The 144,179-nt window shown below is 38.0% G+C and overlaps 2 protein-coding genes across 6 annotated transcripts; both read left to right on the top strand.

Annotated features, from left to right (window-relative positions):
• Nucleotides 1-44,330: 44,330 nt before the first annotated feature.
• Nucleotides 44,331-83,647, top strand: cfap206 (cilia and flagella associated protein 206). 5 transcript variants are annotated; one of them, XR_005632975.1, is made up of 15 exons: nucleotides 44,331-44,395; nucleotides 44,917-45,025; nucleotides 52,731-52,814; nucleotides 59,274-59,364; nucleotides 60,259-60,447; nucleotides 62,497-62,655; nucleotides 62,882-63,093; nucleotides 64,512-64,631; nucleotides 64,754-64,952; nucleotides 67,470-67,610; nucleotides 71,708-71,901; nucleotides 78,775-78,918; nucleotides 80,381-80,572; nucleotides 82,253-82,458; nucleotides 83,486-83,571. XR_005632975.1 is itself a non-coding variant. In XM_039748012.1 (14 exons), the coding sequence occupies exons 2-14, from the start codon at nucleotides 44,918-44,920 to the stop codon at nucleotides 83,615-83,617; spliced, it is 1,965 nt and encodes a 654-aa protein (XP_039603946.1). In that variant the 5' UTR covers nucleotides 44,331-44,395; nucleotide 44,917; the 3' UTR covers nucleotides 83,618-83,647. The 5 variants fall into 5 exon arrangements, 3 of the variants coding, with proteins under 3 accessions (XP_039603946.1, XP_039603948.1, XP_039603947.1); XR_005632974.1 differs by having other exon boundaries at nucleotides 82,253-82,914; nucleotides 83,486-83,546; XM_039748012.1 differs by lacking the exon at nucleotides 82,253-82,458 and having other exon boundaries at nucleotides 83,486-83,647.
• A 26,559-nt stretch (nucleotides 83,648-110,206) lies between these two features.
• Nucleotides 110,207-139,095, top strand: slc35a1 (solute carrier family 35 member A1). Its single transcript, XM_039748011.1, has 8 exons — nucleotides 110,207-110,468; nucleotides 112,763-112,940; nucleotides 120,514-120,673; nucleotides 128,079-128,231; nucleotides 131,887-131,953; nucleotides 135,284-135,460; nucleotides 135,877-136,011; nucleotides 137,847-139,095. The coding sequence occupies exons 1-8, from the start codon at nucleotides 110,459-110,461 to the stop codon at nucleotides 137,978-137,980; spliced, it is 1,014 nt and encodes a 337-aa protein (XP_039603945.1). The 5' UTR covers nucleotides 110,207-110,458; the 3' UTR covers nucleotides 137,981-139,095.
• The last annotated feature ends 5,084 nt before the right edge of the window (nucleotides 139,096-144,179 follow it).

Below are 144,179 nucleotides of genomic sequence, written 5' to 3'. Positions count from 1 at the left end.
GAATGAGGAAATCTGTTTAGATTGCCATTTTCAAATTATCTACCCTTTTATAATAATTCTAGCAATGAATAGAAAGAAGTATAGAACAAGTAATAGCCTCACATTATCCCACTGGCCTGAGCCTGTGCTTGTTACAAGTTTCAGATTATATCTTTGATGGGCTGGTATGAATGAATTGCTCAATCAACAGTATCTGAGCCTTCATTTTCTATTTTCCATTTTTTCTTGTGATGTTAATCCATTTCAGAATAGTTGATAAATCAGTCATGAGCACAGGAGGAGGAGATGAGGTGATAGGCCTTAGGTGGCACTTTGCTAAGGGTGGCATTTTCATAACAATTACAGTAAGTAAGAACCTTAAGAATTACATACATATCCAGTGCCTTATTCATATACTGCCTTTGAAAACTGTGAGGAATATTTTCATTTTGTAAATTTTAAAGTTTGCACAACAGTCTGTACAGCATGCATCTGAGATTCAAAGCAATGCGTGCACATTTCAAAACTGTCAGTGTTAGTGTTCATTATAATTTTCTCAAATTGTATTATTTATATACTGATAATGCCACTTTGTACAATTTCAGTTTAAATTCTGGAATGTTTTTAAAGTATCAGTCACAAGTATAATTTCTTTTAAATGTCTCTCACATTTGCACTGCGTATGTTTAGTTAAGAGAGAGCAGGCGCCTTTTAGCATGCAGGATGAGTTTGGAAAGATATTTAGAGTTTCATGCAGAATGCAGTTTTGCTTCACATTCAATGTTGCTATTCCAGAACTTACTTAAAACTGTTTTTTTGGGACAGTGTAGCAGATAGAGGCGTGGTCCACCTCTAACACCCTCAGGTACCACTCTGAACACCAGATGAAAGTATAATAACTATTCTTTTTATTATTATGCAGTGCACAAAGCACCCTCCACTCCACACTCATAAACCACAAATAACTACAACACAGCAACACTATTCTCTTTCCTCCTCGCCCAGACACTTCACCCTCCTACCTCCCAGCTCAGCTCAGTGTCTGGACTGAGGCATCGTCCTTTTATAGCCCCTGACCCGGAGGTGTTCCTCTCCCAACAGTCCACAGTTCCTTTTCCCTTCCGGGTCAGGGCAAACAGTCCTTTTTTTCAACCCGGGAGCACGTCATTCTTTCCTGTCACATTACCGTGACGTACAACCGGGTCATACGGCACAAAAGAGCCCATAAGCCCCCCCCCCAACAGCGACTCCTGGTGGCCCCCAAGGTATCCAGCAGGGCTGTGTATAAATACTACAAAGTCCATGAGGCCCTGCTGGACCTCGGGGCACTATCCTGCTGTTGGGAGAGCTCCTCCCGGCAGCCAGGGGGTGAGGACTGGCATGAAAAGCCGGCAGTCCTCCACAACAGTTAAACAGAAGCAGGGAAGAATGTATGCATTTTTATTGTTTTCAATGACTATTTTGTGTTTTAGTTTTTATGCTAATCTTTATTTTTAATCAAAACTAATATATATTCATAATTTTTAATTATTTATTATTTTGTTCTTGCTCCAAGGATGCTCTGTATTGTGGGACTATTGTATCATGAAGCCTGTATCGCAAAATGTATTGCACCAGTAACGGCGCTCTGCATAATAACGTGCAGTGAACACACTTGACTTGAGTATTCATAGTTTTCATACACTCTGTCTGTACGTTTAGCATTTGTTTGCATCTTTTCACGTTAAAACTGATTAAGTCAGTGTTTGTGTTGCAATTACTTAGTACGTTTTCCTTAATTTTTCACTTAAGCTGGCACTTAAGTCTTCAATCTGCCTCAAGAATGATTTAAGATATGAAGAGGTAGGGGAAGTGACAGCGAAGGTGGTATGGAATGAGAATGGCACCCATACAAATGTGCCACACGGCCGCCCTGCTGGCTGCTGCCGAGAGTTGATTCTACAATAAAATAAGATAATAATAAAAAGAGGAATAACCTTGGAAGTCAATCATCATCCCGAAAGCAGATAGTAGGCGCCACGTAGTATATGTGTACCAAATTTCAGGTCAGTAGGTCAAACGGTTTGCAAACTACAGGTGATTTAAAATCCTGGACAGACAAATGGACAGCTACGGTAGTGTATTATATAAGAAGATGTGGTTTAAGTGCATCATCGTATGAATATGGTGGGACAGTGGCAAAATTTGTGCCTTGCCTCAGGCAGCATTAGTTACCACACTGGCCCTGCTGATAAATATATAAAGCATAAGTGCCAAAACACATAAATGAGTATGGTACTATATAAAAGACTACATGACAAGAATCATGCAGACTGTATAAGTAAATTGTCTACACAGACTGAGAGAGTATATTTCTTAGAAAAAAGAGCAATCATTTAGCAATATCTGTAACAGCAGATTGTCAGTCTTGTTATAGCTAAAAATGATGGATGTATAAAACACAGAGATAAACTTTTCCAGGTTTACAGCTCTGTAGTTTACAGAAATGACTTACACTGGTCGCATTTGACGTGACTTGCTAAGGATAAGATTAAATTAATAGTTTGCCTTTTTCTTAGCATATACTGTATATCCTATTTCAGTTTTCAATGCTACTAGCCAATATTGAGATTTTTTTCTTTTTGTGAATCCTTTCAAGTGGTAGTTATTTATGCTAAGACAGAAAAATAAAAGTGGGCCAAGACCCCAGAAAAATATTTTAACCAAAACGAAAAGGAGAAAGACAGAAAATGCCATGTGTTTGAGGGTGATTCTTCAGCTGACGTGATTTTTTTTTCTAGCAAATATTGTCTTCTGTCTTTAGGCTACCCTAATAAATAGCCATGATGATATTCATCTCAGCTGTATCTAACTGTGTCAGACATGCAGCTGACAGACATGCAGGCATCCTGTGGCTTGAACAGCCATACTTGAGTATAGATAACATAAAGCTCGCTTCACATCCTTCGCTGAATTCCTTCCAAATGTAAAAATTTCCATTTGTCTCGAACAAGTTGATTTTATTTCCTTGTGACCACAGACATTTATCCCAAAACATATTTTGTTTGTCAGTGTATGATCATGCAAACACACCCACCTCATTTTTTAACTTTGCTTCAAGTGGTCTGTATGTTTCATTTTTTTTACCCTAGGCATTAATTTTTTCAGCACCATTCAAGTATCGGAGGTTGTTACTTCTGATGTTCCCAATTCATGTGGCTGTTTAGTCCGTGTCTTTGAAGATAGCTGCATCTGTGTTTTCTTACTTGTCGTACTGAGTATCATTTTACTATGTCTACGAGCCAGTGCGGCTTCCATCTATCTGATGCTCAGCACAATGTGAGTTGCTTTATACTTCTTTTCAATTTGTCTTCTTTTTTTTACATTTTAAAATTGTGCTGCAGTCTTATCTTGTTGCAGCAAGTAGGTGTATTTGCTTTGCAATTTCAATAAAAATAACACTAGTATTAATGAAAGTTCTTTTAAATGAGGACATAACACAAGATTCTAAATATACTGTATGACAGGTTATAGTATTGCAGAAAAAAAAACTTTTAAAGCACAGTGTGTTATGATGACTTTCTCATTATTTTTAAGTCATTCAGAAATATCTGTATAGTAATTAAGAACTGTCTCTTAACATAATAATTTCAAATATAATAAACAAAATATGTGTGAATTGCAATATGATTATTAATTATTGGTCCTACTTGATACCTGTTGTAGGGTCAGAGGTATCCACAAGATGGCACTAACATTACCTGCAAACAAATATATTAGCTAACATGTTGTTATCATTTTAAAAGTACACTGTAATAATGTTAAGAATTTCAAACTATTACCCACAATGTATGTGTAGTATATAGTCAGTATCAAGAAGTTTGTAAGCGGGTCTTTTAGTTGCTTGATGAAAGCAATAATTACAAAGCAAAGGCTCTCACTATGCTGATTATATGCTGCATCTGTCACATTTACAAAATTCACATATTAATTATGGTATCACTTTCTTTACGTCGCCACCCATCTCTAGCTGCTTCTATTTGCCTGTCATCTGGTTCCCTCATTTGGTGCTTCTTCTTCCTAACAGTTAAGTCTTCTTCCTGCTGACCTTACGTGTTCAATTTCAGATTCCACTGTCTATAAATGAGACCACTCTGTTCTCCTGCTCCAAGATTTTATATAACAAAGTGTCAAAGATTCCACCAAAGTTTGAAATCAGTACAGTATTTGACTTTCAGACAGACGGTTATGAAATGGCGTGTTTCAGGATTACTACGGCTACAATATGTATCCATCTGTTTAACAGAACAAATTACGTTCACATTCACCTAAACTAAACATTCTCATGCTAAATGAGACAATCCTCAATCCTAAAATCTATTTTCAGTATAATAATAAAACATTTCATGCAAAAATACAAACAAAAATCTAATTATAAAAATACAACACAATGCTTAATTTCAAAATAATGGATTCTGACATAATGCAAACATTTTATGAAGTCTTGCATATTTATCTGTCTGTGTAAATGATGTTATTTTAAGGTATATATCAATATACTGCATTATTATTTTGAAATTAATTTATGTCTCAAAGTATGCCATATTTATAAGCCACAAGAAAAATTATATTTATTTACTAAAATGTATGTGTAATTTAAATATACTATTATAGTAGTTAATTTTGATTCTTATGAAACAATATCACATATCAAATAGTGTAATTTAATAAAGAGTTAGCAATTGATATGTATATTTAAAAAATAAATAAAAAATAAGTGAACATTTTATTTGTTACTAGATTGCAGATAGTTGTACACACCACTGCTTTGTATACCACTGCACTGATCTGTTTTTTTTTTTAAATAATTTCTAAATATGTGTTAAAAATACTGAATATATAATAAACTATAAAACTCAATCTACATATTTAAAACAAGAAAAATGTCTGTACAAAACCTTAAATCACTTAAAAAAATCATTCAGCTCTAAACATGGCATTGCACATACAACCCTTGGTAATTTTACTAAAATTTCTACTGCCCTCTAGTGGAACTTTTGCCATACATCATGCTGTGAAGAATTCCAACACAGCATAAGGAATTACTTATACTTGTGGTTTGTGCTGAGTAGTTCCTAAATGTAGCTTTCTTTGGGAAAAAATACAGCAGTGATTTCTATAATGATTAGAGAGTGTTTTGAGAACTGGGAGACACTTGGTGAGTCACAGATGTTTGCCATGCCAAATAAGAAATGTCAGGGAGAAATTATTGGGGAAAAAAGAAAGTAAACTTCCTCATGGTTATCACGGTGTTTAAGGTTGAGTAGGACAGGAACTGTTTTGTAAGCTAAATATAAATAGGTGAACATGTTAACTGGAATGGAAATGACACCTAAATCAAAACTGAATGAAAATGTTAAGATTTTGGACTTCCACTAGAAAATAGCCATGTTATGCACGTAATAAAACAATGTTATGATTTATCTAGCACTCGCTGCATAAAGTTTTCCAATGAGGTTATTGTTGACATCAGGTCTGTTGCAGTGAATGACAAATCACCACATTCTTTTGAAGTGGAACTTTGTGTGCTCTTACTGTCAGTGATGTCTTCTGGTTAACAGTGATGCAGAGTGAATAAAAGCAGAGAAGGCATCCTACCGGGCAGTTTATTCTAATAAAGCAGCAAAGAAGACTCCACTGTATCAATGCTGCATATATTCAAGTAAAAGGTAATTTAGAAAGAACTGCTATCTTGTCAATCTAAAATGACTTTCGTAACATGCTTAGGAAATAACAGGGGTACTTAAATATTTTTTACATGTATTCAGTGTTAGGGTTCATATCATATTTGACCAACTTACAGTAAGAAATCCTTAAAATTGAGACTATAAGGCTGACAAGCTCAACTGTAAATCACAAAGATCAGGCCGCCACTTCTCAATTACTGTGATTCACAAGAAGTAGCATTATCATTAACTGTATTACTGGGCAACGTTAAGAGTGCCATAGACAAAGAAAGGGATAGGGCGGGAGTATGCACTGATACAATGCATTGCTGCACCCACCACAACACAAACCACTTCAGGATCCCAAATTAGGACCAAGCATAGCTGTGCAACAGCTGACACCTCAGCCCCACACTAAGTAGTTAAAGTGGCCGGAGTGCCATATCCTGCCACCAACCCCTGAGATTTCCCCGCAAGTTGGAGGATCTGCTTGCAGGGCTGGATGCAGGTTAACATCATACCCATTGTAGGTTAAGGGCCTTACTCAAGGGCCCAAGAGGGTGAAATCACTTCTGGCACTTATGGGATTCAAACCGGCTGCTTTCCGACAGATCCCTAGCCTCAGAGCCACCACTCCACACACAGGCTAAGCTGTCAGTTTAATCACCACCAATTAGTGAATGTAGGGCCCTGGGCAAGCCAGTTACATGTACTGATGGTTTAATTTCAGCATACAGGGCTTTTCAAAATGAAAGAGCAGATTTCAAAAATGTATTTAAAACAAACCGTATAAGACAGCAACACGTAACACACACCAACGGGTAAAGGAAAGTTCAAATTATAAAAGCCCACCTACAAGTACCAGTGAATGCCACCAAGCACTGTTTCTCATTTATAGTAAAATGGTAACAACACTACAAGAGAAATTACAGAAGGTAAATATGTTTTGTGCCATTTCTGCCCGCAAAGTTTATGGACCTTTCTTTTTTGCGGAGCAAACTGTGATTGGATTTTCATATCTGGACATGCTACAAGACCGGTTGTTTCCCCAACTTCAAGAAGATTCGAATGACTTCATTTTCATGCAAGACAGTGCCCCGCCTCACTTCCACTTGGAGGTCCGGCGTTACCTGAACGACACCATTCCAGGACGATGGAATGGAAAAGGTGGACAACAAGGTTTTGCTCATCATCTATGGTCTCGCAGGTCTCCAGACCTTACCCACTGTGATTTTTACCTATGGGTGTACATTAAAGAAAGAGTGCTTGTTCTGCCTATGCCCACTAATCTTCAAGATTTGCTACATTGAATTGAGGAAGCTGTGAATTCAGTAACTAGGGACCAGTTGACTCGTGTGTGGCCAGAAATGGTCTACTGTTTTGATGTTTGTTGCGCATGGTGCTCATGTTGAGTGCATGCAACCTCAAGGACCATATGACCAAACTTTGAACTTTCCTCTATCCAGTGATGTGTGGAATGTGTTTCTGTCTTATACAGTTTGTTTGAAATACATTTTTGAAATATGCTCTTTCATTTTAAATAGCCCTGTATAATAAGCTTGGTTATGTCTGTCTGTGTGTTACCCTTACCCTCCCTTATGGAAATTTATTATGGCAAAAGGTAGATGTCACTCTGAGGCAAAAATGAAAGGATTTTCATAAAGATTATAACAGGAAAGTTTCAAATCAGTACTGCTGGCATCCAAAGAATGTATTTTTGTACCTGAAGATTAGTCAAAGCACAATGTTACATATACTGTTTTTCCTCACCCTTTCTTTGAACTAATTTAGTAAATTGCTCAGAATCCCATCTCCCACAGATTCACATCCTCATACAGACAGGCTAGCTACAAGTCTGAGTGATCAAAGTCAGCAAGCTGGAGCTTACCCAGTTGAGCAATGATCCTCGAGTAAGTAAGTGAGCCTCTGACTTTCTAGCTGCAACTATATCATAATACACAGTGACAGACTTGCTCTATCAGACTTGCTGCTCCCCATCATTAAAGGGTCTGAAAGGCGTACAATAAATAAGAGGCTAACACAACAACAGTACACAACAATGCAACAATGTATGTATGTCTGTCTGTGAGTTACCATCCTCCATAACAGTCGTTTTTTTACATAAATGTAACTTAGTTAATATGAGTGTCGAAGGGAGTCACTGGCCTATCATTAAGAAAGTCCATAGCTCAGTTATTATGAGCTAAGAAGAACAAAAGAAACACTAGAAAAAGAGTGTCAATTTCAAAATGTTAAATGCATTATTGAGTTTTGCCAGTCACCATAAGTCGGACAGACTTCAGAAGAGGTTACTGAGCACATGCTTGAAACACTGCTTGCCACAGTCAGCCCTGCAATTTGTGGTGTTCAAGTCAAAAACCCAAAGAAGCTGCTGCAGCATTGGTACAACCAGACAATCAGTGAAAGTGGCTTCATCAGTGAGAAGCCTAAGAAATTTAAATTTTTCTTTAAATTATTTTTGCCCATCATTTTCAACAGGCATATCTTAAATCTTGTACATTGGTTTGTGATTTTTAAGCCAGTGTGGATATACACATTAAGAGAAGGTAATTTCTGCACCTATTCTGCTTCCTGGACTTCCTTCAAGAAATTAAAACCTAAATCTCCAGTTGCCATGAGAATCATGGTGGTTAGTCAATATTCAAATGAATTGTCATTGGCACAGAGGTTGTTGGAAGCTTTGCTGGACTCACATGGCTGGTTTGGTGCAGGATCCATGTGGGTTTTGGTCCCATGAAGTGTATTCATGCACAAAGCAAGTGTAAATATTTGTGTGCATTGATTACCTCTAAAAAATCCAAGTAACATAGCAATCAAGCAAAGTACAAATGAAGTAATGAGATGATAGTCATTTCAGAAATACATCCTTTTCCACTTTGCAGCCATTGCTTTGAATTGCTTTTAAACACATATATTTCCATATGAATAATCCTACAAAGAAATAAATTGTATATGCTAATAGGGTGGAGCAGTCTTGTTAATTAGAACTTGCTGATGAATATTCTATGTTTTACTGTACATGGTCAATGCTAATTGTCTCCTATATCACAAGTAAAAATTTAATTCGCACACTTATGAAGGGTAAATATAATTCAACAGAAAAAAAATACAAAAAATGTAGCTAATTAAATATCCAGATAAAGTCCTCTTTTAAGAGATGTGGCTTATGTGCTCTTTGATACATCACCTAACTGTACATCTTCTAGGGTCTATAAAATGTATATGTCACTTTGTTTGCATAAAGTCAACTTCTTGGTTATTTCACTCCCTTGAGAAAAAGTACAGAATGGAGTTCAAATAATTTCACAAGTAATATAGAAAATACCACAGAAATTTACATAAAAATCAGAAACTTTAAACTCTACTCCAATTTTCATTATCACACAGCGTGGGCAATGCATCTAGAGTTAAATTATGTAAGAGACATGAACAATTCAAACCTAGGAAGCTAAGAGGACATTCTTACGGCATACCATTATGATATCCACCTACCTTGTGAGAATGGTCCATCTTCTATTGTAAACATTATTCCACTTTAATTTCTGCATCTAATGAGATCAAAGTAAGCACATTGAATAGTCATATCATTACAATTGATGTGCCTTATATCAGTAAGTATTACTGAAAGTTGGAAAAAGCATACCATATACAGTAGAAATAAAGAGAAGATCTTTGTGTAATTTACCAAGTTACTAATATTTGCCATATCAACTATCCCTGGTCTCAGAAACACTGATTTTTAAAAGAGTTGAATAATTACAGACTTCTCAAAGCCTGAAGAGTCAGTGTTACCCTCACTACTATAATAAAGCAATTCTATCATTTTCCTTCTGAAATATACTTTAACAACTAAGATACCCTGCCTAAAGAATAAGACACATCATGTTTGCTTGCCATGGGAAATCTACCTAGAGAGATTAAGAAAGGTTCCAAATTATGTAATAATTGATCAAGAATGGGTGTGTGATTTAATATGGCAGCACTGACAGAAGTTCTATGTTAGAAGAGTTTTCTTTTTCTACAAAAGATAAGAATGGGAGTAGAGCATTTAATTTCATCTGACTAGCAGACAGCTGGGTTGTTTCTTAAGTCTTGAAAATGTTTCCATGGCATCAAGTTTGAACCTTATAACTTTGTGGATTCTTCTCAAATGTAGCACCTCTGGGAGTGAAAATGTGACTCCTCATCCTGGTCCTGCTTTTGTCATGAAATTAGATCTTATCCTACAACATTCCTACCACACGTGAACATGATGTTCATGGAAGACCAACGTATATACTAAGGGAACAGTATAAAGTGATCTTCAAAACAGTCTGTTTTTTATAGCTTGAGCATTTGACAGAAATGTAGGAGTGATTCTGTGACAACGTGTTGGTGGGCTGTATATCAAGAGTTTAGAAACAAAATGGGGGGGGCAAGAAATAAAAAGACTTGTAGCTCAGCAGGTGACTTGTGCAGTTGAGTAAGGAAAGAGGAATCCTTGGAAGCTAACTGAAAATTCACTCCTAAAGTACAAATGAAGAAGCAATCATGACATTCAGTAATTGCCAGTAAAAGATGTTTCTACCTTATAAGATCAGTTAAGGTCTCTGCCATCTACAGAGCAAAATGCAGTATTGAAAGATTTCTATAGTCCACAGCTGATTGAGAGTGAAAATACCTTCCTGACAAAAAGACTCCTGAAGTATTCAGTGAAATGATTGGGACCGCTGGTAGAAGGAAGGACCAAAAGGCAGAAGGTGCCTTAATGGGTCGGCATCATGTTACAGATATGGAGGAGAGACATCATGTTTCTAGTGAAGATAGAGGGGAGATGCAAATTGATATTGGAAATTCTATGAAGAAAGACAGAAACATGTAATGATAATTGTTGAGAGGTGGAGAGAGAGTGAAAGAGAGAGACACACTACAGAGGGTAGAAAATGACCACAACTTCATGGGGGTCAGGGTGAGTGTCACGTAGAAAAGGGATAATAGTACATAAGGCACTACAATGTACAAGTTATAATGTAAAAGTAGGGGGTGTCTCACAGTCAGAAAAATAACTCACATGAGGTAAGCAAAACATTTAAGATTGACTCATCTTGCATCCGCACCAAATTGCCACCTAGACAGTAAGCCCTAGGGAGGGGGAAGTGTGACAGAAATGGAGCTCAAAGGAATAAGGGACAATAAAGGGTGCAGGATATGCCTTAAAACTTCAGACACCTATCTAAGGTGTGCAGTCGTTCCTTAATTTAAATAAATCTCTCCAGCTATAGTCCTTATTTACTGTAAATTTGGTAAAAGGCACAATCCTTTAAAAGGAAGAGGATTTGTGGATATGCCTCAGTCAAACAAAGAACAGCAATCATGGAGGTTGTGCACCAGGTCAATGTTTGAAGTTTCACATTCTGTGTAAATTAGGTGAGAGATGCTAAAGGATTACTTATTGAAGCGCTAGATGACTAAGTAGACATCCATTTTTTGTGCTCTGTCAGTGTCAGTAGTGTTTAAAGTTTTCAGATATTTATATACTATATATATATATACTGTATATGTATATATATATACTATATATATTTATATATCTATACTAATAAAAGGCAAAGCCCTCACTGACTGACTGACTGACTGACTCACTGACTGACTCACTGACTGACTGACTCACTGACTGACTCATCACTAATTCTCCAACTTCCCGTGTAGGTAGAAGGCTGAAATTTGGCAGGCTCATTCCTTACAGCTTCCTTACAAAAGTTGGGCAGGTTTCATTTCGAAATTCTATGCATAATGGTCATAACTAGAAGCTATTTTTCCCCATTTACTGTAATGGAGTTGAGCTTGAAAGCCATGGGGGGCGGAGTTTCATGTGACATCATCACGCCTCTCACGTAATCACGCATTACGTAGAAAACCAGGAAGAGCTACAAAAAGCGCTGAAGAAAACATGCATTATATAATTAAGAAGGCAGAGGAACAATTAGAAGCGAGCGAGTGACATATAAAACCATATTCAGCGGCTCACGTGAACTGACGCAGTGCGCAGACAAAAACCAACAGTTCCAAAGAGTGCTGAACAAAAACCGAATTACACTGCTACGCTCAAATAGGTAAACCACACACCGTGGCGCAATAGTAGAGCCTGCACGGACGTCCGAGGTTCGATTCCCGAGAGGGGATGCACTAAGTATGTAAGCGCGCTTCTGGATTCATTTTACCTTCGTATCCCCTTGATTTGAGATGTATGAAAAAATATGCGGTTAACGCAGAAAGACAGATCACCAATTGAAGCTTCATGAATAATGGATACTTTATTCGCGATCAATGATTGTTTTGGTAAAGCCATACTCAGTGTATTCATTAGATGAACGGTAAAAAAGTAAGAGTGAGGGGAGGGTAACTTATTGAGGCACACAGGCAAAACCACAATAGCATGCAGGCTCGATGTACTGTAGTGCGCGTCAACTCGATCTGAATTGCGCCATCACATTCGAAAAAATATTTCTTTTCAAGTTCTATTTAGTCCATATGTGTCAAACTCAAGGCCCACCGGCCACATCCGGCCCGGCGTGTAATTATATTACGGCCCGCGAGATCATTTTATATACTGTATTATTGTTATTAAATGGCCCGGAGATATGAAGCGCTGGTAACACAATAAACTACAGATCCCATAATGCAGCGCTTTAGCTGCCTTGCCGAACACTTACCGCATTAATCAAGTCTAGCTTATGATGCTGCAAGTTATTGCGAAGCTAGCCCACACGATGCCAAAGAGAAAAGGTGATTCTCAACATAGAGCCTTTAAAAACCGATGGCAGGCTTAGTATATGTTTACTGACATTGCCGGTAAACCCGTGTGTCTCATTTGTGGAGCTAATGTGGCTTTAATTACAGAATTTTATCTAAGACGGCACTATGAGACAAAACATCAAGATAACCTGAAAGACCTGAATGCAATGCACAAGATACAGAAAGCAGAAGAGTTAAAGAAGAATCTGACACTTCAGCAGACGTTTTTACCCGTGCACAATCACAAAGTGATTTCAAGTGAAGCTACTTTTATGGGAGACACAAATACACCAGTGCAACTTGCCCCACTTTCCCTGTTGCCAAGTAATGTTGAACCAAGTCGGCACTACGGTGTTCCCAAATACACACTTTGCTAATAAACTGAGCGCAGTGCGCACTGATTTCGCACAGCGCTTTGGTGACTTTGAAGAACAAAAAAAGAATTTTGAGTTGTTTCGCAACCCATTTGCCGTCGATGTGGAAACTGTTTGAGAAGCTCTTCTCAGTCATGAAGACTAACAAAGCAGCACACAGGAGTCGCCTCACTGATGAGCACCTGCAGTCCATCCTGACAATCTCCACAACACAGAACCTCACACCAAACATAAACGAACTTATTGCCAAAAAAAGATGCCAGTTGTCCAGCTCTGATAAAATGACATAAGAGCAAAGACAACTGAATGATTTGATTGGTTATTGCGGAAAAGAACAAATTTTATTTATATTTCCAGGTTTTGTTATGCACCATGTTCATATTTGAATTTGTATAATTTTGACAGGATATATTTTTATGAAGAGCAAAATCTTTTGGGATATTTAAAATTTAAGTTTATTTTTTATATAGAATTACATAAGAGTAAAGAAATGTTTGTTCTTTTAACGTTTACTTTATTTCTAACTTGTATAATTTAGACAGGATATATTTTTATGGAGAGCAAAATATTATAAGTTATTTAAGGTTTGAGTTGATTTATTCCGGAATAATATTCTGTCGACTAAATAAAAATTCCTTCTATTTAAAATTTAAATAGAACTTGAACAGAAACGATAGTTCATAATATCCACACAGACTTGCACGTAAGAGCGGGAGTCATCCGTTTTTAACAAGCAGCGAATTGCACTGATACGAAATAGACTGCCCATTTAATTATTTAGGAATGGATTCTGCCACCCCAGCAACAGTTGCTCGCACCCCAAAGACTGTATATATGTGTGTGTATATATATATATATATATATATGTGTGTGTGTGTGTGTGTGTGTGTGTGTGTGTGTGTGTATATGTATATATGTAGATATGTATATATATATATGTTTATGTGTGTGTGTATATGTATATAGATATGTATGTACATATATGTTTATATATATATGTATATATATGTGGATGTATGTGTATATATGTATGTATATATATATGTATGTATATATGTGTGTTTATATACAGTATATATGTGTATATGTTTATATGTATATATGTATGGATATGTATATATATGTTTATATGTGTGTGTGTATATATATATATATATATATATATATATATATATATGACTGAAACACTCATAACAGTGACAAAACAATTACATTGACAATCATGTTACGTTATTTTCAAAATGTTTCCTTTTCTTTTTCATTACTTCTTTAACACACTACTTCTCCGCTGCGAAGCGTGGGTATTTTGCTAGTATATATATATATATATATATATATATATATATATATATATATATATATATATACGTGGTGTGGCAGAAAAGTAATGAGACTGATTTTTTATTTACCAAAGTTTTTGTTTTTTTCAAACATCAATGTTATCCTCTTCAAAGTAGTTCCCTTGGGCAGAAACACACCAATGGAGACGTTGTTCCCACTGTTGGTAGCAGCACTGGAAGTCTTCAACCGGTATGGTCTTCAGCATGTCCGTTACACTCTTGGATGTTTTCTAAAGTCCCGAAATGACGTCCTTTGAGGACATTTTTCAGTTTAGGAAAAGGAAAAGTCACACGGACTGAGGTCAGGTGAATAAGGGGGCTGGGGAACCACAGGAATGCGTTTTTTCGATTGTCCTTCTGCTCAATTGTGAGGTTTTTTGGCACCATTTTGGCACAGACCTTTCGCATGTGCAAATGTTCAGTCAAAATTTGATGAACAGTAAATCTGTTCAAATTTAATTTTTCACTCAACATTCTTAATGTTAAACGACGGTCTGATCTCACAAGAGTGTTCACACGATGTTTTCATTGGTTTTCAAAGTTGAAGGCCTCCCTGAAAAACTTGAGCTCGGGATAAAGAATGTTCCCCATAGGACTGTTTTAACTTTTCAAACGTCACACTTGCCGATTCTCCAAGCTTAACACAAAATTTAATGGCACAACGTTGCTCCAAATTCCACTGTTTCCATTTTGCGTGACTCACAACCAAAAACACAACTTCGCTAATAGCAGTCACAAAAATCACGTAGTTAACGGAAGGAGTTGAAACTCGCACCGAGCTATGGGAGGGTACTGATACACGTGCTCTATCAAGGACAACAGCACAGCGTTGCCAGATCGCTTGCAGTGTTGCCAGTCTCGTTACTTTTCTGCCACACCTATAAATATACATATAAATATACACTCACCTAAAGGATTATTAGGAACATAATACTTATATGCTGTTTGACCCCTTTTCGCCTTCAGAACTGCCTTAATTCAACGTGTCATTGCTTCAACAAGGTGCTGAAAGCATTCTTTAGAAATGTTGGCCCATATTGATAGGATAGCATCTTGCAGTTGATGGAGATTTGTGGGATGCACATCCAGGGCACGAAGCTCCCATTCCACCACATCCCAAAGATGCTCTATTGGGTTGAGATCTGGTGACTGTGGGGGCCATTTTAGTACAGTGAACTCATTGTCATGTTCAAGAAACCAATTTGAAATGATTCAAGCTTTGTGACATGGTGCATTATCCTGCTGGAAGTAGCCATCAGAGGATGGGTACATGGTGGTCATGAAGGGATGGACATGGTCAGAAACAATGCTCAGGTAGCCCGTGGCATTTAAACGATGCCCAATTGGCACTAAGGGGCCTAAAGTGTGCCAAGAAAACATCCCCCACACCATTACACCACCACCACCAGCCTGCACAGTGGTAACAAGGCATGATGGATCCATGTTCTCATTCTGTTTACGTCAAATTCTGACTCTACCATTTGAATGTCTCAACAGAAATCGAGACTCATCAGACCAGGCAACATTTTTCTAGTCTTCAACTGTCCAATTTTGGTGAGTTTGTGCAAATTGTAGCCTCTTTTTCCTATTTGTAGTGGAGATGAGTGGTACGCAGTGGGGTCTTCTGCTGTTGTAGCCCAAGGTTGTGCGTGTTGTGGCTTCACAAATGCTTTGCTGCATACCTCGGTTGTAACGAGTGGTTATTTCAGTCAAAGTTGCTCTTCTATCAGCTTGAATCAGTCGGCCCATTCTCCTCTGACCTCTAGCATCAACAAGGCATTTTCGCCCACAGGACTGCTGCATACTGGATGTTTTTCCCTTTTCACACCATTCTTTGTAAACCCTAGAAATGGTTGTGTGTGAAAATCCCAGTAACTGAGCAGATTGTGAAATACTCAGACCGGCCCGTCTGGCACCAACAACCATGCCACACTCAAAATTGCTTAAATCACCTTTCTTTCCCATTCTGACATTCAGTTTGGAGTTCAGGAGATTGTCTTGACCAGGACCACACCCCTAAATGCATTGAAGCAACTGCCATGTGATTGGTTGATTAGATAATTGCATTAATGAGAAATTGAACAGGTGTTCCTAATAATCCTTTAGGTGAGTGTATATATACAGTGCATCCGGAAAGTATTCACAGTGAAACACTTATTCCACATTTTGTTATGTTACAGCCTTATTTTAAAATGGATTAAATTCATTTTTTCCTCAGAATTCTACACACAACACCCCATAATGACAACGTGAAAAACGTTTACTTGAGATTTTTGCAAATTTATTAAAAATAAAAAAATTGAGAAAGCACATGTACATAAGTATTCACACCCTTTGCTCAATATTTTGTCGATGCACCTTTGGCAGCAATTACAGCCTCAAGTATTTTTGAATATAATGCCATAAGCTTGGCACACCTATCCTTGGCCAGTTTCGCCCATTCCTCTTTGCAGCACCTCTCAAGCTCCATCAGGTTGGATGGGAAGCGTCGGTGCACAGCCATTTTAAAATCTCTACAGAGATGTTCAATCGGATTCAAGTCTGGGCTCTGGCTGGGCCACTCAAGGACATTCACAGAGTTGTCCTGAAGCCACTCCTTTGATTTCTTGGCTGTGTGCTTAGGGTCATTGTCCTGCTGAAAGATGAACCGTCGCCCCAGCCTGAGGTCAAGAGCGCTCTGGTGCAGGTTTTCATCCAGGATGTCTCTGTACATTGCTGCAGTCATCTTTCCCTTTATTCTGATTAGTCTTCCAGTTCCTGCCGCTGAAAAACATCCCCACAGCATGATGCTGCCACCACCATGCTTCACTGTAGGGATGGTGCCTGGTTTCCTCCAAACTTGTCGCCTGGCATTCACACCAAAGAGTTCAATCTTTGTGTCATCAGACCAGAGAATTTTGTTTCTGATGGTCTGAGAGTCCTTCAGGTGCCTTTTGGCAAACCCCAGGTGGCTGCCATGTGCCTTTTACTAAGGAGTGGCTTCCATCTGGCCACTCTACCATACAGGCCTGATTGGTGGATTGCTGCAGAGATGGCTGTCCTTCTGCAAGGTTCTCCTCTCTCCACAGAGGACCTCTGGAGCTCTGACAGAGTGACCATCGGGTTCCTGGTCACCTCCCTGACTAAGGCCCTTCTCCCCCGATCACGCTGTTTAGATGGCCAGCCAGCTCTAGGAAGAGTCCTGGTGGTTTCAAACTTCTTCCACTAATGGATGATGGAGGCCACTGTGCTCATTGGGACCTTCAAAGCAGCAGAAATTTTTCTGTAACCTTCCCCAGATTTGTGCTTCAAGACAATCCTGTCATGAAGGTCTACAGACAATTCATTTGATTTCATGCTTGGTTTGTGCTCTGACATGAACTGTCAACTGTGGGACCTTATATAGACAAGTGTGTGCCTTTCCAAATCTTGCCCAATCAACTGAATTTACCACAGGTGGACTCCAATTAGGCTGCAGAAACATCTCAAGGATGTTCAGGGGAAACAGGATGCACCTGAGCTCAATTTTGAGCTTCATGGCAAAGGCTGTGAATACTTATGTACATGTGCTTTCTCAATTTTTTTATTTTTAATAAATTTGCAAAAATCTCAAGTAAACTTTTTTCACATTGTCATTATGGGGTGTTGTGTGTAGAATTCTGAGGAAAAAAATGAATTTAATCCATTTTGGAATAAGGCTGTAACGTAAGAAAATGTGGAAAAAAGTGATGCGCTGTGAATACTTTCCGGATGTATATATATATATATATATTGTGACAGTTTAGGGCTTTGTCGTCCCCTTGAACCCTCAGACTATATGTCAGACACCAGATAAAAGTCCAAATTGTTGACTTTATTTTACAATAACGTGCACAAAGCACTCTCCACCCAGCTATATTCATAAATCAATAATCAAATACACTACATTAAACAATCCTCCACTCCCAGACGCGTTGCCACCCAGGTTATAGGGCACAAACGACTCTCTGGGCCTCCCTGCAACATCCTCTGATGGCCTGTGTGGTATCCAGCAGGAATGTAGAGGAAAACCCCATCGTCCATGATTCCCTGCTGGTATTTGGGGCACCTCCATGCTGCAGGGAGAGCTCCACCTGGCAGCCTGGGGGTATTGGCTAGGATGACAAGCCGGCCACAGACCATAATATATACAGTATTTATATTTGTATATATGTATACATATATATATGTATGTATAAGTACATACATAATTATATATAATCTACTCTATATATATAAAATACTAAGCCTAAAAGTGCAATGATTTTGTGCAACAATTTTATGTGACTTTTTATGTCACGTTTTTTGTCATGCTTAAATCTGGCTTATTTCAAAACCTACATATATATGTTTGGTATCAATCTTTTTAGAATTTATCAAACTTTAATGTGATGTTGTTAGATATTCAGATTCTTATTCCATTTTTAAATTATAAAGTAAAATATCAAGAAAGTCGTGGTTTCTATTTTTGATTGAGTAAACTTTCTTTCATAGGAACAAACTATTAAAAAAAAAATAATCTATTCATAACACTAATGTTTGTATTTAGGTGATTTAGTTAGCTGAAGGTCGGGTTACGATGACCCATTGCAATTGGAAGTAATTAATATATCATTTATTTTTCTATATTTGTACCAACTGTAGCAGACTAACAGTAACCTTGATTACTGTAGATATGTGTATATTTCAAACACATAATCTTGTTTAGGGAGGCACAGAGGTAGTGCTGCTTCCTCTCAGTAAGGAGACCAGGGTTTTTGTCCTGGATCCTCTAAGCATGGATTTTGCATGTTCTTCCAATGGCTGTGTGGGTTTTTTCTCCAGTTTCCTCCCACTGTACAAAAACATGCAGGTTATGTCAAGTGGCAAGGCTAAAATGGACCGTGTGTGTGTGTGTTTGCCCTCCAAAGGACTGTCCAGAGTTTGTTCTTGCCTTGCACCCTTTGCTAGTTGGAATAGGCTCCAGCACACCTATGACCCTGATCTGTATTAAGTGGATTTGAAAATGACATGACATAATCTCATTTACATGTCTATATATATTAACAGGACAATAGGAAAACTGGCAAATATTTTTTTTGCCATCAGGTTTTAATTTAAAGTTAAATTTTAAAATCTGTGTGTTAGTCACTTTAAACATTTCTCTAGTAAGAACATGCTGTTGGTCTTAGAGTGCAAAAGTTGTTTACTGGTATCAATGCTTCCTACTAACATCTAAATCACAATCACTTGCCCCTCCTGTATGTACATTACATGCCCAAAACGCAAAAAATATCCAGATGTTCAGTTAGAAAGGCTGCTTTTGTAACATTTACATTTTCTCCCTGCACTCCCTTGGACTTCCTCTGATGACTCCAGTATGCCATAACAGTGTCCAAAAAGATTTTTATATTAGCTGGTAAAGCAAAATTGGCCAGACATGTCAAAGTGTGGATACATGTGTGAATGTGATGTCTAATTGTGTGGGTTGCGCTCCAAAACACCAAGACACTCTTACAGGTGAAGTCTCTTCAGAATGTGAATGAGTAAATGGATAACTATCAGCAGGCACACAGTAGTATCCCAGCTGAGAATTATAAAAAAGCTGAATAAATCCTAACAGTGAGGAGCTTGAGGTATAAAGACACCCTGGGTGGGATGTTGCTCCATTCCTAAATTCAAATAATCCAGAGAAATTAATCATGAACAGTCAGGCTAATGGCATATTTTCAAAATGTGAAAGGAAGCCAGTGAGGTAAGAGACATTTATTTCAACACAGAAAATTTCTCAGTTTAGATTTTACTGGGACACCAAAGTCATGAAGTTGTAATCCTGCATGGCCTGTTCGATATACTGTTAATATGCAAACAAAATTGTATTTTTCTCTACTATTTTTAATATAATTGTAATTTAACCATTATACTGGTATAATATTTTAGAACTTATAATCATTTTTCAGCTTGTTAACTAACTCAAATATATTATCATTAAGCAATTTTCCATAGAGCCCATTTGTTAAGCCACATGCCACCTTCTTTATTCTCTAAACCCATTATTTATATCTGCCTGGTTTGTTGAAAACTGTCACTATTGCTTCACCTATAATTTTATCTTTCAGCACAAACATGCCAGTCTCTGCCTTTATCCTTGTGGTATGACAGATAGCAATCACATCATGTAAAACTATTTGTTTGTAGACATTTTGCTGGTGACCACCCATGTTTAACTGGGGTTTTGGCCTGACTCCTGCTGATGAGTTTTCCAAACCTCACTGGCTGGCAGATGCTAAGCCTGCCTCTGGATCCCAGGCAAAACAGTTTTTACATTTTCCAGCTAGCATATTTGTGCTTGTTCACCTTGATTCCTGCAAAAGTCAAACATCTGATGCTCAGGTCAAAGGCAAAGGAAATTACTATCCCAGCTGAAGAGCAGAAAACAACCTATTAACATTTTATGTTATAAGAGGGGAAAAGGGGTCTTGTTTTATTCAGATTGTAAACAGACTATTTGGGGCCTAATATTAAATCAGTTGGTTTGGTTCTTTGTTTTATGTCAGCTTGAAAATATGGTATACATTTTAGTATATGAACTACATATATATTGTTTAATATATATACACACTGTATATATATACAGTATATATATATATATATATATATATATATATATATATATATATATATATATATATATATATATATATATATATATATATATATATACGGTGGCGCAGTGGTAGCGCTGCTATATATATAGTTAGGAGACCCGGTTTGCTTCCGGGTCCTCCCTGCGTGGAGTTTGCATGTTCTCCCGTGTCTGCATGGGTTTCCTCCGGTCTGCGCCCCTCCGGTTTCCTCCCACAATCCAAAGACATGCAGGTTAGGTGGATTGGCGATTCTAAATTGGCCCTAGTGTGTGTTTGTGTGTGTCCTGTCGGTGGGTTGGCACCCTGCCCAGGATTGGTTGTGCCCTGTGTTGGCTGGGATTGGCTCCAGCAGACCCCCGTGACCCTATTCGGATTCAGCGGGTTAGAAAATGGATGGATGGATATATGTGTGTGTGTGTGTGTGTATATATGTGTTAGTGTGCTTGTGAGGATATATATAGTGCCATTATATTACTGGTGACATGGGTGCCTATATAAATGGCAAGCCTGCAAATTTCCATGCTTTCCAACTAGTGAGGCAAAAGGCAAGCAGTCTTTTTAAGGATATTGAACCACCACAAAGAGCCATGTAAAGATAATAGAAAACATCCATTATGGTGCTTGGCACCATATGGTAGCACTACAGCCTTGCAATGTGGAAACTGGGGTTCACATCCTGGGTACTCCCTGCAGGGAGTTTGCATGTCCTCCTTGTGAATGCATGGTTTTCCACCCAAAGTAAAAAAGTTGTACAAGTTAGTTGGATTGGTGATGCTAAATTTGCCCTTGATATGTGTGTTTGTACATTCACCCTATGATTGGCTGGCAACGAGTCCAGAGCTTGCTCCAGCCTTGCACATGGTGCTTCCTGGGTTCAGATCCAGTTTCCCCTGTGACTCTGCTCTAGACAGCTGGTTTGGAAAATAGATATAAAGATAGAGTGGATGAATGTTCTTTGGGATCATCTACAGGTGGTTTCTTGATACACATTAGCACTATGAAAGCCAGTTTGGGTTAAATGAGTTTAAATAATATATGGTGTGAGGAACCTCATCATAATTGGCTGATGTTAAGAGTGGTGTTCCACTGGGGTCAATGCTAGGGCCGCTGCGATTTTTTAATATATATAATTGATTTAGATAGGAATATACTGTAAGTAACAAGCTTGTTAAGTTTGCAGTAACAAGCTGGTTAAGTTTACAGTTGATACCAAGATAGGTGGATTAGCAGATAATTTGGAATCCGTTATATCATTACAGAAGGACTTGGATAGCATACAGGCTGGGGCAGATTTGTGGCAGATGAAATTTAATGTCAGTAAATGTAAAGTATTACACATAGGAAGTAAAAATATTAGGTTTGAATACACAATGGGCGGTCGGAAAATCAAGAGTACACCTTATGAGAAGGATTTAGGAGTCATAGTGGACTCTAAGCTATCAACTTCCAAACAGTGTTCAGAAGCCATTAAGAAGGCTAACAGAATGTTAGGTTATATAGCACGATCTGTGGAGTACAAGTCCAAGGAGGCTATGCTCAACCTTTATAATGCACTGGTGAGGCCTCATCTTGAGTACTGTGTGCAGTTTTGGTCTCCAGGCTACAAAAAGGACATAGCAGTGCTAGAAAAGTTCCACAGAAGAGCGACTAGGCTGATTCCAGGGCTACAGGGGTTGAATTATGAGGAAAGAGCTGAGCCTTTACAGTTTAAACAAAAGAAGATTAAGAGGTCACATGATTGAAGTGTTTAAAATTATGAAAGGAATTATTACAGTGGATCGAGACTGTTATTGTAAAATGAGCTCATCAAGAACACGGGGACACAATTTGAAACTTGTTAAGGTTAAATTTCGCACAAACATTAGGAATTTTTTCTTTACACAAACAACAATAGACACTTGGAATAAGCTATCAAGTAGTGTGGTAGACAGTAAGACTTTAGGGGCTTTCAAAACTCGACTTGATATTTTTTTGGAAGAAATAAGTGGATAGGACTGGTGAGCTTTGTTGGGCTGAATCGCCTGTTCTCATCTAGAGTGTAATGTTCTAATGGTATGACCACCAGGAAGCACACCAGCTCCTCAACACCCAACAAGACAGACACTAGGCACAAGTGCAGCAACACCCAGGTTTATTTATAAGAGGGAAACAGTTTTCCTTCATTCCCCCTACAGCACAGTAAAAAAAGCACAAAGCACGCAGAACTGCTTGTCTCTGTCTTCCTTCCGCCTCCACTCCTCCTCTGGCAGGCTTTGTCCTCTTCCTCCCGACTCTGGCTCCGGAGTAGTGGCCGCTGGCTCCTTTTAAGCTACACTGGGGAGTATTCCAGGGGACTTGTTAGGGAGTTCTGGAAATACTCACAGGTATGGCGGAAGCCCAAAGTAGAACTCTGAAGATCTCCCTGGTGGCTGCCACTGAACCCATCAGGGCTGGATCAAATTCCAACTCCCATTGTGCTCTGCAAGAATCCATGAATCCACAGCATTCCAGGGGGGGCTGCTCTCTAGTGTCCTGGGGGAAATAATGCCCTGACCACACTCTCTCCCCTGGTTCTTCCACAGCACTAGTTTCCTGGCTGGGCCAGGCTCCTGGCATTCGGTGACAATGGCTATGTAAGCACTTACATACTCACAGCAAGTACAGTATATACACTGTATGTAAGCTTTTATACAGTGTTGCTTTTCTAAGAAAAAAGGTGGGCGTAGTCAAATAAACTTTTCTATGAACAGCATTTTACAGAAATTCCATACTTTCCATCTTATGATCCTGCTTCTGCTTCTCTTTATCTATGCTTGCTCTTAGTATCTACTTCACATTGACGTCCTCACAGCAACCATAGGTCCACACATCTATCTGGGTTGAACTTAAGAAGTCGAGGTGCTACCATTTCTTGAAAAATCAGTACAGAAGTTGCTTGCATTAACAAACATGATATTGATGGAGTGACCACCAGATTCATCTGAGAAAATCCTCTTTCACATTCACTCGATGGTAAAGCAATGGTGTTTAAGATGTATGTTAACCTAACATTTTATCCTTCCTATAAAGCCATTCATTTCTCTAGAAGAAATTGTTTTTCCCTTGACTTTAGTCCTATCCAGCAATCCAGCCCATCATTACCAAAATTGTGTTCCACTTTATTTACACTACCAGTTCTGGCAACGTTGGTTTCACTTTCTTGATTTTTTGCAGGAACAGAGGACAATTCTGCATCTTCATGTTTTATTTTGTGGCTCACCGGCACAAAATAAATGCTTATTTAATTCATCTCAGAAAATTGATATATTACTTTGTGATTAAAAACAACTCACATGGCACATGCACTTTGATGATAGCTGCTACAAAGTGAAAATGAAAGTGAACATATTTCCAAGGTGGAAATTAACCAAAAGTGGGAAAATAAAGAAAAGAAAATATAAATAACGTTTAGAGTATTTCCCTTTGAGCATCAATCATTATCAGTCTTTATTAGGAGTCAGCAAACATTTTTGGTGCCTGGACGAATTTTTAATAGTGACTCATACGACGGGCCACATAAAGTCTTAGTGGGCCTATGAAGTCATGTTCATAGGCACTCCTAAATGTGTTTGTTATTAACAACGTGAAATGGCAATGTAACAAATTCATTCATGTAAAAGTGACATCTAGGGCCATATGTATTAACAATTTTATGTATTATTACTATTGTACAACCAAAAAAGTTACCAGTAGTGCATAACATTGCGTACTGTCTGAAAAAAAATCCAACAGTGTCAATGTACTGTTTGCTCACTGTCCGTATGTCGATGACTGGTTTTCTTTAGGTACTTTTTCTACAACATCCTAATGTCATGTCATGAACTTTTGTAAGGACAGCAACAGTGTCTTGCCCAAGTCTTCATTTTGTTTTGTGCTATTTGTTTACACCCTTTTACTATTCTCAGTTATGTGCTGAGTTGGCAGTGGTGGGTCCCTTGCTAATTTAGGGCTGTGGCCACCTGAGAGAGCAGCAGTATAAAAGACTTACTTGCTACGGGTCTTTGCTTTGGCATTGCAAATAACTTGCTACTGTGTTTTTTGCCCCCAGCTCTTTCTGACTTGGTTCCTAAGTATTTCTGAAATTACTGGGTTATGGATTAACTGATTCTGAGTTTTGGCCTCTTCTTGAATTTTAAAATAGTATCTCTATTGGATTTATTTTGGACTTTATAGTCTCAGATTTATTAGAGTTTCCAGATTCTTTGCTTTGACCTTTTCTTCTATTTGTTGGACTTCTGGGATATTGCTTTGGCTTAAACAATATTTTATATTTATTTATCTATTTATTTATTTATTTTACCTGTAACCATCTTGTTCTTTACTTTGCTAGTTTCTGATTAAATATGTTATTTCTGTTTCTTTCTTACCTTTGCTCTTATTAAAATGCTGTATATCTAGCCTTGTTGATTTTGTCTGATAATCTAAAAGTCTTTGTTTATTCCAATATTACTTTATAGAATATGACATGACGTGTGCAAATATCTGTGTGTATATATAGTAGATAAAAGCAGAATTGACAGAGCCTAGTAGGAAAAAATAGAATTGGCAGATGCGGGGCTCCATTTGGGAGTACTCCATATAATGAGAGAGGCAGCAGAAAAATTCACTTTAAAGCACAGAATAGAACTTTCTGCTCAGTTAGAGTAAAGGGTAGAAAGTTGGTGCCCTCTTGTGGGAATATTAAGAATTCTGAAAGCAAGTTGTCTACCCAGGCTCTTCTGGTCAAATGATGTCCCGTTTGGTGGTACTGTGCTATTTAAACTGGTCATGCATAAGAGGTGGGATTTGAGGAGGATACGATGTCTGCTGTCTTTTATCAAATCTTCTTCCAGTGAAAGGAGGGAAATTGTTACCTCATATATATATATATATATATTGTATATACAGGGTGAGTCAAAATTATGTTAATATTAATGGTACTGCTATGTATATACTTATATACAATTTTTGTGGACAATTTATGTGCCACATATGGTACATGTGTTGAACATGATGGTGAACAGGTTGAGAGATTCCTGTATGTTTTGTAAATAAATTGTTTCTGCCATTTAAATGTTAACATAATTTTGACTCACCTATATATATATACAGGGCATCCGGAAAGTATTCACAGCGCATCACTTTTTCCACATTTTGTTATGTTACAGCCTTATTCCAAAATGGATTAAATTCATTTTTTTCCTCAGAGAAAAGTTTACTTGAGGTTTTTTTTCCTCTCCACAGAGGACCTCTGGAGCTCTGAGAGAGTGACCATCAGGTTCTTGGTCACCTCCCTGACTAAGGCCCTTCTCCCCCGACCGCTCAGTTTAGATGGCCGGCCAGCTCTAGGAAGAGTCCTGGTGGTTTCAAACTTCTTCCACTTACGGATGATGGAGGCCACTGTGCTCATTGGGACCTTCAAAGCAGCAGAAATTTTTCCGTAACCTTCCCCAGATTTGTGCCTCGAGACAATCCTGTCTCAGAGGTCTAAAGACAATTCCTTTGACTTCATGCTTGGTTTGTGCTCTGACATGAACTGTCAACTGTGGGACCAGATTATATACACAGGTGTGTGCCTTTCCAAATCATGTCCAATCAACTGAATTTACCACAGGTGGACTCCAATTAAGCTGCAGAAACATCTCAAGGATGATCAGGGGAAACAGGATGCACCTGAGCTCAATTTTGGGCTTCATGGCAAAGGCTGTGAATACTTATGTACATGTGCTTTCTCAGTTTTTTTATTTGTAATAAATTTGCAAAAATCACAAGTAAACTTTTTTCACGTTGTCATTATGGGGTGTTGTGTGCAGAATTCTGAGGAAAAGAATGAATTTAATCCATTTTGGAATTAGGCTGTAACATAACAAAATGTGGAAAAAGTGATGCACTGTGAATACTTTCCGGATGCACTGTATATATATATATCAGGCCATCTGTACCTTATTAAACCTTTTTGAAGGGTAAATCCATTGCAAATGCATGTGTTTTTCTTTTCTGAGGATAAAGAGGTTAAGCAAGGTATTTGGGTTCACAAAAGAATCATAAATGAATATATTAAGTATCAGATTATAGATAATTATTTGCAAAGGAGCCAGATTTAATTTCTAGCTTGGTTATGATGTTAATGTTTGCCCAAGAAGTTTGGTATGAGTGAGCAGACATGACTGTGCCTGGTGACATACTGTACTTGTGCACCTTCCTGGCTTGATTATTGCCGTGATCCTCACCCAGCAGATAGATAGATAGATATGTTGAACCTGCACATTTTCTGAGTGTGCTCATGAACAGTATTTTTGCTATATGAAAATATGTTTAAAAAGAGGTGTGTTTAGCAACCTAAATTGCATCAGAAAGTAAATTATTCATGGTATTCCATGTTTTATGTTTTCAAGAATGCAGGGAGGTCTTTTGCTTTAAGAACCTTAAGATGTTTATTTTTTCCAACATCTCACTGGCTGCCTTTTTTTGTTTTCCTCTCCTTCCCGGCCATGTGACCATTGGACTTATTTACCATTAGCTTAGTTAATACTAACTTTAAGCCATGCTTTAGGAACTTTGCTATTTCATTTTTTTTTCATTATTTATATTGTGTATGTTGGTACTATCTATAAATAAATAACATACTTAGGCATAATTTACTTTGTAAATGAGTGGACAGAATTGCAGGAGCTGCTTTAAAATGTTGAGGAATGAAAAGTCAAACAATTTAATATTTAAATGACAAAGAAAATAATACATCAAAAGAAAATACAAATGATCCAGATATTATACCCTAAAATTAACTTATAGATGTAGCAGCATCAAAAAGTAAAAACAGTTTTGAAACAGTATGGTTACTACAGAATCCTTACTATCAACAGCTATTGACAGAGTAAGGTTTAGCAATTAAAAACATGACAGGTAGGCTTGGTCAGCCACGGTGTTGCCACAGTGGCTTTGGGCTATTTATACAGGTCTGACTGTATACTGCCAACTTTTTCAGGTGGTTTTCCAGATCAATTTGGAAAAAAGAAAACAGAATTAAATTGATAAAAAGGTAGATGACACAGTGGTACAGTCGTGTTGTTGACTCACATCTTGAAAATGTTAATTCAATTTCCACCTGAGTTTGTATATTCTCTAGTCTTTCACTGACTATGTCTTGACCCTCCAGTAATATACATCTGACATTATTTGAAAAATTGTTCCGCTATGAGTAATTTGTTGTGTGTCAACTCATGAACATGTTTATGATAGACTGGCATTCCATCCAAAATTGATTTCTGCATTATGCCCAGTGCAACTGGAACCTTTGTAAACCTCAAGTGGAATAGATAATGTAATTCATCATCTGTAGGTATCTGATAAAACCAAAATGGGTGGTTATCGGATGTGTACTATTTGACCCTATTCTTATCAGCATATCACTTTCACATTTCCCCTTAGCTTCTGAAAAACTTTTTCTTCAGAAATCTATAATTAGGATTCTTGTAACTTAAATTGAATTACAAATCATAGTACTTAAAGGTCTTTCAAAGAACAAAATACTAGAGCAATTGCTCTGTGACCTCTCATAACTGGTGATGAGTGAACTTCGCATTAAGTTCAGTGAAACTCAGAAATGTTTGAGAATTTTGGCAAATTCTGTGAAAAGGACTGAAGTCAAGGGAAAGGAGAATCTGAACTAGTTTGGGATTATAATGGTGCAATGGTTTCTTATGTGTTCCTGAAGGCTAGGGAAGCATCTTTCAAATATGTTGGACTGAATACGTGACCTGAGCTGTAAGGCAGCAGTGCTAACCATTGCACCACTGTGCTTCCCTCCTTTGCCTATTTCTGCATCTCCCAAGCTCCTATCACTAAGACTAACTTAATATCAACTGAGCACGTGATACAAGGGATTAACCAGCATTATGCAGTTGGAGGGGTTGGGGATGTGTTTTCCATGTCTGTACTTGACCTGTGCAACATTGTAAGGAGAATACCATATTTAATCCTGTGAAAAAAGAACATACAAAATAATCTCTGCTGAAAAACAAAGTATTTTCAGAATATTCTCATTATGGTCAGCTAATAAACCCCACAAAAAGAATAATGCCTTTATTTTTTAATGGATAAACTTGGAGTGCCTTTTGAGTACTGTACTGAGATTATGCATGTGTTTAAATTATTCATGCATGAACAAAGTATGTCAGGCAGTGCTGTATAGCATAGCTATATATGGCAGTGTCTATGAATATAAAGTATCTCTGTGGTTCAGATCGAGTAGTAACATTCCCATTCAACATGGCAGCTACTGCTCTGTGACGGGATACTGGCCTCACAAAGCATTATGATATGCTGGGAAAAAAGTTAGTTTAAACCAGCCTCATGGCAAATTTCCAGGGAAAAATTCAGCAAACAAGGTCACCTGTGAACTCAGTAGAGGGTGCCACCAAGCAATAATGCCCAACACAGTTATGGGTTCAAATAATGTATTTCAATAAGGTCCACCAAGTACCTTATACAGTAATGTACAGCCAATAATCATATGAAACAATGAACCTCTTCTCCATCCACCTCCAGTTGCGTGCAGCAGGGTCTTTTAATGTTGGACTTGTTGAACAGCTTCTAGCACCCTGGCAAGACATGTGGGGAGTCATTTGGGAACCTCCTCTCTAGTGCCCCCTTGTAGCACCCAGGGACCCGAACAATGCTGCACTCCCAGACTCAGCTTCCCATGAACCTTGCTGGTGTCCAAGCTGGGATGCCTCCAGCAGACCACTGCCACCTAACATATGGCAGAATGGAACTGCTCCTGGCCTCTGGCTTCTGCTTGTCTAACTCATGTCAGCTTCCATCTTGGTAGGATGTTATACTATCATACAGCATTGATGGCTTTCTTTCCTCCATGGCATTTACAGTTCTAAATAGAGCACTGCATGAAAACTAAACTAGAAATATTTTCTTTTTTCATTTTACCCTATACAGAATATAGAGTTTTTAATTTTCCATATTTTTAGAGTACAGCTTTCTCTAAAAATAATTAATATAATGGTGTTTAATTTTGTCTTTAGAAAACTATAAACCAAAGCTCACTTTCTGAAAATCACAAAAATACTTAATGTCATTGTGAAAATGTTATTTTAGCCTGATTAATTACATTGTAAAACAAACTGCTAAAATATCCTGTAATTACGTGAAATAATACATACTGGATAATTAGAAAAGAGAATAAATAACATCCTGCACATAATTTGGTCATACTGTTATAAATATATACAAACAATAATATAATATATGAAAACTACATACTATATGTTCTCAAACCATCTTATTCCAATAAAGGGTTGGGGGGCTAGGGCCTGTTCTGGTAGAATTAAGTACAGAGCAGGAACCAATAACATAAACATCTTAAATCTACTTAATATATATATATATATATATATATATATATATATATATATATATATATATATATATATATATATATATATATATATATATTAACAGATTTAAGATGTTTATGTTATTTAAACTGTAAACAAATGACTTGTCAAAATCAAGAGCAGTCTATAAAATTGAGAATCCTGTGGTTACCTACTCCCAATGCCCAATGTCTTATTATAAGCTAACAGCACATTATGCAGCAATAAATACTCTGCTCAAAAATTGTGAAAAATACACTCATTATCTATCTAATTAAAAAGTGACCAAAGTGTTCTTGTTTTTTAGACTAAATACTTCCAGAGTTAATAAAAGGCTCATGTTTGAAGCTATGGATCTTTGAAGTCAGAGCCTTCCAAATAAAACCAGGAATTCTGTGATGATTTATGAGTGTTTAGACAAGTGGCGAACAGAGAGCTGTAGGATATGGAAATACTGCTTTCATATGAAATACACAAAAAACGTCATTTGGGCTTTGGTGACCACTTAATCTGTTGGCAGTTCTTGACTGAAGTAATGTCAGTATGTCAGCATGTTCTGATGCGAGCATGATTGATATTATTTCAAATTACGGCAATGGATGATCGGATGGGTGGGTTAATATAGTTCTATTTCCAGAACAGCCATGATGTAACTTCCTGTTTTTTTGCTGTTTACAACCATTCAACCCACATTGGAGTTAGTTATTTGTTTAAAGTCTTCACAAATAGATGATGACTGAAGCTACAGAAGAAATCTGTTTTGTATTATTTATTTATTTTAGAATTATTTACCTGTTGTGAAAGCTTGAAAACATTCTTTTGATTCATTTAGTGGCACATAAAGGTTAATACCAATTGACATGTTCTGTTAGTTTCCATTCTAGGTGGCCTTGGGTCTTTTCTTAGGTTTTCTTTTTGTTAGTTTCAAGGAGTATAACAGACATCCATAATCCATTTGTTAGTGATACTGAACCAGGAATCTCTTTTCTATATATTGAGAAGATGCTGAAACATTTGAATGTGAGGCTCAACCAATTTTAAGGTTATTTAAATGTTTAATAGTATACATGGTTAGAATAATTCATTTTTTTTCATTATTTGTATTGTGTATGTTGGTACTATCTATAAATAAATAACATACTTAGGCGTAATTTACTTTGTAAATGAGTGGACAGAATTGCAGGAGCTGCTTTAAAATGTTGAGGAACGAAAAGTCAAACAAATTAATATTTAAATGACAAAGGTTAATACCAATTGACATGTTTTGTTAGTTTCCATTCTAGGTGGCCTTGGGTCTTTTCTTAGGCTTTCTTTTTGTTAGTTTCAAGGAGTATAACAGACATCCATAATCCATTTGTTAGTGATACTGAACCAGGAATCTCTTTTCTATATATTGAGAAGATGCTGAAACATTTGAATGTGAGGCTCAACACATTTTAAGGTTATTTAAATGTTTTATAGTATACATGGTTAGAATAAGGGGAATTTTGATCTATCCACCCAACTATTTCTATACTTGCCGAATCCAGTTGACAGGAGAAAGTTTTATTTAATTTTTTAATTTGGCCAATTTTTTTTTTTCTTGTGTTCTTGCCAATACTACAGGGGTCACATTTGGTATGAATTTATGTTATGAATATATTGATTTTTTTTCCCCAAAGTTACAAAAACACAATTCTCCATTTCATTTTAGGAAAATTCAGGCTGACCTCATTATTGCTGTGGTACAAATACTTCAGTCAGACTTGGAATTTGTAGCAGTGTTTGTAATGGAAGTATGAAATGCCTTTCTTCTTTTTTAAGACATGCTCATCCTAACTCATTTCTTCTGAGAGATATGTTCAGTGTTACACAGTTTCTGTTAATAATGAGACAGAATAAATTTAAGCCTGATACATTACCACTACTGAAAATAAGTTAACTGTCTGAAAGATAAACAGATGCTTAAATGAGTGCATTAAACATGCTGCAACTGAGTAACACACCTTCTTTTTGTGGTTAAAGAAATATGACTTGCCAAGGAGAAGTTTGATGTTCTTTCCACTGTCTCTCTGACGACTGTTACTTTTTTGCTAAAGATACATGTGGTGTTTCATAGACGATAAATGATTTTTTCATCCTTGTTTTACCACAATATTCTTTGTGGTCCTCAAAAACAAATTCCACAACTGCCGACTTACAAAGCGGGGCTTTATACGAAAGTCAACATGACTACTGTATCCAGAGCTCCTTCTGTCAGCTGCAGTGTAGAGCTTTATCATTGCTTGCTTCATTCATCTTGTATTTGTAGTCATAGCGATGCTGGCTAAAATAAATAGAAAAGTGAAAAGTATTTGAGAACATATACATACATAAAAACTGTTTACTCTTTAGCAGTTTTGACATAATCCAATGATCAGTTAGCATAATATACTGAATGTTTTTGAAGTCTCTGGTTTTATTAAACACACTTATACATTAAAAAAATCAATTTAAGAAAACCTTTAATCAGTTAGATAATTTTACAAAGTGTAATGAATTTATTTATATGTTACAAGTATGCTTTCTTTTTAATTTTCTTCATTTCAAATGTCATTTTATTTTTTACATTACCACACCTCAACAGTTGCTTGTAAAAAACATCGAGCATAGATAGAATATTGCTTGCTACATTGATGATTTTTATTATTATTTTATTATAATATACCTGCCATTAATAGTATATACAAGATGAATATGGAGAATAATTTAGACATTAACATAATCTCGAAAGGTATGAAAAGAAAAATTAAAAAGTTCTTTGCTTTGCTGCAAAATCAACAATTAAAACAAAGTACTGTATTTCATGTACTATACATAGTTAAAAGTTTAAACACTTAACAGCACCTAGCATGGGTAATAAGCAAAATGCATATTCTAAAAATTAGCTTTATATTACATTTTCCTTTAATCCATCTATTGCATCAAGTAAGATGTATGAATTACTACTTACTGCCAAAAAGAAGAATAAACTCAGAAAGTATCTAGTGCTCTTGCCAATATTACAGAGGTAACATTTGGTATGAATTTTTGTTATGGCTTTCCTGGAGTCTTTTCATTTTATTTTTGGAATTTTTAGTGATGGATTCCTCAATATTTATATATTTTTCATTATGGCAATGAAGTCACCTCAGCACCATTTTGTATTCAACTTTGGATTGCCACCCCCATTTTGTGATCCTTTTGCATAGCCACAGCCATGTTGTTTATGGCCATTTTGCATGTTGTGTGTCAGGGGAAATCAAACCAAAAGTTAGGTTTGATATTTTGAATTTTGATCTGCTTTGTTTTGACAATGATCTTGTTTTGTGCTTCTGAGCTAGATACGTTGCCTTTTTGGCTTTTCCTGGTATTTAACTTCTGCACCTGAGGTTTGTCTACATTTTTACCCATTCCATAATAGTATTTTTTCCATTCTTTGTTAGAATTCTTAAATGTTAAAGATTAATTTCTCTTTTAGTGAGTTGGCACATGGTGCCTTTTATAAATCATTACAGTATTAGTCTCAGTATTTAAATGATGGGCCAAGATTCATTGTTTCAGAATAACACGTAATTGTTAGGTCTACTGCTGAGGCTGTCAATATTGCTTTAATAATTGAAATAATCAATTTTATAGGATAGTACTAATTTCTTCCATTTTTTTTTCCTGGTGTGCCTTTGTGGCATTGTTAAGTTCATTATCTGTTTAAACAGCTTTAGCTTTCTGTGTTAGACTCTAATTTATGGTTTTGTCTTGATAACAGTCTTTATTTACAGTGTGGTAGTATAAAGTATGTAAAAAGTGTAAAAATGACTGATAAAAAGTGTAAAAATGACTGATGGCTCCAGACGTTTGGGGTACCTGGCAGCAAATTCTTTCATTGTCTGGGTGGATGTGAGACCTGCCACCAGGCAACGGGCACAATCTACTCATCCTCCTTAACAGGGTTCACTCTTTATTGCATTTCAACAATAAGTTTATTAATCTGAGGAACTTTATGCTAGGCAAATTACATCTTCAAGCTGAAAGCCAAAGCAGCAGTTTACTGGGATGTTGCTCATTTACACTTATCAGGTGTAATAATGAGACAAACAGAGATTATAATTTTTTGGGCACCGTAAGGGCCAACCCCTTATATTCAGAATAAAACATGGTATAGCGTGCTAGGAAAGAAAAAAAGTTGAAATGACGTGAGACTCCATAAGACTGATTCAAGATGGCATTGCTTCCAGAGATAAAGGTGCTGGACAGGAGGAGGCGGGTCAAGGCAGGCGGAAACTGGAAGTGATGGCAGAGGTGTCATGGTTGTCAGTCTTTCGGTCTGGAGAGAGAGAAAGAGAAGAGGCATTAGTAGACAACGCTGTCTGGCTTTCTGAAGGAATAGTACAATTTTTCTGTGACGTGAGCCAGAAAGCAAAGTAATAAGAATAGGAAGGTGAATATCACTGCATTCATCTAAGGAAAGACTGAGTGAAAGGTATAGACAATGCGGAGCATCTTGAGGATGTGTGGGCAAAAAGAGGACTGACCGGAGGAAAGCCACACAGGCGTGAAGAGAACGTTCAAAATCCATCCAGACAATAAGGTTCCATGAGATGATTAAGCTCTTAACTCAGCCTTTCCTTGCAAGCTTTGCCAGTTAGTCTGTTTATTCTTCAGTGCATCGATGTGTAGTAAATGTTCCTACAAAGGCAAAAACACTGAAGACCTGATTCCAGGGGGTGATGGATGAAGCCTCAATTCCAATCATTTCTGAAAACATGTACCAAAGTGTAATCTGTAAGCATAAATAAAATACAGGGCAACAAAAGGAAGGAGGAGAAGTGATTAAAACATGTTCTTAAATGGGACATAACAACACCTCTGTTGGTACCTTGAGGGCAGTGGGGATTTAGGTTTTATGAAGGGAGTTAAGTCATAGGAATAGGACTTATAGCTTGAGCCCGATATCCAAAAAGTGTTTAACCAAACTCCCTCCCCTCCTCCAATACCTAATAAGGAAAAAAAATTAACATAGGTTGACACATTTTTAACAAATATGCTTTACATAATAAGAGTTAAAAATAAACAAAAATAATCTGAAAAACATTCCTATTTGGCAAAAAGAGTAAAATGTAGCATTTTTAACACGGAAGAAATTCATTCAGGTTCTGGCAGATACCTTTAAGAGCTCTGGATAAAATATTCTGTGACCAAAATATTCTCTGTCTCTTCCTGTGTCAGCATTCAGGGCATACAAAATTTCCATGTTCCCTCTATGACTGGGACAACAGGGCCAAGAACCGACATTGGGTTCAGAAGGAACAGATAGCTAAAAAAAGCCACAATTTGGTGCCAAAAACATCATTAAACCTAGCTTGGTGGTTCCTGATAAAGCATTCCTGCAACCCCTTTAAGCTTGGTTTAATGAACCAGTTTGTCAAAACTTTATCAAAATATGGAACTTGTTTGATGTGTTTGAGCTTTGAGTTTCTGGGTTTGTCTGAGGCTAAATTTTGCCGAACCAGATATAACAAAACTAATTGCTGATGTCAAATCTTATGGTACGATCAATGGGCTTGGAAAGAGAGGCTTGGGTATTATTCAACAAGTTCATTTCAAGGTCTCGAGTGACAATGAAGATCCAAATGCAATGGTGAAAAAATGTACTGTTAAATTTGAGGAATAGTTTCTATACAAATGTTAAAGTTAATTTTTTGGATTCACAATTGCAATATTTTCTGAAAATCTTGCAGCACTGCATGAAGTGCAGGGTGAAAGATACTATCAGGATATCAAGGTACCAGAGATATTGTGAAGTCAGTTAGATGGGGAACTGCTGCGGGATGATTCACAGGAATGCACCAGAAAAAGTGGGCAAAGACTGGCTGCCAAATGAAGTTTTGGATCAAGAAAACAAAGAAGTGACAGAATGTATAAAGGTTAAATGTAAGCCAATGAGTAAGTGTTGTTGTACTCTTTACAAATACTTTAAAAAATACTAGATTAACCATATATACTTTCATGTTAAATTGATTTAGAAGAATATTGTATACACAAATCAACTGTGTATCCCCTCAGTTTAGTACTGAAATGTGACATGATGGAAATATTCCAATTATATATTTTTGCTTGTGTTCATGAACACAAGTAACCATCACTTTTTACAATTAAAACCATTTTTATGAGTTTAATTTTGCAGATCTGTATTTTCTGTCAGGTATTAAATTCCACGTTTGCCTTAATGCCTGCAAATGTGTCTTCCAAGTTGTGCACATTGAGATTTGTTTTTTCATCTGTGGCAAAAGAGAAAAGTGCATGTAATGCACACTCACACAAACACAAACAGGTTCACCTGCACATAAAAACGTTACTAACTTTAACTTTGTGTGTTGTGATGATGTCCCCGCTGCATCTAAATCAGGACATGTTTGTCTTCTTCACTGTCAGTGCTGATATGTGTGTCCTACTTGAGACTTTTTGTGAGGAATTGATGTAAACACGGCATTACACCTTGCATAGAGTATGTGCTGTGTGGGGGTTTAATAACATCTGTACCAAGGTTATTATAGTTAACGAAAACTAAAATCAAAACTGATTTATTGAAAAAATAAAAAAAAATTATAAAAAAAACATTTTCGTAAACTGAAATAAAATAATTAACAAAACCGAAATGAAAAACTAAACAAAACTATTAAAGTAACTGAAATAAAATTATAATTTACTAAAATAATTTTAGTTTTTGTTTTTGAGTGAATTTTCTTGCTGTTAGTTTTTTATTCTTGTAACTTTTAACTCTAAAACTGAAAGTCACCCAGCATGAACTGCCCGCATATATTCATCCAGTGAACGGCGGCTGGTGACGAAGGGTGGGTGTTCACACAGCATTGGTGGTGAAAGAGTGAGCCGACTACAGGCACGTAAACCATGTGGAATAGAAAGCGATTTACGTGCCACCTTTCTTCGTGCTTCTTGTATATCAAGATGTAATTCAAACGCCTGAAACTGGAATGTGCTGGTCAACAAAAACTTTACTGTATGGACAGAAAACTCACGTTTCAGTTTATTTTTCCAGTGCCTACTTTTTGTTGACAGCAATTCACCTGCCACTTTGCACACAAAGTATAGAGAAAGTATAGTAATTATGAAAAAAATTTGACTTTGAGATTTTGATGAATCTTGATGTTTCAGACCTCTCCGAGTCTGAAAATACAGTTTTTTGAAATTATGTATGTGTGCGTGTGTGTGTGTGTGTAAACACAATAACTCAAAAACGCAACTAGATAGATGGATGTAATTTGGCACGTGGTCGTTACATCAAAATTGTATATCTGTATTAACTTTTGGACCAAATACATCAACCGGAAGTGGTACTTTATCTGAATACATACTCGATTTTTTTTTTATTCATACAGTCCGATTTTTTTAACTTTACTTTTATAATAATTGTTCAATATATTTGATTTGTTGTTTATGGTTCTTTGATGTACATAATATAATCATTGTTTTGCGGTTTATTCCTCAACTATCCATCCCCATATCTGAGTACATGAGAAAGTCTAGGAGGTACCTTAACATTCACCTAAATTTCCTTACAAATTGGCTCATTTTGGGCAATAAAAGCAAAAGAAAAAAGTGCCAACAGCCAGCACAGATTTGTTCAGCACAAATGACATCGAAAATATTTTAAAAATTTTAAATTGTGTAAAGTTGTTCATATTCAGTACCTGGTTTTGATTATGTTTGCTTTTATCAGACAAAAACAAAACCAAATAGTAAACTGTGTCATGCAGTGTAGTAAGCTTTCACTAACTTTAAACTCATATTATACCCAAACCTGTTAAGTGTACAGATCTGTCTCATTGTGACACAAAAACTAAACTCCATAGTAGCTCTTTAACCTACCATAATTATTGAAACTAAAACTGAAACTAATAGATATAAAAATAAAATAGAAATGTCTTTGTAAAATAAAAAAAAATTAAAGCTAAAAATTCACAATGAAGGAAAACCAAAACTAAACTGAATTTCCAAGTAAGATCAGAAGAAATATAGAAATAAAAACTAATATCAAAAGACAAAAGTATAATAACCTTGATCTGTATGCAGTGACACCACTGGCAGCTGACCCTCTCCAGACCCCCCACCAACTCCAACAATCCACACCTGCTGCATTGGAGTCGGTGTGTTTCAACAGCCTACTAAGACTACAGAGAAAGGTGACCAAGTTATGAGATTTTTTGTTTGTTATTTATCTATGACTGTTCAAATTAATGTTGCAACAGATTCAAATCTGATATGTATGTCTTTTGATATCTATTTTGATTCCTCAAAATTAAATAAAAATGAATGCTAATTTCAGAGTGTTTATATCACAGAATGCCTGTGAATTTCTAAGCTTGGATGTGCTTAAAGATGCTTTGAGGGGATCATTGTTGCTATGTCTGTAGACAAAAACCTGAGGATGGACACAACAAATGAGTAAGGACTGTTGGGGATAGGATGTGGAGCAGTTTAAGACAACGTAGCAATTTGACAATTTCAGAATGTAGTACAAGACATTTGATTATGGCAGTGTCTAACAGTATGACTCGCTCGTAATAATGCATGCTTGAGGCACAACATTGCAGAAACATTTTGCAATCGGGTTATATTGACAGGCTTCCTCTTTGTCATCTTTTTTACACTTCTCTGAAAACTCCAGATCTCTGTGACATTTTTTTCTGTTTAATTTCACATTTGATTTAAAAAACTGAATAGTTTTTTTTTGGTTCGCTTCATTACTTTGTGTAGATTAACACAAGGGAGACTGGGATTAACCAAATGCATTTCAGTAAAAAAGGACATACTAATGCTTATCTGTCTGTGGTCCTGTTATGGCGTACTTTTGTTCTTTAATCCATTTCTCTGCTATATATAAAACATTTAGAAATGGCAACTTTTTCATGAATCGTTCATTGTCTCATCAACTCCCATATGACACTTTTAATTCTGTTTACACCTACCCAGTAATGTTTTTTTTTTCTGTTATGTTAGTAGGGGTTGAAATTTTTGTATAGAACGTTTTTTGTGTTGATTTGAATCTTATTTGGTGTCATAATCCATACTTTTTGGTCATAGTTACATCCCCACATCACATGCTTGGTATTTTGCATACTTCTGTGGTTTGATGTTGGGCATTTGTCACTTCAACCGACTTTCCTTTTAACTTGGTGGTTCTTAGTGTCCAGGATGTTGGCTTTTATTTCCCATGCCAGGTCAAAAAATCTGTTGGATAGTGTTTTACTGTTTGCCACTGTCCAATCGTTCTTGGAGTTGCTTCTGAATATTTCTTGAGTCCATGTTGCTTGTGGTTTGATTTCTAGGATTTTCCTTTGGAGTTTCCAGTTATTGCAGGTCTTTCTTTCTTTTGGACTAAAATTACGTAATTCCATCCATCTTTCCTTTCTCTTTTGGTGCTTGAGAAGAGGGTGGTTTGTTATTAGGGAAATTTAAGAGACTGCATTTTCTTGGCAAAGCTCCAGTTTTGTGTATGTTATTATCTGCTGCTTACGCTTTGACATTTTCTACCACCTGTATCACGGCTGTTGTATACTTGTGTCACATTAGAACAGTAAAAAAAAGGAAGAAAAAAAACTATGCCAAAATAAAGAGATTAATACATGGCCGTGAGCAGTTAAACAACCAGCTACAGAGGTATTTCCCAGTTGTGGAGAGTGCATAAGATGCATTAGACATAAATATTTAAAATATATTAAGATCTCTGACTTAATATAATCACAATGTTCAACCAAACACAAGTATACTGAAACAATTACTTATGAGTCCTGTTAATTGACCTTTCTCATTGTATGCAGATTATGAAAAATCACCATCAAATGAATGTACGGCATTAAGGAGATTCTCCTCTTTTTTTATTCCCAGCAATAGACCGGCTATTGAGAACTTTTTTTGCATGCCAGGAGCATTTGGTGATAAACATCGAAGGATGATATTTTCTAGAGTATAAACACAAGATGTTATTTAAAAAAATTTTCAGAGATGCTTATAACTTGATTTCCACCAGTCTTAAGGAGTGCAGTCAAAGAGAGCTGCAGTCCTCTTGCCCTGTTGATCGTTTAACTTTCTTTTGTCGTGTTTGTGACTCTTTTGCTAAGTCATTTTGGTTCACCGACAAAAACGCAAGAGACATATGAGCACCGACAAAACCGCGATGGACAAATGAGCGCCGACAAACCCGCTAACTGGTTTTCGACAAATGCACCCCGACAAAATCGCCACGACAAAATCGCTAGAGAGGCCAAGAGAATGGGACACGTATGTGCGCAACATGTACACATTATGTGCTAGGTTATAACTGTTATAACTGCTGATGGCATGCCACGAACAAATAAATCAGTCGAGGGTTGGCATAACGCGTTGTATACAAAGCAGAATTATCAGCAGTCAGGCAGCCAGCAAGTCTAAATATGCTCAACTATCAAGACGTCTTGCTGCAATTCTTCCTACATACAGTATGCAGGGCGTGATCTTAAGGACTATCTGCGTGCTGTGCTGATGGCATGCGCGTCTCATAATATTGGCTTCTAAAATAAACATTATATATACTTTAAACTACTAATACGTATTTGATGAAACTTTCGCGATTTTGTCTGCGCGTTTTAATTGGCGCTATTTTGTTGGCGCTTATATGTCTATCACGCAAATGTCCGGTCACAAGCCCTTTTGATCATTATTACTGTTGTTTCATTCTTGCTATTTTTTTAATCATTGTCTATGTTGTAGCCTTCATTTTTTTTAGACCAAACTCCCAAGTGAATGAACCCATGTCGTCTAGGTTTTGACTGCTATGAATATTTTTGTGGCCTGATTACTGCCACACCTGTTTCAATCAAGAAATCACTTAAATAGGAGCTGCCTGACACAGAGAAGTAGACCAAAAGCACCTCAAAAGCTAGACATCATGCCAAGATCCAAAGAAATTCAGGAACAAATGAGAACAGAAGTAATTGAGATTTATCAGTCTGGTAAAGGTTATTAAGCCATTTCTAAAGTTTTGGGACTCCAGCAAACCACAGAGAGCCATTATCCACAAATGGAAAAAACATGGAACAGTGGTGAACTTTCCCAGGAGTGGCTGGCCGACCAAAATTACCCCAAGAGCGCAGAGACGACTCATCCGAGAGGTCACAAAAGACCCCAGGACAACGTCTAAAGAACTGCAGGCCTCACTTGCCTCAATTAAGGTCAGTGTTCACGACTCCACCATAAGAAAGAGACTGGGCAAAAACGGCCTGCATGGCAGATTTCCAAGACGCAAACCACTGTTAAGGAAAAAGAACATTAGGGCTCGTCTCAATTTTGCTAAAAAACATCTCTGTGATTGCCAAGACTTTTGGGAAAATACCTTGTGGACTCATGAGACAAAAGTTGGACTTTTTGGAAGGCAAATGTCCGGTTACATCTGGCGTAAAAGGAACACAGCATTTCAGAAAAAGAACATCATACCAACAGTAAAATATGGTGGTGGTAGTGTGATGGTCTGGGGTTGTTTTGCTGCTTCAGGACCTGGAAGGCTTGCTGTGATAGATGGAGCCATGAATTCTACTGTCTACCAAAAAATCCTGAAGGAGAATGTCTGGCCATCTGTTCGTCAACTCAAGCTGAAGCGAACTTGGGTGCTGCAACAGGACAATGACCCAAAACACACCAGCAAATCCACCTCTGAATGGCTGAAGAAAAACAAAATGAAGACTTTGGAGTGGCCTAGTAAAAGTCCTGACCTGAATCCAATTGAGATGCTATGGCATGACCTTAAAAAGGCGGTTCATGCTAGAAAACCCTCAAATAAAGCTGAATTACAACAATTCTGCAAAGATGAGTGGGCCAAAATTCCTCCAGAGCGCTGTAAAAGACTCATTGCAAGTTATAGCAAACGCTTGATTGCAGTTATTGCTGCTAAGGGTGGCCCAACCAGTTATTAGGTTCAGGGGGCAATTACTTGGCCATGTAGGTTTGGATTTTTTTTTTCTCCCTAAATAATAAAACCATCATTTAAAAACTGCATTTTGTGTTTACTTGTGTTATATTTGACTAATGGTTAAATGTGTTTGATGATCAGAAACATTTTGTGTGACAAACATGCAAAAGCATAAGAAATCAGGAAGGGGCAAATAGTTTTTCACACCACTGTATATTAGCGAAAGGTGACCACTTCAATTAACCAAAAATGTGAATAAAATGTTGTACACTTAATTATTCCTTGATGTATTCATTTATTTGCCATTGTTTATTTGTTCTATGTCTCGATTTCAAAAAATATTAAGATATGAATGTGTTTCCATAAAAACTGAAAAAAAGATAGATAGATAGATAGATAGATAGATAGATAGATAGATAGATAGATAGATAGATAGATAGATAGATTTAGTAAACATATACCACATCCAGCTTGTAATTCCTGGATTAATACAAAAAAAGATACTCCAGCTGCTTTGTCCTCCTTTCTGCTCTACTGCTCCATTGCAGATGGTGAACTTCACCTTTCAAAAAAATTAATGTGTGAAGGGTTATCATGGACAAAGTGAGGTTTTAGTCTTTATGAAACGTTTGTTCAAGCCTTGACAGTTACAGCTAATTACACTATAAGTGTTTGAAAAGGTGCGTCTTTGTAAAACAAAACATAAAGCAGTGTAGAAAGTAAACTGTAAGAGAAATCTTCTGACTGTGGCGATGTCTTGCAAAACACTCCTGATTTTTCAATTTACCTTTCACCACTATGTTCGCTTGATTAATAGCCTACATTATATTGTCAACCGTTCTGAGGAGATGAGCAAGAACGAACGTCATTGTACTGACCACTAGTACGCGCTGACCCAGCTGCAATCCCTTGCCCATAAATCGGTAATTTGTCTATTTAATTACTTGCATTTTTCTTGTTTACATTGGTACGGGTGGGCTAGAGTTAGTACGATCATGTGATAGAACAGACATGGTCACGAACAGAATACATTGACAGGTGCACGGATGCCGTGTGGGCCACGCTGTCTCTCCCGCTCTTTAAAGTTTGTGGCTCAACAGCGCTGTACAGCAATTGAGGGAGGGCGCGACGGTGTTTGTCTCGTTAGTCCCAAATGGTTGGTCCATCCTCGCAGGTAATGTGCGGTACACACGTAAAGTAACAGTATCAGCAAATTAATCCAATTACCTTTTTCCCCCAACTGGTACCCAATAGTCAGGCGGGAAAAAGAAATTCAAGTATTTAAAATGGAATATTTTAGCACTAAGTATTTGACTAAGTAACTCCGTTGACAGTCTCTTATAAATGTTTACTACTTAAAAATAATCCATTCCTTAAGAAGGGGCGCTTTCCGCAGCAAAATTAATCACAAGGCAGATTTAAAATGCAGCCTAGCTCACAAGAATACATGACAGGGATACGAAAGGACAGTACAGCAAAACGAACATATGGAAAAACGAACCGTCATTTGTTAATATTTACATTTTCTGTATTGAGTTACTTGTACACGTGCTTGATACACGTTTCGCTCCAATTGCTGTGGGGTTCTTATAATAAATCTACTCACGAATGAACAAAAAGCTGGTCACTTTTTTCTTCTTTTTTAAGTATCTCTTTAACATTTGCGCTGGTTTTATCAACTGACAAGACGACCGTCATCTGCTCTGAAGATTGTTTCAGCTGTAATCAGCACATTAAAGTGACATAGTAGCAATTCGTTACGGCTCCTTTAACATTTTTTTCGACATTGTGAACAATTCTATTGTCTCAATTTTCCGCTACATCGGCTCCGAATACAACAGGAACACCTCAGTGGACTGGCGGAACTCAAAGGATGCACCTGTCCTGGTACTTTCGGGCTAAAATAAACATTTAAAATAAATCACACGTAATGTACTAAACGAGCTGCATTGTTAGTTTTAGAATAATGCGATCTAAATAAATATACTCCTTCGAACTAAAGTTGCAAGAGTTTCGAATCTAAACGCCACGGAACTGCATTGCTTTTAGGAATTTCAGCGCTCTTTGACACCGCCCTCCCGGGGACCCGATCCCCTTACGGGGCGCTCATTGGCTGTATTTGGACTAATCAGCGGCGAATGTTAGTCGCCATAGCAACTCGATGTCAAACTAAACAAGGCTGCGCCTGTATCCTTGGCTAGCTCAGAAGAGGCTTCGCAGATTGCTCAACTGGAGTAAGTGACTTCTGTTAAATATCTTAAGAAAAGCAAAAGACAAGTAATTTAAGCATTGACTTAATGTAAGTTCGTTCTGTAGTTACGCGCATCGGCCACTGTTTGAAACTTGAAGGTTCACATTAACCCTTCTCTTGAAGCTTGCTGAGAATGTCGGAGTGCGTGTGATGTCACGGAGACAGTCAGTTTCGTGCAACCCTTTCGACAGTCAGTTTCGTGCAACCCTTTCGAAAGCGGCGGCATTAGTATACAGTGTGGTGTCAACCCCACAGGCCCAAGCCAGATTGTTTAAAGTATTGGTTACACGAAATACCGTCTGCATTAACGGTGCATGAGTGCACGAAGAGCGCCTTCCACTCTTCTTTCAGTTGCGTCTTCTCAGCTTCTGTTCAGACGTTCTTAGCATGTGCGCAGATTGTTTAAGTTTGTGCACGCTGACATCGTCCACACTTCCAGATGTGGTCGGGGAGTAGGGGGTTGAAGGTTAGTTCGTCTGTTAACGTTTGCCTTCCTCTTTACAGAATGTCGCACGCGCAGGCTGAAAGCGTCATCAAGAACATTATTCGGGAAATTGGACAAGAATGTGCCAGCAAAGGACAAGCGGTTTCTGAAACCCTCGTTGCATTTATTGTAGGTATATTTAACCTTTTTTTGGGGGGAGAATAAAGTGTTGGTTGACTCGTAAAGTCTTTGTTTCACTTCCAAGTACAAAGTCATTAAATTAAGGAAAATGTATAAATGAATGGGCCAGATAACAGAAGCACAGGTGACCAGAGCGTAAAAGGGCTTACTTCTACTGTAGACTTTAAATGAAACTAATTTTTATATTACAAGGTGATGCACAGTGGCGGCTGGTTAAGTAAATTTGGACGGGGTCACAGTTTTTGGGAGTACAAACTGAAGCACACTTATCTATTATTGAGTGCCTTTCAATCTATCTATTATATAGTACCTTTCGTATCTACTAACTGGTCATTACACATGACCTCATGATCCGCATCATAATGTGAGTGAACAGCATGGCCTGTCCAGTACCAGACCCATAGGACAAATCCAGGCTAAAATGTATTATACCCTTTCCAACAATCCCAATCTGATGCCAGCTTTCCCATTTCTACTGTGCTTCAAAACTTCAGACTATAACATTGACAGCCCCTTTATTCTTCCAATAACTTGCCCTATAGATATGGAATGGAACAGGTGTACCTGTGACCCAAATATTATACTACACCTGTCTCTAAATTGCCCAGTCCTCTGTCATCTTGTCCAGTTTACCATTCTGCCAAAACCCACACCATAATGTCTACACCCCCACCTCTGTAATCTTCCAACAATGTGGACTTCTGTCTGTCTGTCTCATAACATACCCATAGCATAAGTCCAACCAAATCTTATTCTACCTCTGCTAATAGAGTACCCAGTCCTTGGCCATTTCCATTATATTCCATAAATCTGCATCATACAATCACTAGTCCTCTGATTTTTTTCAGTTCTTGCATCCTAGTTTATCATTTACCACACCCACAGAGTTATTCCCACCCTAATTCTATTTCACTTTTGCTGTCAGTCTGCTCTCTTCTATGCACATTTGCCAGGCTTACCTCACATGGGCACAAATTCACACTGTAAGATCCACTGATCCCCATATCATAAAAAATAACTTGCCCCCACCAACCTGTTTTGTACTACACCCACAGGACAAATCCAACTAAAATCATAATTTGCCTTAATGATCAGGATGCCCATATTTCCTTGAACACGCCTGAAAATATCTTAATTACTTTCTACTTAAATCGAGTCATTTCACTAAGCCTGCCAATACAGTACAATTTAGCTTCATATTATTGTCTACATCTGTGTTTCTCAACCTTTTTTGTTTGGTGGCACACTATTTGCAAGAAAAAACATCCAAAGGTACACCACTGTCTTACTAACTACAAACACATTATATCTGATTCAAGTGCTGAACTTCCCAAAATGTGTTGTCTACTGGAGAAACCGGTAAAAAAAAAAGGAGCTCAGATCAGTTTTCAGAGGCGTAGCACTTATTGAGCACTTCGGTGGCATCTCCCAACTGCTTCTACCCTTTGTCCAACCCTCTCTGTCTTAGATGTAACTCCTATGCCCACTCTCCATTGGCCCTGTGAAACTCGTGGGTGACCACACACCCAGGCAGATGTGCTCTAGCAGCCTGGAGACACGTCCTTTGCTGTGTCTGCAACATAGCGATCACCTAGCTGCTTTTATGTCAGTTTCTCCAGGTAGTCCTGTCCTTCTCAGACAGGTCTCAACCACCCAAGGAGGTTGTCCCTCTCAGGTTCAAACTCAAGTGCACTACACTATTATTTCTACAGCACACCTGGATAGCTCTCATGGTGCACCACTCTGCCACAATACACTGGTTGAACAATAGTGGCCTAGTTGACCGTCGCTTCTTTCATGCTGCTTGCATTTTTCAGAAAGATGTTTTAGGTCTTCACAGTGGCTGAACACAAGCAAAATGTAAGTTTTAGTGGAATTATTCAGAAAAGAGTGTGCTAAAATTCCTCCACTGTGATCTGATAAACAGATATTGAGGAGGTGTTAGATTGCAGTCATTTCAGCTAAATGGACATTATGTTTAGACTATATAATGCACTAGCAACACCACGTCTGAAGTATTGTGTGAAGGTTTTGTCACCATGCTTCAAAAAAGACATAGCAGCACTTGAAGCTGTGCAGAAGACAGCAACAAATGGATCTCAGGACTTAAAGATATATACTACTCTAACAGACTGTCATATAGCAGGTCCGTGGCTTGAAATAGATAGCCAATTTTGAAATAAGTGATCACCGCACTCGTGGCTTAAAGCCCCGGGGGATGGTGTGGTAGTGTGGATGCAGTGGTTCCCGGGAATGATACGGGCATGGGTGTTTCTGCACTGAAGTGTACAGTTGTGGGATCGCTCATGTTCATAACTGATGCCGGGAGCTGCTAATTGCCGCACCTGTGCCACGTCCCCATTATAAATAGGAGGAGCGCGAGTGTGGAGGGGAGACGAAGAAAGAAAAGAATGGAGGTTAATGGAAAGAGGTCTATACTCTACATCAACAGGAAAAGTTGGGAAAGAAAATAGTTCTGGCCTCTGTGTCTGTCGCTCCTGGGATTAATGAGAGATGATCTGTCTATCTGCTGTACTGTGTGTGTCACTGGAGATTTCATCAGACATTGAGACAAGTACTAGCTCGAGTAGAGTAATGATTCTGACTGCTGTTTTTTTCTGGAAGGTCTTTTTCTGCCAGTGATAGTTCGTGATCAAATTCAGGATCATTGTATTACAGACTGCAGTTTTTCTTTAAGGTTTCTTATCAAATACTGTACTGTAGTAGGCCTTGTGTTCAGGATGACCTTTCGTATATTCACCTCTGTGAGAATGACCCTCGAGGTCACCTTCTGGTGTGCCATTATCTTGAGAATAAAAATTATAATTAACACATTAGAAATATGCATGCCCTTAAGAACAGTTGCTTGCTGAGCCATTGTTAAGTTGTTGGTAGAGTGTCAGTGAGTGGTTGGTAGAGCCAGTGGTGGAATTATTTTAGTAAAAGTACTAATAACACACTCTAAAAAACACTTGAAAAAATAAAAAGAATACTCCACTACAAGTAAAAGCCTTAGTCTTACTTAGTTGCATTCCACCACCGGATGGAGCATCACTAGTATTTGATAAATTTCATTGCACGTTTTTCTTGGCAAGAAGTATGAAAAGAAACTTTGAATAAATAAATGTTTGTGTGACAGAGGTGAAGTGCATTTAAGAAGACGTTTAGCACATCTATGAAAGCTGCAAAATGTGACCATTTGGACTTACATTAAGACTCCATCAAGAACCATATTGCTTAGATTAATAGGAGTAATCACACTTGTTGATTTTTAACACAGACTATAACGCCCGAGTGTCACTATTATATTGTCTCCAAATTTGTATGCTGGAAGAGGGAAACATCATTAAGCTCCTTTAGTTGCACCATACACAGAGAGGGGTTAATACTGTCACAGAGTTCAAAAAATCTGAAATGCTCATGGTGCCATGCGGTCTTTGCTTTGCAGACAAACAGGATCTCTGTGTTAATTTCCACTATTTATTTGATTTGCTTAAATTTAGGAAGGCCTGAGCATGAACCAACAGAGAGTATCATATCAGCACAATATTGAATTCCATCTAAAAAGACTGATGATGCAACAAGAACTTTTGCAAGCTGATGAATTCTCTGGCAGAAAATTGTTTGACATTCTCAGAGTAAGATTTGATTGATGCTGTAGTAACCTTGTCCAGTTCAACTGAGGGCTTGAATAATGGACTGGTAAGGTATCACTAAGGTGGAAACCCAGCACTTGGATAGGGGCCATGGGTTCCAGACTTCAGGCAGTTATTAAATGGAAAGGATTTTCAACCAAAAACTGAAAATAATCATTATATTTATGATTATGTTAGTTTGTCCAAATACTTTAAAAGCCCCTGGAAATGGGGAGCTATGCAAAAAAATGACTGTCATTCCTAAATGGTTCATATGATATTTTTGGTAAACCCCTTAAATTAAAGCTGAAAATCTACACTTCAATCACATAATGATGGCTTTGTTTCAAATCCATTAAGGTGGTATACAAAGCCAAAATTATGAAAATTGTGTCACTGTCCAAATACTTGTAGACCTAGCTGTAAGTGGCCCTTAAGTGCAATTAATGGGATTAAATGTGCACAAACATTCTTGGTGTAAGCAAGGAAACGGCACAATTCTACTGTAGCTGGTTTAACCTGTAATAATTAAATAGGTAACCCCTTTTCTCACATATAAACTCGCAGTACTTGCACTTAAACTGCATCTTCACAAGAACCAAAAGAAAGCAAAAAGAAACTTTTGGCTCAACAACAGTTGCAGTTACATTAACTCGATGAAAAATGTTAACTCACCTGTGTTATTGACTAATTAATGGCATCTTCCTTTGAAAAGTTTTCAGAGTTACTGCAATAAATACAACAAATCACTCATGTGAAAACTTTAACACCATTTTGAATCAGTATGCTACCATATCTAATAGACATAAGCTAGCGTTATCCAGAATCATACACAAGCATATGTCCTAATGTTATCAGCTATGAACCAACAGAGATGATAAAAGAAAACCCTAATGTCAGTACTTTAACTCTGTGCTACCTTTAGCGTATAGCTAACTTGTTGTCACTGTACTGGTAATTTTCAATCAATCAGTTTTCCCAGAAAGCAGTGATGTCAGATTGAGCAGATCATTTTCATTCCAACCACAACTTTGATCCCGTCCAGTTTGATGAAAAAAATCACTGAACAACAGCCTTTCAATTATTATAGAAAACCCACAATCCATGAATTACACACTTAACCTAAAATATAAAAATCATCAAATTCTAGTCAAATAATGAATAAAGTGTAGTTTTTATGATTCTTGCTTATGTACTGACGTGCACGAAAGGAAAAAAAAAAACATAACATCTCTCTCTTTCCTTTTCCTGCCAAGAGCCACATCCGGATTCTTTTTTGTAATTCATCGGTGCTTGAGTGATAAATCACAGCCACAACAACAACAATTAATTGTCTAATGGTATTCAATAAGCGTCAATTTGACTAAAAATCTTTAATAAACACAAGAAAGTTATCAGTCTTCATGCTTGTTTACGGATTCATAGTGGCAGATGATGATGTCTAACTCTTTTTTGCGCATATTAATACATTCACATTTGTATTTATTTGCTTAGAAGACACTTTACCCAAAGTGACTTACAAAAGAGGTAAACAGTTGAAATATTACTTGCTTTTAATAAACATCAATAAAAAAATTGAGTAACATTAGGCTAGGGAATGTTTGTTGAGCAAGTGTAATTGGATGGGTAACAAAAGATGATTGCTACAAGTGAAAAGATGTAATAACTCATACATTTACAATCATAGATCACAATCAGTAAAGCAGTTAACCTTAAACAAACTAACCATGAACATAAAGTATTGCAGAGCAAAGTTTTTTTTTCCTTCATTAATTCGACAGATATTCACAGAACAAATGGGTCTTCAGTCGCTTCTTAAATACATTGAGGGAGTCATGCAGTACTGATGGAGTTGGGCAGCCCATTCCACCAACTAGAAACTTCACAGAAAAAGAGTCTGGATGGACACTTGATGCCACGTATAGGTGACATCACCAGACTCTGTTCCCCAGTAGAACTGAGTGGGTGAGAAGGAGTGTAGCACTTCACCAGTGCCTCCATTTACTCAGGTTATGACCCATTGACTACTCTGTACACAAGCAGGGATTTTAACTTAATGCATACTGCTACAGGGAGACAATGTAGCGACCTGAAGAGATGAGTGACATGTGCCTGTTACTCCTGCCAAAAGCAACAAGACCAAAGCCTGAACCAGAAAATGTGCTGTATACTCTGTCAGATATGGTCTGATCTTGTGGATGTTGTGCAGTGTGAACCTGCATGAATGAGTAACAGCAGAAATGTGGTCAGAAAAAGATAGCTGCGCGTCAATTACCACCCTAAGGTTGTGTACTGATTTGGCAGGTATAGGAAACAGTGAGTCAACCCATATAGAGATGGAGAGATGAGCAGACTGGCTGGCCGGGATCACAAGAAGCTCTGTTTTTGCCAGGTTGAGCTGCAGAAGGTTGAGATATCAATAAGACATGCTGAGACTCTAGCTAATAGCGTAATTTCCTAATGACATTATAGCATTTTGCTAAAAGGGAACTCCATGAGATTATTTGTGCATGCACATGCAGATTATTGATAAATCAGGTTTCTGTCTTAATTGGGTTATTCACCTTTACACTGATTATGTGTGTGCATGTAAACGCACTGACTGTTAATATCAGAGTCCAGACTGCAAGAATTCCTGCTGGTGCCAGGAAGTCCCCTAGTCCACATAGCCCTAATTCAAAATCTTGCATGTATATTTATGTAGCAGGTTTTTAGTGACACTTAGATTGCAAACTCCTTGCTCACATTGTATATAATAGTTAACAAAAATATGCAAACCCACCCAATATGCACTATAGAATAGTTATCTCTGCTTAACATGATCATTACACTGCAGATTTCAGCTGAATATCGAAAACAACTCATTTAATTTAGTATTGAGGACTTTTTTTATAAAGCATGAAAGAATAATTAATGACCACTCAAAAGTTTAATTAAAACCAATATCCGGGTTTACAGTGGGAGGATATTCATGAAAAGTGAGAGAAAATCCATTTAAGGTGGAAGCCAGGAAGACTTTTTCAAACAAGCTGTTATGAACATTTAGAAAAAAAATTACTAAGTCATGTGTTGAAGCAGAAATCTTGACAATTTTTAAAAGGTGTTTAGATGAGATTTTGGGACAACTTAGCTATTAGCTAACCAGACAAGCTTTATGGACTTAATGGGTGACTTCAACATTTGTCAGCGTCTTATGTTCATTTCTCATTTCAAAATGATTGGTAAATGACTAACTTTACGCTTCTGGTATGTTCATAAAGTTCTTCATTGGTTTTTGTCCATGGGAACTGAATGATTGAACTTTCTGCCATTTAGTTTCTTTTTATGAGTGACATGTTCTTGTACAAGTACTACTTGATAGACTACCTATGCACACCTGTTTAAAAATGTGATAAGGCAGACATTTTTCCACAGGTATGAATATATAAGCATTTGAAACATTTTCACAGATTCTAATGTTTTATAAATAAGGTTTTTGTTGTGCCTAATCATATTAACTTATACATATTTTGAAATAAAAATACTTTTAAGTCTTTGTATAAATTGAATATGGAGCAATGCAGACATTATTCTTTTAATTAAAATTAAGAATTGAGCACAATATGTAATGTATATATATGCTGTACGTAAAACACAGAATGAGTTATTAATTTTAATGAAGTGAAACAAACTTACATTTAAACAGTTTAATTCTGGCTTAGTATAATAAAATTATTATTTTTCTGAAAAATAACTGAGTTTTAAAAGGCCGGCAAGCTTAATTTAATTATCAGTCAGCTCATTATAAACATATTGAACTTGCATTTCTTAACATCAGCCTTTATCCTTGGAGGTAAAGGTTAAATTGTTTTCTCATTTTTTGTTATCTATATTGTGTTGATGCAAGCTTGATTTATTTTTGGGTAGAGAAATTCAATTGAAGTGCCTAGTAATTTAAGTATTTTCATTATGGTTTGAGACTTTGTGATATACCAATGCAAACTAAAAACTTTTAAAAATTTAGGATTTGAAAATTTAAATTCTTTGAGTATTTCTGAGCTTTTTTTAACCCCATACAGGTAAAAGCTGTTGTTCTGGATTCAAGAAATGAATTTAATGTTGACCGAACCCTTACAAAAAATGATGTCCAGAAACTCATAAAGGTAACATTTTGACATTAAAAATGAGGCATCAGTGAACGAATTATTTGTGTACATCACATTCAGAATACATTATATCTATTACATTGACCTGTGAAAATTCCTACATTTGTTTTTTGAATCTGCTTTCTTTCACAAGCAGCCAGCTTGTTACATGCTCATTATATGACCAGGTCTGAATGGAATAGCAGTCCATTGCATGGTACACTAATTTTGAGATGCCATGAACATTATTTCTCTGTCTATGGAATTTGGAAGTAAACTGTGTGACCTGGAGAACATGTAAGAATGTGCAAAGCCATGTTGTTGGAGCAGTGACTGACCAATACTAAACTGTTTCACCAGGCCACTCCTCTGTAAGAATCACTACTATTACAGATTTTGGTTGATTTCATCCATAAATAAGGTCATTAAATTTCATGTCAATGTTTTTCTGTATTTGTGGTTCAATATTATTTTAGTAGTTTTCCCAGTGGATTATCGTGTTCCTTCATGTGTGACTAGTAAATTAAGTCCTTTAGATAGGACCATTTTCATGGTCAGGTTTGCAGGACAGCCTGTTTCTGTTAACAGTAGAACATTCTCAAGAAAATTTTACATTCCTTCTGACAAAATAGAACTGTTTAAGTTATTTTGAGGTTTTCTGTATATCTGTAGGATTAACCTTTATGGGTGAGGGAGTCAGTGTGTAACCACAGTGGTTCATATGCTAACGCTGCTCTTGCCTGGGTCCAGTTTGTTGCACAGTTAGAAGTTATTTTCCTTTTAGTCCTTCAGTTTCCCCTTACATCTCAAAGACATGCCCATTGGGTTAACTGGTTGATATGTGTGCTACAGTATAAACTGTCATCGCATTTAGCATTGGCTCCACCACCCAATTTATGTTGAAAGCTTCATCCTAGGTCTTAACTTCAGCTTCACCGACATGTTCTGTTATGTTGCCCACAAAAAAAAACTGCCGCTACACAGTTCATTGGTCAATCTTATAATCACTTCTTCCCTGAATTACAAGTAATACCCTGAGGTACCTGGACTTCTTCAATTGGTGAAGATATTCACCCATATCTGAGGAGAACAGCCAGTCATTTCCAGGGGATGACCACGTCATTAGATTTGATGGTGTTGATTTTCTTTCTAACTGCATTACACTTAGCTGCAAACTGTACCAGTGTTGATGAGTGGTTACAACCTGATGAAGACAGCATTATCTGCAAAGGCACAACTGCAATTCTTAAGTCCCTAAAGTGGATACTCCCCATTCCTCAGGTGTGCCTTGATATTCTGTCCCTGACAGTCATGAAGGCAGGAAGAAACAAAATTCGCCCCAGCAGAGTCTAATGCCTACACTGAATAAACTTGACTTAGCCATTTATGCAGACACAATTATACAGGAGCATAAATGGCATGTAGTAGTGTCCCAGAAAACCCATGCTTTTGAAGCATCTGTCTCTGGATACAACAGGGTTTTCCACATTTCTGATCACATTTCTGTCTATCACGTCCTTGCCAATATACAGCTTTTTATTACTGCACAAGCTGTTCCTCTCAATATCATTGAAGTCTCCAAATGAATCTGTAGATTGTACCTTTTTGAGCACCAAATCCAATGTCACTAAAAAGAGTGAATACTTTAATAGTTATTTGGATGATACATGCCAACAGTCAAAGTTTTTGTCTTTGAAATTTGAAGTAGTGTTGAGGTGATCCACTTATCCTTTACAACAACCACAACAGCATTAATTTATATAGCACATTTTCATACAAATAATGTAGCTCAAAGTGCTTTACATGATAAAGAAAGAGAGAAAGACAAGATAAGAATTAAAATAAGAGAACACTAATTAACACAGCATAAAAGTAAGGTCTGATGGCCAGGGAGGAGAGAAAAAAACAAAAAAACTCCAGACGGCTGGAGAAAAAATAAAATCTGCAGGGGTTCCAGGCCATGAGACCGCCCCCCTCTAGGCATTCTACCTAACATAAATGATCAGTCCTCATTGTATTCAGGGTCCTCATGGAAGGACTTGATGATGACGGTCACGTGGACTTCTGGCCTTCATCAATGTAGGGACATCATGGTGCTTTGATTAGGTGGTGGTGGCGCTGATCGCCACCACAGAAAACTGGAAAAAGAACAGATGAGAGAGTAGGGGTTAGTATGGATTTTGGAGCCACCATGAATAGTAATGATAATTAATTGAATATACAGAGTATCAGGATTAAACTAAAATGAAGTTATGAGAAAGCCATGTTAAAGTAATGTGTTATTAACAGTTTTTTAAAGTGCTCCACTGTATTAGCCTGGCGAATTCCTATTGGCAGGCTATTCCAGATTTTAGGTGCATGACAGCAGAAGGCTGCCTCACCACTTCTTTTATGTTTAGCTCTTGGAATTCTAAGCAGACACTCATTTGAAGATCTAAGGTTATGATTTGGAATGTAAGCTGCCAGACATTCCAAAATATAAGATGGAGCGAGATTTTTTGAGGCTTTGTAAACCATAAGCAGTATTTTATAGTCAATTCTGAATGACACAGGTAACCACTGTAGTGACATCAAAACTGGAGAAATATGCTCAGATTCTCTTTTCCTAGTTAGGATTCTAGCAGCTGCATTCTGCACTAGTTGCAATCGATTGATGTATTTTTTGGGTAGTCCTGAGAGGAGTGCATTACAGTAATCTAGCCAACTGAAAACAAAAGCGTGAACTAATTTCTCAGCATCTTTCAATTATATAAGAGGTCTAACTTTTGCTGTATTTCTTAAGTGAAAAAATGCTGTCCTAGTGATCTGATTAATATGCAATTTAAAATTCAGGTCACAGTCAACAGTTGCCCCTAAATTCTTTACCTCCATCTTGACTTTTAATCCTAATGCATCAAGTTTTTTTTCTAATAACCTCATTCTATCCATTATTGCCAATCACTAAAATTTCAGTTTTCTCTTTTTTTAGCTTGAGAAAATTACTACTCATCCATTCAGAAACACAAGTAAGACATTGTGTTAGTGAATCAACAGATTTGGGGTCAACAGGTGCTATTGATAAATACAGCTGCGTGTCATCAGCATAGCTGTGGTAACTCACGTTATGTCCTAAAATAATCTGACCTAATGGAAGCATGTAGATCGAAAAGAGCAGCGGACCCAGGATAGAGCCTTCTGGAACACCATATAGAATATCATGTATCTTTGAAGTATAATTACCACAACTAACAAAGAATTTTCTACCTGCCAGGTAGGATTCAAACCAATTTAAGACACTGCCATAGAGGCCTACCCACTGACTAAGCGATTTCTAAGAATATTGTGATCAGTGGTATCAAATGTGGCACTCAGATCTAAGAGGATGAGAACAGATAAACGGCCTCTGTCTGCATTTACCCGCAAGTCATTTACTACTTTAATGAGTGCAGTTTCTGTACTGTCATTTGTTCTGAAACCCGGCTGAAGCTTATCAAGAATAGCATGTTTATGGAGGTGGTCATTTAGTTGCATAATGACTGCCTTCTCTAGAATTTTACTTAAGAAAGGCAGGTTAGAAATAGGTCTAAAATTTTAAAAAGCAGAGGAGTCAAGATTATTTTTCGTGAGTAGGAGTTTAACTACAACAGTCTTAAGACAGTCTGGGAAGACCCCCATATCTAATGACGAGTTTATGTCAAGAATACTATCAGTTAGCTTGCCCGATACTTCTTTGAAAAAACTTGTTGGTATTGGGTCAAGGACGCGGTGGAGGGTCTCAGTTGAGAAATTATTTTATATAAATCAGGTAAATCTATCCTGGTGAAAGAACTTAATTTGTTTATAATGGAGTACTGGGGCTGAAGAGGATCAGTGTTGGGGAGATATACTATATTATTTCTATTATCATTAATTTTTTGATTGAAAAATACAGCAATAGCCTCACAAGTTTAACTGGAAGTATTCTGGAGGCATTCCATTGAGTTACCTGGGTTTAGCAGACGATCAATCGTAGAGAATAAGACTCTGGGATTACTAGCATTGTTATTTATAATTCTAGAGAAATAGCAGCGTCTCTCAAGACGGACTGTGTTATTGCATTTTATTATTTTAACCTTCAATATCTCATAGTGGATAGTTAGTTTAGTTTTTCTCCATTTACGCTCAGCTCTCTGGCATGTTCTCTTTAAATCATACAGTCTTTGGGTCTTCCATGGTATAACAATGCTAGAAGATTTTTAACTGTCATTTCAGGTGCGACTATGTCAGCAGCAGCAGCTCTCACCTTAGCATTAAAATTTTCCAGCTTACTATGTACATTATCTTCGCTATTGTAATTAGCACTACAAACAGACTGGTTGCTTAGAATGCTTGTAAACTTTGAAGCTGCTGATGAATCAAAGAAGCGTTTTTTAACAATATGGTTCTCGTGAATGTTTTCTATCATTACGTCTATATTAAATAGTATAAGAAAATGGTCTGAAATACCAATATCAATGATCTGCTTGACATCAACTTTTAGTCCTTTAGTAATTACTAAGTCTAACGTATGACCTGCTTTTTGTGTAGGCTGACTAACGAGCTGTCTCAAATCAAAAGAGTCCAGGAGGTTCATAAATTCTTTTACTTTTGAGTCACACTGATTATCGATATGAAACTTTAAGTTACCAACTATTGGGAGCATGTCATAGTTCGTAATTATAATTGACACCAAGTCTGAGAATTCCTCAAAGAAAGACGCATTGTATTTAGGAGGTCTATACACGGATAATACTAGAAACTGGGAAACTCCATGAATAATAACAGCAAGATACTCAAAGGACTTGAATTTACCAAAACTGACATCTTTACACTTTAATCAGCTCGAGTAAATGTTTGCTAAACCGCTGCATTTCTTTCCTTGGCGATCCGCACGAGCAAAGCTGTAATTCGGAGGCGCAGATTCAATTAAAACAGCTGCACCATCAGAGTTAAGCCACGTTTCACTTAGTGCAATAAAATCAATTTTCCTATCACTAATAAAATTGTTGATGGAAAACGTCTTGTTGGAACAAACTCCAACTATATGGCTTACACTCAAAGGTTTAGCAATGTATCCACACCCACCTTATGATCATTAGAAGAAGAGAAACCAGAGAGATCGAGAATTCTGGTCCCAGTGGTGTATGTAGAGGTGATTTAGACTAAATTTAGTTGGTATTTTTCAGAATCATGCTTAAGCATTGAATCTTTGCCAGCCAGGGAAGCTACTTTCTATGGCCCAGTTTTCATTGCCAAGGCTTAGTGTGCCTGGATTCATTCCATGTGTGCCTATTAGCCAACTGGAATAGCATCATGGGTGGTGAGCCCACAGTGCAGCTCCACATTGCTTTTTTAGACTGTCTGAACTAGCCATCTGCGTCACCTGGCCACCATGTGCTTTCCAGGGAGCTCCAGTTCCATGCCTGACTCCAACAGAAGCCCCTGGTACACTACATCATTCCTTAGAGAAGACTATTCATTGACCAATCTTAAATGTATACAATGTATAGAACAAAACAGATTTGGTTTAGATGCAAGATGAAAGAAGTCATCTTAATTTAAAATGATAAATCTTTTTTATTTATATGTACAAATTGTATAATAAAGATTAATTTCACTGGTAATAAGCAGTTTTTCCTTTTTTGCCCGAGTAAATGAGTGAAACGTTTATATAACTGTACAAGGGCCACGACTACAACTATATCTACAGTACTTTAACGTGTTACTGGTGGCATTCTTATCTACAGAATAAAAACACTTTTGAGGATGCTGTATTCTTTAATCTCAGTGTTAATGTTGTATTATGAAGGGGCTACAAGTGGTGTAGAAGGTTCATGTTTAAATACTGTGTGAGAATGTGGTACAATATCTTTTCTTGGCAATACTCGACTCCTAATGTCGGCTGTATGAATATGAAAACAACATTCACTTTAGGATTAGCAACATTGTGAAGAGTTTGGCCACAGTGTACAAAAGTTTTAATTATTGTTTATGCATATCATTTTTACACCCCATGTTAGTTTGTGGAATGCTTATCATTATATTATTTATCAATGATGTACTACATGCATACAAGATAAACTCTAGATTGAATTCTTATTCTTTTCTGTAAAGTTCTGCCAAGCCTTTGACATCAGAAGTTCCTCCAGTGAGGAAACTATGCTTTGTGAATAAAGTAGATCGATCAGTAGAATTATTGTGAAGCACTTTTTCTGTATTTTATCTTTGATTAAATAATTGATATTTGATTTACATGTGGCCAAGATTATATTTATTATATACTGTATACAGTATTTTATATTATTTACACACCTCGTAAAACTGATGGTTGTTTGCAGTGTCATAGGGCCTGCCTTCAAAAGACCCTCGTAGTTCATGGAACAAATTGGTTTGATGAGGACATAAATATCAAAAGTATATCTGTAAAAAAGCTTTCTGCTACACTGCTTACTACTATCTGCTTTTTTTGTCTTCTTCAAGCTCTGTGTAGATAGGCTGTTGGATCAAAAAAGTCCCTCTTTAGACACAATCAAAATGCAGGTTTATTTTGATATGAACTACACAAGCAGAGGTAAGTCATTTTACAATTTCTACAAAAGTACGGCAGTCAATTATGGCCAATTATGAGCATTCCCAAGCTATAGTCAGACATCCTAACCCAAACATAAGCCAAGAAGACTAAAGCAGAAAACAGAATGAAATTTTATTACAGATATAACTGACAAATTGGAACAGGATACTAGAGACAAGGGAACAAAAATCGTAGGCAAAATAATAAGTCTACAGGACCTAACTAAGCAAAGGTTAATTCTCATTGTGTATGGTAGGGTGGTGCCCACTTGCCTACCTTGCTGTTTCACAGTTTAAGAACATTAAGGCAAACTTGATGAGAACAGGCCTTTCAGTCCAAGCTGCTCAACCCTGTTCAGTTTAATCAGGCATCACGCTACATAACTTCAAGTCATGTGCATACCACATTCACCAACTGCAGTTGCTGGATCATGCTGAACTAAAAATTAAGAACATATCACCACATTCTAAACAGATCAGCCACAAACATGACTCTGTTTACTGACCTTCCTAAGTTTTTGTTACTGAATGAGGTGAGAGTTCAGGGTTATTTTGCAACTCGGGTGGTTCAGGTAGTTTCCCTAAATTGTTTCACTTTGAAGATTGTTCATATAAAGATTTTCATTGATCCATAGCACATGAATGCAGGATTAATAGCAGCCAGTGTAAATGCTTTCCATAATTGTTCAAAAAGGCAATACAGCAAAAGCCAGTGTTAACAACAATACTCTATGTTATCCACCTTAACAAAATGTTAACAAGATGTGTCGGTGTGCTCGATATAAATTGTTTATTGCACACTATAGATGATGAGTATGTGTTTTGGCAAATTTGCTATTTATTTTTTTATATTGCGGTGCTCAGATTGACTACTCTTTACTGTTATCTTTCCCAGGTGAGTTTTTGGATGAGCACCATAGTGTCCTGGAGTCCAGAATGGCCCCTGTGTGCAGGGAGATCACAGACAGCCGTGCCCGATCACGTGATGAACTTGAGACCCTCTACCGCAAAATTGTCAGCTTTGTGCTTCTACGTTCTGGTCTTGGGTCACCCACTGATATCAGCACAGTACGAGAGGCAACAGGTTTGCTTTTATTTAGATACTACTCAAAACATATGTGTTTGTCTTATACTTAGTAAGGATGGCATGGTGGTGCACCAGGGAATAAGGAGACCAGGGTTCATGTTCTGGGTGTGACATGTATGGAGTTTGCATGTCCTCCCTATATTTGGTTGCTCTGGTTTTCTCACACAGTGTAAAATCATAAGGGTTAAGTAGATTGGTGATGATCAATTGACCCTGATGTGTGCATGTATGTGTTCACCCTGCAATGGCCTGGCATCCTGTGTAGGGAGAGAGAGTTCCTGCCTTGTACACAATGCTTGCTGGGAAAGGCTCCAACATCTACACAACCTGGCTCTGGTTATTTAAAAACAAAGCATTCAGATGCATCTCTTGAAATAAGTTTACTTCTGAATTCAAACTTATGAATACTAGCATGATTTATATATTGTAGAAACCATTAGGGGGCGTACCAGCCACCCTACCCGATACAGACAGGCGTACGATACAAGTTCAAAGCACACCTGATTTTATTTTCTCTTTTCCTTGTGGGAAATGCCTTCCCCGTCCCCACAAGTCAAACACAGTTCTCAGCACAAACACACCTCAACACAATACTCTTCTTCTTATTTTCTTTTCCTTTTTCACTTCCACCCCTTCTGGTGGTTTAAAAGCTGCTTTCCAGGGCTCAGCAGGAGCTGCAGCACCCCCTGGTGGCGCCAAAGGATCCCAACAGGGCTGCACCAAACTCCAACCCCAGTGAAGTCCTGCTGGAGTCCTAGGCACTGCTGCAGTCCAGGGGGGCTCCCATCTAGCACTCCGGTGGAGGTAATGATCTGGCCACGCTTGCTCCCCTGGTCCTTCCAGCATGGAGGTGTCCTGGTTGGTGTCCCAGCCATCTGCCACACTGTATATACTGTATATATACATACTAGCCATTCCCCATGGCTATGCCCGTGTAGTAGTGAAACAGGACAAACTTTAAAAACCAATAAACAAAAAGGTATTGCTAGCTAAGTGGAGGCAAGTTACGTTTCAAAACACAGAGGTAGACTGACTCCTCACTCTTGACGTCACGCTTCCCCCTCCCCTTGGCCTGCAGCCTCAGCCTTAGATTAGTGCGAATATATTGCTTCTGCAAGCAAACTATGATTTTTAGCATAATGAGAGTCGCAAAATAAACCGGAATGATCAAGCAAATTCTAGAAAAAAATAAATCTGTTAAGTAGTTCTCTCGTTCACTAGCTAAGCGGATGTAAGATACGCCCAGAGGCTGGCGTGATATATGTATATTTATGTATATATATATACTGTATATATAAACACAGGAATTTTTTTCTGAGCTGTAAAATAGAAATTATAGTTACATATAGGAGAAACATACTAAATAGTTAATGTTAATCATTTTTTTTTTTTTTTATTAATTTTATTACCATCCATACAAAGCAATCAAGTTTTTACAAAAAGAAAAATTGAGTTAATCATTTAATACCCTCCTTGTCCTGCATCCTTTGGTATTTCCTTTAAGTTACAAATAATAAAAGCTAAAAGAGCAAACATAAATAGCTGTCAATGAAAAACAAGACCGCAAGAATAGAATCAATAATTTAAAGGTTGCAATTACGTTTGACCAGGACTTAAATTAAACTTTAACTGTATTAAAGACACATATTTACATTATTGTTTGTTAGTTTTTTTTTAAATATACTGATTAATATATATATATAGTACAACTTGGGTAATCATATGATTATAGTAAGCTAAGGCAACCTAGAAAAGGAAAATTATAATTGTAATCAACGGAGACTTGTTTTTGACTTTCACATTCTACTTTTATTTAGTCTTTTCAAAGTTGACTGAAAAAGACAACCAGCTTGTATGTATGATCACTTGTAGAAGCTCACAAATACAGCATTTTTTTTAATCATGCTAATTCTAGTCATATTTTTGTGAAGTTACAGTTTTCTTAATCTTAGAAAATTGAAAGAAAAGGTATTAATCTTCCACAAAAGAATATTTTTTAAGTTATTGCCCTGAATAAGCAGAAGCATACTGTACTTTCCTTTCCAGCTGCTTTACAGAGCATATTCCCTCAGTCTGAACTGGGCACCTTCTTGGGCCTTAATAAAAAGGATAAAGAACGGCAGTTAAATGAACTCACTATGATTGTCACTGGAATCCGCCTCTTCAATAAGGACTCTGGAAAAGGAGGAGAAAGTATTGATAACTGTAAGTTAACTCCATTCCTAGCCTGGATTCACATTTAGTTCTCACATGTGTGCTGCTCTTAAGCAGTATCAAGTTCCTAAAATATTTGTTTAAAAAAGTTGGAATGAAGCAATGAAAAATTAATATCAAAACAAAATAACTAAGTACTTTTGGTTTCTTTGCATCTGCTTTTTTGATTTAAAATGAAAGAATGCAGTTTTTGATATTTTTCCAACATAATGTTTAGTGCCAGCAATTTTAAATGAGGCCATCCCAGCAGCCAGTAAACACTATGAAGCAGAGATGAAATTATCTCTAAACCTTGCACAACGCTATACTGCCCTGATGGAGAAGTTAGCTTCTGAAGACTCGGAAAAAGATCAGAATGTGCAGACTGACCTGATGAAACAGGCTCTCTATAATGTCCGACAGCATATTGTTTTCTTGCGGATTATTATGGTAAGCTAACAAAATATTGAATCTTTTCTTTTATCTGCCATACATCCTTCCACAGGACTTTTAAATACATAGCTGAAGTATCTAAGCATATTTATTTTTACATTGAAGTCAATATTATAGATATCATAATAATACTTTGGAATGGGTTGCAAAAAGTCATCTTCAAAATGCATCACTTTGTTAAATTTTCATGTTCTTAAAATTACAATAATATACTTATCAGACATTTTTTCATTGAGGTGCTAGATGATGCAACAGCATTTAATGTCCAGAATAGGATTCACAACCAATTACTTGAATTTGTTATGTGGCTTAATGATATACAAGATGATTAGTTATGAATAAAGAACAAAAACGGTTAGTGCTGCTGCCTCACAATTTCAGAAAAAAAACTTGTTTTAATCTAGATCTGGATATAACCTGTTTGTGGAGTTTGCGTGGTCTCCAGATATCTGCATTTTTCAGGATCTGGGTAGTCTGGCTTCCCAAAACATCCTAAAACATGCAGGTTAGGATGTTGAAGGACACTGCTGTGAATTTAGGTGCGTATGTCCTGCAGTGGTCTGAGGACAGTTCCTGCTTTGTGTCTGATTTTGGCAAAACTGGCTTCAGCACTTAGGAGGTGTTTCATACAATGTACAGATGTGATGGATGTGTGCAAAACAATATGTGTACATTTGCATTGCTGTCTTACTAAATTGCCTTTTTTATCCTTTTAAAGTACAGAACAAAAGTCAGTTGTGTTTTTGCAAAGTTTGCAAAAGATCTCAGTATTTAGAGTTATAGATTTTACTTGAGTTTTCCAAATTAGATTAGATTAGATTCACTTTATTGTCATTACACATGTATAAATACAGGGCAACGAGATTCAGTTTAGCATCTAATCAGAAGTGCAAAGAGCAGAAGTACAATAAATATAATATGTGCATATTATGTACAGTTAAATATGATATGGCAGATAAGGTAGGACCAGGTCTGTATTCCATGACTTTTAATTTAGATAGCCAGGGATCAAGAGTAGAAGCTACCTTGAGTGAGTAACAGAAAACATGCAACAATTATAATACAGGTGTTAGTTCCTTTATCTACATTTTTCTTTGTATTCATTATTTTTATTTCAATCTTACAGTTCAGCAACACTTTGATGTGGCTTGCCTTTTATTGCTACAAAAATAAATAAAATTCATAGAATTAAAAGTTTAGTGTGCTAGTGTTATTCTCTAAATTTGTACTCTTGGTTATTTATAAAAGAGCTATCAAAATAACTTCCATTTAAAATCAATAAAAATGCCAAAATGTAATTGTATTGTTAACTTATCTTTACATACTGTACTTTGTAAACTGCATGTATACCCTAGCAAGCTACTTACTCTTGCTAATTTTTCTTTTATCTTACTTACCTTTCTCATTTTTAATAGTCTGAGATAATTACATGTGCACAGCAAGTTGAATCACTACAGCAACAGTTTGGAGTGAGGATGGAGCAGTTGAAATCAACAGTGCGCACAAAAACTGCAGTTCCTACTGCTCAAGTGTATGTAAGTATAGAGGAGGAACAGAGTACTTTGCAATGGTGCAGCCATGTATTTTACTTTGCTATGTGGCAATGTTCTGTAAGATGTATAATGTAAAGTGCTTAACATGTCCATATCTACTTTAGCCCCATTTCATAGCATTGTCACATCTATGGTCTGCATTCCAAGATGAGATGGTTCTCCTGACTGTTTTCAGCAACATAGCAGCCAATCTTGAGCCTTTCCTGTGCCTGCACTCACAGCTCTTCCCTGACAGCACAATAGATCAGCTTTTGGAGGGCACCGAGGTAAAAACAGATGAACAAAGAATTGAAGAAACATCAGGTTAGTATTGTCTTCACAGGACAGTCTTTGTAAAATATAAAGGAGCAACAGAGCTTATTTATAAAATAGCAGCAAACAGATACATAAACACTAACAACTGTGTGAGGTATTTTTCAAATTTTTTCTACACCACAGTGATAAATATATTCATTTGCCACATACAATTGTGTTATAAAGTGAAGCATTCTTTAAATACACTTTAAAAATACCTGTCTGTTCTTGCAGCTTACAGTGGGGATGAAGGTTCATAAGCGAATGAAATAAAGCTTTAAAATGTATTACTTTTTTATTACCAATTAAAAACTGTGCATTGCTTATCAATTATATTTTTTTTTTCAAAGAAATACCCATTCTTAAATGGAAAGCATAGTCTAGAAATCTCTTTTTGCTTTATACAGTAACAAATGTTATTCAAAATGTTAGTATATTAATTGGGGTTAAAATAATTTCAGTGAAAAGAATCAAAGCAAAGCGATTCATTCATTCACTCCTCCTGCATCAGTCTCTTTTAATGTTTCAATTAATAGATAATGAAATGTGTAGTTTGAGTACATACTTTGTCATTGTGTTTACTGTACTGTACTTTAAATGAATCTGCAAGTTATCTTTATGTGTAATACTGCCACCCAGTGGCCACAAGTGGGAAAGAAGAACTGAAGTCATAGATTTGTATACACAAATTATAACTAATTTTATTGTACTAGAGGTATCTTCTCTTGCAAGTGTGCTTGTAAACTTTGTGGTTTTATTTTGTTTTGCACCTTCTCCATCTTCTTCATAATTTCAAAATTTCAATCATGTTAGTTCACATAATAATGTGAAAATTGCACTTGATGGGCATTTACAAGTTTATCGACTACATTCTGATTTGTAACTTTTTGTGTTTTTTTCCCTTGTTTTTCTTTAAAACACGATTCACTAAAAATAATGGAATATTTAGATTAAAAAATTGGCAGTCAATTCAAATGACTACTTGCTAAAAATGTATTGATTTAATCATTCTTTCTTACTCCATGCGTATTTTTTTGGTTTCTAATACTTTGTGCTATGTGACCATAGGCAAATTCCAATTGCAATATTTTTGAAAAGACTTTTCTTCATTAATCTTCACATTGCAGAATTTTGTCAATCCCTTTGGTGAGGTGGGCATGGGGCGGGAGGATAATACCATGAACAAACCACTAGCTGAAATGCCTTTTTTTCTCTCATGTGCTCACAGCACATCCACACAAGCGGAATGATACAGTGTCAGTTGGTCAAAGGGGGAGGGTTCCCATGTCAAACTTCAAGATGCACAAGTAAAATGTATCAGTACTCACAGGTACTCCAAGGAACACTGCCTAAACTCTAAGTTGAAACTGAAAGAGCACTACTCAGTGAACTAACATAGGGAGAAGGTGCAGTAGACAAAGTCGGTTTATGAAGCCATGACGCTTGAACTGTAAAACTGCACTACACAATGCTTCAGAGCCATACGAAGCAGTACTTACAAATCAAACATAGAATCAAGTTCTTCATCAAACACATTGTTCTCAGTAGAGTCAAAACTGTGATCAGAATCTGACTCAAGCTTTGTGCATAACGTTAAGTAAATGAGCTGTCACACATGCCATTTATTTCTTGTCTTTTACTCAGAGCTATGACATGTAATATACATGACCAGCCTTAAACAATTGTACATTATTAGAATGAGCTGAAACACAGCTATCCAATGATAGTGAGCCCTGTGGCTTGAAGTAGGTAATAAAAGCAGATTCATTCAGTTGTGACGTAAGGCTCACCCCAGTGTATATGTGTGCAAATCACATATTCTAATAATGAAAGAGAGCAGACAACATAAAAACTTCGATTATTGCATTTGATTGACTTGTGGATTTACTGCAATGTACATAAAAACTTTCAAACATGGCAGTCTCATGCATAAGTGGCTATAAATGTTTGATTATGGCATTTGGGAAGGAGAAAACATTCAAAATGTGCTGCTGTATGTAATGTTCTGTGAGACTGTAACTTGCTACAACATTTTGGTAATGTTTTTATATGAGTGCAATTCTAAAACTGCAAATGGATAGTTATTAAAATGCTGCTTTAAATATATTACAAGTATTAAAAATTATTGACGGTAATAATTTTGTCAGAGTTCTTGGTCATTGTTGCCTTCCTTGAAAGTCTGTAGTGTATTGCCATAAAAAAATCAATGAAACAATGAAGTGCCTATACTATACTTTTTCCATGTATTTTTCATGTGTCTAAAAATGCCTGTTATTTTTATCACAATTAATGTAATGTTAAGACCTGCTTTTGTAAATTCTTATTTTATATACCAATAATAGTTGTTGATAAATGTAAAACAGTATTTTAACAGCTTTTTGCATTTCACTAGGTTGTTTAATTATTGCTTGCAGTATACTTATTTCATAATTTGTATTGGTATGAGAGTTTTGTTTGGATATTTGTTTAACTGAATTTGACTTTGCTCAGTAGCACTAAATTGGTATTTTCATTTTTTTTCTTAAGGTGATCGAATTGACCCTTCTGATTATAAAAAACAGGACTGGTTCTTCCCTGAGACAACTGCTAACTTTCATCATTTGCCACTTCAGTACAGGGGAATTTGTGGTTATACCCTTGTTGAAAAGGATGGCCTGCTATTTTCAGGTTTGTGTTGTCAGTATTTGCTTATTATTATTAAGCAGTAATGTTCATACTGAGCACTCTCAGAAAGTACTTGACATAATAGCTATACTGTATTTACCTAATATTTATTATCAGCAGAGAAGAGCAGTCAGTGACCTCAGTGTGGTGTGCTAGCATCCATTCAAGTGTTGTAAATTCAGACACAAGACACGGTGTGGAAATAATACAATTTTAGCCTGAGTTGAAGCCACATCTGTGGCACAGTGCTATACTATTTCAACAGTAACACAATCTATTTTTCCTCTCTCTCTATGTCTGATTTCTTCCATTGAAAGTCAACATTTACTATATATTCACTTATTTTGCTTACATTCTTCCTTCATCATGAAAGAGAACATGAAATGTGGTAATTAATCCATCCTATTTCTTCAGACAACACGACACAACACTTAAAGCAATTTTGCTCAGTTCAAACTTTTATTTTTTGTGCTATCTCTTGGTCTATTGTAGGTAGTTGAGAAAAAAGCTTACTTAGCTGTATCTCTTCTGGTGTTTCATGAAAAGGAACTCTGACATAATTGAACAATGGTGATTGGATCATGGTTATAAGCAAGACACCCTCCTCTCCCACTGATGTAGGTCTTACTTGTAATACGATGGATAGCAACCCCGTGGAGGAGGCTGGGGACATAAAGTCTGAATTGACCTTGTTCAAAGTCTCCATTGTGGAAGCAGCTGCCAAGAGCTGCAGACTAAAGGTCATTGGTGCCTCTTGAGTTGATAACCCAAGGACCCAATTGTGGACACCATGGGTGAGGCATGCCGTCAGACTGACAATGGAGGCCTTCCATGTATGGTTAGCATGGGAGGCTCCCAATATGCGGCAGTGTAGTACAATACAGAACTGAACACATGAATGTTATACTTTGCTATTTCAAGATTTTTATTGCTTAACTAAAAATGCTACCACCTTCTGGCAACAAGATGTACAAACAATACAAGAGGGTGATGTTAGTTCTTAGAACATTTTAGTCTTAGGTTTTATACAGAGAATATTCACATGTAATACACACAGACATGAAAATAAAAGTTCATAAAACTGCATGCCTGACTGTAAAATGCACTGTTGGGACTAGTGCACATTAGTGGACAATTTCATAATATGAACAAACACACAAGACAGAAATGTGATTTTGGCCCAAATCAAAGCAAACACACAGAAATTACCACTCTATGTTATGAATGGTCCATACAGCTGCCAAAGTAATTGACTCAACATACTGTGTATTTTTTCCATAAATTTAGCATGTTAAAACTAGAAAACATTAAATGATTATTCACCTATCTCACCTTCTTTATGAATGAGAGTCCCTATCTCTAGTGATGAAGGATGAGATTGCATCAAATATAAAAGAGAGCATGCTAGAAAGATACACCTAATCTGACACTATATGGTCTTTTAAGTATCAATGCGTGGAGTATGTAGAATGTGGCTTCTACTGATATTGTAATTGGATTTCTTTTACCCACTTGTTTTGTGAACTATCTCCAATTATTGTAACTCAGTTGTAGACTGTAATTTTTAAAAAGAAAGTCTGGCAACTTTGGACCATCGTACTGAATTATTTAGACCAGTACCCCTTTGTGTATACTTATTAGCTGCTTGGTTGTTATCCTGATTTCTACATTTGCTGGCTATGAAACATGCCATGAAGTATGATTTTTCAACTTTTTAACAAAGGTACTTGCAGTCTGACATGTATTAACTATATCTTTTTAAAGCAGTAGTACTCTCATAATAAACACAAACATAATAAATAAACCAAATATCAAAAGCTTATTTTCAGTTTTATATGGTCTTGTGAATCTGTTTTTCAATTTAGCCCATTTCCACCAGGCATAAAATTTTGCACCACAATTATTTTATACAGGGCGGCACAGTGGTGCAGTGGTAGCACTGCTGCCTTGCAGTAAGGAGGCCTGGATTTGCTTCCCGGGTCCTCCCTGTGTGGAGTTAACAGTCCAAAGATATGCAGGTTAGGTCCCCTGGTAATCCTAAAAATCCTAAATTGTCCCTAGTGTGTGTGGGGGTGTGTTTGCCCTGTGGTGGGCTGGCGTCCTGCCCAGGATTTGTTCCTGCCTTGTGCCCTGTGTTGGCTGGGATTGGCTCCAGCAGACTCCCGTGACCCTGTGTTAGGATATAGCAGGTTGGATAATGACTGACTGACTGAATTATTTTATCAAGACGTATTTCCAACAGTGACCTAAGTTGTGTACACAGGTTCTTGGATTCATTCACAGAAATATTTTATCTATTGTAAGCCTATTTTTTGAGCCGATTATTAACTGCATTAATACTGTACATTTCAGTTACTTGTATTTCATTACTATCTCATGAGGAACTTAACTGTTTTTTAAAATGTAGCCCTTGAGAGAACTTTAGAATGAACACTTCTAGTCTATTATTACCCTTTTGCTTCTAATTTATTATTTGATTTCAGAAGTATTGCATACATACAGTTGTGGCAGCGTGATTGTGCAATAGCTAATTCTATTTCCTCATGGATCCAGAGTCTTGGGTTCAAATACTGTGCCTGGTCACAGTCTGTGTAAAGTTTGCCTGTTCTTAAAGTGTATGCCTGGGTTTTTCTCTGGGTAATCTAGTGTTCCTGCTTCATCCTTAAAATGTGTGTACCATGTTGATTGGTGAATCCAAATTGGCTCTGTGTAACTTGCTATGGACTGTCGCCCTGTGCAGGGTTTATTACACCCTATAGTAGCTGGGATAGGCTCCAGCACCCACTGTGACCCTGGTCTGGATTAAGCAACATGACATATCAGCCTTCTGTTTGGGGTTCCTTACCGACACAGACTGTCATTTTTAAAACTGATTTACAAAATATTAATTTTGACTTTTATTGCTATTCATGGTTAGCTTTAAATAATATCTATGAATTTACAAGAGGAGAGCTTTTGGACCAAGTGATTGCTTGGATGAGATGAGTCCATGGTGATCCCTTTGACATGGTGAGTGACACTAGATTCACACTTTATGTCTGTAACAGATGGAAGAGCCAAGATAATTATTTTTTCAGCAGACCTCAAAACACACTGTAGTTTATTTTTGTTGTTGACTCTTGCTTAAGTAAACCAAACAACAATGGAGAATGTGATCAGTCTCAAATATGGCTTTATAAAATTATGCAAGGATTAGCAGGGAAATGTTTAATTTCTTTAGTTGTCATAAAAAGCACAACTGCTTTTGAGCCTTCTTAGTGATGGCAGTTATGATGATGTCCCATCTGAGAGTGTTTGTGATAATTGTATCCAAAAATCTGAAGGATTCCACCTTATTGGCTATTAAATCGTTGATGATGATGGTGATGAATGTAGTTCTTGAGCAGTATATTTTAAAGTATACATTTTTGTTTTAAGTGAGATGTCTTTCTCTGAGCTATTTTGGCCATGGTTCTTTTCTCATTTTTCACACAAAGCTTGTCATATTAGTTAATTATCTGGCAGGCATATTTTTTATTGGGACAGGCTTTTCTCCGTAACATTGTGTCCCATAACCCTCTCTGTTCACAAGCCACTTGAATATTTGGCTATCTACCTGTTTTTTTACCTTGAGGTTTGCTATAAACAGCCATCTGAGTTTTGCACACCTGCCCCTCCCTGTTTGTCACAAATAGTCCTCCTTCTTGAATAAAGACATTAGTTTTTTTGATTGCTCCACCTTTATCCAACTATGTGGCCAATCCACATTCTTTCTAATGTAACAATGCTTCTAAATGCTTCACAATGCTTCTAAGTCATCGAAAATTATTACATAGTATCACAAATGTGAATATTAATTAACTAACTTTCTGGATCTTCTTCAACTCCAACATTACTTTCATTTAAATTAGGTTAAGGTTTGTATCAGGCAAATGTATATAAAATTATTTTGAATGTCCTTATTGTAGCAAATGTATATTTGAAGTACACAAATACCTAGGCTTCTACAATATGTTTTTATGGGTTTACAGGGTCATTATTGTCACTTGTACTTTTTGATTATATTAGAAATAATAGAGTCGACAAATACTATTATTAATTAACTTTTTCCTATCCAACAGGTAATCCAAACACTGGAATTTTGAAGTACAAGGAGAAATACTACAGCTTCAGCTCAAAGGAGGCAGCACAAGCATTTGTTGAAAATCCAGAGAAATATATAGCTGCTGTGACAGAGATTGCAAAACAACATGCTGAGCTCATTCAGTTGCTGGAGTTGCAGCATCAGTTTGCATCTGTTACTCCCTATACAGAGGTGAGAGTTAATTTTAACAACCGTGAACTGGATATATTGTTCTATAGAGTTTTAGTTCTGTCAAACAGAAAATAATTAATAAAACAGTACATCATTTCCTTTGTAGTTGCTGTAACTGTTAGCTACCAGATTGAAGTAGGCAAACAAACAAAAAAAAAACTATTCATAATTCAATAATGCAGTAGTGTATAATTTTAGATTACTAATACTAACTGATCCTGAAATACCTTGGAAAGTATTCAGCAAATCTCTTAGGGTAGATTAGCATTTAGTCATTGAAATAGAAATGAAGAGGAACTTTACTTATCTCTAAAATAAAAAAAATATAACAAAACCTGCCTCCATTCCATGACTTATTTCTTTACACACACCAAAAAAATATAAATAAAAAAATCATACAAACTACAAGAAAGGACACTTAAGCTTATAAGTAATCCAACTTACAAGCTGCATTCAGCTCTTCATTAAGGAGTGGAAGGTTACAAACATAGATTATTTCCCTTAAGATCCTAACACATTTGCATCCTCACAATTCTAAACACTCCTTTTCTACATTTTCGTCAACACTCAGTAACCTCTAGAACGCTTTTCAAATGTTTGTTTGAGAAGCGCTATCAGTGGAATCTTAACCACTTCTTCGAATTTCTGTCATCTTCACTGTTAATAATGTTCAGATGCCTTTTTCTTCTTACCTCTTTGCTAATTGTTTTATACACTTTAGCATTTAATTGTAACGTATAACTGAAAGTTTATTTCATAAAGCATCCTAGTTAGCTTTAAGTGTCCTGTGATGGTTTATTCTGTACATGGTGCCATTTAAAATAAAGATTAATTAATTCACCCTGCTCATGTAGCCCAATGTCAGAACTGCTTATTTAACGTCATTTTAAAACCTGGGTAGCAGTAATGATAGTTTTTCTTTACACTATCTAGATTGTGTAAATTACATCTCGGCATCCCTCACTATTATATTAAAAAATCTTGATACAAGATGAGAGTTTTTTCAAGAGATTTTTTTAAGTCACGCCCTCCTCTCAACAATATACAACCATGCATACGGTCCTCTTACCTCTCATTTGTGTGAATGCTTTTGACAGACACAGCTCCTGCTCTCTCAGCTCTCAAAAATTTTAATGCTTTCCTCACAGTTCCTGCTCTGATGTAGCCACCAGTTGGAGGCTGGCGAAAAAATGTGAATGGGGCCAGTAACACAGTTCAGACTGTGGACTGTGTTACTTAAAAATAAGGGTTGAAACCTGACCTGTTATATTTTTATAAATATGTTTAAGATGTTGGAAGCCTTGTGCTCAAGTATAAAGTAAGTAGCCCATGGGGTCAAATTATAATGTTAAAAAATTATTGTATTTATAGTTAAGGGAACTTGTTGTATAACAGAGGTTTGGGGAACTTGAAATGTTTTTGAAAAATGACCATCCATTCCGACTGTATTCCATAAATCCACATCATACAATGACTAGTCCACTGATATTTTTTTTTTTATTATTCCCATCTTAATTTTATTCTACACTTGCTGCAAGTCTGTCCAATCCTAGGTAAGTTTGCCAGGCTTACCTCACCTGGGCACAAGTTCACATTGTAAGATCCACAGACTCTCACTTTTTAAAACATAATCCACCCCAACCTGTTTTGTGCTACACCCACAGGGCAACTCTAACCTACATCTTATTCTGCCTTTCTGATTAGGATACCTATATTTCCTTGAACATAAGTTTTGCCCTCCTTTCCTTCAGGCCTGAAAATTTCTCAATTACTTTCTGATTAAGCTGAGTCATTTCATTTAGCTTGCCAAAAAATTTTCCTTATACTATTGTCTAGATCAGTGTTTCCCAAGCTTTTTTTCTGTAGTGGCACACTTTTTGTAACCAAAATCATCCCAAGGCACGCCATGCTCTTACTAACCCCAAATACATATATATGTATTGCTTAACTTCCCAAAGGGGGGGCGACTGCCTGAGAATCCAGTAAAAATGCAGCTCTGAGATCAGCGTTCGTAGAAACGGCACTCAGTGAGCATTTTGATGGCATCTCTAAGCTGCTTCATCACTCTCTGCCTCAGAGACAATTTGTATGCCCACTATCGATCAGTGCTGTGAGGCTCCCTGGTGACCACACACCCAGAGGAGATGGACTCTAGTAGCCTGGAGATGGATCTGAGGTGCTTGATGTGGTGTGTCTGCAACCTAGCGATCACTGAGCTGTTTTTTGCAAGCTTCTCCAGGTGGACCAATCCTCCTCATACAGGTCTCGAACACAGTGCTTGTCCCTCTCAGGTTCAGACCCAAGATTGCTACACTATTATCTCCATGGCGCACTGGGATAGCTTTCACAGCACACCACTGTGCTGTGGCACACAGGCTAAAAAACACTGCTGTAGATCAGTGTGGCCTTTTTCATGCCACTTGCATTTTTCAGAAAGATGTTTTAGGTCTCATATCCCCATTGTTGTCCACAACGCTTCAACACTTTGAAACAACAAAGAGGGAAAGCAAAAAAAGGCATTACATACACCACATCCCATTAGCCAACTACATTTGTCATAACACGAGTGGAAAAAGTCCATATGTAAGCTTGCCATCGACCACTTGCCTGTTGCTGAATACTTAAATCAGGTTGGTCTGGTCCAAACTACTTTAGATTCTTTTTTTCTTCAAGTGAACAATTTATGAAGGGGAATTTCATTAAAGAAATAACCAAATTTTCTTTGATTTCCAAAGTTACACTTGAAGTTGCCGTCTCCATAAAGCCATGCTTGCTCACCTGTAGTTATGTTAATGGTTGGTGTGAACTGTGAACTTGAAATAGTGAGTTGACAATTGTGAAATAACATTAGATTAAAAAAAACTAAAACAATACTAATTTTGCTGCCAACAATTGTGGGAGTGACCGGGGAGCAGACAGCTGTATCCCCAGAAAAATCTAAAAGCAACCAATTAAAGGGCAGCCTCCAGTCACCTGCTTTCCAAAAGATCAGGGACTTACATACACTTTCATTTGGCCAGTGCTCTTCACTCAGGGAAATACAGGTATTCACAAAGAAATTAAAAAAGCTCAAGTCAGAAACAATTTTTAATGGATGTTGACATGTGTCATCAGACATGTTGTGCAAATAAACAAATTTATTTCATGATTATTTCGCATTACTTAATTTAAGCAGAGTTTTTAAAATACTGAGGGGCGCACCTCAGTGCCCTGCATTACAAACAGCCACTGGTAGCCACATAAGGGCTGTGTTACTCTCACCACCTCAGTTCATATTTTACTGTAATAATCTGAAACTGTATGTTCATGTTCATGTCCACATATGACAATTTATCATGGATAGGTGGGGAGATGAGACACAGTCGTGCAACCTTCCAAAATAGATTTAACTATACACCAAAATTTGTGAAATAACAGGGCTTATGTAGTGTAGACATGAACCTTGCCCCCCTACTCTTGTTACACTTTTCTAAGGATATTCCATGGTAATTGGTTATATATTCATAACTTCACAAAAGTAAATACAGTAGATCTGACACATTCATGTATGCCATTAAATATGTGTGCCAGTACAAAAGAGTCTTCCCAGTAGAATTATAGAGTCAGTGGGTTGTATTTTGCAGCGTACCTCACTGAATATTTGTCATAATGTAAATTGCTGTTAATAGTTGCTAGGCATACACATCTAGAAAACAAACATATCCGTTGCAATTTGTAGTTGTATGGAATCAATCCTCTCATGCATTTGCATAACTCAGATGGTGTCTCACAAGTCTGCCCAGTTTGCTTTGGGCAGCAGCTGCAGAATAGGAAAGGGATCACCCACAATCCAGGAGTCTGGCGCCAGAGCTCATGTTATAGGCAGAGGTGTGTTCCACAGTGTCTGTCTTGTACATTTCAGCTTCCCATGCAAGCTCAAGCTCTGGCTTTTTATGCATCACAGTATCTTCTTCCACATACCAGGAGCCACTTTCCATTGCCAAAATCCAGTCATCTTAAATATGTCTAACAGGTACTGTATCTATTACTTGACTGCCATTACATCTGATGCCTACCACTTGATGAATGACATCTTCAGCTGGCTTCTTCAAGCTCAGTGCATCTGGGCTTTTCAGGATCGCCTAGCTGCCTAATATGCTTTAAAACATTAATGCTTCCCTGTTGCGAATAACTGATTTTAAAAAAAACATTTTATAAGTCAGATTTTCAATTGCTAGTGGTTCCATCCTTTTAAACCAGTTTGCCAAGAGTAATTGTATCAGAAGCACAAGGCTTATTCCTGCACATGCAGCACAGACAGGCTTTGACTGTGAAAATAGTGGAGTTCTTTCTGAAAGCATTCCCATGTGAGTCATATGCATGGCAGTAACCCATGGTGATGTTTGTCTCCTTAAACAAATTAATTCCAAAATTATAATCTAATTTTTATGATGTCTAATAAACTGATATTCTGATAACAGACATAACGGATATCTTACAGAATAGACACCCAAAGTAAAGCAGGCTAATGCCTTTCTGATAGATATAAACTGATATTCTGATAACAGACATTACAGATTTTCTTACCGAATAGACACTCAAAGTAAAGCAGGCTAATGCCTTTCTGACAGATGTGAGAATAACAGGAATTAAATATTCCTTTACAGCCTAAAGGTTTCACACAGCTATAAACAAAGACACTTTTTATACTTCTTTAAACCAAAATCTTTTAAGCATGTTACTTTCCTTTTATTCCCTGAACCCAAACATCTCTCTCTCTTGCTCAATGCAGGTTTAATTAACTGCATGTGAAAATAGTACTGTACATATTATTATCCATCCATTATCCAACCCGCTATATCCTAACTACAGGGTCACGGGGGTCTGCTGGAGCCAATCCCAGCCAACACAGGGCGCAAGGCAGGAAACAAACCCCGGGCAGGGCGGCAGCCCAACGCTGCCTGTTCACACACACACGCATGCCCACACACCAAGCACACATTGGGGACAATTTAGAATCGCCAATGCACCTAACCTGCATGTCTTTGGACTGTGGGAGGAAACCGGAGAACCCGGAGGAAACCCATGCAGACACGGGGAGAACATGCAAACTCCACACAGGGAGGACCCTGGAAGCGAAACCCGGGTCTCCTAACTGTGAGGCAGCAGCACTACCCACTGCGCCACCGTGGTACATATTATTATTCAACTAAAAATACTTTTCCTTATTTCAGTATAATAACATTTCATTAATGTTTCATTTACAAATATGACTTCACCTTTATTTTTTAGGTTTCCAACACTTCATATATTGTGATTTTTTAAAAGCACTTTTCTGCATGGGCGGCACGGTGACGCAGTGGGTAGTGCTGCTGCCGTGCAGTTTGGAGATCCAGGTTCGCTTCCCGGGTCCACCCTGTGTGGAGTTTGCATGTTCTCCTCGTGTCTGCGTGGGTTTCCTCCAGGCGCTCCGGTTTCCTCCCACAGTCCAAAGACATGCAGGTTAGGTGCACTGGTGATCCTAAATTGTCCCTATTGTGTGCTTGGTGTGTGTGTGTGTGTGTGTGTGTGTGTGTGCCCTACGGTGGGCTGGTGACCCGCCTGGGGTTTGTTTCCTGCCTTGCGTCCTGTGTTGGCTGGGATTGGCTCCGGCAGACCCCCGTGACCCTGTGGTTAGGATATAGCGGGTTGAATAATGGATTGATGGACTTTTCTGCATGCCTCTGCTATTTAGTCCACGTATAAACTGCCATGCTACACTTTTTAATTTCCATATCGCTGATATTTTCAAGCACTGTTCCACCAAGCACTTTGGTGTATTGTATTTTATATATCCTGATATTAAATGTTGCCTCAGGCAAAAGCACTTGCTCAGTGAATAGTGATAATAATACTAGTGGCTACTAAGTATGATGTTGCTTTTGGTTTTTTGTTGGCCATATACAATTGCTATTTTGCAACAACATATTTAATTGCTTGCTTTTATATTTTTTATACTACAATACTGCAGTTCACAAGTGCTTACTCATTTTTACCCAGGTTTCATAGATTATACCTATTTAAATAATTATCAATTTAAACATTATGTATTCTACAGACAGCATTACCCAAGGTAAACTGAAAAAGAAAAGTACATTACGATTGATTATATGTATTTTTTACAGTTGCACATCACACATTTTAAATAACTGGCACAAGGCTACACAAATAATCAAAGACGAGGTTTGATTTGTAAACTTGTACACTACCTGACAAATCATAAAACATAACATACTCAAGTCTGCCTAATCTGATTCTGGTTTTGGGGTGGTGGGGTGGGGGCAGAGCCTACCCTGGCAAAAGTTTATAAAATGGACAGGAAACAATTCCATTACAGGACCCCCACACGAATACAAACACGCGCACAAGCTCTCACACACACACACACACACAGAGGAGGCAAATTTAAAATCCCAAAATCACTCTACCTGTACATCTTTAGGTATGCAGGAGAAAAGGCCATTCAGACACAGGGAGAAAGTGCAAAGTTCATGTGCACAGCAACTGGGTGTGGGATTTGAACCCAGGGTACTGGATCAATGAGGTAGCAGTGCTAACCACTGAGCAATATCAGCTAAAAAGAAATTAACAAAGACAGCTATGATGGTATGCTTCTGGCAAATGTTGATAAAGCACACCAACCTGTGAGGAGGAAATTTATCATAGCAACATTTTACAAATATAAATATATTAATCACCTTACAATTGCAAGATGATTCTTAAAAATCCCATACACTTTCACTTAGCACAACATGTTTATTATTCCTGCTAGAGAAGACTTATAAGCTAGTGTATATATTAATTGCAACTTCATGTTTTCAAATTTAATAATCTGCTTTGCTATTTTTTCTGCAGGTTAAAGAAGGAGACAAAGTAATAGTAAAGCCAATTACAAAGTGCGACAGTAGCACTCAGACAGACACCCATCTGCTGCCTTCAAATATTGTCAAGTCATATGAATGGAATGAGTGGGAACTCCGCAGAAAGGCAATTAAACTGGTGTGTCTCTTTCTTCTAGAGTACAACTATTATTGTATCATTTGTTGCTTTATTTTCTGTTTGCTATTTTTTCAGTACCATTGCTTATTAGAATAGTGTTAGTATTTAATTATGACTTTAGTTACATATTTCTTTGAAAGTATGAGTGCTTTATTTTAGAATGCTGAAAAAAGGTCATATCACTCAAAATCAAGTTTCTTACAAGGCCTTTACATCATAAATTGTTTTTGGACTGTAAATATCCATCCATCCATTTTCCAACCCGTTGAATCCGAACACAGGGTGACGGGGGTCTGCTGGAGCCAATCCCAGCCAACACAGGGCACAAGGCAGGAACCAAACCTGGGCAGGGTGCCAACCCACTGCAGACTGTAAATATTAATCTTCTTTATTATCTATCCATCCATTATGCAACCCACTATATCCTAACTACAGGGTCACGGGGGTCTGCTGGAGCCAATCCCAGCCAACACAGGGCGCAAGGCAGGAAACAAACCCCGGGCAGGGTGCCAGCCCACTGCAGCTTCCTTATTATTTGAATGCCAAAATATTAGATGATGTCATAAGCATTCCCTTCATCTTTAGTAGAACAGATTTAACACCAGATTCACCTTTCGTTGTGGTCCCTGCATATCCCACCAATAGACTCTAGCCAAAGGTATCTTAGTCAACATGATATAACATTATCAAAGCCGCATAAACCAATTTGTTAAATAAAATGAAACCACCGGAGAATCTACTCTAAACAGTTTGACAACTCTAAAAGCTTCATATAAAGAGAAGGTCACTGGGCTTACTGACGTCCTTGTTTATGAGACTGCTTTGAGTTGTTAGCGGCCTTCAGCAAATGCTTGTTTAAACATAGTCTCTTGTTCTTATTGATTTAAATAATACTTTAATTTAGATGATGTTTTTATCCAAAGTAAAAAGTAAAGACAAATCACAAGAACATTCTGTAGTAGGATATTTGAAATATTTCTGTCGGTGGGGAATTAGGGGATAAAGCAATCTAGTCCCAGTCACGCAGGACTCCAGTGGGAGTTGAATGGGTATACTTGGGGTTGTCATTCCAACACCGGGATCGACTAGGCTACAGTGTGATATCTTCTCTTGTGTTTATGTTACCTTTGTAAAGCATGTTGTGGTAGTGCTTACTGTAAAGCATATTAAACAAAACTAACACTGGTTAATTAGAAATAGATCTGTATATTATAAAAGCAATGCTAATATGAGCAAGGTGCATGAACTAACTTGTACTTTCATGTAAATCAGTTATGAATAATAAGAAAATAAGAAGAATATCTTTTTACTGCAAACAAATGTGATAGATGTCTTACAACATTTTTTGCTGTCTTTGCAAACATTGTTCAAAATCAAGCACTCCAAAGTAAAGGCAGATAACTCCCTTTGTATTTAAAAATCATTTTAATTTATAAATATACATATATTGTACTTTTTTTAGGCAAATTTGAGGAATAAAGTAACTCACTCAATGCAGACAAATCTCAGCCATTTGAGGAGAGACAACACGTCCCAAGTATACTTACCAAAGCACATGGCTACGCAAACCAAGGCAACTGGTACAAGTAATGTACCTCAACCTAAGATTTACTTGGCTGGCCTGCGTGGAGGAATGTCTAAAACAACACAAATGGTGAAAATGAATTTAACTCAAGATTATTAATGAATGATTATGTTTTTATTCTTTTCATATCTTTCAGAAGAAACACTGTTATAAAATATAGATTAAATATGTATGTATTTTGTAACTTATTTTGTAAGTTTATTCTAACAAAACTACTGTATGTTTTCTAATGGATTTTACTATTAAGGTCACATAGCAGCAAAGTGAGAAGCGTACACATAAAAACACATCCCCCACAACACATTTAATAATAATAAACTCAGAGCCACCAGCCAAACTAGCCTCTGTCTCTTTGGGATGTCGGAAGAAACTGTCGATATTTCAAATGAACACAGGAAAACATAAGCTACATACAGACAGTTCTTAGGCTTTAAATCCAATCTTTTAGAGCTGTGAAGCAGTAATACAGACTGCTGCATTACCCAGAAACCTCCCACCCAGAACTACAGAATCTTGCCTCTGCTTGGACAGGTCAATGTCTGTTCAGGCCCTCTCATATCATCTTGTGGTAATACTTGGCTCGTGTGAACATCCAAATGATCTACTTAGAGAATAATGTTTTACTTTTAACAATAATATGCATGGTTTATACAAATTACTGTACTTTTTCTACACATTGAAAACAGTTTACTGAATACTTGTTCAAAAACATATGAAATAAATTTTCTATGTACTCTAATTTATATATTTTATAAACATCTTTAAAATGTTTAAAGATCCTATATTGTCACAAAAACCCTTCACAATAAAAAATACATATTTTGGAAAATTAACTTTTAGTATGTTATTACTTCCACCTAGAAGATTTAATTGCACTGGTGGAACATCTGTTCACTAAAAGTGACCTCTACCTTCCTTGGAAAATGCTTCTCCCTGCTTTCTTACATTTTATCTCGTTATTTTCATTGAGCTGCCACAGGATCCTTACCATTTCATTTCTCCATGAGCCTTCCTGCTCTTCTTAACTCATTCTGCATTTCTCTTCATGGTTTAGCCTTTTACTTTAATTCCGAAATTGATTCAGGAATTGATTCAGTGCCTGAAATGATCTCTGGCACATCATTTATTGTCTCTTTTCTCATTTTCATTGACTATGACATTTCTGACCTGCCCTGTAACAATAGGCCCACCTCCTGAATGCTGAATCTCATTTTGTACATTTCCTTCAGTTCACTTCTCCTCGTCTAATTGCATACTTTTGTTTTTAGCTTGTCACTATGCATGTTGTGCCTTTCTTTTAGACTTCAAGTAATATCATACGATTATCAAAAGGCCTTATCTTAGTTTGACTGATCTGGTAATACTGTCAGTCTTCCTTTGGCCACTTTATATCAAAAACACAGGAGTGCACTGCTGAACAACATTTGTCTTTGTTTTCACTGGAAAAACAGTCCTAAAGATCCTAACTAGTCTGGTTTCTGCAGACAACATGCTCCAAAAAGTCACAGATACTTTTTACTCAGGTTAACAACCTTTTGCATTAGAATGTACGAACTTGTTATTTTTCTTGAGAATAAACATTACATGTTTTCAATATAACACTTACAATCTACCAGCCTTACCTTTTATCTTCACTGGCATGGCTCTGCTTTGACACTGCCTCCTGCCTCTGCTCTCTGCATAGATCTTTGTAAGAGGTCTTTGTACTGCCTCAACATAACTAGTAACTGTTCCTCCTCCTCCTGCCAGACAAGCTGTTAGTCATCACAACTGTTGCAGTGGCTAACATGAAGGTTTATGTGGAGTGAATGAATATCTTCAGTGTGACCACAGGTGGATTCTGGCAAAAACTTAGACACCTCAGGAAAGGTTAAAGGGAACGGTCATCAAGTTGCTCTCAGATGGGTGGAGAAACATTGACATCAACTGTGGATGACATCTGATAATACTTTCAGGTACTGGAAGCAACCAGTTAGTGGCATGCCAGTTGTGAAGACTTTTTAGCTGCAGTTGGCTTCTTTAAATAGTCTGCTGACAAAATGACAGAGAGATTAACTACAAAGTACTACGGTGTAATCAGTAGATGCATGTGTTTCTTACGATCGTGTCATTTACTATGAAAACAAGAGGGCTCAACTGTAATTGTAGTTGAAGAATAACAGCAATAAGTTATTTAGTAGACTAATATTGTACAACCAGAGCCAAAATGCTAAGACAAGAGAATTAAGATGGGAAGAGACATCTGTGAATTATAAACCAGAATACCAGAACCTAAATCACTAAAGTGTGCTTGTTCACAGGTCAAGTACATAATCTCAAGGGCTCCTGGTGCTGTGCTGGAACTTATACATTTTATGAGTCTTCATAGCACAAATTATATTGCCTCCTGAGAGGTGGCCCTTAGCAACCAGGTATGTTGTCTTAGCTTAGCAGAGATTCCAAAATGGTGGTGTGAAGTAGGCCTAGAGTACTTACAAATAAAACATAGAAATCTTTCATAGAAAAGTAAATAAAATTAAAACACAGACATGAAAATAAAGGTTGGAAATTAACATTTCAAAATATTAAGTCTCATAAACTGGAAAGAAAATTATCTAAAGCCTAAAAAAAAATCTAACACGCCAATAAAGATTTCTCAATTCTTAGAAGTGGGATGGAATTTATTGGTGGCTGAAAACCTGTGGAACAACAGGTACTCTTGGGATTCTTTAGTAATATGTCTGTTGTGATGTTGCACAGTGAGAGAAATAGATTTAAGTGGTGGTCATCTTTTTCCAAAATAGAGCAACAGGGTGTTTTCCAGTTACTTTGGGCAGTCATACCCTGTATTATCCATTCTCTAAAGTTGGCATTCTAAATGTAAGATGCTCAAAGTGTTTTTGCAGTGATGGGACTGTTAATGTCTTGGTACGAAATAATCTTAATTGGCAAAATTCACCCAAGTGTTTTACAAAGTTCACCAATAACCTTATTTTTTCCCAGTGCCACAGGATGCTTTATGAGACCAGAGTGACATCACAGAACTGTAGAAGCCATGTGGATTTCCCTTCAACCCTGGGTTATAAAACTTATCACCTGGCAAAAAATAAGTGGAAAAGTTGCCAATATGGTTAAACACAAAATGTGCATGCAGAAGAAAACTGGAAATGTGTTGGTGTATTTGTGCATTAAAGGTCATTTTGTATGGATTTGTATGTGACCTGTGTTTAATACATGAGCCTACCTCTTTAATAATATTACAGATTGCTGAGCATTTGATGCAAACAAAAAGAAGTGATGAATTCCAGTGTTTGTATGTGTTTCATTAGGCTGCTGGAGCGGTAAATGACCAAAAGCATCAGGGAAAAAAGCTAATTGTACTTTTGGTTCGAAGAGAGGTGAGTACCTGCTATTGAATCTGTAGGGGGACAAGCCTTAGTAATTTATACTTCATGTCTGGAAAAAGTTTTACTGTTCTAAAATTTAATTCTAGTGCTCAGGTCACAGTTTTGGCCATAATAACCAGTCCCAGGGGCAGATCAGGCCATCAGAGCATTTTGGGTTCTCACCCATGGGCAACAGGCATCATTGCTTCCAACAAAGAGTTCAACATGGTGATGACCATAACTCAAAACATAATCAGACTGAAGTCATTTTGCACAAAGATTTTCTTTTTTTTACAGGTTCTACTGTCCAATGTAAATAGTTTTTGTCTCTTTCCTTTGATGATTTATGACAAATAGTAGTGGTGTAATTTCTTTCTATTGTCAGAGAAGTAAGGGTCAACAAAAACATTCTCACAGGCACCAGTTTAGAAATGTTGATTTACTTGACATGCACATCTTTGGGTATGTGGGAAGTTTCATCATGCAGACACAGGAAGATCATACAAATCACACTATTCCCCTATCATTTACAAAAACTATAGCTAAAATGACTTTAGTTGATAAATTGAATAAAAATAGTTAAAACCTGAGTGAAACTAAACTGAAATTTCAAATTTAAAATAAACTGAAATAAATTAAAAATGGGTGGAAACAGAAATCTCATGGTTTTTAAGTAAACCAATTGCCAGTAGCCTACTGTTGACCAATGTCCCATTGGAGATAGACAAGCACAAATTTAAGTTTATTTGTGCACAAAAAAGCAGGAAAGTCTGTGACAAAAAAAAAAAAAAAACTTACAAAGTAGGGACATCACAACAGCCTTCTTCCTGGTAATCAATTATTAAAACCTGGCATGGGAAGCACATAATACAATCCTTTGAACATTGAGTTTAAAATGGTCCAACTTGTCTGACCATTCAACAAGGGTGGCTCATCTGTGCCTGGACTACTGTTAGCCTTAGACAGTGATGTACAAGTGGGTCCAGTGAAACTGAAAAATTTGCTTTGTGAAAAGAGTAATGTCGTTTCTGGATCTGCAAAATTTGCAGAATTGAACCAGATAAAATGGTATTTTACATATGTCTGTCCTTTCATTCCCACCTTATGGCAAACTGGCAGTGCTGACGCAGGACCTACAATTCCCATCAGGTAGAAGGAGTACAACAAGGTGGATTTAATCAGTGCCCACAAAGTTTAAAAAATGCGCATCAGCAAAGTGGGATGTCATCATTGCTGACAACTGCTGTGTTTTCTTCCTAAGCCACTTTGGGATAACAGTTTCAATGTTTCATGGGGTTACAGCTTTTCTCTTACAGTATGTCTTTTTGTCTCATTATGGATTGTGTTTGGCTATGTTCCATTTACAAAAGACACTTTTTCACAGTTTATTTTATTCTGGACTATTTTGTGAGAAATGTATGGGGCCAAAAGGGGTTTACGCCAAACCTTATGGAGCCAATCCTCCTTTCTTTCTACTCCCCCGTCCAAAAAAAAAATATATAAACTCCCAAAACTCAAATACCTTTTTTTGTCAGTTCCACTATTGCAGACTCACAAGTGAAATTTAATGTATTGTAAAGGAAATTGTTGTTTTGAATATCATTACCTATTATAACATTATATTTGACAGTCTATGAAGCAGAATTCAGGAGCTTCATTTTGAAGTGAAATAAGCTGATTACACTGCATTTCTTTTATCAATGCCTAGCCTAATGTTTTTTTTAAAAATCCAACAATGTTTGTCCACTTGCATGCCATCATTAAGTTCACGATACCAATCAACAATCAGCATTAAACGTTTTTTGAAGTAGGATAAATATGGGCGATAAAAAAAGCACAAATTAAGCAATGGTGCCTAGCCTTGATGGAACAAAATAAAACTGAATTTTGACTATAGCTAATGGAGATGCTGTTTTTCAGAATCATGGGGGAGAGCACTTTAGAAACATTTATTGTTTTTGTTGGTAACCCATTGTAATGGGGCAGTACTACATTTTTGCCAGTGATGCCAATGCAGAGATAACATTTTCAGCAGTTTTTAGCTTTGAATGAATCATCTTTAAATCGTCTTTATAACATTATCAAATACTACTATTGCCACTTTCATGTAAAACAGGGTTCTGTTGCAAACTCTTTCACACCAACACCCAACCCCAGTGCCCCCACACGTGCACCTTCATGCCCCCTAAACCCTCTGTAGATGCTTTCTGCAGTCAATAGCCTAAATAAAGTTTAATAAATACACTTTCAAGTGTGTTCTGTAATGCATACAATTTTTTACATTATTACATATCAATACATTGCATAATAGTAAGTAGTGCTCACAGATTAATGTAACTGGAACTTAGAGGGGACACTGCTGCCAACTTCATTAAATGCCTAATGCAGCCTAATAAGCATGCCGGTTGTCAGTTACACAGACAGTCCATGTAACTGAATATGGGCACACACACAGCAAAGTTTGTACAGACATTTATATAATGTCTAGCAGACTGTGCAAATTACTTGCCTTCATAAAGAACTGTGATGCACTTAATTCAAAGTTTAAAATGTCTTGTGCTGCCCAAGTAAGCAATGTGCTTCTTGAGCATAAGGATAGGGCTACAATGTATATGAGACTCACTTTAAAATAAGTTCAGGGGATATATCTTTGTACAGATGGACAGAAATTAAATAGGCTTCTTGACTCTTTCATATACAGTATATCTGCATGTTTATACAATCCATGCAGAAAGTAGACACACTGTGCATGTCTTTCTCTTCATCAAATAGCTATTTTTAAGCTAAAATGAAAACTAAACTGAAATAATTCTCTCAGTACAAACTACAACAGAAAGGACCCATAGTTCATCAAACTAAATTTGAAATTTAGGTGAAAATGAAATGTTGGGTGAAAGTAGGAAAGAAATAAAATCTGAACAAAAAAATTGATCCCCATACACTGACAATAAGAAGATGCAGGATTTTAACCTAGAACACAGGATTTAGGTTAGCAGCAGCATTGTGCTACCCTCTTTTTGCCATGCTCATGAATGATGAGAATCTGAGGTCATTTGTCTGCTTTTTACTTTTCAGCCTGCTGTTTAAGTAGTAATCATTTAATTTGCACAGACAGAATGAGAAGATGAATTATATGAATAAACAGTCCAGGGGCCTCATGTATAAATGGTGCGTACGCACAAAAATGCTGCGTAAGCCTGTTTCCACGTTCAAATCATGATATATAAAACCTAAACTTGGAGTAAAGCCACGCACATTTCCACGGTAGCTCATACCCTGTCGTACGCAAGTTCTCTGCTCGGTTTTGCAGACTGGCGGCACCCAGTGTCAAAGCAGTGCTACTGTTCCTGTGTGATTATCCTTTCTTTTTTAGATCCACATCCCTGACACGGCTTTATAAATACAATGAAATTAACTGCATATTGTTTACTAGTTTAATGCATCTGATTGTAATTAACCTGTAACAATATAATGGTCCACAGAATGGTCAAACTATTCCAAATACCATAACTGCTTTAGCGTTGTTACTCTCAGTGCACTTTGGATCCCACATCGGATCATCTTTTTCCATATTACTCTCACTGCACCACTCGGAGTATTTATATCACTGTATCTGAGTGTGAATCACAGCTGTACAGCAGCTGATCGTAAAGAGAATTATCGGTATACAGTATCAAACCTATGCTGCCTCAGCCATGCTGTCTATTGAACTGCTCTCATATGACAAAAGCTTCAGTGCCTTTCCTGTACTGACCTCGCAGTTCAGAAACAGTTTCATCCCAAGAACTCTAAACGCACTCAATCAGTCCATCAAGTGCTCCTTGCAGAACCGTTTGTACTTATAAGTACAATCACCTCACTGTAAACTTGCGATACAGTTATAATATTGCACAGCCTGCACCACTTTACAAAACGCGTATTTACATATGATGACAATATCATTTTTAAGATGAAATGCAGCAAAATATGTTTATTATATTATACAGATAAAACTTTAACTTTAACTACACGGTGCCACAGCACTAGCAAGCCGTTAGCGCTCTGTTCACGGATTGTTCCTGCCTCGTGCTGTATTCTTCCTGATGCGACACTGGAAGGATAGATGGATAGAATAATTAAAAATGTACTACAAAGATATTTTAAAATTTTTGGTGTTTTCAGCTTACAGATGGCTTAACATCTATTACAGAGCTGATTGTGTGGCGATTGGACATTTGGAGAAAGAAAAGTAAGGACAGGAATTGGAGGTTAGTACGTTTGAAAGAGGCAGTACTGCTGCAAAAAAGTATTTCACCAAAGGTCGCACACGGCGCAGCAAGCATCTTGCGTGAGACATGAACAATCACTGCGCCACCGTGTTCCCATGTTTAATACCATGCTTTAACTCCTATCATCATGAAAATGATAACAAGTATACATCTCAGTATTGTAATTATTCAGACAGCTGTAATATCACGAATTTAGAGATTAAAGTTGACATTTCATGCTTTTTCCCCCACTGTGTGCCTATTTTTTTTTCCTCTGTACCCTAATAGGCTTTCATATGACACTCAGACAGTGGGCTACGACTTGCCTTTTCACAGCGACTTTGATATCTGACAACTTCTTTTTTATTTCGAGCACTTTGCGACTTTGTGTTTTCAAGTTTCTCCGACACTGTCACTTGATCAGCTTCCTTTTGTTGATTATACCACTGTTTAAACCAACAAATAGTACGTTTTTCTTTGCCTCCACTTGGTATTCACTGAAATTCTTCTATTTCCCCCCGTGCTTTTTCCATTGCCTTTTCACAGAGGGCTGAGCTTAAGGGCTATTTATATTGATTTGCATATTCAAAGAGGTGTAATTCTGGGAGAAGTTGGGGCCAGACAGCAGGCGCGTGCATGTGCGTTACTTTTCACTCTGATTGGGATTTATGTAGTGGAAGAACGTGGACGTTGGTGAATGCACAGATTTATGCATCTGGATTTCTCTGTGCATACATACATTCCTGCTTTTGTGCTTATGCCATGTTATAGTGTGAGTTCTACACACACCATTATACATGAGGCCCCAGGTCACTCTGACATTTGTGAAACTAAGGTACACTCAGATTAATTTTGTTCATCTCCCAAGAAATGCTCAGAAAAGCCATGTGAATAAACAAAGCACAGTGGCCAGCTGGTATTTAGCAGATAACACTTGTCTGAAACTAGCCTTTATTTATTCAGCCCTACCGACCTCATTCTTTACTCCCTTTCTAAGGTCACATAACCAGTTTGGTAAGGCCTGAGTTTGACAACTCCTGCACACCCACGCCAACACCTTTAAGTAAAGAGAAACATACCACATATGTGTCCTTACTCAATTGCCCCTGACAGAAAGAGTTCACAGTTACCATATTATACACCATAGAAAGATACTTCAATGATGATATTGGGGTGGGTGTGCATTTTATTATGGGCCTTTCTTTGCATCTTACCCTTACTGGCCCATTTTGCTGCACACTATCAGATGTAAGTATGTGAATCTTCACAGAAGGTGATAAAGATTATTGGCAAGGTCTTGAAAGATACATATGCAATGGTCACCAAATGGCTGACTTCAACCACAAGCACACTGACTGTTCTGGATAAATCAAAGCAGCTCCAAATTATGTAGCTGCGGTAATAGCTGTTAAAAATGAATACCAATTTATGTAAATGTGCCCTTGCCATTGTACAGTATAATATGTTGTATACCTACGATATACTGACTCAAAGTCTCGCTCTGAACGGTTTGCTAATAATAAAATATTTTTATATTATTTCTGTTCATTAAGTACACAGCAAACATTAAACTTTGTAACATTTTAGAAAAAAATGTTTTCTTAGGTCTGCTAATGAACAGTGTCTGGTGATGCCACCTCTGCATGGTATCAAGTCTCAATCCAGACTCTTTTCCTGTGTAGTTCCTAGTTGGTAAAATGGGCTACCCACCTCCATCCATACTGCTGACTCCTTCAATGTATTCAAGAAACGATCGAAAACCCATCAGTTCAATGAATATTGGTCTAATTGACAGAAGGAAAAAAAAAGCTTTGCTCTGTGATATTTTATATTGTTGGTTAATTTGTTGTTAGATTAAGTTTAATTACTTTATCAATTGTAATCTATGATTGTAAGTTTATTAATTATTACATCTTTTCACTTGTGGCAATCAACTTGTTACCTGTCCTGCTACACTTGCTGAATAAACAGGCCCTAGCCTAATGTTACTTGATTATCTTTACCTCTTTTGTAAGTCACTTTGGATATAAGCATCTGCCAAGAAAATAAATATAAATATTTAACTTTCCAAAAAACAAATATGTAAAAATATGTCTCTATTATTTGAATACTGGTACAACAAAAATATTCTTGGTCTTGGGAGTGACGGAATTTGGACTGCGAGCTTTCCGATTACATTTAATATTGATCACTCACCTCTCTTCTTCAAAATACATGCATTTGTTGTCAAAGCTACTGGAGAGTTTTTCACATATTTCCTTTTCCCCCTTTAAGCTTTAGAATTTTGCTATACTTTTGGACTGGTGTCTACCTTTTTTAACAAGCTGATATAGAAAAGAGCTGGAAGTATTAATATTTCTGATGGGATATTTGGGCTCTTAATTTAAAAAAAAAACGCCCTATATAAGCAGGCACTGCACATTTTTAAGCCATTTCTCATTTACACCATGGTATCTACCATGGAAACTACATAATAAATATCTTTTAGGCAATAAAACCAAGAGGTCTGTATACCATAATGTCCAGAATTGCAGGGGTAAACATAGTTTAATAAACATCTTGTATTCACATATATTGGAGCTATTGAAACTTGGTAACATCACTTCAAGAGAAGTCAACTGAATCCACAAGCTAATTAAAAGGGCAAATTCAGTTATAAGAAGCACTCTGGACCCCCTGGAGGTCATAGCAAAGAAGAGAATTAAAACAAAATTGAGTGCCATTATGAACAATGCTGCACATTATATCCATGACAAACAAAAACTAATTACTTTCAGCCAACAAATTATTCCACAGATGTGTGTCAATAAATACTACTGGAGCTCCTTTATACCAACAGCAGTAGGTCTACATATTGCCTCACTGTGACTGTGACTGCCAAGTATTAACTTTTCTTTCTTTTTAACTTTCTTCCTTTATAGATATTCTAGTGTATGTTCAGACCACAGTATATATATACAGTATATATATATATATATTTATATATATTGTAGTGGATGGCTGGCTTCATTTTCTGGCCCTCATCCCCAGGCCGCCAGGAGGAGTTCTCCCGAGAGCATGGACGGGCCCCGAATTCCAGCAGGGCCTCATGGACCATGTAGTTTTTATGCACAGCCCTGCTGGATACCTTGGGGGCCAATGGGAGTCGCTGTCGGGAGGCCAGTGGACTCTTTTGCACATTATGACCCGGAAGTTCGTCACAGGAAGAGCGACGGGCTTCCGGGATGAGGAAAAGCATTGTTTACCCTGACCCGGAAGGAATATGGACTTGTGGACTGTTGGATTGGGAACACTTCCGGGTCGGGGAATATAAAAGGACTGAGGCAGCTCCCAGATGGCGAACTGAGCTGGGTGGTAGGAGGGCAACGCATCTGGGAGTGGAGGATTGTTGATTTATTATTATAGTTATTGTGTTTATTTGCAAGTAAAGTGTGGAGTGGAGAGTGCTTAGTGTGCATAATCTATACTAATAAAAGGCAAAGCCCTCACTCACTCACTCACTCACTCACTCACTCACTCACTGACTCACTCACTCACTCACTCACTCACTCACTCACTCACTGACTCATCACTAATTCTCCAACTTCCCGTGTGGGTGGAAGGCTGAAATTTGGCAGGTTGATTCCTTACAGCTTCCTTACAAAAGTTGGACAGGTTTTATATCGAAATTCTACGCGTAATGGTCATAACTGGAAGCAGTTTTCTCCATTTACTGTAATGGAGATGAGCTTCAACGCCGTGGGGGCGGAGTTTCGTGTGACATCATCACGCCTCCCACGTAATCACGCAGTACATAGAAAACCAGGAAGACCTCAAAAAAGCGCTCAAGAAAACATGCATTATATAATTGAGAAGGCAGCTAAACAATAAGAAGCGAGTTCTGCTACTTCGGAAACAAAGCACGATGTAAACCTACACTTTAAATTAAGTTCATAGACAGGCTGCCGCTGGCGTTTGTAATTTAGTGCCTGCCCATATAAGGCCATCCGTCAGCGGCAATCCAATAGCAAACTGCCACGGGTAAATATTCACGGGTGAAGGACTGTGCTTATGGAGAGGAAGATGAGATGGTCAGGGTGGTGTTTGACACAAACTCAGCGAAACTGCCAGAGAAAGTTTTAAGTGCCAGGACTAAGGTAACATTAAATAAAGCTATGGACATAGCACGAGATGGCACCAGCACAGCTGGGAACCTTCGATGCAAGTACACCGAGTGGCTCACGTGAACTGACGCAGTGCACAGATAAAAAGCAACAGTTCCAAAGAGCTGAACAAAACCGAATTACACAATTGAAAAGGCAGCAAAAATATGAAGCGTCTGATAAGCATATTCATAAATGCAGCTACTGTGGAAACAAAGCACACGGTGGAAAAAGTGAATGTCCCGCTAAAGGAAGACAGTGTAAAAAAACCCGTGCATGCAGTTTGTCACATCACAGATAAAAAGGAAGACGAGCTGTTTATTGATGCAGTAAGGAACTAATCGATGAATGAAACCTCTTATCTTTACAACGATTGACAAACACGGAATGTAACTTGAACACATCGTACAAATACGAGCCTGATTGAAAGAAATAATGATAATCAAATCCTTGATGACAGCAACATTCAATAACACTCACAAAACAATTACTGTATATTGACAATCATGTTACGTTATTTTTAAAATGTTCCCTTTTCTTTTTCATAACTTCTACTTCTCCACTGCGATACACGGGTATATATATATAAATGCATATCTATAGGCCGATCTACAATACATACTTTAGCATAGACAAGTGGTGGCGCAATTGTAGAGTCTTCGCTTCTAACGCCGAGGTTCGATTCCCGAGAGGGGATGTACTGACTATGTACGCGTGCTACCCGATTCATTTTACCTTCCCATCTCCTTGGTTTGGGACGTATGAAAAAATATTAGGTTAACGCAGAATCATGTTACGTTATTTTTAAAATTTTCCCTTTCTTAGCACAAGCACAGTTGAGAAGCTTCGATGCATGTACTCCATAACGCGTTAAAAAATAACGCATTTAATCACACTTTCAATTCCAAGCAAACGGGAACTTTTGTCAATGCATGATTTCCTGGTACATCCATTACACTGATGCACACATCACAGCTACAAAAATGTTAGAGTCGGAATAAAGCGCGTTCCTCGACTGATCATTTCGACTACCCGAAAGCCTTGATAAAAGCATGGTTTTGTGCACACTGAAAAGCAAGCAAAATTAGATGCATTACAGAAAGCGGACTTTGTGGCTCTTACTGGGGATCATTGGACTTCCGTGACCGTTAGTAATTCTAAATACATCTAATTACAAAATGTTCAATGATCACACTGTTTTAGCCTAATGTACAAAATAATTTTGGCTAATGTTACTCAGAGTTTAAAGAGTAAGCTGGTCAAATTACCTTTTATGTTTCTGACTTATTTTTTTAAGAAGAAAAACTGCACTTTATGGTGAAATTTTGGTTATTATTATTTAAAGACAATACTATTCTGAAAATGTACTTAAAGTACTTAAACTACCACTTTATTTTTAAGTCTGCCCAATTTTAACCAGGGATGATATTTTTGTTTCTGTTTTGAATTCAAATGCAGTTTAAAAGTTTTTTTTCAGAAATTAAAACAGCTTCAGTTTACAATATTCATGTCCATGTCTATTATTTGATTCTGTCGCCCACTAAAACCGTTTTAAATAATAAAAAAACATTTGCGATTTGGGGCAAATTTACGTGTCGATTACATACGATTAATCAAGATTAATTCTTACACAGCCTCTAATTAATTGGATTAATTTTTTAATCGAGTCCCACCCTAATATATATATGTAGATATATATATGTAGATTTGTATATATATGTGTATATACAGTATATATGTAGATATGTATATGTTGTATATACAGTATGTATATATGTGTGTGTGTATATATACAGTATGTGTATATATGTATATGTATATATATGTATGTGTGTATATGTATATATATATATATACTGTATATATATATGTGTATAGATGTGTATATATATATATGTTTATATGTATATATATGTTTATATATGTGTCTGTGTGTGTGTATATATATATATATATATATATATATATATATATGCCAGCAACACTCATGACAATTACAAAACAATTACATTGTCAATCATGTTACGTTATTATTAAAATGTTTCCTTTTCTTTTTACTTCTCGCTGCCAATGCAGCTATTTTGCTATATATATATATATATATATATATATATATATATATATATATATATATAAATAGATAGATATGACAACAACACTCATATCAATGACAAAACAATTACATTAACAATCATCTTACGTTATTTTTAAAATGTTTGCTTTTCTTTTTCATAACTTCTTTAACACACTACTTCTCCGCTGCGAAGCGCGGGTATTCTGCTAGTTATTATAATAAAAGAATTATTGTACTATTACCTAGTGTTTGGGAGTGGTACCTGAGGGTTCAAGGGAGCGATAGCGCCTCCTACTGTGACACTGGCATAGCCGGCAGGATACTCTGGCCGTCTGTTGGCAGGGGACCTGCAGTTAAAAAAAAATTTCTGTGCGCAGACGACCCTAAGAAGGTCCCGTCGAAGAGCACTTGGCGGTAGAACACGCCATTCACTACAGAGAGCGCTGTAATAGTGAGCCTTGCTGGATCAGTAGGCAATGGGGAAGAAAACAGGCAAGAAGAGTGGGAATATCCCGAAGAAACAGACCCTAACTGAGGCTGAAATGATGTGGACATACCTGACGGGCAGTGAGGAAGACAGGGCGCTAATAGAAGCTGGAAAAGCCTGAGCGATACGGCAGCAGCAAGAAGGCTGTCAGATATCGGACCCGCCGGACTACCGGAGTGAACGTGGGACACGTCAACTTAGTCCGGAAGTAGGTGGCGAGAAAACGCCTGAGGCGCCAGGAACTGTTCTTTCTTATTTTGCAGAGGAATGTCTCTGGAATCCCGACGGTGAAACGGAGGTATACCTTTTACCCGGGCAAGATGGCCGCTGTAACGACAGGTATAGCCACTCTATGGATCTGCAGGGGAGAAGCCCATTCGCCAAGAACAGTCATGTGGACTATCCTGGGACAGGTTGGGTAAGCCGAAAGCGTGAGCCGGTGTCACCTGACAAAGAAGAGACCTGCCGGTTCGTTGAAACTGACCACGTGATCTCACTCGAGGGAAGTCGGGAAGGAGAAGGTCAACCTCAGTCCATCGGTGAGGTCATTTATTCCCCGACGGATCCAAGCTCCCTGAAGGGGAAGGGGGAGGCGAGCGAAGCAGCGCCGAATTTAAATAAAAGTAAAGAGGAGCGGGACGAGACTAAATGGTCCGCCAACAAATTAAAAAAGGCAGATCATAGTCGGCCGGTAGCGGCCACCCGATTCTATACAGACTCCAAGTCCCAGGATCCTTTGTGCGACCCAGTAGAACACGTGCCAGGAGGGGATTTTCTTATTGGCTCCCAGCCAGAAGGTAAGGCAAGTGAAGAGAATAGCCTACCTCTGGCCGAACTAAATAACAGTTTAGAACTGCGGGATCTCGAGAAACTGCTCGAGCCCGTATATGATTTATTATACAGATTAAAAGACATCAAGAAACAGATGGAAGACTTGGGAGCGACGGTCAAAGCACCGCTGGAAGCAATATGGGATTATCTACGGCGTTTTGGTCGGGAGGCTCCCGTCATGCTGGATGTGACGGTACAGGTGAGTGAGACCAGTACCGTACAGTGTAAAGGGACACAGTGCAAATTGAGCCCGTGGTTAATAAGTAGCGGGTGCCAATGCACTGTAAACCCGAGAAGGGAGTGTGGCACGATGACTGAAGGTGCGGGGTAAGCGCCGATCGTACCGGAAGAGCTAAACAGCGCTGTTACCTGGAGCGATGCGGCGCTGATGACACCGCTTTCTAAAAAACATAAATCAATGGGAGTACAGACAGCAAAGGGGCTCTCTCTTTCTAATAGAGAGTCCCCAGCTGTGTCCAAGCCCCAGAGTAAGCAGGAGATCCACAAAGTAAAGCGCGGGTCTCCTGACAAGATGGAAAAACGGGTGGAGAGCTACGAGACGGCCATAAAACCTCCCTTGGTGGACGAGAGGGAGGAGTTAACAGAATTCCTGAGATGTTTTCAATCTCAGGGAGAAAGACAACTGGGAGGACGACGGCGGTGTTACAACTGTCATCAGTCAGGACACATTTGGCGAGCTTGCCCACGTGGGATAATAGAATGGAGGAATAATCGTTACGCCATTCCCCCTAGGTTCTCTGGGGGACCTGTACCACACGGCAGAAGCCCGACTGACGCGTCCTCCAGGAGGAGGACGTCCCTCGCGGGGCTGGATGCTCCGCCCAAGTGGTCGTCACTAAGGGGGAATTGTAGTGGATGGCCGGCTTCATATTCCGGCCCTCACCCCCAGGCCGCCAGGAGGAGCTCTTCCGAGAGCATGGGCCTCGTGAACCATGTAGTTTTTATGCATAGCCCTGCTGGATACCTTGGAGGCCACTGGGAGTCGCTGTCGGGAGGCCAGTGGACTCTTTTGCGCATTATGACCCGGAAGTTCGTCACAGGAAGAGTGACGGGCTACCGGAATGAGGAAAAGTATTGTTTACCCTGACCCAGAAGGAATAAGGACTTGTGGACTGTTGGATTGGGAACACTTCCAGGTCGGGGAATATAAAAGGACTGAGGGAGCTCCCAGACGGCGAGCTGAGCTGGGTGGTAGGAGGGCAATGCGTCTGGGAGTGGAGGATTGTTGATTTATTATTATAGTTATTGTGTTTATTTGCGAGTATAGTGTGGAGTGGAGAGTGCTTAGTGCACATAATTATTATAATAAAAGAATTATTGCACTTTTACCTAGTGTTTTGGTGTGGTACCTGAGAGTTCAAGGGAGCGATAGCGCCCCCTACTACGACTATATATATAAATTAAACCTTTTTAAACTGAGGGAAAATATGTCAATAATTATTTGTTAAGGATCTCTTTGTATACCATGTTGTCAGTTCGGCCCTCCAGTTGTAACATAACCAAGCTGTGCACTGAGCTTACTCTTTAATCGGTTTCAGTTTCATGGTTTGTTTCAATTACGACGGTATTTGCAGGATTTGTTGTGTTGAAGTGACATTCGGCATCTGTCAAGCGTTGTAAGCAAACAACCGGTTTCATCGATAAAACCACATCCAGCTCTTGAGAGTTTAAACATTCATAAACATCAAAGTGTCCACTACTGAAATCGTCACCTGTGAATCTATGATGTTTAAGAGGCATTGGCGGATGTCGAAAGGTGTAAAATATTTGGCCATTTCGGTACACTTGAAAGTGACAACCGAACAATTTAGCGGCAGCCATCAACTCACATGCAGAACCGTAGGTGAAGGGCTTAAGCATTTCACTCTTCTAGTGCTCCTGTGTAGTATAATTATCTCCTGTACCGTCATCAGTCCACACCTTGAACCTGTCCCAGTCATTCGATACATAAGACACAATGTTCCTCTGGATATCAAGAGTGAGCCCGATATGGCTGTGCAATATGTAACAAAGAGAATGGAAAAGGTAGGTGCCATCTCCGGGCATGGAAACCAATTGGTAAATGACAGTTCTTTGATCGATAGTGATCAACTCGATAGACATGGTAATGGGGGTTGGAATGATAAAGGAAATGGGTACCTGAGAAATGTAAAGTAAGTCTAAAATACCTATACAATAACTATAATTGTAATAAACAAACAATAAAACAGCGGAGAAGCCGTGGATTAAACAAAAAGGCTGTAGTTATCAGTAGGGAGACGTGATTCCCGTGGCGAAGCAAGGAAGGCAATGTAGAGACCGGAGTGACGGACGGTCTTATATAGGTAGGCAGCCAACAACGTGGGAGGCGTCGGGATGGGGGACCCAATGCCACCTCACACGGTGGCCAAACTGCAGGCTATGGACGTATATATGTACGTAAGTAGGATTCAGTTAGCGTTGGGAACCCGTGTACCAAATTTCTTGAAGATGGGCCCATAAGTAACAAAGACTGTTGAAAAGTTCAATATGGCGGCTGACAGTGGCGTCATACCACCGAAATAAGTATGTACATTGGTTTCAGTTAGCGCAGGAAGCCGCCTACCAAATTTCGTGAAGATGGGGCCATGAATAAGAAAGTTCAATATGGCGGATATTGTTGACCGTTATAACCGTTATGCGTAGAATTTCGAAATGAAACCTGCTTAACTTTTGTAAGTAAGCTGTAAGGAATGGGCCTGCCAAATTTCAGCCTTTTACCTACACGGGAAGTTGGAGAATTAGTGATGTTTGGAAAATTCAATATGGCGGCCGACAGTGGCATCATACCACCGAAATAAGTACGTACATCAGTTTGGGTTAGCGCAGGGAAGCCGCCTACCAAATTTCGTGAAGATGGGGTCAGCCTTCTACCTACACGGGAAGTTTGAAAATTGGTGACGTTGGAAAGTTCAATATGGCGGCCAACAGTGGCGTCATACCATCGAAATAAGTAAGTACATCGGTTTCGGTTAGCGCAGGGAAGCCGCCTACCAAATTTCGTGAAGATGGGGCCATAAATAAGAAAGTTCAACATGGCGGACGTTGACGACCGTATCGAATCGTTATGACCGTTACGTGTAGAATTTCGAAATGAAACCTGCTTAACTTTTGTAAGTAAGCTGTAAGGAATAAGCCTGCCAAATTTCAGCTTTCTACCTACATGGGAAGTTGGAGAATTAGTGATGAGTCAGTGAGTGAGTTATGTTACAGCCTTATTCCAAAATGGATTAAATTCATTTTTTTCCTCAGAATTCTACACACAAAGCCCCATAATGACAACGTAAAAAAAAGTTTACTTGAGGTTTTTGCAAATTTATTAAAAATAAAACAACTGAGAAATCACATGTACATAAGTATTCACAGCCTTTGCCATGAAGCTCAAAATTGAGCTCAGGTGCATCCTGTTTCCTCTGATCATCCTTGAGATGTTTCTGCAGCTTAATTGGAGTCCACCTGTGGTAAATTCAGTTGATTGCACATGATTTGGAAAGGCACACACCTGTCTATATAAGGTCCCACAGTTAACAGTTCATGTCAGAGCACAAACCAAGCATGAAGTCAAAGGAATTGTCTGTAGACCTCCGAGACAGGATTGTCTTGAGGCACAAATCTGGGGAAGGTTACAGAAAAATTTCTTCTTCTTTGAAGATCCCAATGAGCACAGTGGCCTCCCATCATCCGTAAGTGGAAGAAGTTTGAAACCACCAGGACTCTTCCAGAGCTGGCCGGCCATCTAAACTGAGCAATCGGGGGAGAAGGGGCTTAGTCAGGGAGGTGACCAAGAACCCGACGGTCACTCTGCCAGAGCTCCAGAGGTCCTCTGTGGACAGAGGAGAATCTTCCAGAAGGACAACCATCTCTGCAACAATCCACCAATCAGGCCTGTATGGTAGAGTGACCAGACGGAAGCCACTCCTTAGTAAAGGGCACATGGCAGCCCGCCTGGAGTTTGCCAAAGGGCACCAGAAGGACTCGGACCATGAGAAACAAAATTCTCTGGTCTGATGAGACAAAGATTGAACTCTTTGGTGTGAATGCCAGGCGTCACGTTTGGAGGAAACCAGGCACTGCTCATCACCAGGCCAATACCATCCCTACAGTGAAGCATGGTCGTGGCAGAATCATCCTGTGGGAATATTTTTCAGTGGCAGGAACTGGGAGACTAGTCAGGATAAAGGGAAAGATGACTGCAGCAATGTACAGAGACATCCTGGATAAAAACCTGCTCCAGAGTGCTCTTCACCTCAGACTGGGGTGACGGTTCATCTTTCAGCAGGACAACGACCCTAAGCACACAGCCAAGATATCAAAGGAGTGGCTTCAGGACAACTTGAATCCAATTGAACATCTCTGCAGAGATCTTAAAATGGCTGTGCACCGACGCTTCCCATCCATCCTGATGGAGCTTGAGAGGTGCTGCAAAGAGGAATGGGTGAAACTGGCCAAGGATAAGTGTGCCAAGCTTGTGGCATCATATTCAAAAAGACTTCAGGCTGTAATTGCTGCTAAAGGTGCATCGACAAAGTATTGAGCAAAGGCTGTGAATACTTACTGTATGTACATGTGATTTCTCAGATTTTTTATTTTTAATAAATTTGCAAAAACCTCAAGTAAACTTTTTTCACGTTGTCATTATGGGGCTTGGTGTGTAGAATTCTGAGGAAAAAAATGAATTTAATCCATCCATCCATCCTCTTCCGCTTATCCGAGGTCGGGTCGCAGGGGTAGCAGCTTAAGCAGAGAAGCCCAGACTTCCCTCTCCCCGCCACTTCTTCCAGCTCTTCCGGGAGAATCCCAAGGCATTCCCAGGCCAGCCGGGAGACATAGTCCCTCCAGCATGTCCTGGGTCTTCCCCGGGGCCTCCTCCCGGTTGGACGTGCCCGGAACACCTCACCAGGGAGGCATCCAGGAGGCATCCTGATCAGGTGCCCGAGCCACCTCATCTGACTCCTCTTGATGCGGAGGAGCAGCGGCTCTACTCTGAGCCCCTCCCGGATGACTGAGCTTCTCACCCTATCTTTAAGGGAAAGCCCAGACACCCTGCGGAGGAAACTCATTTCAGCCGCTTGTATTCGATCTCGCTCTTTTCGTCACTACCCATAGCTCATGACCATAGGTGAGGGTAGGACGTAGATCGACTGGTAAATTGAGAGCTTTGCCTTACGGCTCAGCTCTTTTTCACCACGACAGACCGATGCAGAGCCGCATCACTGCGGATGCCGCACCGATCCGCCTGTCATCTCACGCTCCATTCTTCCCTCACTCGTGAACAAGACCCCGAGATACTTGAACTCCTCCACTTGGGGCAGGATCTCCCCAACCCTGAGAGGGCACTCCACCCTTTTCGGCTGAGGACCATGTCTCGTTGGAGGTGCTGATTCTCATCCCAGCCGCTTCACACTCAGCTGCGAACCGATCCAGAGAGAGCTGAAGATCACGGCCTGGTGAAGCAAACAGGACAACATCATCTGCAAAAGCAGTGACCCAATCCTGAGTCCACCAAACCGACCCCTTCAACACCCTGGCTGCGCCTAGAAATTCTGTCCATAAAAGTTATGAACAGAATCGGTGACAAAGGGCAGCCCTGGCGGAGTCCAACTCTCACTGGAAACGGGCTCGACTTACTGCCGCAATGCGGACCAAGCTCTGACACCGTTGTACAGAGACCTAACAGCTCTTATCAGGGGTCCGTACCCCATACTCCCGAGCACCCCCACAGGATTCCCGAGGGACACGGTCGAATGCCTTTCCAAGTCCACAAAACACATGTAGACCGGTGGGCAAACTCCCATGCACCCTCCAGGACTCTGCTAAGGGTGAAGAGCTGGTCCACTGTTCCGCGACCAGGACTAAAACCACACTGTTCCTCCTGAATCCGAGGTTCACTATCCGACGGACCCTCCTCTCCAGAACCCCAATAGACTTTTCCAGGGAGGCTGAGGAGTGTGATCCCTCTATAGTTGGAACACACCCTCCGTCCCCTTTTAAAGAGGGGACCACCACCCCGGTCTGCCAATCCAGAGGCACTGTCCCGATGTCCATGCGATGTTGCAGAGACGTGTCAACCAAGACAGTCCTACAACATCCAGAGCCTTAAGGAACTCCGGCGATCTCATCCACCCCGGGCCCTGCCACCAAGGAGTTTTTGACCACCTCGGTGACTTCAGTCCCAGAGATGGGAGAGCCCACCTCAGAGTCCCCAGGCTCTGCTTCCTCATTGGAAGGCATGTTAGTGGGATTGAGGAGGTCTTGAAGTACTCCCCCACCACCCACAACGCCCGAAGTCGAGGTCAGCAGCGCACCATCCCCACCATATACGGTGTTGACACTGCACTGCTTCCCTCCTGAGACGCCGGACGGTGGACCAGAATCTCCTCGGCCGTCCAAAGTCGCTCTCCATGGCCTCCAAACTCCTCCCATGCCCGAAGTTTTGCCTCAGCAACAACCGAAGCCGTTCCGCTTGGCCTGCCGGTACCTATCAGCTGCCTCCAGAGACCCACAGGACAAAAAGTCCTATAGGACTCCTTCTTCAGCTTGACGGCATCCTCACCGCCGTGTCCACCAACGGGTTCGGGATTGCCGCCCGACAGGCACCACCACCTTGCGGCCACAGCTCCGTCAGCCCCTCAACAATAGAGGCACGGAACATGGCCCATTCGACTCAATGTCCCCACCTCCCTCGGGGCGTGGTTGAAGTTCTGCCGAGGTGGGAGTTGAAGCTACTTCTGACAGGGGACTCTGCCAGCCGCTCCCAGCAGACCCTCACAACACGCTTGGGCCTACCAGGTCTGACCGCATCTTCCCCACCATCGGCCAACTCACCACCAGGTGGTGATCAGTTGACAGCTCCGCCCCTCTCTTCACCCGAAAGTGTCCAAGACATATGGCCGCAAGTCCACGACACACCACAAAGTCGATCATCGACCTGAGGCCTAGGGTGTCCTGGTGCCAAGTGCACATATGAACACCCTTATGCTTGAACATGGTGTTCGTTATGGACAATCCGTGGCGAGCACAGAAGTCCAATAACAAAACACCGCCGGGTTCAGATCGGGGCCATTCCTCCCAATCACGCCCTTCCAGGTCTCACTGTCATTGCCCACGTGGGCATTGAAGTCTCCCAGCAAAACGAGGGAATCCCCAGAAGGTATGCCCTCTAGCAACCCTCCAGAGACTCCAAAAGGGTGGATACTCCAAACTGCTGTTCGCGCATATGCACAAACAACAGTCAGGACCCTTCCCCACCCGAGGCGGAGGGAGGCCACCCTCTCGCCCACCGGGTAAACCCCAATGCACAGGCTCCAAGTGGGGCAATAAGTATGCCCACACCTGCTCGGCGCCTCACACGGGGCAACTCCAGAGTGGTAGAGAGTCCAGCCCTCTCAAGGAGATTGGTTCCAGAGTCCAAGCTGTGCGTCGAGGTGAGTCCGACTATATCTAGCGAACCTCTCACCTCGCGCACTAGCTCAGGGTCCTTCCCCTTCAGAGAGGTGACATTCCACGTCCCAAGAGCCAGTTTCTGTAGCCGAGGCTCAGACCGCCAAGGTCCCGCCTCGCCACCACCCAACTCACACTGCACCCAACCTCCTTGGCCCCTCCCATAGGTGGTGAGCCCATGGGAGGAGGACCCACGTTACCTCTTCGGCTGTGCCCGCCGAGCCCCATGGGTGCAGGCCCGCCACCAGGCGCCGCCATTGAGCCCCACCCCCAGGCCTGGCTCCAGAGGGGGGCCCCAGTGACCCGCGTCCGGGCAAGGGAAAACGTCGTCCACAGTTTTTATTCTTCATTGGAGGTTTGTTGAACCGCTCTTTGTCTCATCCCTCACCTAGGACCAGTTTGTCTTGGTGGTTCTACCAGGCATAAAGCCCCGGACAACATAGCTCCCAGGATCATTGGGACACGCAAACCCCTCCACCACGATAAGGTGACGGCTCAAGGAGGGGATGAATTTAATCCATTTTTGGAATAAGGCTGTAACATAACAAAATGTGGAAAAAGTGATGCGCTGTGAATACTTTCCGGATGCACTGTATATATAATTTTGCACCCTAAGCTATTGACTTATTAGTGCGCCAACGGACTGTATGTTAGCTAACCTAGTTTGGCTGGGTTCCCCTTCTTCATTATGATCTGCGCCCTAAGCAAATGTTGATGCCGGCCCTATATATATATCTATAATAATAAAAGGCAAAGCCTTCACTGACTGACTGACTGACTGACTCATCACTAATTCTCCAACTTCCCGTGTAGGTGGAAGGCTGAAATTTGGCAGGCTCATTCCTTACAGCTTACTTACAACAGTTAAGCAGGTTTCATTTCGAAATTCTACGTGTAACGGTCATAACTGGAACCTACTTTCGTCCATATATACGGCCATAGCCATAGCCCGCGCTCGTCCAGCTGTGAGGCGGAGTTGCGTCCCACATCATCACGCCTCCCACGTAATTGATTGCCTGCCCATATAAGGTAAATATTCACGGGTGAAGGACTGTGCTTAGCATATTCATAAGTGCAGCTACTGCGGAAACCCTCTGACGCTGAACAAGCCTTTGTACACATATCAATAGGAAAGCAAGGTGTAAAGCTTAAGTTTAAATTACGTTCATAAACACGCTGCCACTAAATATTCGCAGTAAAATCCAAAACTTAATACCGGGAATGCCTGTTAAATATCTTAGATTCACAAGTACCGATTTGGGCAGTGATCACTTCGATGAATGAAACCTGTTCAAAAAACGCATTACACAATTGAGAAGGCAGCAAAAGAATATGAAGCGAGTGACGCATACAAGTCATATTCATGAGTGCAGCTACTTCGGAAACAAAGCACGGTGTAAACCTAAAGTTTAAATTAAGTTCATAGACAGGCTGCCGCTGGCATTTGTCATGCCCACGATGAATATGATATTCGCGAGATACAAGTTTAATGAGAAGACGCAAGGTTTAAACGAGACTTTTGATCACTTTGTAACAGAGTTAAAATTGCTGTAACAGAGTTTAAATTGCTGGTATGCCAGGTCTGAGCTAACATTAAATAAAGCCGTGGACATCGCGAGATCGCACGAGATAGCACAAGCACAGCTGAGAAGCTTCGATGCATGTACACCGAGTGGCTCACATGAACTGACTTTGCAGGACTGGGAAAGGTTAAATTAAGTTCATAGACACGCTACAAGTAAATATTCGCGAGGCAAATCTACAACTTAATACCGGGAATGCCTGTTAAACATCTTAGATTCACAAGTACCGATTTGGGTAGTGAACACTTCGATGAATGAAACCTGTTATCTTTACAACAGTTGACAAACACGGAATATAACTTGAACACAACACATCCTCCAAATACGAACCTGATTGAAAGAAATAATGATAATTAAATCCTTGATGACAGCAACACTCATAACAGTGACAAAACTATTACATTGACAATTATGTTACGTTATTTTTAAAATGTTTCCTTTTCTTTTTCATAACTTCTTTAACACACTACTTCTCCACTACAAAGTGCAGGTATTTTGCTAGTATATATATACTAGCAAAATACCTGATCTCTCATGCAAGTACTGCCTTAAAATTTTTAATAAGAAGAAAATTAAACCTTTTTAAACTGAGGGAAAATATACCAATAATTATTTGTTAAGGATCTCTTTGTATACCACATTGTCAGTTCGGCCCTCCGGTTGTAATATGACCAAGCTGTGCGCTGAGCTTACTCTTGAGCATGCAACGTACTGTTGGCCATGAGAAAAGTAATCTTGTCTCAAATCTCACAGCTTGGATTGCTGCTGTCATAATCGGTTTGAGTTTCATGGTTTGTTTCAATTACGACAGTATTTGCAGGATTTGTTGTGTTGAAGTGACATTTGACATCTGTCAAGCGTTGTAAGCACACAACCGGTTTCATCGATAAAATCACATCCAGCTTTTGAGAGTTTAAACATTCATAAACATCAAAGTGTCCACTACTGAAATCGTCACCTGTGAATCTAAGATGTTTAAGAGGCATTGGCGGTTGTCGAAAGGTGTAAAATATTTGGCCATTTCAGTACACTTGAAAGCGACAACCGAACAATTCAGCGGCAGCCATCAACTCAGATGCAGAACCATAGGTGCTCTCTTATAGTGCTCCTGTGTAGTATAATTATCTCCTGTACCGTCATCAGTCCACACCTTGAACCTGTCCCAGTCATTCAATACATAAGACAGAATGTTCCTCCGGATATCAAGAGTGAGCCTGATATGGCCGTGCAATATGAAACAAAAAGAATGGAAAAGGTAGGTGGTATCTCCGGGCATGGAAAGCACTCGGCAAGTGACAGTTCTTTGATCGATAGTGATAATCTCGATAGACATGGTAATGTGGGTTGGAATGATAAAGGAAATGGGTACCTGAGCAATGTAAAGTAAGTGTAAAATACCTATACAATAACTATAATTGTAATAAACAAACAATAAAACAGTGGAGAAGCCATGGATTAAACAAAAAGGCTGTAGTTATCAGTAGGGAGACGTGAATCCCGTGGCGAAGCAAGGAAGGGAATGTAGAGACTGGAGCGACGGACGGTCTTATATAGGCAGGCAGCCAACAACGTGGGAGGCGTTGGGATGGGGGACCCAACGCCACCTCCCACGGTGACCGAGGTGCAGGCTATGGACGTATATATTTTCTTAAGTAGGATTCAGTTAGCGTTGGGAACCCGTGTACCAAATTTCATGAAGATGGGCCCATAAATAACAAAGACTGTTGAAAATTTCATGAAGATGGGGCCATAAATAAGAAAGTTCAACATGGCGGACATTGTCGACCCGTATCGACCGTTATGACCGTTATGTGTAGAATTTCGAAATGAAACCTGCTTAACGTTTGTAAGTAAGCTGTAAGGAATAAGCCTGCCAAATTTCAGCCTTCTACCTACACGGGAAGTTGGAGAATTAGTGATGAGTCAGTGAGTCAGTCAGTCAGTCAGTCAGTGAGGACTTTGCCTTTTATTATTATAGATATATATGCGTATATGCAAACCGTGTATATATATAGATATAGATATATATATATACAGTATATGTATACTGTATATATATATATATATAAAAATAATATAAGGTGACCAACCATCCCCGTTTTCTGGGGACAGTCCCATTTTTCAGACAACTGTCCCCACTCAGAAACATGTCCCTGTCTTGTCCCTGGTTTAAGATTCCGTCCCCGATTTCAGCTGGTTCACTTTTTTGAATATATCTCATCACCACGATAATTTGAACTCGGCGCGCGTGCATGGTGTTTTGACGGAGGTTATGCTTTACCACATCCTGCAACTTTGAGAAGCATCCACTTGCAGAGCCACAGCACCATACGTCACGCAGTTGTAGACCTGCAGTTACAGACCCGGAAGTGACGTCTCTGTCGTTTCAGGACTGACTTCGTAAACTTACTTTTAAAAGGTTTCGGCAGGTCTCGGCAAAGCCCAGAAAGTAAAGGACCCGTTCAGAAATTAAGCAATAAAAACGAGAAGGAAAAAAAAGTACATCAGACCAAATAATACACATCATTGTGAAGTTCAGAGGGTTTCTGCCACGTCGTGTCATACATCAAACTAAACAATACGGATCGTTTCTGTGAAATATTAATATTAACATTTAATTTGTTTTCGGGTCTGTGGGAACCATTTAACATGTCGGCAAAACTAAAATCATTAAGATCTGTGTTAATTGAAAATAGTTTTTCGTTTACATTCATGAAACGAAATATACAATATAATTTTAATGTTTGCACTAAGTTAGAGTTTAGTCAAATGTTTATAATAAAAGTGATTACGTTTTTTTAAAATGTACTAGGCATGTGTGCAATATTGTACTAAATCAATTTAGAATAAACATTTAAGCCAATCTAATATTTTTAAACATGTATGTGAAGAAAACGGCAATACATATTCTACACTGAATTATGCTATATATTAATTGCATTATATAGAACTTCTCTAGTTTTTGTCACTTATTTATGTAAATGATGGGCCATAAAAAGAAAAAAAAATACTAATAAGAACACAGTTTATTTATATAGCACCCTTTCTATGCCCCAAATTCAGAAAGAACAACAGGACCGTTATAACATTGGCTACAAATAATACAGTATCTCACTAAATAAAGATAAATACAGGATATACAAAACATTCAAATACAATAAAAGACAATAATTCAGACTAAAATACAACATAAAAATCTTGAACAAATAGCATAAATTGTGATAAAAATACAAACCCCGAGTACCTGGACAGAAAAGGGGGGGAGCACCTTCACTGCTCCCTGTGTCTTATAGGACTGAATATCAAATTCTGTTCTTGACCTGCCCACTAAGGTCCTCTCATTCTGTGCCCCACACTAACCTGCACTCTGTTGGTGATGGCAGGGCCTTCAGTTCTATATAGTGCCCAGACTGTGGAATGGCCTCCTGAAATTAATGAGATCAGCTGACTCCATTCATTTGTTTAACTCATTCATTTAGGAAGACATTAAATAGACCTGACATTCTGCCCCTTCTTTCAATTTACCCCCTTTATCTGTCCAGGTACTCGGGGTTTGCATTTTTATCACAGTTTATGCTATTTGTTCAAGATTTGTTTGTAGTATTATATGTTGTATTTTAGTCTGGATTATTGTTTTTTATTCTATTTGAATGTTTTGTATATCCTGTATTTATCTTTATTTAGTGAAGATATTATTTGTAGCCAATGTTATATTGGTCCTATTGTTCTTTCTGAATTCTGAACAGGGTGCTATATAAATAAATCGTGTTCTTATTAGTATTTTTATTTTTTTTTCTTTTGATGGCCCATCGTTTATAATAATAATAACAATAATAATAATAATATAATATATAGCATAATTCAGTGTAGAATATGTATTGCCGTTTTCTTCACATGCATATTTAAAAATGTTAGATTGGCTTAAATGTTAATTCTAAATTGGTTTAGAACAATATTGCACACATGCATAGTACATTTTAAAAAAACGTAATCACTTTTATTATTAACGTTTTACTAAACTCGAACGTGGTGTAAACATTATAATTATATTGTATACTTCGTTTCATGAATGTAAACTAAAAAACTATTTTAAATTAACGCATCTTGATGATTTTAATTTTGTCGACATGTTAAATGGTTCCCACAGACCCAAACACAATGTAAATGTTAATATTAATATTTCACAGAAACGATCCGTATTGTCTAGTTTGACACGACGTGATGGCAGAAATCCTCTGAACTTCACAATGATGCGTATTATTTGGTTTGATGTACTGTTTATCCCTTCTCATTTTTATCGCATAATTTCTGAACGGGTCCTTGACCCGACGTTACTTTCTGGGCTTTGCCAAGACCTGCCGAAACCTTCCAAAAGTAACTTTACGAAGTCAGTCCTGAAACGACGGAGATGTCACTTCCGGGTCTGTAACTGCGAGTCTAGAACTGCGGTTACGTATGGTGCTGTGGCTCTGCAAGTGGATGATATTGGCAACTTTGGCGAGAAATCACTTGATAAGCTTTCGCTTTGTACTCGTGATCCGTAGATTCTACGCTCCTCACAGTGCCGGATTTAGACTTGATAAGGCCCTAAGCTATTTGAGACATGGGGCCCTTTATAAGTATATATGACAATTGCTCACTCGGACAATTTATTTTGGGGGCCCCCAAGAAGGCGGGGGCCCTAAGCTATAGCTTGTGTAGCTTATACGTAAATCCTGCACTGCTCCTCTAGCAACCTCCACCCAACCTCCAAAAAATTCTGGTCACCTTAAATATTATATTTGTGTATTTAGTTACCTGTTAATCTAAGCATTTACTGAGATTATTACCCCAAGGGGCAAAGTGCTATTTATCTATCATGTGACCTATAAAATTCGTGTTTCAAAAAAAGAAAAGAAAAAAAGAATACTGTATGTGCGATAAAATCCTTTTTTTATCTCTTACAACTGTAAGTGCACGTTTTCTGGCGTAAGATTCTCTTTTAAAATATTGTTTAAATAAATTTTGCATAAAAGTAAATATGGTGACCAAAGAAACCACAAAACGCTTTTGACATAGGTGGATACCATTTTATTTGTTTAATGAATTGGTTTTTTTAATGATGCTGCTACACACCTTAACTTGTAATGTTTGCAACGTCTTAAATAATTTATATCAATCTGTTTTGTTAATTTGTACGTTTCTAAAGTGTTCTTCAAAAAAAGAACAAAACTCAGGCGCATTCTTACCATACCGAAAAATTAGATTGAATTGAATTGCAAATCTTTGTCGAAGAGCAACCGGCAAAGTGAAGCTCTCAGCTTTGCAACACCGGAAGGGAAGCCGTCAATCAATCTCTTAGAAGACCAATGAGCTTCGAAGGGTGGCTAGCACGAACGAATCGGCAGCTACTGTTAAAAGAAGCACTGCAATTCGTGACAAACACGCCAATCATTTTTTCTGTACCCAATCGCCCTTATCTGTAGGCATTCCCACCGCCGTAACGCCACGGCATGGGAGATTTTACACGTTCCTAGCGCATGCCTGAAACGTATGACATTTTATATCCGGTATCGAGGCGGAACTCGTAAATTATAATTACTCGTTTGTAGTAGCAAAATGTTACCAAAAGGGCGATTGTTAGGTGTGATGTTTTCTTTGCTGCGATGCCAGTTGGCAATACATTAAAAGATTAGTGGGTGGACGTAATATGACAATATCCTCTTGAGTTGCGAAAAGGAGCGTTTTAGCGCTCCTCAACACCAACAATGGCAAAAGGTGAGAGATTCTTCTTCATTTTGAGTGTTGATTTTTATGGTAATGTTACTTGTTTTAACACTGGCAATGCATCACAATCAGGTACACGCCTCATGTGTCACAGTTGCGTATTAAATGATATACCAGATACTGCCGGGATGGACTCTCGCAACCGTAATATTTGTATTGTAGGCAGGCTTGAGTAAATGTTTAGACGGAATCTTGCACTAAGATCCACGTGTTCCGCAAGCCCTGAGCGACATCTTCTTGCACCGAACGTAAGCGGCGTTGTCATTTGAAGTTTCGGGTTCTTGCCTCGAGTCTGAACGACAGTTATATTTGACTGCCTTTAAGTGCTTTCCAGTTGTTTAGTAGATCAATTGTGTAGCGGCTTATGGCCCCACATACTTTCCTCACATTTTATTTGGTCAGTGATCCGTAGGGCTGTACGTGTTTTATAAGGAAATAGTTATTACCGTACTAATATATAATATTCCACCGCAGTGATTTACAGTTTTAGCTACATCTACACTTAAATCACTGACTGATTTAAAGACTAACTCATCGGAAGGGTTTAATTTGCAACTTTCTACCCAACACTCCACTGTCTGTCCTTTATTCCAACCAGAAGCTAATGCTCATGGGCACATATTTAGCCTTTATAACTACAGAAGGTTTCCATTATTGTAAAAGAAGAAGCTTTGTAGTAATTTTTTTAGTGACTAAGTGGTTTCCTGTTACTTTGCCTTATTCCAGGTGTATTCGATTGCAGTTTGCTTTAGAGAGTGACTAAAAGTTTGATCTGTCAAATATTCTCTGTACTGACTTATCAAATAGTTAATGAGAAATGAAAATCCAAAATTGTGTAAATCCAAGAAAAGTCTGAGAATGGATATATGGTGAATTCCCCACGCGGGATGTGGCAAAACACATTCTGATTACAGTTTGACAAAGTGTTCAAACTAATGATGTGGCTGAATCATCTTAAGAAGATGGAACATCAGTGCTTTTCTAATGCCACACATCAACAATTCTATATGCTTTAAGCTGCCATAGAGTGCTTTTTTTTTCTTCTTCATAAAAGAGGCCAGTCATCTTTGGTTTTTGTCAGGCATACCACTGCACCTTCCTGTCTTCAGGAACTGTATGGGAGATTTAAACATATTTCTACCGATTTGTAGGTTTTGGTGACAGTTCCTATAAATGAATTCTTAAAGAACAAGATTTTGACTCTCAGATACTCCTATCCTGGGGTCAAATACAACACTAAAATCTAAAGCTGCACTTCAGGTCTATAAAAGGTAGCTGCTGTGTGAGTTTATGTTACAGGCTATATTTTTCCAACCAGTTACAAAGGATTTGTCTGCCCAAAAGATCCTAATAACTGGTGGTAAAAATAGTTGCTGTTATTATATTTTGTGTAGGTCAATTCATTAAAGAGTAATGATAAACACATCTTGAAATATAGTTGAAGGTTGAAAAGGCATTTCATCTTCATGTCTGGTTCGTTGCGCCTTGCAGTAAGGAGACCTGGGTTCGCTTCCCGGGTCCTCCCTGCGTGGAGTTTGCATGTTCTACCCGTGTCTGTGTGGGTTTCCTCTGGGCACTCCAGTTTCCTCCCACAGTCCAAAGATATGCAGGTTAGGTGCATTGGCAATTCTAAATTGACCCTAGTGTGTGCTGGGTGTGGGTGTGTGTGTGCCCTGCGGTGAGCTGTCACCCTGCCTGAGGTTTGTTTCCTGCCTTGTGCCCTGTGTTGGCTGGGATTGGCTTCAGCAGACCCCCGTGACCCTGTAGTTAGGATCTAGCAGGTTGGATGGATGGATGGTTCATTGCGTAAGCTCTGTAAAATGAACTTGGTTAGCACAGGGGCACAAATATGACGTGGGAACACCTGAAAAGAAAACCTGTCAGAGCAATGGTGGCTTCTCTCACTTACACTTGGAGATGATCCAGCAGCACTCGCGGTGTCACTTTGTTAAGCGTAACTTCCTTATCTGATTTTAATTCAATTAAAATGCATAGTGTCCTTAAATGATTAAAAAAAAAATAAACTTTTGATGTGGTGGTGTATTTTCTTTTTATTTGATTGTATTTTGTTTTTTAAATTAAAAAAAAAAAAAAACAACAAAGGAAGGCCAGAGCCAGTAAAGGACAGTGCTTTATGGTAAATGATGCAAAAGTCTGCATGCCTCATAAAGAGTTACCAGAGTGTAAGGTCAAACAACAAAATGTACTTTTTGTTAACTGTATCTTTTCTTTCCTATTGTCCACATTTATTGACATCATTTTTATATTCTATTTTGACATTTCAGAACCAGTAAGTGTGTTTTTCAAGCTGTACTGCTTGACTGTCATGACGCTGGTAGCTGCTACCTACACTGTGGCCTTGCGATACACAAGAACAGTCTCCACTGAGATGTACTTCTCTACCACTGCAGTCTGCATCACAGAAGTCATTAAACTTTTTTTAAGTGTTATCATTCTGGCAAAGTAAGTACAGTATTTATATCAAAGGCAGCTTTAATTATATGAAATATAATTAAAGTAATTTTAAATAAATATTTAAATATAATTAAAGTCGCGTTCTCAGAAAGTAAAATTCAATCTGCTTCTATTTTGTGTTCATCAGTATTTTAACTGAAATTCTGTTTGCAAGTTTGTGTTTTCCCTAAAGTCACGTTTAGCTAGATTTCTTCTTTGGTCTCAAGCTTACAGAAAACTCTTCCTCTAATGAGGTGATTAAATTACTCTGATATCAATGATAATAATATCTTTAAATGCTTATTTGCCTTTTGGGCAGAGATCTGAAATCAGGGTGCGCATTGCCCTACATTTGCTGCTCCTGTTACTTGAGTTCAGATTTAAAAAATAGTACAGGCTTGTTGCACTATTTAAAACTCCAATACAGGTATGCATTAGCATGTGTGTAAATATTTATTTATTTTTTTGGTCTGGGGTTTCACTTTTGATGTTTTGTTCTTTATTCATTGAATTATTTATACAGCTTAAATAACGAGCATACACATTTCTGTGGTTACTTTAATGTGTTGATTGTTAAGCAAAGCACACAGAAGGTCATTTTTAGCAGTGTGCATACAGTGTTCAGCAGTGTCCACTTCTAATCCCGTTTGTGTATTTTAAAACTGAATATGAGACATTTGGTTAGTCTTTCTCTCAAATTCAATGTAAAATCCACAAAATGGGTAATCAGTTCAAGACTTAAATTATGTATACTTTGATTAAGGTGCAGTCACACTAGTCACGTTTGTTTCATACTGTGCCTAAGTGCGATTGTCCCCCCCCATACACCCTACTTCCCCCCCGCACATGCTTTTGTCATGACCATGTGACTTTGTGTAAAGCCAAAACAAGATCTGAATAGGGAGTGTTGGCATGCATGTCAAAATGATTTTACTTATTTTGTTGTGGTTTTGGAGTTGTGTAGGGCAGGATATCTAATTGCATTCAATATGTAACTTGTTGCATCATTGATGTCATGTCTGCTTTCCATGCTCGGGCACGTTTAGCGATCACACTGATCCTGAATGCTACTGAGCCGTGCTTGGGCCCACACTGTGGTCAATTGAACTAGACTGTGTGGGGTTACATGTGGACAAATGTGCTTGGGCATGGAGCGAATTGCCAGTGTGAATACACCCTTAGTTAACCCTACATTCTAATATAACAAGTATTTTTTTTCACACTTTCTGTGCTTGCTACAAGTGCACAAGTCCATCCATTACTAAACAGATCAATCCATTTTACAGTTGTTGGGTCCAGAGTAGGACTGGACGATACAGAAAAGAATCTTATCACTATAATGTTTTACATATCAGTCATATATCACTACAAACCAAGAGTGAGGGTGCTACCTGCAACCACATGATCATTCAGGAAGTGGTCCCCTGAGGCAGAGCAGGCTCTGAGAGACTGCTTGGGAACTATAGACTGGGATATATTGCTTGGGTCACATAGTGAGAACATTGAAGAGGCTGTTGACTGCACAATTGATTACATCAACTTCTGTATGGACATTGTAGTTCCAGTAAGAACAGTATGCTGCTATGCTAATAACAAGCCATGGATTGAACTAGAAGAAAAGGGCTTTTAAAGGCGATCAGCAGGAGCTCAAGCGCGTGAAGAAGGAACTCCGAGTCCAGCTCAGGGCAGTGAAGGAGCAGTACAGGAGAAAGCTGGAGCAGAAGTTGCAGAATAACAGCATGAAGGAAGCGTGGGATGGGATGAAGATCATCACTGGCTGCAGCTCGAAGCGGGGTGCTACCATCAAGAGAGACGTGGAGAGAGCAAACCAAATGAACAACTTCTTTAACAGGTTTTACCACCCTAACCCACTCTCACCCTCTGAGTACTGCATCCTCCAACTATCCTTCTGCTGATACCAGCATAGGAGAGACATCCCCACCCACAATTTCAGCAGCGCAGAGAGCTGAGGAGACTTCGTGCCAGCAAAGCAGCGGGTCCAGATGGAGTATTGCCATGACTGCTGAAGGCCTGTGCGCAGGAACTCGGGAGTCCTCTACAGCGCATCTTCAGCCTGAGCCTGGAACAGGGGAGAGTCCCGAGGCTTTGGAAAACATCTTGTATCACCCCAGTCCCAAAGGTATCACGTCCTAGTGAGCTGAATGACTTCAGGCCTGTTGCTCTGACGTATATGTGATTAAGACCATGGAGCGGCTGCTGCTTCACCACCTGAGGCCACAGGTCCGCCACGCCCTCGACCCTCTGCAGTTCGCATACCAGGAGAAGGTGGGAGCGGAGGATGCCATCATCTATATGCTACACCGATCCCTCTCCCACTTGGACAGAGGCAGTGGTGCTATAAGAATTATGTTTTTGGGCTTCTCTAGCATCTTCAACACCATCCAACCTCTGCTCCTTAGGGACAAGCTGACAGAGATGGGAGTAGATTCACACCTGGTGGCATGGATCGTGGACTATCTTACAGACAGACCTTGGTATGTGCGTTTCGGGAACTGCAGGTCTGACATTGTGGTCAGCAACACAGGAGCGCCGCAGGGGATTGTACTTTCTCCGGTCCTGTTCAGCCTATATACATCGGACTTCCAATACGATTTGGAGTCCTGCCATGTGTAAAAGTTCGCTGACGACACTGCTATTGTGGGCTGCATCAGGAGTGGGCAGGAGGAGGAGTACAGGAAAGTAATCAAAGACTTTGTTAAATGGTGCGACTCAAACCACTTGCACCTGAACACCAGCAAGACCAAGGAACTGGTGGTGGATTTTAGGAGGCCCAGGTCTCTCATGGACCCCGTGATCATCAGAGGAGATGAGTGCAGAGGGTACAGACCTATAAATACCTGGAAGTGCAGCTGGATGACAAATTGGACTGGTCTGCCAATACTGATGCTCTGTGTAAGAAAGGTCAGAGCCGACTATACTTCCTTAGAAGGTTGGCGTCCTTCAACATCTGCAATAAGATGTTGCAGATATTCAACCAGATGGTTGTGGAGAGTGCCCTCTTCTACACGGTGGTGTGCTGGGGAGACAGCATAAAGAAGGACGTCTCACGCCTGGACAAACTTGTTAGGAAGGAAGGCTCTATTGTAGGAATAAAGCTGGACAGTTTAACATCTGTAGCAGAGTGACAGGCGCTGAGCAAACTCCTGTCAACCATGGAGAATTCATTGCATCAACTGACCAGTGTCATCTCTAGGCAGAGGAGTAGCTTCAGTGACAGACTTAGGAGATCGTTCCTCCCCAACACTATGCAACTCTTCATTTCCACCCGGGGGAGTAAACGTTAATATTATACAAAGTTATTGTCTGCTTTTACATGCATTTTTATTACTCATTAATTTAATATTGTTTTTTGTATCAGTATACTGCTGTTGGATTATGTGAATTTCCCCTTGGGATTAATAAAGTATCTATCGATCTATCTATTGATCGATCGCTCGCACACGCATTCCATTGCATCTCAACTGTGATTTTAGTTCCCTCTCCTTTCTCTTTCTCAGATCACTTTTTGGAATGAAGTCAGTTTCATAGTTTTTATGAACAGTTCAAAAGTGCCTTTCCACTTTTTCCTACTTTGGAATAGCAATGATAGATTGACAAATCAGACAAACGCACTTCGATTGTGAGACAAAAAATCCTCTTCCAATTCCACATCCAGCCCATAAACCAACAATTTTTTTTTTAAATCCCTTCTTTAGTCGATATAAATTGGAAGGCTAACTAGATCACTTAGATAGCCGGAGTTTTGCAGTAGCTTGCGCGTTTGATCGTGCATGCGGGATGACCAGTGTGTTAGAAGAAAAGAGATCTCAGACTGTGGCCGCCCTGTATGTCAATCAAGTGGCAAATGCCATACAGATTGATATATGATAAACTAACATTAAAAAAAATTTTTTTTGAATGCAACGCAATCTACCTTAACTACCTTTCTGATCTACCAGTCAATCGCGATCGACGTATTGGGCACCCCTGTTCTATACTGTATCCTTTCCTTTGTATAGGTTGAAACTGTTTTAAATGGTTGGGAAACAAACCCACAAACAAATGTACAAAAGAAAACTTTCTATATATATCCTCAGTACAAATTCAAGCAGTGCTCATATGTAAACAAAGGAGAAGCTAAACAAAACTGACATATTCACTCAACTGTGGTCAACTTATGCTACCAAAAAAAAGAAAGAGGCACAAAAAAATCCCCATTAGTGTAGTAAAGTTTGCATTGTGCGTGTTAGACAGGATGACACTACTTCAGATGGTTACTGGTATTACCTGACTTTGTGGGAACATGCTTTTGACCGAATTTGCAGTGCACACTAGTCTGCTTCTTGTTAGACTTTAAATAGCCAAAATAGCTCCACACTACCAATTTTTTTTTTTTACGTTTTATTAATATTTTCTGTCATTATTTTCTTGTTTATCTCACTCCCATTACTGACGTACTGGTGTGCACGGCTGTAGTAGCCCAAATATTAGCATGTGTGCTGCTGGCAGCTGATACTCCTATGCTAACTGCTGTGCGTTTCAAACTAACCTGATATGGCTGTACCTGTGTTCCAGCCACATGATTGGTTTGGCATGGTGCTATTCTCATTATCATTGGCGTTTTGTGTTCTCCGTCAAAACATAGATGAAATGAGTTCTATTTATGTTGTATTGACCATCTCTAATATTTCTACTGAGGAAAAGTTATTTTGCGATAATCACCTTTATCGTTTTATTGGCCAGCCCAAATTCAGAGTTTATGCCTGCAGCAAAACATACGATGCAAGAACCAACTCTGGACAGAGTGCCAACCCATCAGAAGACGCATATCCGTACTCCCAACATAAATGGGTGGTTTAAAATGAAGTTGCATATTTTACTACATTCTTGTTTATTGTGGCACCAGATAGTGGTTATGTGTTGCATGGTGGTTGGACATGCCTGTAAGAATTTCAGTATAAACCTGATTGTTTTTCTCATACAATATTTTGCATAATGTGGAATGAGAAGTTTTCATTTGTTTTTTAAGTAAAAATGCAGCTGACCCTGGGACTACAAACAACTTACATTTGTAACCTGGTTGAAACATGCACTGAAGATATCCATTGTTGGGAAAATAGAAAAATGCTTTATTATTTACAGGTATAAGATAGAAAAACATTTAAAATTATTAATAAAATGACAGTCAAGCAATATAAATCACAAAATGAAAATAATTTAAAATACACTGAACCATGGCTATGTATATTATGTTGTCCCCATAAACATCAAAACTGGTAGAATAACGACACTACCTTGGAGTTGAAAAATGCACAGTAATGGCAAGGAAAGCCACCACTGTGTCCAGCAGGCATGGGCTGTAATTGCTAAGAGTGTCATTTCCTAGTTCTACCAGCTGTACTCTCAGACTGCATGGCTCAGGCCCATATTCCAAGTCCAAACCTATATAGTCTGCTACTCGTTTATATACATACTATATAGTGTAGCTTTATTCTCTGATATTTAGTGTATACTGTATCAGTTATTTTAGCCAGAAACAATGCCATGGCAGAATATCTTCTCAGTGCTCATTCTTGAGGAAGATTTCCACTAGATGGCTAGGTACTTTTTGTTATTGATCCCATGTTCAAAAATAGAACCACTTTCCTCCAGGACAAGAAGTCCGGTGCTGTGACATGCAGGCTCATGACCAGATAAGCTTTCATATAGTTTTTCATGTCAGGTTTTTCAGCCTGGGGGAAATTAATCAATATGTTACATTAATATGATATTTTATCGCTGACATATTGTAGTTTCTTGTTCAATATATAGTTTTAACCTTCTTGACTATTAACATAGAGTGCTCAGAATCCTATATAAAAACTGTTAACCCCAAGTTTCTTTTAGATTTAGCTGTCATGATCTGATGGTACAACATTTATACCCAAATAACATTCAGGACAGTATTCTGTTGTCATCTCATAGGTAAAATAACATAATGCTGCAAATAATAAGTAATATTTTCATGTATTTTGCCAAATCACTCAATATTCATGAGTGGAGTAGAGTCTTTTTTTTTTACACACAATGGTGTGTAAACAAAAAACTATGAAGCTAGATTTAGAACACACTGAAATGGAACCTTTAGTAGAATCAAGCAAAAGTGATGAAACTGAGTTTGTCATCAGACATTGACACAGATGATGAAACTGATGCATACAACACTGTACGACCAAAAAGCCATGATTTATCTGGTAGGTTCGGTTGCATGAAGCTCAGCATTTTTAAAAGGCAAAATGATTGAAATCAATTTAGAAGGACAAGAAAGACATTAGCCACTTACTTGTAACCACAGTTCACAATGTAGCATCTACTATATCAATATTCGTGTCAGGGGCAAATGTGGAAGTCACTAAGGTCTGTACTGTGGAAGCCTACAATAACCCAATGGGCAGGTCGAATGTGTGACTCAGACACTGGTATTATGTCCTCTCATGTGCAAGCAACAGAAAAAATATACACATATATACAAGATACTGTACACTCGTACTGTCCTAATTGCTGTACATTGGTGACTGTTTTAAAACATATCACACGAATGGAGTGTACTACTGCTTTTACTCCTACAGTCTCAAAGACATGTATGTTAACTTTAATTGGTAATTACAGATTGCCCTTGTGTGTGTGCTTGAGCCCGTTTCCTGCTGGGATAGACTCCAGCCCCCTGCACCCCTGAGTTGGATCAAGTGGATTTGAGAATGTGACAGTTTCTATGTCCTTCTACTTTTAACTGATACTCTGTTTTTAAATGTTGTTTTTCTTATTATGTATGCTTTTTATACATTATGTCAAAAATTAAAATATCTCGCTTAACCATGTAACTGCACCATATAGAAAAGTTAAGGATGAAGACAATTAACACCTAAAGTATTATCCTCTGAAGACTAAATTGCTGGATAGAGTAGGTGCCAAATTTAATATCCGTTTAATTTCTATAAACATTCTTTTTTACATTTTATACTTGCAAAATTTGTATGAGCATCTTTAATTGCAAAAAGAGACCTACAAATTAAACCAGTTGTTGTAATATATAACACAGTGAATGTGTTGGATACAAAAGGAATGGGACAATCACCATTTATTGGCACCAATCTTAAATTCTAATTGCATGATCAAAGATCTGGCTTCTAATGGTCATTTGAAAATAGTTGCTTGAACAGCTTCTGTCAAACAACTGTTAAGTTTTGACTGGAGCTACAAGCATACCAGACCATTTTGGCTATTGAGGGTGAATTGAGGTCCCATTTACTTAAAAAGGATGTAAACAGGTTGGCCATGTCCATTGTAGTTGCACTTGTATTCTTTGCAAAATTTTCCAGTCTTGAATGTTGAAGGTGTTAAAATAAGAATGGCAAAGACATTTGAGTGTCCAAAAATGGTTTGACATAGAGCAGAAAATCACATCCAAAAGTGCATTAGTTGGAAAGCTAGCTTAAACTTTAGGTTTATTTTAGTGTATATATACACCATATAGTTTACAGTACTTGACTGTTTCTGTGGCATTTGTAGGTGACTAACCATAATTTTGCATTCTTATTTACAGAGAAACCAGTAGTTTGGGGAGGCTGGTATCAACCCTAAGAGAGAATGTGTGTGGTAATCCAAAAGAACTGCTTAAGTTGAGTATTCCGTCTGTTGTGTATGCAGTCCAGAATAATATGGCATTTTTAGCACTGAGCAACCTGGATGCGGCTGTTTATCAGGTGGGGAATTAAGTTTATTATTTTTATTTACAATGTTAAGTGTTTATAAATCATTTTGTTAAATGAATTGCATGTTTGCTTTCTAGTTGTATGTCTTTAATGAATATTTGCTAAGACTATGATCGTCTATATTACGTTCAAAACCTTGCCAAGCTTTGCTGGCATCAGTATCTGTTTGTTAGTAAACTTTCTCTCTCTCTCTCTCTCTCTGTCTGTCTGTCTGTCTGTCTATCTATCTCTAATCTGTTCAGTTAGCCAATAAAATGTGTTATTTTTGTTCACTTCTCATTGCATCCATAATGGCTAACACACCCTGCTAATATAAAGAAAGACAAAGCTATTAATTGATGATTGTAATACAGGTACAGGAGTATATTCATTTGTTAAAAGTTCTGAATTAACAAACACTGCAGCAGCACCAGAGACACACGTCATATATGGCAGGGCATTCAGACAATTACAAACTACATGCCCAACCCACACTTGCAGCAATGGTGATGCCTCCCTACCGGACAAGCTGAACAACTTCTTTGCACGATTTGAGGCACAGAACAAAGAGCCTGCTAGAAAAGCAACACCTCCCTCCACTTACCAGGTACTCTGTCTCTCCACAACTGATGTGAGGAGGACTCTATTCAGAGTCAATCCACGCAAGGCTGCAGGACCTGACAACATACCTGGCCGTGTACTCAAAGAATGTGCCAACCAATGGCTGGTGTCCTTACAGACATTTTCAACACATCTCTGAGCCAGTCATCAGTTCGGCTTAATTCAAGTCGACCACCATCCATACCAGTGCCGAAGAAGTCATCAGTGACATGCTTGAATGACTACAGACCAGTTGCACTCATGTCAGTCATCATGAAGTGCTTCAAAAGATTAGTCATGTCACACCTAAAGACAAATTTCCCCGCCTCCCTTGACCCTCTTCAGTTTACATACCGCTCAAACAGGTCAACTGAGGATGCCATATGCTCTGCCCTTCACCTCTCCCTGACACATCTGGATAAAAAAGACACATATGTCAGGATGCTATTCATAGACTTCAGCTCCGCCTTCAACATAATCATCCCTTAAAAGCTGGTTGGGAAACTGAGCGGGTTGGGCCTAAACAACACCCTTTGCAATTGGATCTTGGACTTCTTGACAGAGAGGGGCTCCAGTCAGTGCGGATGGGCTGCAACACCTCCAGCATCATCACACTGAGCACTGGAGTTCTGCAGGACTGTGTGCTTAGTCCTCTGCTCTTCACCTTGCTGACTCATGACTGCACAGCCACGCACAACACCAACCACATAATTAAGTTTGCGGATGATATGATGGTGCTGGAAGACTGATGAAACAGCATACAGAGATGAGGTGGAACGGTTGTCCACATGGTGTGAAGACAACTATCTATCTCTCAATGTCGACAAGACAAAAGAGATAATTGTTGACTTTAGAAAATCACATCCTGCCTACATCCCACTCAGCATCAACGGTTCAGATGTGGAGACTGTTAGGAGTACCAAGTTCCTCGGTGTGCGCATAACTGAGGAACTTCTGTGGACGCATATCACCTCATCATTAACCAAGAAAGCCCAACAGAGACTACACTTCCTGAGGTGGCTGAAGCGAGCAAGTCTTCCCGCTTCTATCCTCACCATGTCCCACAGAGGCACCATTGAGAGTGTTCCGTCCAGCTGCATCACTGTCTGGTATGGCAACTGCAACATTTGACTGCAATTGCCTGCGAAGGATAGTGAAGACAGCTTAGAACATTATTGAGGTGCCTTTCCCTTCACTACAGGACATATTTTACAAATGCAGTGTCCGCAAGGTCTGGAGCATTGTGCAGGACCCTTTACACCCCTCACATGGACCTTTCACACTTCTACCATCCAAGAGAAGATACTGCAGCATCAGAGCCACATTTGCCAGGCTGAAGGATAGTTTTTGCCCCCAAGCTGTCAGACTCCTCAACACCGTGCTGCCCCCTAGGATCTTCCACACTGCCTCAACCACCTCTAAAAACCTGCTGACACAGAACTTTTATACATGCAAGCCACTTTCCTGCAAAGACTAGTTTGCATATAGAAAAGAACTGAAAATCTCCTACTGACCTTTAAGTATTTTGCACACTGCACTTTGACATTCTTTGACATCCATCTGCTGTGAAACATTGTGGCCTGTCATTGTTTACACATGTCTTAAAGAACTATTATCATACACTGAGTAATGCTGCTATTTCTGTACTACCTCTTACTGTGCTGTATTATGTATTATTCATTTATTAAATAACATATTTTTTAATATATTTATGTATCTAGATTGCACAATACCATACATTGCATCAATGTTCATATTGCTTACTACACATCAATATTGCTGCTACTTCTTTGTCTTGTCTTTGCACAATGTCTTGTCTTGTTTGAGTTTTAATTTTTATTTGCACTTCATGTTGTTACACTGTGGACTCTGAGCTTTGCAATTTCAAATATCTGTATACTTGTATATGGTTGAGATGACAATGTTTGCTTTGACTTTTGACTTTGAATTATGTATTTGCATTTAAGTACCTTTTCTGGGTCTGGTCAGAGAGTCACACAGTAGAGCACAGAGGATGGCAGTGTATCTAATCCTTTTATTGCCTATTGCGATAAACATCATGTTTTAGAACTTTTTTTTTTTTTTTAAAAACTCTGTATATACTTAACTATCATTGACGCACACAACTCTTAGGAAGTTTGTAAGTTAAACATTACAAATTTCTGCTTCTTAAAGTGGCAAGACCCGAAGTAACATAAGATAACACAAAACCTTAACTTAAACATTCTTGACAGACTTTATCACAGTCATTAGGTAGCTCAGTTCACCTGCTAAACAATAATACAAACTCAATATGAAAATAAAATCTCAAGTAATACAGTTTACTCGATAACTACTAAATGAAAATCAAAAAAGATAAAGGAGAATAAAAAAAAACACTGTGAAGACTGCTGTTTTTTTATTCCTGCTTCTAACATTTCAGTAATGGAAGTGATGAGGACTCTGTGTGGACATCTCATTTCTGGTGTGATGTGAATTACTAGCTAATGTAGTTATTTGGCACTGCCAAAGTACAAGAATTTTCTGGGCCCAAATTAAGTAGACAAAAGTCTGCTTTGAAATATGGCAGTCACTGCAGTTCTTAAACCACCCCTACCCCCCCATCCCCTCGAAAAGATGCATTGCCCAGCCCAATGGTGTAAATTTTACATTCACCCCAAAATAAAGAAATTGAGAAATAACATTTTGCTTAATTAAAACAGGAGTCCAATGAAAAACGGCAATTGGTTGAAACAAAAACCTTCAGCCACACAGAATCCCAAGGACTAAGTTTGAGAGCCACTGTACTAGACTAAAGTAGTGAGTCTTCAGCTTTCATTTAAATGCTAATACTGTTGGCATCTCTTACACAAATAAGCATTTGCTTGGACTGTCCAAGGAAACCTATTTGAAAACATCATGTTATTCAAGTAAGTTGTTTACAGTGACTGTCAATCAACAATGAATAAAAAAAACCACAGCTGTGAATTAAATACAGGTCCACTGCTGACTTGGGACATTGAACATTTGAGTTAATGTCTGGATTTTGTTTCCTGTGTATATTTTAGTGGAGGTAATTTGAAAATATTGATGGTAGAGATGAGCAACCAGCCAGTGAGTGTGGCAAATTATAGTCTATGTTCACACTGTCAAAAATCTGTCATGTTGTGTACAGCTAGAAAGAAACCGATGTCCCCCTGTTTTAAGTATTTACCTCTGATCATTGTTTTTGTGATGTTTGCATTGGTTATAACTGCAGACCCTTAGTCCATTTCATGTTGTTTGATTATTCTCTAATATACATTGGTCCCTGCTTTACTTAAAAGCCATAAGAACTAGTATAGGATGCCTGTCCAGATGATAGTTAACAACAAGGTGTAAATGTGTTTCCTTTTAAAATGGGTTCCCTTTTGAACAGTGTGGTTAGAGTATGTGTTTCAGCATAACAGAAGTGAGTGTTCATGGTGCAATAGTAGCGAAAATTGGCTCCAAGAATGCACTTGATTTAGTGCTGGGCATCTTTCAATGGAGACATTGTTATGCTTATGGTGCTGTCACATATGCCACAAAATAGCAGAACTGTATGTAAAGGCAATATTCCCAAAAAGTATGTGTATCTAAATTTTTAGATATGTGGGAGATAGTGGGAAATATTAAAACAATAGGTACACTGTAGTTTTCAGGGAGAATATTTAAATGCAGAGTGCCTCATGTTTTACAGAGAGCCACCAGAGTCCTTAACAATGAGAGTAAAAATGAGAGCATGCAAGTGATTTAACTGAGGAGGTTGCACCCTACAAAGGGTGCGCTCAAAAAAGGAAAGCTGCTGTTCAGTTGTGAGGAGGAAAAAGTGAAAATGTGGAAGCACATTTAAACAGAAGGAAATGTTTATTATAAACAAGCAATGTAGCCACAGTTCTTGAAGACTGAATTTAAACACATACCTTGAATCGGTGTCACTTTTGGTAGTGACTTCATGAGTGGAGAGATGAGCCAGCCTTTAGTTTAGACAGTGAAGGTGGTGGCAGATGCAGATACTTGAAGAAAGAGGTGTTAAGAGATGCAAGGTGATGACCATAAGAACAGGTAAAGGTACATGGGTCTACTTTTTTTTTTATTTTAGTGCACTTCTGTAAAAAAAGTCGGAAGCTTTGCGGTAAACATGTTATGTTTTCTAATCAAGGCACCATAAAGTGGCACTTTGCTGCAAGGTGATTAGCCCATATGAGTAAGAATTTTTCTGTACTCTGTACAGATGAAATAATTTGTTCATGAGTGTACTAGAGCCCAGCCGATTAATCACAGAGCAGACCTAATTGGCCTATGATGGGGCTTAATAACCTAATCAGCATGTGCAGAAGTGACACCAATCATGCACCAGCATTTCGAGTGGCAGAGTGTGTCAAAATGTGCAGGATTTAGTGTGCATACAAATGGCATGATCCCAAAGTGGAGTTAAGTGCATATGAGAAATCCCCTCATTCCATACAGTAGGTAAGCTATATTTGTTCTTGGAGAATAAATATATACATTGTACACAATACAAGTAATGCCCCAGTGTTTTCTAAGCTTAACTAAAATATATTTAACCATAGCCACAGACCAATCAGTCTTTTCTGTATACAATAGTAAAATCTACTCTTCCATTTCAAAAGCACTTGCGCCACAGGTAATGAACATAAATTCTTAGACTGTGTGTGTTGTTTGCATTAAAACAGATTGTATCTGAATGTAGCTCAATGGTTGCAGTCTTTGTTGGCGCATTACCAACAGATTTTGTAAATTAACTGAATGGGCTGCATAAATATGTGTATCCACTCTTGTTTTTGTTTTGTTAAGTACAGTGCTTGATCTTGAACTACTATTATGTTTGTGTAACGAATTTACAACATGTTACAGTAGAAGTATGTTATCATTAACAACTTTTGAAAAGCAGTCATTCAAAGTATAAACTACTGCGTGGCTATGTAGACTGTACACCGCTATTCTCAGCATGCAAGGTAGACTTACTTGGGGGGAAAGGAGATATTGAGATATTTTGGCATTCAGACTATGAAGTATTAGACAAAATTTTTCTACCAACAAATAAAGACCCGTTTTATTATCAGATTGTATAGGGCTGTCAAATTATAAAAAAAAAAATTGGGTAAATATTATATTTGAATATATTCAAACATAGGTTAAAAGCTTCAAGAGCTACTCCATGTACACTTGTACTTAATGTGCCCTTGTATGCTTCATGATTACTAATGGTTTATCTTTTCTTTGTTTGTAATGCATCTACAAAGCATGCAGCGCTTATAACTTGTGCAGTGATGCAGTCTTCACTTTAATAACACTGTCCATCACACATACAGAATTTTCTGTGCATGAAAAGTGACATGATCAAAGAAAAATGTGGAACCGGGATGGTTTACATGCCTGTATACATATGTGAATCCAATACAAAATCACTCGCGATTACTTAAACACATTAAACACACTCGTTACCTTGGAGTTGCCTAATATACTAAATTATATATTGTAATGACCTTTCACTTTAAGTAACATTCAGTAAGATTCTTTGCCCTCTTTACAGATTCAGTGAAAATATAACAAATGTATCCTTAATACTTTTTTCATTACACTTTTGTTTACTATGATTTTTGCTTAATGGTTTAAATATATAAAATAACAGCAAATCAGAGGTTTTTACATTCAGTGTAAAACAAAATAGGATCAGGAGCAAAACAGAACTTTTAGGATGCTGGAGAAGACCTTAAAATCTGCTGTTAGTATCCCTGTTATCCAAAAAGCAGAGCATTGACAAAGAAAAATGTTTTCCATTTTATAAATGACAGTACAAGGACTAATTAAAAATTATAGAAATGCAGATCATGGAAGTGATGTGCAAAGTACATACAAAATACAGAAGTATTGCAGCAATGCATTTCTGGAGTAACACAAAGCCAAGATTTATCTGAAGGCACTATGGAAGAACTACAGTGCTATCTGATAAAACTTTTAATAGATCAGAGGTCCGGCAACTCCTTTGGGTGGTGGAGCCTCAATTTAACTCCCTTTAAGTACCTTGCTGTTCAGACAAAGCAATATTTTGTTTGTTCACCATTATCAGTACCCAGTGAACAGGTGTTCAGTGTTACTGAGGACAAGAGGTGTTTTCTCTGTGCCATAAAGGCAGAGAAGGTGTGCTTCCTAAATTATAACCTTCCTTTACTAGAATGGGGGTATTGGCTTAATTATGTTACTCATATTAGCTGCTCTTTACAATAATTGAGTTATTGCTATATTGTTTTGTAAATGGCACATAATTTAAGAATATATTCTGGTTTCACAATTTTTAGTATTGTCTTATTTATTTATACTTGTGAGTTATATTGTTATATATACTGTTGTTTATATTTATGATTATGTTTCTGAATTATTTTGATTGATACTTTTTTGTGCATAGTTTAAAATGTAGTTTGTTTGCATATTTTGATATAAAAAAATTTGTTTGAATATTTTAGTACAGAGGGATGGGCTATTTATCAGCCAGTAATATCAGTTGTTGGATGTCGCAGAATGATGTGCCATCGGAAATGGTATTGATGGCAAACTTTTCTGATTGCTCAGTCTGTAGAGTGTACACGACTCACAAACTTGCTGCACATACAAAGGATGTTCTGAGGCTGAATGTTCAGTTCTTTAAAATTGTATATAACAAAAAATGATTGTCGAGTTCTTTTAGTGTTTGGCAATATTCTGAGCAAATTAAATAATCTTTTATAAACTAGTAATAGTAAAATCGAACATTCTTTTTTTTATTCCAGAATTTAACAGTTTTTTTTCTTTGTAGGTGACCTACCAGTTGAAAATCCCTTGCACAGCCCTTTGTACAGTGTTAATGTTGAACCGTTCACTGAATAAATTACAGTGGTTTTCTGTCTTTATGTTATGTGGAGGCGTAACATTAGTCCAGTGGAAACCTGCAGAAACGCCTAATGTGCAGGTAATATAAATTAAATGGTATAGTTAAGTTATTTTCTGCTTAAGTACATTTTTCTACACATTTATAAATGCAAAATTGATTTGATTTAAACATCAACATTGTGAACTAATAACATGAAGATGAAGTTATCATTATTGTGAATTCTACAAGTGAGTTAATCTGACTAGGGAAGTACATCTCACATGCTGTTTGTATCTCTCAGCTTTTCAATTAACATGTAAGAATAAATTATGCTATAGTTTTCAAAATGGAACATACTATATAACAATACAAACATTCACACTGTGAGTGAAATTGGATAGCAAATCATAAATGTTAATGAGTCAGCATAGTTGAAAACCATGTTGGGCCTATAAATTGTTTACAGGGATTAATACATGGCTTGAAATAAGCACAAGATAGAACTTTCTTTGTCTCCCAGGGGAAATTTGGCTTTTTACAGAGGCTCAATAAATATTTGATTATATGACAATCAAATACACACCAGAGTAACTAAAAAGAAGGAAAACCTCTGACTTTGCTAATGACTTCTTTAAAAATATGTTAAATGGCATGATTATGAAGACTAGATAAAATTGAGTGAACTAAAATAAACCAAGTGGTAATTCTTACACAGCATGTGTGATGTTTTGTAGGACTTGTGTGCCAAAAAAAAAAAATGTAAAAATGTTATTTATGAGCATATACAGTGCTTTGTAAAAGTTTGGGCACCCCTCTGCGGTTGCATGATAATTTGCTCTGTCTTCATAGGAGAAGATCACAGCAATATGCCATTTTTAAATAGAGAAATGTAGACAAGGGGATGTTTGTCAGATCACAATTCTCGGTGTAGCATTATTGAGTTGTATGAAATGAAATAAAATGTAAAAAATGGGATGTGTAAAAGTTTGGGCACCCTTTTAATTGCATTAATTTGAAGACCTGTAGTCATTTAATGCTGACACCCAAATTTATGCACCTGCCTATTTTTGCATTTAAGCACATTGAACTGATTATGTTGGTCCAATAAAAAATATTTCACTACTGATATGTTGCTGTTATTCCATAAGGTATAAAATATGTTAAAATGATGTTGCTGCCTCAAAAGCTTAGCAAGTTATAAATTGATACAGTGATTTTTTTTATCAGGTGTGTCCAAACTTTTACAAAGCACTGTGTTACAGATAGGGGGCGCTGTCGTCCCCTTGAACCCTCAAACCAGATGCCAGACACCAGATAAAAGTCCAATAATTATTTTTATTCGGACTATACAGTGCACAAAGCACCCTCCACTCCACAATACTCATAAACAATAAACAAATCACAATACTACAATAATCCTCTCCCAGACGCGTTGTTCCTTTCCTCCCAACCCGGCTCAACCCGCTGGTGTTTCCCATAGTCCTTTTTATAGTCCCTGACCTGGAAGTGTTTCTGATCCCTCAGTCCATGTGATTCTTATCACTTCCAGGTCAGAGCAAAACTCCTTCCAGGCTGTATGGAAAATAAATGTCTCTGTGCCTCCCTGCAGTGTCCCCTGGTGGCCCCGACATTATCCAGCAGGGCTGTGCATTAAAACTCCAAAGTCCATGATGCCCTGCTGGAATTCGGGGCATCTCCATGTTGCAGGGAGGGCTCCATCTGGCGGCTTGGGGGTCTTGGCTGGGATAAACTGCTGGCCATAGTCCACAACTGTAAATAAAGGAAATGGAGGGTACAGTAATCCCTCCTCAATCGCGGGGGTTGCGTTCCAGACCCCCCCCGCGATAGGTGAAAATCCGCGAAGTAGAAACCATATGTTTGTGTAGTTATTTTTATATATTTTAAGCCCTTATAAACTCTCCCACACTGTTAACATTATTAGAGCCCTCTAGACATGCAATAACACCCTTTAGTCAAAAGTTTAAACTGTGCTCCATGACAAGACAGAGATGACAGTTCTTTCTCACAATTAAAAGAATGCAAACATATCTTCTCTTCAAAGGAGCGCCGTCAGGAGCAGAGAATGTCAGAGAGAGAGAGCGAGATAAAAGCAATCAAAAAATCAATACGTGCTTTTAAGTATGCAGAAGCACCGCGATAAAGCGCCATTTTGTAGAGGAGCATCCATATCTTCTAAGCAAACAGCCTCTGTGCTCACACCCCCTCCGTCAGGCAGAGAGAGTGAGAGAGATAGAGAGAAGCAAACAATGAAGTACCGCACGGGAAGCATATCATTGAGGAGTTTTAGTTAATATGTAATACATGCTCTGATTGGGTAACTTCTAAGCCATCCGCCAATAGCGTCCCTTGTATGAAATCCACTGGGCAAACAAACTGAGGAAGCACGTACCATAAATTAAAAGACCCATTGTCTGCAGAAATCCACGAACCAGTGAAAAATCTGTGATATATATTTAGATATGCTTACATTTAAAATCCGCAATAGAGTGAGCGTGAAAGTCGAAGCGTGATATAGCGAGGGATTACTATATACAGGATAGAAAAAAATGTATTGTATGATCATCTGTGTTTCAGGGCAAGCACATGAAATACAAAGTAAATATATCTTGTACAAATGTGGTGAGGCTCTTTATAAGTGATGCTAATGTTCAATGTTAAAGCTGTATGCCATCTTTAGTAAAAAAGAATATTTGCATTGAGTGAAGCTGAATTGCTTTGTGGCATGCAAAACGCAGAGCACCAAAGGGCACCAACAAAGTTATTCAAAACAAAGGACAGTTACTAAATTTAAACTTTAGGCCCTCTAGCATTTTGAAAATGCGTTTGTTTTATTTTTTTGCATTTGCTGTGTAGAGTTTGAAGAATTAAACTGAACACTGTGTATTTTGTTTAACTGCATAAATGCAGAATCTGCTAAAGCTATGTTTATTAATCCATTTGAAGATTAATCACAGTCTATGGATTTAAATTGTTTAAATTTCTACTTGCCATCATATCTTTAAGTAAAAAGGTATTTTATGAATAATTCTTCATGAACATTAAGCACATGCTTTGTGTGTGCAGCCACCGGGCCATTTATTATTTGAATATTGAGGTTTCTAACTTAAAGTCTAGTAAATTTATCCATTATGTTAAAAAAGTGATGAGTATTTCCATTTCAGCAGATGGCTTATGTTAACTGTACATTTAATGATCTTTCTTCAATGAAAGTAATAGATGCAAAATATCTTATACAGCAAATCCTTCTTACTAGTGTTAAAGTGCATATGTGCAGTTGTAATATACTCAGACCCCTGTGATCCTACGTATTAAATATTATACTTTAATCAGTTGTACAGTGTAGCTTTTCTTTCTTAGTTTTATGGTTGACAGCTGTTTACCTATATTCTGTCTAAACACTTTTGCATGTAGGACTGCAGGTAAAAAGGCAGTGGAATAATTCTCTACAATTTAAATAAATCTCGCAGCTTATTCTGTACTCTGAAGTTCTATAGATCATCCAGTGTTAGTATCTGCAATATTATATAAAATTTGCTGACATATATTTAAAAAAAAAATCAAAGTTTGTTTAGTAACTTTAAGTACAAATATATGTGGTTGTTCAGTGTTTGATTTATAGCTCTTCCTTTAACACAGCAGTTAGCAAGTGTATTTCATGAGAACACTTCAGCTTAATTCTTAAACATTTATGAAGCAGGTATTTTTGTTGTGACGTTATTTTCTTTTCTTCAAGATTGAACAGAATTCCTTTTTGGGCTTTATATATATTGCAATTGCTGTCCTGTGCTCTGGATTTGCAGGTAAGTTTAAATTTGACATTCAGTTTTTTTCCGCATTTGTGTGGTTGGCGGCCTTTGATTGCATGCAGCTCAGGTTATATTTTATTAGTGTCTTTAGCACAGACATGATGCATGATCCTTGGAAAAACAAAAGTGTGTATCATTTGTCAGTACAGTATACTAATGCCAAAATGTGTGAAATGCAAATGTGAAGAAACACTTTTGTGAAACTTAATTTATCTTTCATAATGTATGGCTTTCAAAAACAGCATTAAGACAAACTGTTTTATTTTTCTTTATCCAGTGGTATGAATATGTGGTTCTGAAGTGCCACCATGGTTACTGGTTTTATTGAAACCTATCCTTTAATGAAACATGCCATTCCTGCTTGTTGCAAAAGATAGACTCAAAATTAAGTTAGTCCACTAATCAGCCAGCTCAGAAGCTGTGTTTGGTAGCACTAATGTAAAAAAAATGACTGGTATGTGTAATCGTAGTTTCATGAAGATTTTCTTTTAATGACCACTGCTTGCATTTTAAGTTTAAACACTACAGGATAAAAGTCAAAAATATATTCAGACATTCAGCATTCACTGGTTCTAAACTTATGTTGTTAGGATATTATCCCATTTATAATGCCAATTTTTCACTGTGTGCTTTGGTTCCTGATTTGTGCCCATTCCTACACTGATAGGCCCAATCTCCATGAACCTCAAATGAATTTGCTAGGTTAGAAAACGAACAGTTGTTAGTTGAACTTTGCACTTTTGTCTCTGCTTTGGTGCTTTTAGTAGTAGAATTCAGCTTATTGTTTTAAAGTTCATCTGAGAATGAGTATACAGTAAATGTATTTAGATGTTTGAGCACCAGTTGTTCTTGAATTAAATAGTAATTAACAGTATGAAATCTATTAAATCAGGGTCAGTTGGGAAAGACTGGGCTAACAATTAGATTGGTTGTTATTTGACATATGGTATTTTTATTACCAAGACTATTTGTAAACATTAATTATCTTCCAGATAGAGTAACACTTTTGATTTTTGAAGTTTATGTCATGTGAAGACTGGGAGAAGACAAACATAAGGAACTGACCAGTTTGATATTGATGGTGTTCCAGCCTCTGATGTTTGCAGTTTAAAATCACCGCCCCTACTTTGAGCACCCACTTCGTGAGGCATTGGATTGGTTTATAAAGGTGACACTCAGTGAGCTGTCTAATTGTTCTTACCCAGTTTTAAGCAAAATTCACTTATGCTTGTCTCCAGACATATATATTATATGTCTGGCTTTGGCGAGACTGAAATTAAACAGATGTCGAAGAGAATCACACTTAATTTAATTTGTTGTGGTGCATTTTGTACTTTGCTTACAATACACATGATGTATGCCATAATGCGAAAAAGTATAAATGGTGGAAACCTTTGTTTCCTTTTGATTATTGCATAGCTGAAGCTGCTGCTACAGATCAATCCTATTTTTACCATTTTATCAAGTCAAGGTGATTTTATTTTATATAGATACAATGAATCTTATATCAGCATATTCAGATTTATTTTTGTTGCATCTCTCAGATTGCAGTTAGATTCTCCATTGTCGTGACCCCTCCTTACATTACAGTACATTTACTTGTTTGGCTGAGAATGAACCATTGTGTAGTTAGGTGAGTGAGTAGGACATCTCAGAAACCACAGCCTGCTCTCTGCAACACTAAGGTCACTTGCTTGAGATATAATTATTCATGAATTAAGTTTAATCTTCTTTTTTATTTTATTTTTGTTATGAAGATCTACACTAGCGGTCAAAATTAGAGAGCAATTTATGAAAAATTGTTTCTTTCAAATATTGGTCTATATCTGCTTTTCTGTATTTATATGCTTCCCCTTGGCCATATTATTCGTAGCTTTGGAATGGGTTATCATTTTTATGCAGATGATACTCCACTCTATTTCAGTTTTAAAAGTGGTACGTCATCAGAGCTTTCTCAGCTCACAACCTGCCCCAGTGAAATGAAAACCTGGATGGAGCAGAACTCTTTAAAATTAAATTGCAACAAAACTGAACTCCTGCAAATTGGGAATAAAGTGCAACCTAATAAAATGAGCTCCTTCCCAGTCAATCTTGGTGGTGATCTCATCAGACCTGCCTCTACTGCAAAGAATCTTGGTGTCATTTTTGATTCCTTCCCTCTTATTCCGCCCACATAAATCACATTAAGAAACATACTTTCACCTCCATAACATATCCCGTGTTCACTCATTCCTCTCCTTTTCTAATGCTGAGAAATTTGTCCATGCTTTTATCACATTCCGCATCGATTATTGTAACTCGCTGCTGGCAGGTGCCCCTTCTAATCTTATATCACAGCTCCAGCTTATTCAAACCTTGGCTGCAAGAGTCCTTACTCGAACCAGCAGCAGTGAGCACATAACACCCATCCTGCTCCGTCTTCACTGGCTCCCTGTGTCTTACAGAATTGAATATAAAATCCTACTAATAACCTACAAAGCTTTAAACGTCCTTGCGCCAAACTACTGTACATCAATGACCTTCTCCATCACTATGTGCTTGTCCGCCCACTAAGGTCCTCTGATTCTGGCAATCTTGTTGTACCCCCCCTTGTACACTAATCTACATTCTGTGGGTGACAGGGCCTTAAGCTGTATAGCGCTCAAATTAATCAGATCCGTTGACTCCATGAATTCTTTTAAAAAAACAACTCAAAACTCATCTGTTCAGGAAGGCTTTTAGCGCTACCTGACTTTATTACCCTTCTTTCAGTTTACCTCTATGTCAAGATGTTCAGGTAACCTGTGTGTGTGTGTGCTAGACCATCAATTATGTTGTCTGTTAGGCTTTTTTTTTTTTTTCTGGTTCATCTGGTTTAGTACCATGCTATATACTGGATACCCTGCCATTCTTTCTTAAACTCTGTGAAGTGGCGAGCACATGGGAAAGGCGCTATATAAATAAAATGTATTATCATTATTATTTTGTTGATGCTCTTAGAACGATCAACTTCTATTCTAGTGACTGAGATAGTTATCCCATCAACCGTCATCTAAACAACTGGATGTCACAGTGTTTCAGTTACCGTAGAGCAGTTCATCATCTTGAAAGATGCCTACCAATTGTTGAATAATCGCTTGAGCCTCGTATTTTAAGACATTGCCAGATTAGAACCAACTATAAACTAGTACAACTTGTTCTCCAATTTCATTCAATTTGCATAAGCGGTGAATTTGTAAATTACAAAAATGTACTTTTTTCTCTTAATTTTGATCGCTAGTGTAGTATATTTGTTGTTTTTATTTTGTATTTGTTTTTCAATGTGTTTCCCTGATTCTTTCTAAGGTGTGTACTTTGAGAAGGTCCTCAAAAGTTCTGACACATCTCTGTGGGTGCGAAACATCCAGATGTATCTGTCGGGGATTATTGTGACACTTGCAGGAGTTTACATGTCTGATGGAACTCAGGTTATAGAAAAAGGTTTTCTTTATGGCTATACTCCATGGGTATGGTTTGTCATATGTAAGTATATCTAATTTAATAAAATCCCTGTGAATATCTTATTTTTTTTAAATAAAAACATTACTTAAAATTCACTTTCCAGCATGGAACTGTTTTAAGACACTAGAAATGTGGTTGAATTACTTTTAGACCCTAACAGCCCATAATATATCTCATTTACTGAAATCAAATTCACAGCTTATATATAATTTAGAAGCTTTGTTTTGTGCTGCATGATGGACTGGCATTTCAGCCAGTGAGTGTTCCTGCCTTGAGCTAAACGCCACAGGAAACGGCTCTTGTAAACTCTATATAATAGCACCAAAATGATTGTTACTTTATTTATGTATTCATTATTCATTGATTTGTAGACACATTTGTAAAGTTAGGTTATCCACTTTCCTTTTAGCAACTTTTGTTAATGTGTTTGTCCGCAGTTCTGGCAAGTGTTGGTGGCCTTTATACGTCTGTGGTTGTGAAATACACGGATAACATTATGAAAGGATTTTCTGCTGCTGCTGCTATTGTTCTGTCTACGGTTGCTTCAGTGATTCTTTTTGGATTACAAATAAGTAAGTAGCAAACAAAGTTTATTCAGAAGCAGTTTATAATAATACAGGTGATTACAAATTATAGAGTCATTCTGCCTATTGTAATTATAAGGGTTTCCCTTTGGGCTATTATGAATGATATTTTTTAAGTAACTCTGTAAGCCACAGAAAAATGTGTTCCATTTTAGTTATTTTACAATCCATGAATGTTGAACTTGAACAAACACAACAGATCAGGTGGGTTTTTCACAGTTTAGTCTACATTATAAAATATACATAATGATTATTCATAAACTAAAGTAATGGCTTAAATGAATAACAGTTTTTACAGTGGTTAGATTTCATTTCCATCTTATATCAGAATGAGTGTGGTGGAGTCTGGCTGTCATTGTAAATGGGGAAAATGAGTCCAGGTCTACCTGCCTACTTGTAGGTTTATAATGTGACATGTATAGATTACATTTACTTAGTCTGTTTTGAACTTAATGATACTGGAATTGACTTTGCACCATGAATTGAAATAAGTGGGTTAAAAATATACAAACTCTTCTCTTTTGTGTTGCTATTTAAGTATGTCTCCAATTTTGATTCCTCATTTCACCCCATGGCTGCATTCTTCCAGCTTCTCCATTTCTCAAAGATGTCCACATTTGACTGATAGATCAGTCTACTTTGGACCCTATGTTAGGTGACTGCATGTGTGTAAATAAGTGTGCCCTAATTGGCAGAATGGCTACTGAAAAACAATGACATGGGTCCAAAAACTACATATAGAGACACATGAGGTGTGACTCCTATGTGAAATCCATCGTTATATATAATACACTACCTTCACTGCTCGTTTATCTGTCCAAGATTTTCAATCACCTGTAGCTCGCAAACTGTTTGACCTATTGACCTGAAATTTGGTACACATATACTACATACGTCTGCTATCCGCTTTCGGGGTGATGATTGACCTCCAAGGTTTTTCCTCTTTTTTATTATTTTATTTGATTGTAGAATCAACTCTCGGTAGCGGCTAGCAGGGCGCCGTTCTCATCCCTACCACCTTCGCCGTCACTTCCCCTACCTCTTCATATCTTAAATCATTCTTGAGCCAGATTGAAGACTTAAGTGCCAGCTTAAGTGAAAAATTAAGGAAAAAATACTAAGTAATTGCAACACAAACACTGACAATTAGTTTTAACATGAAAAGATGCTGACAAAAGAAGAGAAGAAGCGGGCCCCTAGGGTGGAGAAAAGAAGAGCTGCTCAGGAAACAGCAAGCACATCAACCTCTGAGTAAACTAATGCTAAACGTACAGAGAAAGAGGATGAAAACTAGGAATGCTCAAGTCAAGTGTATTCACTGCACGTTATCGTGCAGTGCGCCGTTACTGGTTGTAAATAATGGGCATAGCTGATCAGGCTGATTTTAAGTAGAGGTTCAGTCCAGTCGTAGCCTATCTACAATATGTTAAATGTGAATGCTCTGTGTACTTGATAACTGTAAACCCTCTCAATCAATTGTAAAAAGTGTATAGCACACTGGGGCATTAATGATGTTCTATGTAACACTGCACAAACTGGAAACATCACTCTTTCAATACGCAATAGCATATTTTTTTTTGAGCTGTGTGTATAAATGTTGGTAGTAGGTAGTCTTATTGGGCTGTTGATGTTTTGTACGTGTTCATTGTTATGTGTAGAAGTACATAGTTTTAATCATCACTTGTTTTAACAAGGTGTCTGAGACGTGTCACTTATTTGTTAGTACTGTTTATTTGCAAATTGGCATGCTCATGGTGCACATAATATTGTACATAGAACAAACAAACAGTTTCAGTGATTTTTTTTTTTTGCCTTTCTTTTAGCTTCAACCTTTGCATCTGGGGCTCTGTTGGTATGTGTTTCCATATACATCTATGGTTTACCAAAGCAAGACACCACCAAACTTGAGACAGATGTTGACGTAAAGAATACGAAGGAGAAACTGATTTCTGTGTGAAGCTAACAAACAGCACATCCTTCTCTCAGACACTGAAGACTTGCGTTTAAATATCACAGGAATGGATTTTTATACATGAGACACTATTGATTTAAAAGATGGGAAGATGCACTTTCTTTTCATGACTAAAAATGTTTATAAAGAAAATTTGTATCAGTATTTTTTAAGAAAAAAACTTGAAAGATGTAACACCTACCTATAAAAACATTTTATAGACTAAAAGGGTTTTACACTTTTACCAACCATCTTCAGGTGCCAAAACTGAATGATGATGTTACACTACTGATAAAAGGAATGAACTGCAATCAAGAATGTCACTTTGGCCCTGAAGGACTAAATTATTATTATTTTTTTTTATTTAGAATAACAAACACATTATGTTTCCAGAATGTTGCCTTGTTCTCGAGCACAATGACCATCTGCTAGATTATTGGTCATCTGCCTTTTAGGACCCATTTCCTGAGTAAACGAGAAAGGCGTTCAGTATTTAAAAGTATTGACTGTCCTCTGTTGATTTGTGTGCCAGAATTCGAGTTTAGATCAAGAAGGTACAGTGCATTCTGGGGAAAGCGATGCCAGTGGGACAAATGAAATACTGTGTATGTTCATCCCACCACCATAGCAGCTGTGCAAAAACATGAGGAGGTACTGTTAGTAAACACAGAGCAGAGGGATATTTTCCAAAGTTAAAATATTATGTTGCTATAAATTTTCAATAAGTCTTAAAACAGACTTAATAGTCCTGTATTCTCTACCTGGGGTTATGAAAGGAGACCGAGTTTCTGTTCTGTGTTAAACCTTTTTAGTTCTTGATTTTAAAAATAGACATGTGGTTGCCCTTAAAAAGGTTTACTTATACATATTTTAAAAATTATTCTAATTAAGCTTTTTTTTTAATTATAGTGATTTACTTGCCAGTGGCAAAGTACTGTTGGTCTTGATAACTGTAGAGGAAAAGATTAAAACTAATGTGATTTTGGTTAAAAGGGGTTAAATCAGTGGAATAGCAAAAACAGTTGTATATACCAAATAGTGTAATGTGGGCCATTTTTTTATAAAACTTTACTCAAAAGTATTCATCCCTGTAATAAATGCTATCTAAATGTATGAACTTTGATTACCTGTGCCTGTGATTTTAACTATCCCTGCCATGTCCTGTTATCCAGATTTTATACCATAGCCACCAAAAGTTAGGCTTTGAAAATGTAGTTCAATGCCTTAACATATATATATTTATATATATATATATATATATATATATATATATATATATATTTATATATTTACTAGCAGAATACCAGGCTTACGCTTGAAGTAGTGTGTTAAAGAAGTTATGAAAAGAAAAGCAAACATTTTAAAAATAACGTAAGATGATTGTTAATGTAATTGTTTTGTCATTGATATGAGTGTTGTTGTCATATCTATCTATTTATATATATAAAAATAGCTGCGATTGGCAGCGAGAAGTAAAAAGAAAAGGAAACATTTTAATAATAACGTAACATGATTGACAATGTAATTGTTTTGTAATTGTCATGAGTGTTGCTGGCATATATATATATATATATATATATATATATATATATATATATATACATATATATATATATATATACACACACATATATATACATACTGTATATACAACATATACATATCTACATATATACTGTATATACACATATATATACAAATCTACATATATATATCTACATATATATATTAGGTGGGACTCGATTAAAAAATTAATCCAATTAATTAGAGGCTGTGTAAGAATTAATCTTGATTAATCGTATGTAATCGACACGTAAATTTGCCCCAAATCGCAAATGTTTTTTTTTTTTTTTATTTAAAACGGTTTTAGTGGGCTTACAGAATCAAATAATAGACATGGACATGAATATTGTAAACTGAAGCTGTTTTAATTTCTGAAAAAAGCTTTAAACTGCATTTGAATTCAAAACAGAAACAAAAATATCATCCCTGGTTAAAATTGGGCAGACTTAAAAATAAAGTGGTAGTTTAAGTACTTTAAGTACATTTTCAGAATAGTATTGTCTTTAAATAATAATAACCAAAATTTCACCATAAAGTGCAGTTTTTCTTCTTAAAAAAATAAGTCAGAAACATAAAAGGTAATTTGACCAGCTTACTCTTTAAACTCTGAGTAACATTAGCCAAAATTATTTTGTACATTAGGCTAAAACAGTGTGATCATTGAACATTTTGTAATTAGATGTATTTAGAATTACTAACGGTCACGGAAGTCCAATGATCCCCAGTAAGAGCCACAAAGTCCGCTTTCTGTAATGCATCTAATTTTGCTTGCTTTTCAGTGTGCACAAAACCATGCTTTTATCAAGGCTTCGCGGGTAGTCGAAATGATCAGTCGTAGGAACGCTTTATTCCGACTCTAACATTTTTGTAGCTGTGATGTGTGCATCAGTGTAATGGATGTACCAGGAAATCATGCATTGACAAAAGTTCCCGCTTGCTTGGAATTGAAAGTGTGATTAAATGCGTTATTTTTAACGCGTTATGGAGTACATGCATCAAGCTTCTCAACTGTGCTTGTGCTAAGAAAGGGAAAATTTTAAAAATAACGTAACATGATTCTGCGTTAACCTAATATTTTTCATACGTCCCAAACCAAGGAGATGGGAAGGTAAAATGAATCGGTAGCGCGCACATAGTCAGTACATCCCTCTCGAATCGAACCTCGAATGTCGGCGTTAGAGGCTTAAGACTCTACAATTGCGCCACCGCTTGTCTATGCTAAAGTATGTATTGTAGATCGGGCTATAGATATACATTTATATATATACCCGTGTATCGCAGTGGAGAAGTAGAAGTTATGAAAAGAAAAGGGAACATTTTAAAAATAACGTAACATGATTGTCAATATACAGTAATTGTTTTGTGAGTGTTATTGAATGTTGCTGTCATCAAGGATTTGATTATCATTATTTCTTTCAATCAGGCTCGTATTTGTACGATGTGTTCAAGTTACATTCCGTGTTTGTCAATCGCTGTAAAGATAAGAGGTTTCATTCATCGATTAGTTCCTTACTGCATCAATAAACAGCTCGTCTTTCTTTTTATCTGTGATGTGACAAACTGCATGCACGGGTTTTTTTTTTTTTTACGCTGTCTTCCTTTAGCGGGACATTGACTTTTTCCACCGTGTGCTTTGTTTCCACAGTAGCTGCATTTATGAATATGCTTATCAGACGCTTCATATTTTTTGCTGCCTTTTCAATTGTGTAATTCGGTTTTTGTTCAGCGCTCTTTGGAACTGTTGCTTTTTATCTGTGCACTGCGTCAGTTCACGTGAGCCACTCGGTGTACTTGCATCGAAGGTTCCCAGCTGTGCTGGTGCCATCTCGTGCTATGTCCATAGCTTATTTAATGTTACCTTAGTCCTGGCACTTAAAACTTTCTCTGGCAGTTTCGCTGAGTTTGTGTCAAACACCACCCTGACCATCTCATCTTCCTCTCCATAAGCACAGTCCTTCACCCGTGAATATTTACCCGTGGCAGTTTGCTATTGGATTGCCGCTGACGGATGGCCTTATATGGGCAGGCACTAAATTACAAACGCCAGCGGCAGCCTGTCTATGAACTTAATTTAAAGTGTAGGTTTACATCGTGCTTTGTTTCAAGTAGCAGAACTCGCTTCTTATTGTTTCGCTGCCTTCTCAATTATATAATGCATGTTTTCTTGAGCGCTTTTTGAGGTCTTCCTGGTTTTCTATGTACTGCGTGATTACGTGGGAGGCGTGATGATGTCACACGAAACTCCCCCACGGCGTTGAAGCTCATCTCCATTACAGTAAATGGAGAAAACTGCTTCCAGTTATGACCATTACGCGTAGAATTTCGATATAAAACCTGTCCAACTTTTGTAAGGAAGCTGTAAGGAATCAACCTGCCAAATTTCAGCCTTCCACCCACACGGGAAGTTGGAGAATTAGTGATGAGTCAGTGAGTCAGTGAGTGAGTGAGGGCTTTGCCTTTTATTAGTATAGATATATATATATATATATATATATATATATATATATATATATATATATATATATATATATATATATATATATATATATATATATAGCCAAAGTTCTTTATTTCGCCTTATACAATTTCTTGTACTAGGAATTTGTTAGTTTTTGCATACCCCTTGGGGTCAGAGTGCAGGGTCAGCCATTGTAAATCTCCCCGGAACAATTGCAGGTTAAGGGCCTTGCTCAAGGGCCCAGCAGAGTAGGATCTCTTTTGGCAGTGACGGGGAATCGAACCGGCAACCTTTGGGATACCAGCGCAGATCCTTTGCCTCAGAGCCACGTGAACAAAATTTTGCTTCTTCATATACATGTAGAGTAAGATACTGTTCACGTTGTCCCTTTAGAAGTTTATACTATCAGTTATTAGGCACCAGTTTTAAAATGGAGCTCAGTTAGATGCACCAAGTCTGAGCAGTCGGGTATTTTCCTGTTACAGTTGCATGAGACATTTCTCTAGCTGTTATTTGCATATGAAGTTGCCTGTTACTGTGTAAATACAGTTGTGTAAATTAACATCAGTAAAGTAAGCAATTTACTTGAATACACTGGAAATTTAGATGTTGTAACATAATGAAAAGAGACGAGATGACATCAAAACATGAAATGGACTTGAGAATCACACCAAAGACTGGTGATACAAATCATATATACATTATTATGCAATATAAGACTGGACAGTATCTATTGTTGCTTTGGTTATTTTTTTTTTTTTAATGTCTGTCCTGGGGGGCTGCAGGTTTTTGTTCCAATACAGATGCTTAATTAGAAAACAATCTTTGTCAATAACGGGTCTTATTTAATATCGTGACTTGTTAATTTTAACTCTGCAATGCCAGATCATCTGAAATTGTACATTCTTTTTACCTTTCTAATGATATTATCCAAATGACTTGTAGCCTAAAACAAAGGAATAATTTTCAGTTCTTTACTTTCTTTTCCATTTCCTTCTGACTATTTTATTAAACCAAATAAAACCAAATAGTGTGCAATGAATACACACAGGTCTAAATGGAAACAAGCTAAATGGAGAGCTCCTTTGTCATTTGCTAATTAATAGTAAGGAGCAATTAAAAACAGGGAATGCAGCTGTTTAAGACTAAAATAAGCAATTAAGGGTTCAACTGAAATGAAAAAGTCACTTGAGCAATAAGTGCTTCATCAGCTATATGTGACTTCTCACAAAGCAATTTGGTTGGAACAAAAACCTGTAGCCACTGTGGCCCTCCAGGACTGACATGCTCACCACTGATTGAAGGGTCTGAGCAAAACGGCAAAAACTGGTCACTACTTAAGAAATTAGAATGGAAACCTGTAGCCATTGTGGTCCTACAGGTTCAGACTTGGGCACCCCTGCTGTAGAGCTTGATACTGGTAGATATACATCACTAGTCTAAACAGGCCTTGAAGTGTACCAGCTCTGGGACAGTAGGAATGGGTTTTTACAATTTTCAGCTTCCTTCCAGTTACTTGTATTAACATCCAATTAGAGCTCCCCTAATACTGCTCAGTAGGCACTCCTAATAAACATTAAGGCAGTAGTTATCAGATTTATGATGGTTGTAGCACCTACATTCATCCTTTTTTTTAGGAATACATATGATCTAATATAGTTTTTTTATGGAGATCTATCTCCAGAAAATGGATTCAGCCTTTTGACCACAAAAGAATCCTACAACTGAAACCGTTATAACAAAAAATCTCATCATTCATACTATGAGTATGGTGCTAAATAGAACATTAAAATAACATTCTTAAAGACCTTGTGATTAAATTGTGCCCTGTCCAGCGCTATCTCCTGCCTTTCACCCGTTCTTGAAATGGATTCAGCAGGTCTGAAATATGATGTTACAACACTCTTGAACCCTCTTAATCCAACGGAGACAGATAAAAACATGTGGATACTATTCAGATGTTTTACTCTTTTGGATGCAACATAAACAAGACACCAATATACATATTTCTCATAATCCATAAACGTATAGCTTTGTATATAAAACAGCTGGATAGCCATCAGAACATTCCAAAATCCAAGATGCTGTTAAAAGTAATAAAAAGGTCATGTGAAAAGACAATTTCCCCACAGGGATTAACAAAGTATGTCAAAATCAACAATCAAACATCATCAGGCTTAGAAG

Source organism: Polypterus senegalus, chromosome 3, assembly GCF_016835505.1.
Source record: "Polypterus senegalus isolate Bchr_013 chromosome 3, ASM1683550v1, whole genome shotgun sequence".
Classification (NCBI taxonomy): Eukaryota; Metazoa; Chordata; class Cladistia; order Polypteriformes; family Polypteridae; genus Polypterus; species Polypterus senegalus.
Note: the sequence above shows the minus strand (reverse complement) of the source record. Positions and strands in the feature narration are given on the sequence as shown.

Bases quoted from the DNA above. Each gene is read 5' to 3' on its own strand.
- slc35a1 (XM_039748011.1), top strand. The intron at 112,941-120,513 runs GTAAGTACAGTA...TCTTATTTACAG, and splicing joins AGTGTTATCATTCTGGCAAA to AGAAACCAGTAGTTTGGGGA. The intron at 120,674-128,078 runs GTGGGGAATTAA...TTTTCTTTGTAG, and splicing joins TGGATGCGGCTGTTTATCAG to GTGACCTACCAGTTGAAAAT.
- cfap206 (XM_039748012.1), top strand. From the start codon at position 44,918: ATGTCGCACGCGCAGGCTGAAAGCGTCATCAAGAACATTATTCGGGAA. The intron at 71,902-78,774 runs GTGAGAGTTAAT...TTTTTTCTGCAG, and splicing joins CTGTTACTCCCTATACAGAG to GTTAAAGAAGGAGACAAAGT. The intron at 80,573-83,485 runs GTGAAAATGAAT...ATTTTTTCCCAG, and splicing joins TGTCTAAAACAACACAAATG to TGCCACAGGATGCTTTATGA.